The sequence below is a fragment of the Melospiza georgiana genome, chromosome 6 (genome assembly GCF_028018845.1).
Source record: "Melospiza georgiana isolate bMelGeo1 chromosome 6, bMelGeo1.pri, whole genome shotgun sequence".
Classification (NCBI taxonomy): domain Eukaryota; kingdom Metazoa; phylum Chordata; class Aves; order Passeriformes; family Passerellidae; genus Melospiza; species Melospiza georgiana.
Genome location: NC_080435.1, coordinates 25795405 through 25927958, shown reverse-complemented (window position 1 = coordinate 25927958; position 132554 = coordinate 25795405). Strand labels below are relative to the sequence as shown.

The following is a 132554-nucleotide window of genomic DNA, read 5'->3' as shown; positions in this document are numbered from 1 at the left end:
AACACATGCTGAAATTATTTCTCTGTGCCCATGTATGGTGTAGATATGTCCCACATTTTCCTGTGAATCCAATGTTATAGTTCAGTTTGTTCTGTCAGAAATACCTGAAGCAGCTATGTTGGTGTGCTGTCTCATGCTGATAAACTTCAGCTAGAAGTTTAGAACTTCAGGTAACAGAAACAGGGTTTGCATTCAGAAGTCAGAGCAAGTATAACTACAAAGCTCTGTGATATTTTGCTCCATTGCATGTTGGTTTTTTGAATGACGCTGCTGTTGCATTGAACAATACAAGCTTTCAATCATTGCTGGTCTGTGCATTGTGTGCCTGCAGAATAAATTTTCACATGTGGAAGGTTTTCTCTATGCATCTTGTGCTCATGCAGATTTTCAATCTTTTTCTGGTTTCAGGCAGGTAAGTCCTATAAAATAACCTTATGCTTAAATGTGAAGGCCAAATCCTGGAACTGTCTTTCAGCTAAAATCAGTAAGGCAAAACCTGTAGCCCTCATTCACTGAAAGACTTGCTTATTTGAGTCTGGATTCAGCTCTCTGTTAGTTATTTTCATTCAGCGGATGTACACCCCCTCCTTTCTTCCTCCCAAAGGAAATTTGACAGCTTGTCTGTTCCAGAGGCTGCGAAATATTGGCAGGTTTCAAAACTAAATGTGTTAGCCTTTCTGACAAAGTCAGTCAAAGGGCAGATGTATTTCTGTAGCATTCTCTGAAACCAGCCAGCTCTGTGCCACAAAATCTGCCTTCATGAAATAAAGGCTGCACTGGGATATTTCCACAAGTGCCACCTGTGAATGTGCATTGATGCTGGAGACTGCAGAGCCTGCACCTCAGGCTTATTCATTTCCAGCAAAGCAAAGGAAATATCAGACCTGTGGGGCTGCAATGCTTTCCTTTCTGCTATGAATCCCATGCTGGTGGTCATCCCTGATGTGGCTCTTGGGGTTGCCCTGTGTAGGACCAGGACTTTGGTCATCTCTGTGGATCCTTTCCAACAGAGGATATCCTGTCATTCTCTGGAAAGAGAAAGGAACTATGGTGGGAAGGACACTCTTGTACCTGACTCTGTGTTGGTTCTGGAGGAACACATGCATCCAGTTTTAAGGTTTTGATGGAGGATTTGGACCTGGTGATCAAAAAGGCAGGAATTTTATTTTGAGAGGAAAAAATGGAGTGTGGTCATTACATGCTTGACATCACTGAGATGCCTGTATAACACAGAATTGTTTAGGTTGGAAGGGACTTTAAAGCTGATGTGGTTTCATCCTTCTGCTGTGGCCAGGGACACCTGCCACTAGGACAGGTTGCTCAGTGATAACTTTTGTGTGTGAACTGTAAATCCAGGCTTGTGGTGATGTGGAGAGGACACAGAGCTTTTACCTTGTGAGCCTTGCCCTTAGCTGTGGCACCTGGACACCTCAAGCATTTTAAGCTGCTCTGAGATTAAATCAGTTGCAAGCTGAAGATCTGCAAGTGCCAATATCTGCTGTCTTATCTTTGGCCAGCTGCTACTACTTCATCTATAAGCAAATTAACTCATCATATTACAGCTATTTTGGTAACTTTGTTGAGACTATATACCCTCCACTATTGTAACCTTCCAGTGCTGCAGTAGTGGTAAGTGACATAATTTAATCGTGCAGCCCCTGGCTGATCCATTGCATTTTCAAAGCTGGCAAAACAGCATCATTTTGTAGATTCCCTACCTCAGCCCTAAAATTATTTAATTCACTTGCACTGCCCTAGCTGCCTTTAAAAGACTAGGGCTGGTGTTTCCATTAGGAGGGGAAATTCTGCCAGAAAATAACTCTGTTGGTGAATGAACAGTTCATTTAACTTTGAAATTATTTAAAGCATTCAAGAGCCTGGGGCTATCAGAATAGTTGAGGTTGCAAATGGCCTCCATCTCTACAGAATACTTCCTATTATTTAGAAGGAGTACTGCTTGCAACTTTGCAAGATGAGGGGTTTAGTTTTTAAGTCATCCTTTGGTGATGATTTTTTTAAATGAAAACTGATCTAATTGAGGGCCTGTTCTTTTTGCCATTTTGGTGTTTTTAAGACACATCTTGATTTTTAGAGTTCCATCTGTGTTTGGATGCATGGTCATTGGAATTGTGAAGGAAGCATGTAATACTTTTGGAGCATTTTACACTAAAAATACATTTATAATGATGGAGTATGTGGACATAGATAATAAGGAATATAAAAAGCAGGGGTCTTGGAAGTGATACAGCTGAGATTATTGTGATAGCCCCCTGAAGAAATTCGCTCACATTGAGATCAAATTCAGTGAGCCATGTATATCTGTGCTTAGACTGATGCTGTGCCTCCTGCTCTCTGGAATGGCATCTTCTTTGCTTCATAGAAAAGAAAATTTGAGCATGTCTAAGGAATCCTGCTCAATATTTGGCCAATGTAAATATGGCATAAGCCTGCAACAAGATCAAGAACAACAGCAGGGGTGTCGTGAACAAGTCTTGCCAGTGTTAACTACTGTGATTGCAAAGTATCAAAACTGGATTTAGAGAATTCCATTATACACAAGATGTTTGCAAAGATTGTCAGAGAACAGCATTTTTCACTAAAGAAAGGGGAAAAGAGGTGATATGTATTTTAATAAGGAATGGGAGTGTGTTATGAAAGAAGTATTATTGTCTGTTAACATCAGGGAAAAAAGTAAGAATTTTTTTTCTAATGAATTTTGAAGGAGGGCAAATTTGACACCATGCTTCATGATCCCACTGTCAGAACCTTTGAACCTCACTGGTGAGTAGGCATTTGTTACATCTTTCATGCTTCACTTCTGGAGAAGTCTCAGTGCATAAAACCCCATCAGGTTATCACTATAAATTCATATTTAGCAGATGATGAAATGATCTTGTTTCTTCCATTATTCTGATACAGGAGATTAGCTTTTCTGTTAAAAAAAATTATTCTTGAATGTTCTATCTTTACATGTCAAGTTCCTTAAATCTGAAAGGACCTGGGGGTAACAGTATGGGAGGAACAGATGATGTGCTGTGACAGAACAAGGTGAGATTGCTCTGCAGATGGGTGAATAAGGGAGTACTAAATAAGAGCAAGAAAGTAATTTGTCTTTTCACAGCACGAGCAAGAATGATGATAGTGGTATATGGTGCTGAATTTTCAGTAACTTCTTTTAAGGCTGTGACACAACTAATGCTCTAAAAAGGGGAAGAAAGGTCCAACGGTTTTGAAGGCAGATGAAAATTCATTGTAGTGGGAGAAGGATCAGGCTGTTTAATGCTTTTAAGATCCAAGAAGAAAGGAAAGAAGTGAAATGTGACAAAAATAGGTATAAATCAAACAGGAGGAGAAAGAATAAAAACTGAACAGCCACACAATGTTCACCAGACCAGTGGTACCCAGCAGCTGGAAGCTGAAGTTTGACATGTTTGTCTTGGAATTGGACCTTTTTGTGTTTTCCTCCCACCCATTCTCCATTGTAATGTGGTGGTGAAATAATGGACCTAATTACTAGGGAAACTGTAATTCTTTCCATAATGTTACTGTTGTTTTAAATCAAGACTATCTGCATTCCTGGAAGACAAAGTTTTGCAAATGCACATTAGTGGATTCAATGCAGGAGCAACTGTGTGAAAGACTAAAGTGCCTTTGATCCTACAGGAGCTCAGGGTAATTGAGGAAGCCCAGGGCACACAGGGAATATTTCTCTGTCTGCTCTGGGTGCCCTGACCCCCAGGGCAGCACTGACTCTGACCCTCATCCATGGAGAAAGTTTCCCAGAGTTCAGGACAGACTGGAATCCACAAGAGTGTGAAAGAAATTATAGAGAGCAGTGTGGGTGTATCACTGGGTGAGAAATTGAGGTTTTGGGGGTTTTAGTACATTGTGGATGGAAGCAACATGGAGGGCACAGGGTGTCATCCTGGGTTTCTTCTTCACGCTTCTTCTTCCTTCTTCTCCATGGGTTTGGGTGGCATTTTGTGATTGGGCAGGAAAGTCCCCATTGCAGCTCTCTGGGATCAGTTATTGGGTTAGAAGGGAAAATAATCCAGGTGTCAGTTCTTAATTGGATAGTTTAGTCTTAAAAGCCCTTGTACCAAGAGCTTGTTGGCCATTTTGTGCCTTCTAATGAAAAGCTGCTGAACTCACAGCAGTGAGACTGTTTCACTGATAAGAAATAATAAACACCTGAGTCTCAACATGAATTACTGTCTCAAGTGCCTTCAGTCCAGACACAGAGAAACCCACAACTGGTACACCCACAGGTAATGAACTAATATATCTTCTCAATTTATCTGGTGTTCAGGGCCTCTATGACCTTTAATGTCAAGTCAATTTTCTACCCTGCCCCACATGACTTGTGGTTCAGGTGGGTTTTGGAGAACATGGTGATTAAAGGAATCTATCAACTCTCTCTAATCTGTCTTTTTGTTGCTACCCTTTTGCTTGTAGTAACTGGAAAACTAGATATATATATTTTCTATTTCTCTACTTATTTGAGTGGACAACATATTATACTCCTGATTAAACAGTACTACCCTGCTCACTATGGTGCAGAGTAACTTCATGAAGTAGTTCCTGCTTGTGTTTTTGCACAGTTTGCATGCACGTAGGCACACACATATGTGTGTGTGCATATTAAAAATATACATGTAAAAATATATATGTGAAAACGATGCATTAAAAAACCCAAACAAAATAAATACAGGTAGACTCTAGGGGGAAGAGAAAATCTCTTATCTCACTTTTAACCTGACTGCAAACCAACAATACTTCATGCAGATTTAAAGCATTGCTATGTCTACCACTTCTCTCAATGATGCAAGTTTTGAATTCCTGCTATTCTGTGCTTTGCTCTAAGAGGCCTTGGGTTCCTCTGAACACAAGATGCTGGACATTTAATCTTTAAAACCAAGCTTTGAGTGGGGCATGTGGGAGATAGTATGAAAGTCACTATTTCAGTTGGTTTTCTGCACCAGTGATTCCTTTCACTGTTGTCCTCCCAGTTTTGGGATTTTATATTAATCTCAAAGCAAAATTCATATACACGAACAAGTTTCAAGGACAGTAGTGAATTTTATTTTTATTACTGGGCAATGCTTTACTGCTGAACTCACAGTAGTGAGACTCAAAGCTTTTTTTGACCGTTCAGTGGCCATGAGCCTGGCTTAGTAGACTATATCCTGGGATAGATTTTCTTACTTACTCATCATTGAGGTAAATTCAACCACAAAGCTTTGTAGTAGCTGAGGATTCATTCTCTCTCTAAATCATAGAATCATATAACAGTATGGGTTGGAAGGGACTTCAAAAATCAAGCTGTCTACTGTGGGCAGGAGCACCTTTCACTATATCAGGTTGCTAAGTGTGGAGGCCACACACAAAGGCTCCACTATGGTTCCTTGGAGGGATGGACCCTAAATTGGAAAAATCTCCCCTGTTCAAGGCAACTGAGCAGACCCTCTCCCAGCATGCTTTGCTGTGTATGCAAATGAACCCCAGTTCTGCCTCCTGGTTGGCCCATTGGCCTCTCCGCCCCTTTTTCCTTATGTGCACATCCCCTAGAATGTTCTCCCTTCCCTGCTCACCCATTGGCGCCTTTGCTGCAGTGCCCCGCCCCTTTACCCTATTGGTGCCACCCCTTGTCCCGCCCCTGCCCCGCCCTGAACCCTCAGCCCATTGGCCCTGATGCTCTGCTCCGCCCCCTGTGCCCCAGCTTAGGTTGGATATTGGAAAAATGTTCTTCATGCAGAGGGTGGTTGGGCACTGGAAGGGTCTCCTCAGTGAAGTGGTCACAGCACAAAACTTGACAGAGCCCAAGAAGGGTTTAGGTGATTCTTTCAGGCACATGGTGTGACTCATGGCATGTCCTGTGCAGGGCCAGGAGCTGGACTCAATAATCCTTGTGGGTCCCTTCCAGCTCAGCATGTTTTGTGACTCAGTGGTTTTGTGATATGTCATCCTTTTCCCACATCTTCAGCCATGAATTTATGACTAGAGATGCTCCTTTCAGACAAGAATGTGTCCAAATTCCCAGACGTACAGTTTCACCTCATCTGTGCTGCAAATCCTTCAGACTTGGCATGAACCGATAATAATGTGTTAAGTAATCTTGAAAAGCTGCTTTTGCACCATTAAATTTTTTTCCATTTACTTTCACATTAGGGAAATCTGCCTGGCATGCTTTGACCCTTGGGAACACTAATAAAATTTCTCCACCTCTCACTTTAGGTCCTTAAATTCTTAAATTTAGGACTTTAAATTCTTCTCAAGTCCTTAAATTTTTAAAATGTTAGCCTTAGGCTTTAGAAAAGTCATGGGCACTGTGAGCTGACCTTATAATGTACTGATTCTGTCTGGTTTAGTTATTGTGGCAGTAGAAGCAGCGCTGAATCAGAGACTGTGTTACAGGAACTCTGCAGAAGTGGTATTTCAACTCGGAGTGATATCACTGGACATTTGGTTGGGGGGAAAAAGAAAGAAAAAACAGCAGCATTGAGTTAAGTCATTATATCATCAAGTACATCTAATTAAATTAGTGAAACTGCATTTTTTATTAGCAAACATGTATCTTACTGTGGAATGCCCCTGTTCCTGAGGCAGGAATTTGATCTTACCCTTCTTGTGTTGCTAATAACTCGTCCCTTGACCCAAACCCTAACTCCACCCCTGTGATACCCTATAAAACCTCACAGCCCTGCTTTTGCTTGGTCTTTTGTCTTTGTCCTGTCCCTTCTTCCCACAGGTAATAAATGGATTCTGGAGCTTTAGGAAACAAAACCCATTATTGTAACACATCCCTATCCCACAGAAATTTCTTCTCTTGACAAATTTTCATCTATGTTCGTACACAGCTGCACAGGAGACAAGTTCCTGCTGCAGCAAAAATGAATTTTGTCCTAAGAAAGTAAAGATTTTAACCTGAGAGTAAATCCTCATTTATGAAATATTAGTTAATCTCTGTTAAATATCAAAGATCTTCCTTGCATTCTTCTAGGCCAAGACATAATTGGAACAGTTCATCTGGGTTAACGTGGGTCTGTAGGCTTTTACCTCAACACACGTTATAATTTGGTTTTACACAGAATACAGTTTAGCAGTCATTTTATCCTGAGTTAACCTGTACCTATGCCCTGTGTGAACATTACAGTAGGTTTTGTTGGTTTGTAATTTGTAAACAAACCGCGAGATGTGCTGCTCCTGTGGAATGCAGTACTTTGACACAAACAGCTCAGTAACAGTGCAAGCTGCAACTTCTCCCATTTACAGAGGTCTGGAAGCCTCACTCGGACAAGGATATGGATGCTGACCCCACCAGGAGCACAGGAGTTCAGCAATGCAGGAAGGTGAAGTGTGTCATTAGCTTATTTCACTCCAGTAGGTCTGAGTAAGCTTCTCTAAGGCTTCGTGTGTTAAAAGATAAACAGTGTTAAGTACTTTGCTGCATCAGGATTAAAGTGCTAATTGAGTGCCTAATCCTCCCTCATATCCCGGTGCTGGAAACTCTGTGTGTGTTTGAAAGGGTTCACCTAGACCTGGAGATTTGAGTTATACAGCAAAGTCAGTCAAGAGTTCATCTGTCCTTGCATTCATGTAAATTTCGCTTCTGGTTTCAGGGTAACAATAAATCAAACTATCCTCCAAGCAAGGAGGGATGTGCCCTCTAGAACCTGGCAATGAAGTAATGGGCTCATTGGGGAAAGGCAAGCAAGAAAGGGGGTGAGCATCCCCTGCTTCTCAGCCGACCATTTCTGCTGCTGCTTTGTTGATCACATCCATCTCCACTACATCTGTTCCCCTGGAAGATGCATTTTCTGCCTTTGGTAAAGGGAGATGTCACAGCTGAGGGGCTGATGCCAGAAAACCAGTGTGTGACAAGGGTGCCTCTGCAGCCTGGCACACAGCAGTCAGACTGATGGAAGGAAATCCCTCACTGTGTTACTTAAAACATTATATGGGACAGGTGGAGGATGCTGACTGATACCACCATGACTATATACAATCTAAGGGCGTTTCAAGCACACTTTTGTTTGCTGAAATATGGCTCCAGCATCCTCTGGAAAGGGCCTGCTGAGCTGTCCATCAGGGTGAGGAGGGACCATGGCTCCATGGTTTTGGTCACTGATCTGTCTCCTTCAGCCCGAGTGTGTCCATGAGGAAAACATGCTGAGGCAGTGGGGAGTGCAGGGCAGCTGCAGGTTGGTTTTGAGCCCCTGACAAGGCAAAGCCTAGCAGAAAGAAAATATGTTTTAAAACTCTCCTTGAGATCCTCAGAAAAAGAAGTAAGGGCTGGTCAATCAGGTGTGAATTTTTACTCACCTCAAAAGGTAAACATGGTTGGCTTAGGAACCAAAGGGTTTCCATTAAAGCACCTGGTTGCTGCTGTTCTCTCAGAGCTACAGCTGTTTTGTGTTGGGAGCAACAAGGTAGTGCATCCTTCTTGGTGACTATGTGATAATTTTCCATTTTTCTTAAGGACACAAAATCCTTCTACTGCTCCTACAGATGTAGGGAGAAGTACTAGTTCAGCTCTTCAGTCTATTGAAAATTTTAATGTTAAAGTGGTTCAAAACCATCCATCTGTGTAAGACCATTAAATCTTTAATACATTTGTGTGTAGATAAGAAACAGTACTAAATGGAATAAAGTGCTTGTGACTAGGATAATACCATACACACTTATCCTGACTGTCTTTCTACTTTCTTATGCACCATTCCACATTCAGGGGTGAAATGAGGCTGCTGTTTAAATATGAAGAGAGTTTAATGTTTTTGTAGCAAAAGCAATGAGTGTTTAAAGTATGTAGTGAAGCATAATTTATAAATAGCATATGCTTTCCCAGGAGCAGCTGTCTTCAGGGTCAAAATATCAGCAAGACCTGAACAGTAACAGTGGATTTTGAACTATGACAAAATAGCTGGCATTTATGTAATTTTTAACATCTGGACATGTTTAATACTTGGGTGAGAACTGAATGGCTAAAAAGAAGTAATTCTAGTTGAAAATGTAGACCTGTATGCTGTACTGTCCCAAAACATTGGAATTTCTTGTGTCTTTTCACTGTTTTATGTTGTTTTGATATAATATCTAGCACAAAGAAAAAAAAATCAAACTGTGCTTTATGAATAACCATACTTAATTTATACAAACTAACATAGGACTAAAATTTTACTTTTGAACCAAAAAGCACATTTTAAACTTCATTACACTTTTGCTTAAATAAATAGGATTGATTTTAGAAATGTGTAATTGCAGAATTCTTCAAGCAAAGGATGAATTAAAATTATTGCTGTCTTTGACAGCTTTGAGAGTACGATAGCTTCTGTCCAGGGTTCTGTCAGTCTCCACATTATCTCAGTTGTTCTATCTGCAAGCAGAGATTAGCACAGAATGCTACATTTTGCTGCAGTAGAAGGAAAAGCACTATTAAAAAATTGTGTGTGATCTTTTTCCACACAGTGAGCTGCACAAACAACATATGCTCTGGAACTTTTTTGCTTTAAAATAATTGCCATGTGTTTATGTGGTGTTTGCACCTAAATTTCCAAGTTCTGAATAACTGAGAAAAAAATTCTGTGCTTAGAACCAAAGAAGCTATAACAACAAACAAATCCTTTTGTCTGCTACTCCTCCACAACTGTGCAAAGAACTCCTAGCTGAAGAGGCTGCTGCCTCTCAAAGATATCCTACAGAGAATGCAGCTTTTACACCATGCCCTAAAAAAAGCTTAATTGCTTCAGTGAAGGGTTCTCTCCCGGTTTAGATGCAGAAGACCTGACATGCCTGACATGCCTACCTGACTCACTGCACCTAGTGTGGATTGCTTTTAGCATGATGGGTGTTTGGGAAGGCAAGAATTAAATGGTTTGGCCTTTTTCTCGTACTAAACTGGGGTCGTGTGTTCTGATGTCTGCTATTTGCTTCTCTACTTTATTTTATGGAAAAATCTTCTGTTAATAAAGAGTGACTTCAGGCATGAATATTTTAGTCCTCTGTGGTTTACAAGGGTTATCTTTAAAGGGCACAGGTTGCAGAAATTGCAGGCATGGAACAGCCCCAGGAGTTTTTTCAACAGGTAACTCAAGTCTGAGTGTGTGAATATTATTCAGCAGTGGCCTGAAGCAGAAGATGCCAGAGTGATATCAGCTAGTGGTTAGCCAAGCAGTTTCAAAGTGAAGCTGTGTCACAAAATACATTTGGGAAGACAGTCCTAAATGCTTAAATCCAGTGCTTCTCAGTAAGTGACCCCTGAAAGGAGATATTATGTCATAATACCATGATAGGTGGCTGTAACTAATCAATGGAGCCTTTTGAGAAGCACTTGAGGTCGCTTGGGCTGTTCAGGGGTGTATTGCTTAGAACACCATGTATAGAATAGCACTGCATCAGAATTTATTTGAACTGGTCCCCCAGTGTGTGATCAAGGTTAGCAATATCTTGGCCATGGTGGTCATTCAGTGACAAGGTCTGTAGGACACTGATGTTTGGTTCCTGAAGGTACAAGATTTTGTAATTTTTACCAAGCTAGAATGAAATGGGCTGAAAGTCAGTCTTGGCACCACAAAAAAGGAAATAATTAGATAACCTAGTGTACCTTAATGCAAAGGAAAATATGCTGCCTTTTTCTATTACAGATTACAATTACAATTTTCTGATTAAAATGTAATTTAAAAGCTGTTAAATTATATGTATCTGATGCTGAAGCATTGTTAAAAATTCTGGTTTTACAAGTGGCTCTTTCATTTTAGAACAGAAGAGTCTAAAGTAGAGTTGGCCTTTGAGCCATCTAGCCTCTCAGCTGTTATAATGTAATTTTTCCCTGGTTGATTATAACCTCAATCTTGAATCAATACTCTAAATTAACATTTCTTGTGTAAGACTTCTTCAAAGTATTAATCCATTCTTTTTACACTTGAGATTACAGCTGAGATTTTGGCCATTGCCTTTGACATATAAATTAATAAGAAATGAGAACAAGGAAAGTGGTTCCTGAACATCTTTACAGAAACTCTGCAATACTGATGGGTTTTTTAACAAACGAGATATTACATATTTTTAAAAGTATATATATATAAATCAATCATTGAGAGACATGGGAATGGACTCTGCCTTACTATATCAATGCTCTACTTCAATATCTGGGACAGATTTTACAAGGCACGTCACTGAGCTGTAGATCTGAGTAGATAATTCAGTTTCATAGCTAGTAAAAATATCCAAGAGGGAAATTTTCTTATTGCTTTGTGGTCTTCCTTCAGAGAATTTTTACATCCATATGTTAGTCACTGCTCATATCCTCTGCTCCGTTCTCAAAATTTAATTTTGGATCTTGAGTCTGAAACAGGTCAAATGATTTGTCATGATTGTTTAGATGAATAGTGACTGCCCCTTGTTGTTGTTGTTGTTATTGTAATTCTCAGATTAGGCTTAATTTAATGTTAGCAAATAATTAAGTGAGCATATTTTAGAAAGACAGAGCGTATTTTGTCGCTGAACCATGAAAAAAAATACTCTGAGCTATGTGGTTAAATCCTAGCTCTAAATCAGTTTGTGCCAGCTAAAGGTCTGATCATTAACATAGTAATTGTGGGAAGGTAATTGTAAGATCCATTTCCTTTGTCTTTTGCTTAGACCAGTGCATTTAGAAAATAATGATGAATTTTTGCTTTTATACATTGTATTCATTAACCAGTAAATGCATAGTTCTCTGTGACCATTGCTTTCACTGGGCCGTGGCAAAATGATTTAGCTTGGATAGCTCCACTGTATGACTTCTTTTTGTATCATCCAGGCCATTTTTAGTGTGACTATAAAAGCAAAAAGCCCTATTTTTTTTTTTTTTTTACTCTATCAGAAAGATTTATATTCACTTTCCACTCAAACTCTAAAGCTACAAACGCTTAGTCAGTGTTATTTAACTGTTAAAAATTCATCAAAGGCTTGAGAAAAGTGTGCTTTTTGGGGAGGGAAAAAGACCTGAGGCTGCCGTGGAAGTGTGGTTTGCATCAAGGCTTTTGAAGTGCATGATTTCACTGGAGGAGTGAAGCTCCTCTGCCAAAGCTGGTGCTCCCATGATAGCAAGCTGTTGGGATGGAGAGAGATGGGGAGACTGACTCAGTGATCAGAATCCCATTTTATTGTGGGATACAAGCACTTATTTTAGGGAGACTGGTAATGTGTGCTGCAATGATTAGGTTAAAATCACATACACAAATTTATGCATATAACAGCATCTCTTGCTTGCAGACTTCAATGGGATTTTCTGTTTCTGGTAAACCTGTTTGATTTAATCTTCCTGCAACCCAGGTCTAATTTTCAAAATTCTGTTTGCTTTTGCCAAGGCATCCTGTTATCAAATCTCGTATGTTAACCAGGCCCAAAGTCCATCTGTCCTGTGTCCCCAACATTCCAACATCTCCCCCTTTCAACCAAAATTACTCTTTTAATGGTCTTGATAATTAATCTCTGCACACATTGAAAGGTATCGTGATTAATATAATTATTATAAAAATTACCACATACATACTTATCATAAAAAGAATCTTTTAGTTAAAAATTCCAGCCACTAAAAAGCTCAGGCTTGACCTTTATAAACTAAAAACACTCATGGAGATATTCTAGCACCCTCCAGTGCCTGAAGGGACAACAAGAGGGTCAGAAAGGGACATTTTACAAGCCATATGGTGATAGGACAAAAGGGAATGTCTTTAAACTGGGAGAAGGCAGATTTAGAACGTAAATTGGGAAGAAACTCTTTACTGTGAGAGTTTTGGCACAGGCTGCCCAGAGAAGCTGTGGCTGCCCCATCCCTGGAAAGTGTTCAGGGTTGGAAGGGGCCCTGAGCAACCTGGCCTGGTGGAAGGTGAACCTACCCACATCCTTTTAATGTCCTTTCAAACCCACACCATTCCATGGTTATATAAAATATTGAGCTAAACACTTGTGCTTAATGACAGACTGAGAATACAACTTCTAATGCAGCACCTGATACTCTGGTTTTGGCCAGAATCTTGTACATATCTTTTTATTGCTATTGATTCTGCTATAAATCAATGGTGTGGTGGTTTTTGTGGAGTTTGGGGGTTTTTTTGCTGACTTCAGAAGGCATATTCTTAAACATTAAAATACCAGCATGTATCACCAAAATTTGTTTGAAAAATATCTTTGTACTTCCCTATTATAGTGTTAAGAAATGAGTGGTATAATGGGAAGGCTAAAGGTCAGAGTCTATCATATGATTTAACCAGTGGAATAAAAATCCCTGTTGGTGTTTTTGATTTCTCAAATGTTAAGAGTTCTTGGCATCAAAGTTCCAGGATGATTTTTCATTCAGTTGAGATACTGAAATTCTGAAAACAAAATTAAATTAGGGTAATCAGAAATGAGCTATACAACTTTAATTTTAGGTGGATTTTATGTACCTTTTGGTAGAAGGCAGCTTAGGTTACTACAGAAAATAAGATCTTAAGTCTGGAAGGAATTCCATGATAGGAAAAGAGCACATCAGTAAATAAGCTGATGTAATTCACATGACCACAAATCCACATTAGATGGATGGTGATGACAACTAGAACTGTTCATATCAAGAAATAACTGAGCACACATTGAGTCTTCTGGAAGGAAAGTGGAGAAAATGAGAGAAAGAAATGGGGGCAAATCTACTGCAGAGAGAATGAAGAAACATTCCAGGAAGCTGAAAGGATTAGACAACTTTTCCTGTACATTGAATTTGCATCACTTGAGCTGTGAACTTTTAGTGTTTGTAAACAAAGCACAGCTCAAAGTGTCATTTTTTCTTTAATAGGAGGCAGAGAAGGAATATATAAAACCGGCTTTGCAGAAAATAGAAATTACACTTTTCCAGATGGTGCTCCTTCATCTTGCTTTTTGTTTTATGAAAGCCTCAACAGGGAACTCATGGGCTAAATGGGAAAAAGCATATGACTATAGTTAATCAGAGACAAGATTTATTTCCCCTCTCCTGTTTTGCAGTGTCTGAACGATGTAGAAATATGTGACCTGTAACTCACATATAAGAAGGGGGAGTTCCACACCAGCAAAAAGGTTTGCTTAGATTTGAACAGCAGGGAGCTGAAAAAATTAAAGCATGTTAATTGTACAAGATGGAAATAAATCCCTGAGGTTTGCAAGTGGATCATTAGAAAATGCATGGGGGGACAATGAAGGCAAATTACCAGTTTGGACACCGGGTGTTCTGAGTTTGATCAACAAAAGAGAGAAGACAAATACCTTTCTTTTCAGAAAAAAGTAGTTGGAAGTGTTAGATTACAAAAGATAAAATTTACTGGTGATCCGTCCTGAACTAAAGAAGGAAACTTTCTTAAATAGTTCCAAATGAGTTTTTTGTTAAAATTTTGTCGTAGCAGAACCCATAAGTACTGAATTATTCACCATATAAACTGCTTTTGGTTTTGGACTATATGCTGAAGAAATGCAAATCAATATGCTTGTTATCCTCACTGTTTACATGGCTGGGTACAAGGGTTGGTGCAAAAGAACCTACTGAACTGAAGGTTTTATTCACAAGGTTTCTTTTTCATTCTTAAAATCACATCAGAACAATGTAAGTAACAATAGAACAGTGTAATCTCAAGACTCCTGGACTCTTAACTTCTGGAGGGTCTGCTGCTTTATTCTTTGGATGTCTTTGTTCAGACAATGTATATCTTTTTTGCATTTTTATTTTGGAACAAAGGTAATATTTTCATGAAGAATAAGGGAAAGGGATTGAATAGGTCACAGGCCATGATTTACTTGTTTGTGGAGTTTGTATGTATAATAGATGCTTCAGTGTAGGTAGTCGTGCTTTAGTTCAAGTCAACATCAAGAAATGTCTCCTTTTTTATAGGTAAAATGTTCCATTTCTTTCTGATCAAGTCCACGGGTCCTAAACTCTGACACACTAAGTATATTTCCATCTGCATAATTTGGAACACCTCTTGGCATTCTTGTTACGACTATAATAGGAGTTTGAATAATGTAAATATTTTGGAGTTATTTGTGCCTTTATTTCTCTTCCATATAGATCACAAAGCAGTGATATTTACAAGTCTGATGAATCTAATTTGGGGACTTTTGCTTAAATGTTGGTAGGAGAAACTGACACATGCTGTTGGTTTTAAGCTGTTCCATAACAAGCCAGGTGATTCCTGCAACATTGCTGTTTGAACACCAAATTTAAATAAGGGCAAAGCATAAATCTTCTAAAGTGCATTTCATTCCCAAAAAACGTCTGGCCTGCATTTTGTAATGTGGATGTGGTGGTGTTCACAGAGCACAAATGAAACTGAAGAAGGATATTGGGACCTCCTCTGGTTCTGATTAAACTAAAACATTATTTGTTCATCCTCTGACTGGTTCAACACTCAGATTTCCACTCTTCTGCTGCTCTGATATTTATTAATGGCATTCCATTATCAGGTTTCACCACATGACTGTATGAATAGTTTGATTTCTTTTATAACATCTCAGCATTTTTTTTCTCAGATTACTTTCTAAGTGGGCACATCAGTCAAGAAATGCATGTTAAAACAGAATTGGCATTGCCACAGAGTATTCTTTCAAATAAATGCTTCTGCAGAACTGGGTCTGTTTCTAAGCCATTTGTGAAGAAAATTGTAAAACTAGTTCACAAGCAGGAGCCTATCTCTATGTGATCAGCATAGGCATTGCTTATTTCCCTTTCCACTCTGAATTTTATTATAAATTTGTAAATTCGCACATACATTTGGGAATACACAATGCCAGTCAGTTCACAAGTCTTGAAATGGTTTAAAAGCTGAGGAGAAGAAGATGAAGAGCTGATTTACTGGAGGTTTCTTGCTTTTATCTCTCTTCTTGGTTCTCAATTCAATGTTCTTTGCATTGGTGTTTTGAAACATCTCAGATGTTTTGGTGTTTCTAGTTATTTAACAGAGGGGACCTGGGCTTACATCCCTCTCTCTCCCTCACATGTACTATACCTATTTCCTGAGTTCTTTCAGTTTCCATTTTGGACCTGAAGCCCCTGGGACTAAATCACTCAGCTTCTAACTGACTAGGGTGACTGAAAATATTATGTGAACTAGACACAGCATTTCACTGCTTATAAGGAACTGCAGACTACAAACAGTGCTCTGTCCAATACATTTTCTGCACAAAATAACCTCATCTTTTGCAAATTACCCTTTCTGTTAAATTCTTGAAGCACTAACCAACCTAATAACAATCCTTGTGTGGTAGAGGCTTAGGGATGAGCAGCAGAAGAACTGAAGTATGCCAGGTCCAGACTTGGGGATATCTGGTAGTGTTTGCTTTTATGATGACAGGGTGACTCTTTCCAGTGAGTAGAAATATTCCAACACTTCTGACAGCACCACATCCATACCTCCTGAAGTCCTCTCATACATCTTGATATATGTATAGCAATATTGGCAGAATAGGGTCATTATATCTCAGAATACAACTTTCAGGTAATTTTATTCAGATTTATTGTTAATTTTTATATTTTTCAGACTTCAGTATTCCCTTTTTTTTTTTTTCATTTTTCATGCTTTTTTTTTCTATTACCTTAAATATCTTGGTTTTCTGCCAACATTCTTAGGAGCATGCTCTGGTTTCCTAAGCCTGGCTTTTTGCAGACCAACATGTTCCCACATTTGTCTGCTCTACACACCATAATTCCTTAAGCATTTTCTTTATCCCATGAATGCATCTTTCTGATCCTTCCTTATCAGGATTTTTCAATTTCCAAAAAGTTTTATTAGAAGTTGTCTGGTTTTCCTTGATTGTCTTCAAGTTACATTTTACATCAGGCAAGAACGGTTTCTGTCTGGAAGCTGTCACTTGCAAGATTTGGATAGTTTTCAGGCTTATATTACTCATTATATATTATTTATTATTGTGTTCAGGGAGGATAATAGCTGTGCCAATTTGTTTAGAGTAACATGCCAGTTCATAATTTTGAATTATCCATTCAATAAGTCGTTATGCCTTTTTAATAATAATTTTAGTTTTAAAAATGAAACTGCAAGCACCTAAATTCTCCTTCATAGGCTCCTATCTATTATGAATGAGATGTAGCTTATGTTACTATGGGTAATAAATAATAATTGGAGGGAAAATAAATTTGATATTTTAACAACAACATTTCTAAACGAAATGGACGGAAATTAATTTTCCTTGCACATCGTTTTGTGTAAATCCTTTTACTGTGTTCTCTTTCTTTTTTTTTTTTTTTGTTTTTGTAAATTCAGCACATTTATTTAGAGGTCTTGTGAAGGACTTGTGGACTCCTTTCTGTACTTTCTGTGTAACCATCCTGAGAGTTTTCTAAGTGGACAGAACTTAAAGAATTGCCAAGAGTGGGAATCATCAGGGAAGAGGGCCTTTGGATTAGTACATGCCATGTAACAAAAACTAATGGAAGATAAAGAAATGAGTGGCTTTGACTAGAAAAAAATAATTTATTTTTTCTTTTACAAAGCCTTCCTGAGAAACAAGAAATCCATTTGGACAATTTGACGACTCTAAAGTTCTTTTCCAACCTTAAGGATTCTGTGATTCCAATTATAAATAAGATTAAACAGCTGATAGAATGCATTATTTAAGGAGAAGCTGGAAATGAGCATTACCTAAGTGCTTTCTCTGGTAAATTCTTGATTTTTTAAAATGCATTTCATTTTTACACCTGTAAGTAAATTCTAATATAAGTTTGCACATTTATGAATAATATTGCGAGCTTACTGTGGTTCTCAGTCTCAGCAGTGATGCATATTTAGCCAAAGAGAACATTTTCATTTAATATATCTAACTATACATTTCAGGGGTTGGAATAAATTCAGCAAGGTGTTGATTATCACAGTGTACAATGATTAATTCTGTAACATGTCAGATGCAGATATGATTTACCAGATACACAAACATGCAGCATATGTGTAACCACTGCTCAAAACAGTTTCCTCATTAATAGGTAACATTCATCATTTAAAGAAATGTACACAAGGTCCCACAAGTTCAGTGGCATTGATTGAACTTGTTTTACTGAAATTGAGGGTGTAGAAAAATCCAAGCATGCATCTCCTGGCTCTGAATTCTGAGGCTTAACTTCTGTATCTGCAGCAGGTGAGTAAAACCTGATCCTTAATTGCTCTGCAGGCTTTGTGAACCAAGAGCATATTCCATGTATAGCTGTTCAGTGATTTGTATGCAAGACAAATTCTGAATATAACAAGGCTTAAATTGAAAAATAATAAAAAACTCAGCAGTGGAACTAACATGTGCAGTCAGCACTGGGAGAAGTATGTGTCAATAAAAAGAGACTATGACAGCAGATTTATCTCTGAATTTCATTGTGGAGAAGATCTAGCAGACATAAAGAAACATTGGTATGGAAAGAAGAAATAACCATCAAAGAAATTAGTTTTGCAAATTATGTTTTTTGTGACAGAAATGCATTCAAATTACACAAGACAAACATTTAGCAGTGAATGAGAGAAGAAATATACATTATAAAGGTAGGTCACTGTTGCTACAGGATCTACACAGCTCAGGATCAGTTGGCTATGGTAACTGCATAATTTTATTTTTGCTTTGCATAATACCATAATTCTCAGTTTGTCATTGAGTTTCAATACATATAAAACTGGAATGTTTCTTCTTTTTAGCACTAAAATAGGCTGGAGTTGTGCTGTGTTGGACTACAACAGAATTATTGAATGTAAAAATTCCTTGACCAGAATCAAATTTAAGTTATGATTGAAACATATTTTGCCCTTTACTCTTGATCAGTGTATGGCCATACTCTGGGGTTTCTAGATGGGTTGAGCAAGTAATAAATTATATGTGTGAGCATGCATCTAAAACAAACATATCAAAAAATCAAATGTATGGCAAAAAAGAGCAAGTAAGGAGTATTTAATAATATTGAAGACTCAGAAGACTTGAAGGGGTAATAAAAATGCAGAAAACAAAGGTCAAAGATGACAGGAAGATTTCAGAAAGGGGTGTAGTAAAAATAAGAAACTTATGAGCAACAAAGTTCAGTAATGGATACAGCTAAGCATCTGTTCAATAGCAGCACTAATTTACTAACAAAATAAATTGCAGTGCTAAGAAATTAAATGAATTCTGTTTCAATGCTTGCAAAGGCAAACGGGAGTGAATGCCAGAACCAGTCATAAATTTCCTCAGAGTGAATAACAGCAGTGAATAAACCACAGGTTGTGCCAAAAGAAGCACTTTAGAAATTAGAATTTCTGAACCTGGATAGATGGCAGAGCTGAAGCTTGTGTGACTAACCCAGAGCTGCAGGGAACCTTTGTCCTTCTCCTGATCAATTCTGTTTTTCTCCTCCCTGGAGGGAGGAGTGTCACTGTGGTAACTGGGGGAGGTTTGCAGGGTCCCCTCTGTCTCCAAGCAGGAAGGAACACTTTTACCCTCACCTGGTTTTTATGTTTTATAGAGAATTAGTTAGGATATTTTTCTAACACAGTAGCTGTGCCAAAGATGTTATTGCTGTGGCTGTGCCACACCTGGTGGGCCCTCAGTTTGGGCAGTTAGAGAACAGAAATGTCTCCAGGGAACCAAAGGAAATGTGGTGCATTTTGTCTGAGAGAGAAATAGGGCAGCTGAAGATGAATAACCAAGTGGGAGTATGAGTGTGTGCTGAATACAGAATAGGAAAGGTCGAATAAGAATGAAGTAGAAATTCAGAGAGGTAGAAAATGTACTTACAGTCTAGGGAAGGGTAAAAATGTTCTACAGGGTAATTGGCTTCCTTAAGAAAGAGGAAATAGGAACAGAGGAGAGGTGGAAGGATTTTGGAACAGGTTACAGCTTCCTGCTGAAGCTGAGACAGGCTGTTCACTGCCTTTGGTTTTCACCCTTCTTGTTCTTTGGGAGCTGAATTGGAACTGCTCTGGCTTGGGAGAGATCCTGGTGCTCTGAAGGTGTTCATAACAGGACTTACCAAAGGATTTAAAAACACTCACCAGCAGTAGTTAGGAATAGAGCTATCTAATTAATCTTATATTCTTTTCTGTGGAGAAGATTTTGTAAGTTATCTGTGAAAGAAAATGTAAAATACTTCAATTTTAAATTGTTTCCAACAATTTAGTGACAATATATAAATTTACTAATGAAACTTGTGATAAAATATGATAAATTTGAAAAAATCTTCATTTTTTTGTCTCTGGAGAAGATGCAGCTTCATCTAAAAAAGTCTATCCATGCTTTAATAAGACATTTAGGGGTGAAAACATTATCAATAATTTGTTTGCACTCAAGAGCTTCCAAAACTTCTCTTCTGAAATTTCAGTTTACAATCTGCTGTACATGGAATTAGAAATCTCCGTAGATCTTTCAGACAATCTGGAATTACTGTTTGGATCCTGATGTCTTGTATCTCTGTTTGCTTAGGGTACTCACAGAGGAAACATATTTGGGTGGGAGAGGAAAGGAGGTGTCACTTTCTGGGTTTTAGCAAGAGACCTCTGAATTCATTGCAAAATTGGAAATGAAAGATATAGCCAGGCAAAACCTTTACCTGATAATTAATATTAATTAAATTAATATTAATTAAATATTAATTAAATTAATTAATATCAATTAAAACATATTAAAATGGGTGGTCCTTCATGATGAGTTTTTCCATGGTGGTAACAGAGCAGTCTCATGGCATTGTCAGGCACTTCAAACTGTATCACTGGGCAATATTGTGTAGTGTGCATCATCAGCACGTTTGCCATCACAACCAGCAAATTAACCAAGCTGTGTGTTTCCACCCATTCAGATCACAAGGTGTGAATATTTTATCTATGTATATATATAAAAATAAAATATGTGTACATACCCATGTTATTTTTAGCAACAAGAACAGTGGCAAGCTGTGATTAAACACTCTGGGCAATGTTGGTTCTAAAATTCTTATTATTTTGTGAAGTAATAAAAAGACTGCTCTTCAGTGAATGAAATCTGACCTGGTGTTGAAAAAACAAATACGGTGAGAACACAGGATTCTGCTTTGCTGGTGCTGAACTGCTTTCTTAAAAATTGCTGAAGTTTAAACTTGTGACTCCAGAAATGCAGAGAAGTCTGTGCAAGTCATCCAGAGTTAATTGGACTTGACAAGGAACTCTAGAAAATAAAAGCTCTTTTCTTGAGTCAGTCTGTCTGGTGTGTGTGAAATGGGTTTATCCTCTGTAGAAGCTTCATTGCCTGCAGCAATCACAGGGAGGGTTTGGAATTTCCTTCAGGTGTTTGTAAATTGGTGTCTGCATTGAGCTAAGATGAATCTCTCAATATCTTTGGAATAAGAGAAACAAAGCAGACCTTGCCATTACAACTGAGGCTTTCCTAATGGCTACCTTGCTTCATTTTGGTAGTCTTTAATAATTGCTAAATACATTTGGAGGACTATACCTGATGAAGATTAGTAAATAACTTTGGGGGTTTTTTTTAATTATTATCAGTTGCACTAAAAAGTATTTTTTTCTCATTCTTAATGAATTTGGTTTCTTCTTCCTTTGCTGTTTTGTCTCTCTTTCATTGATTTTTTTTCATCTGTCTTCTTTTCCTTCCCTTATGCCTTTTTTCTGACTTTATCCTTCCTTTTGCTTCCTGGCTGGAACATCCAGATAGGTGTTTTAATGAGTGAAGAACCACAACACAAAACACAGTGTTTCATCTGCAAAATCACAGATGCATATGTGCTGTGAAGGAGATTGCTATGAAGATTTTTGATATGGTTCAGGTGCTGTTTAAATCATGTGGATAAGTGTGCAGCTAACAAATGTTTGGGTGTCCATCAAGAGGGGAAGGACAATTCTGCAGTATTTCTTTCCCTAAAAACTGATGAAAGGTCACAGTTTCTAATATTTCAGTTTTCCCTGCACAGATGCATAAAAACTCTTTTATTTGTGTTATTTTGGACGTTATTTTTTTATGTAAAAAGATTTAATCCCATCTTTGTTTTCTGATAATATTTTTTTTTTTTTATTCTGGCAACTGAGCTTCTAGCTTCAGCTTTCTTCACACAGCATTGTGTGGGGAACTGCTGCCCCTGGGACACACTAATGTCTGACAAACAGTTTATCCATTCTGCAGCCTGAAACAGCTTGAGCTGCACAGAATGCCAGCATTGCCAGAGCATTGCCATGGATTCCCATTCCAAGGAACTGTCACACCACATCACTCACAGCTCTCACATGGGCATTTCCCATTTATCATCTCCTCAGAGCTCCCACTTGGCAGCACCAGAGACCCCAGTGAAAGAAAGCAGGCAGGAAAAACATTTGCCAGTTTTTTTTAAATAAGGAAACCCCAGCTGAAGTGAACAGCTTCACGCTTGGGTAATGAATAAGCATTCATTCAAATGTGAAGTTTGTTGCCACACTCTGTTTATTACTGATTGGTGCAGCTTAACTCATCTGAAATGAAGCATGGTATATGTCTGAACAGAAACAGAAGAACTGGGGGAATGGCCATAATTTTGCACAGTTATATGTTATGTTTGATATTCAAACATAATAGTACACAATTGAAGAGCTGAGTAATGAAAAAGAAGAAATGTCTTCAACAGTGGCCAAAATCTGTGAAATTGGGATGTAAATATCTCATGAATACAAAAAGAACTGGTCCACCCAGAGATTGCTAAAGTTTACATATTTAAAACTTTATAAATATATAAAGTTTTATATATTTTTATATATAAATATATATTTATTATATATATAATTTCAATATATATAAATACATAAAAATATAACATATATATAATATATAATATATAATATATAATATATAATATATAATATATAATATATAATATATAATATATAATATATATATATAAATAAATAACTAAATATATATATATATAAAAAGGAGTGTAGGGTATTATTTGTGCAATGCATTGTTTCTGTCCTTCCAAAATTTTTCAGAAAGGCTGAAAGGCCTTCATTGGGGAATAGAAAATTCACCTCTACCATTTAATTTTGAAAGCATTTTTGTGAGGCTTAATTACTTTGAGGCCTGATCAATATAGTAAATTGAGTTTTGCTGATTCAGATGTCAATCACATTAGTAACTTCCTTAGACTTCATGAAGAGTATCTCAACTTTCTTCTCAGCAAAGTCATTGCAGAAGTGTTAAAAATGCTGTTGCATAATAATAAAAAAATTGTGTAAAATTAAGCCTATATATGAAGTCTTCTTCAGTCATGTTATTTTCTACCTCTGTTATGAGGGACTTCAAGTCCTTTTATCTCTAAAATCTGCATTTTGATGATAGATGGGTAAGAAAAGAGTATTAAGGAGAAGTCCCAGCTTGGGGAATATATGCAATAAAAGAGTCATTTAAAGCTGGTGATAGATACTTTTTTATCAATGATGGAAAAAAACCCCCCAAGAAAATAAGAAAATTGAGGTGCTGATTTGGCAAGGTTCTGTTGAGTAATGAACTGGGCTGGAACTTCATATGCATACCAGCTCGTTTTAGGATCCGATTAAAGAGCAAGCCTTGATTAATGAAAATTTTCAAAAAACAATTTATTTAGTAAATGGTCCTTCCCCTCTACCTTCTCCCCTTAGCAGTCATTCATCTTAGCTATCCTTGGGTATGGAAGCTGAAGAAAACTTTGCAGACACCATATATCAAAATTGTCTACTGTTTCTAGATAGTCTTTAGGAGGACTTTCTTCACCCAAATTACTTGCAGTAATGAAGAGGGCTATTTTTTGTCTCCTACACTTTATTTTCCTCCTATAATTACTTAAATAAGCTAACATTTCAAAATACACCAGGCCAAGCCCTCTGGTATGAATTAGCTGTGTGTATGAGTTTCAAAGAACTCAAAATGTGACATCTCTATTTTGTTGGTGCTTTTGCATAGAATAGGTCTAAAAACAGTATTTATGCTGCCAGATTATGGCTGAAGGGACATGACTTGGTTGAAAAAAGAGAAGAAAAAGTTTCCAAGGGTATCACTGTCTTGTGTCTTCAATATTTAGAGGGAATTAACATTTTTAGAAGATGATGTGTCAGACCTGAAGGGGAGAAGGAGGTGAATGGCTGGGGAAGATCATTCCCTACTGTTCCCCCAAGAAACTGAGTGAAATTTTTGCTAAAGCCCTGGAAGCAGCAGCTGAGACCAGGACAGGCAAACAGCAATGAATACACATCCCAAATAATATTCATTGTCTCTGATGTTATCTCGATATGAACTGGTACCACAGCGTATATCAACAAAGCAATCTTGACTTGTGCCCCTGATCCAAAAAAGATTCACCTTGTGGGCAAATTGCCCAACGTGTACAAGCACACAGGATTCAGTGCTGCAGCCTCGTGATCAGACTGAGCAGAATGGTGTGACCAGTGAGATCTGTACACAATATACAAAGGTTTTGGACAAAATTGTTATTTTTACACTTTCTCTCTCATGCCCCTTTAGTTGGGCAACAAATTTGTCATTGTTTAGGACAATTTTAAGAAGTGAGCACTCTAAAGCAAGTGGCGTCCCCTTATGGCTTTAACCAATCCCTTTCTACCACCAGGGAGAAATGAATGCAAGTAGATACAAGTGAAAAAATGACATCTGACTAGAAAGACTGCTACTTCTTTAAGCTAAATCAGTAGTAAAGGTGGTGGAAAGCTATTGGGAACAAAAGTAAACTCAAAAGGGGACCCTCCACCTGTGCTGCCCCTGCTCTAGAGCAAAAGCCAAGAGGCAAGAAAGATCCAAGACACAGCCAAGAGGCAATCCAAGAGGAGAGAGAGGAGTCTCTGAGTGCTGCTCCAAGCTTAAGAAGCCCAGGGCACCTCCTGCTCCTCCATTCTGTTCCTCAGCTACAGCCTCTTAAACAGGCAGCAACAATTTTGGGCACAGTTATATATGGAATACAATAAGAATTGAGGTTACCTAGGACAATGGTAAATATAAAATTCTGATGGTTGCTGAGTGATAGAGATTTAGTTCTAATTTTAACCAAAACCTTGCGGTTTGCATTTATTTCTAACTAATTTGATCTCTATCTATTAGAGAACTACATCTAATAATTGGAATTTGGTCTACTGAATATTTTGTAAACAGGTTTTGAACCACTCCAAGCAACTCTGAGTACATCAGTAAAATTAGACCACTTTCTTCAACTGGAATCTGTATACATAATATTCAAAATAAAACTTGATCAATATGCAGGTGGTTTTTTGAGGGGCTTCCTTAGTTTTAGGTCTTGAGCTTTTCCAGTTAGTAAATCCTATGAACTGTGCAATAAGGAAGGATTGCATTATTATTCATCCCACAGAGTAAAAGAATGGTATCTTAGAGTTGTAATGTGCTGCCTTACAGCATCTTTGTGATTTACAGTCTTTTTACAGCAGGCTTATCCTCAGGGAGCTAAAACTAGGAATTCAGTATGCTTAGAAGGCATTGTTTAATTAATGAACAACTATTTTGAGCTATGCATTAAACTTCCTGCCTTTGAGTCTGTGTTAATTAGCTAAATGCAGTCTCTTCTATAAGTATACAGACAGAATGTGATACTTTGAAAACAAAAATATGATAACAAATAATGTTTATCGTGTTCATGTCATGTAAAAATGACTAGCTAATGTATCACAGATTGTTCAGGGTGCTATTCTTTGGGGACTTTTTGTTCCACACAGCTCTGCTCTTTTACATAGCTAATGTGTAAGAAGACTTGGATGTGGCACAAATGTTTGATGTAGTTGAAGCATGTCCTAGAAGGATGGTGGAAATCCTTGGGTGTACCTGAAACTCATGTGAATTTCCCAAAATATTGAGCAAATCAGACAAGTGACTGTGCCAGTGATTACATAGTATGGGGTTGGCATTGGTACTCTATGCCAGTAGAGTGCAGGAAAACAAAACCTATTCTAAGTGGTAAAACTCTAACTTTATGAAAAAGATCAGGGCTGCTTTGGCATTAGGCAATTTAATTGGCTAACTTAGTCTGTTAATCTAGTCTCTAGTTGTTTCATTAGGGCAGAATAAAGTGATTCTCTGTGAACCTCTGTGTGCCCTTTCATTTTCAGAGCAGGAGTTATCTCATCCTCTCTCCAAACACAAGTGAAAATCCACAGGAGCTTTGAATTGTCCCAGCATTTCTAGAGTCATCCTGGGCAATTCTGGCAGCAAACCAAGAGTATAGGAACAGCACTTCAAACGAAACTGATTTCCATGTGTTCACAGGAATGTGTACATCATGCAAGCCTTTATCTGCTACAACGAGCCACTGTGACTCTGGAGTTTTTACTTGGTTCTCAGATGATATAGATATATATTAGATATAAATATAGATTAGATATAGATATAGATGATATAGATAGATATAGATATAGATTTAGAAAGATATATAGATATAGATATAGATATAGATATAGATATAGATATAGATATAGATGCAGATAGACACAGATGTATGGGAAAATCTCTGTACTGAAGAATCTTTAGCTCATACATTGCTCACTATTCCATCCATCATATATCATTTTTCAAATACATCAGTTTTGACCTCCATTAATCAAAGCAGTATGGGAATTTTAAACAAACCCAGTATGAGTAGTTGCTAAAATTGTTACAAAATACTAATATTCCTCTTTACTCACATAAGTTTTCTTTTGTGAATATGAGTATGCCAGAAACCTGACTAATGCTTCTGGTAGCTTATGATTTATAACTGCAGTTGATTACTTCTCTGAAATGAAAGGCTTTGAAATTGTTATCACCAGAATTCAGAGGGAAGCATTTGCTGCTTTCCTCTTCATTAGACTGAAGAAGCTAATCTCCTTTAATGACTCATCTCCTTGGTTTGATCTCTGTTTGAAGCTGGAAGAAAGCTAAGCTGATTTTTGAGGTGTTATCCGCCATGCAACACTACTATGTTGCAAAAATAGTTTGGTTCTTGACTTTACTAAATATGGCTAGAAGATCAGGGAACTTCCATTCCAGCTTAGTTTTATATATTACTTGTGCTGAACATATATATTCCACAAATATTTTAACAGTCTCTAAAACAGTCAAGAAACATGGGAGTGAAGGACAAGCGGTGAGGCATTGGAAAGCAGTGTTCTTCTCTACATTATGAATAATAAAAAAAGCCTAGTGAAACCAGCTGTAATCTGGACTGGTAAAATACTGCCACTCACAGAAATATGTTCTTGGTTGTTAACATACCCCAATAAGGTCTTGAATCATCTTCAGTATTGGGGGGTTTGGGTTCTGTTGTTGTTTTATGTTTGTTTTTTGGGGCCATTGTTTTTTCGTTTTATTTTCTTGTCTTTTACTTGGATCCAGTGTACTCTTAATTAAAAGAAAAAATTTCTTATAGTCTGAGAAGTTTCTGACTTGGTATTTCCAGTTTTATAGAGGAAGTGTTGAGATTTCATCATTAGCCTGATGAATATCTCCATGCAAAGTCTGTCCAAACCTGCCTTCCTCAAGAGCTCCTTACTCCTAAATGTGTGCTTGCTTTTTGCATGTTATTTAGGTGGGGTGCTGGGAGCCCTCTGCCAGCATACGCTCTGCATCTCAGTATCTCGAATCTAAACTCAAAAAGAATCAAAAAACTCATGCCAAGTCTTCAGAAGAAGTTTCTCTGCCTTGTTCAGGAATGCTCCAACAATATTCAGCATTCTGTAATCCAGAAAGGGATGAGTTGTAGAACAAAAGCTTTTGAGGTGAGGAAGGGTTTGAACTGAGCCACTGCTTGGTCAAGGGCTCTGACCTGTAACTTTCTTCAGAGAGTTTGAAAAGGAAGCAACAACACTGTACTGTGTGACATTTTCTGAGAAGGATTTAACCTGTTTGGGCTTATTTCTGTAGCAAAATCGTGAAATTTCTTGAGTGCATGCTGGTGCATGTTTGAAGGCTGAGGAGCTAGGAAACATCTTTTACTTTCCTGCTATTTAAATTGCCTGTAAAGTATGCAAAAATTTTTAGTAGTAGACTTTTGCAGAAATTTTGAATCCTTTTCACTCTGATAATGCTGACTGTGTGGTTTTGATATCTGCCCTCGGTGGCCACAATAACTGCCAGGCAGTCTGGATGATGTGGTTTCTGTTTTCCAGGTCATTCATTGTGTGAGAAAAAAAAAATGGCATGGTTAATGAATTGAATTGAACCTTTCCTCTCATTTCATAGCATGGGTTTTAGTCTGCTGTAGCTTAGAGTGTAAAGAGTCTGTGACAACTTCTAAATTCAGCAATGGTCCAGGTGAACAACAGCACAGCTGAGGCTGTTTTTTGTAAAGACTGTTTTTAAAAGACAAAACATGTGCAAAACCCTGTACATTTTTTTCTGTCATTCTTATGACATTGGAGGGAAAGAAATAATTTGGATGCCATGTTGAAATAATTTCCTATTAAACTCTTGATCCAGAATACTTTATACTGTTTCAACAGTTTGAGAAGTGGAAGAAAATCTTTCATTTGTCAGATTCATTATGCATTTGCCATCTTGGTTAATAATTTCTCACTGTTCCTAACACATGGATAACCATGACAGTTGCTCACCAGTCTTAATACATTTTATATTACAATGAGTCTGTTACACTCAAGCATTAACCTGCATTCAGAACCCTGGCCACATTTTATTTTCATTTTCATTTGATGCAGTACATTGATAGTGAAAATCAGATCATTAGTTGGATTTATGGATCAAATCTATCTCTATGTAACCAGCTCTATCTGTTATGGCCAGAAAATTAACCTTTTCACTTACTCTTTTGCAATGGGTTCTCTTTAAAGAATCTGAATATGCTCAACATGAGCAATGGAAATGACTGACTATCAAGTTTCTGGTTTGACTTTGGAGGTTGTTACTGAAGCAGTTAAAACAGATTGGTATGTCAGAAAGCATTTCAATACCTTGAATTTTTAATTTCCTGATTTTTTTTGAAATTTCTGAAAATTTAATTTCTATATACTGAATTCTTAAATTCAAAACAGAATTTCAGAATTCTAAGTAACTGCTAATAACAGTTAATAGCAGATATTTAACAGCAGATATCTTAAGTAAAATTTCATGGTGGCAACTCTTCATAAATGAATGATTCCTGCATCTATATTTATTTCAAGTGAGTTTAAAGAGTTTAAAGCACACCAAAACCCCCAAAAAACTACCAAAAACAAAACAAAAAACCACCCCTGTAGTAAATTCTTGTTTCACCTGCTGAATTACTGTGTTGAATAATAAATGAAAACAAAACACAGCCCCCAATGACTGAGTTGCAGTACTCAAGCAGGACTGAAACTGTCTTCAGATTTATGAGATATGAAACTAATATATTTTATTTTAAAAGTGTAATAAAGGGATTTGTGGCAATTTTGAAAGAGTCAATACTTGTTATCTATTTTCTGACTTTTTTTCATAGGAGGGGGTTTGGAGTCTTTTTCTTTCTATGTTATTGAATATGAAAGTTTTGCTTGTGCTCTGTAAGGTTTTTGTCTAAATCTAATTTTATGAGCTCTGAATAGAAGATAAAAATAAAGTATTCAAACTTCTTGACAAATTTTCAATAAAAATGTGTAACTTCTTTCTGGTTTAGTTGAATATTGTTGTCAGGGACCAAAAAATTGAAGGAAAGACATATTAGTATCATATTAGGGACAGGAAATTGATTTTCAAGCCAGATGTGGCAGAATTATAGCAATTTTAATGCATAGATCTCAGTGTTCTGTAAAGAAATCTGTTTTGAAAGAAAATAGAAGTAAAGTAAAGCTTGTTCAATATGGACAGGAAGGAAATTTTCAATCTGAAGAAATCACCTCTACAGAGTCTGTTGAATTAACTTTCTGGATGACTTGATTCTGATAGACTCAAAGCAAGGTACAGCTCAGTAATTTGAATAAGGTCTGATTGTTGTTTTATGTAAGCTAGACACACACCTGATGACTAACCTGCCCTACATGGAGTGATGCATTTGATGACTTAGTCATGTCACTAGACTTCTGCAATTCTGTAAATGCTTCCAGCTGTAAAATTTTAAAGTTCTGAATTCCCTAAGCATCCTGATGATGATTCATGCTGTTACTGTTTATAACCTCTTACAGAGCTGCATTTCTAGTGTCTAGCTGATTAATGTATTTATCACTTGAAGCAGAGGGGGGATAAGTTTGTAACAACTTCTTTTATGTCAAGTGTTGAAATATCAAGAACAGTCTTTTCCCTGAAAACTTGACGTATATAAGGGAAAAGTTAAGATGTTTTATGTCAACATCAGTTCAAGCTCATTCTTCTTTGTGGATTAGTAAGCAGGGATTTTTATTCAGGATTTGCCATCAAGTTACATGAAATAAAATATACAAATCCCATATCTGGAGAAAAAATGTTCAACTTTTCCCCTCCTTCTCTGCAGAAATAGTAAAGGGATTAAAGCTGTGCGGTAAAGAGAACACATTGAAACCAGTTTTATTTTACCATTCTGTTCCTTGTGAAAAAGGAACAGAACTCAAATTACAGTTCACAGAGTTCTAAGTTGTAGAAAGATGGGACTTGGACAGGAAGTTAGCATTGTCGCGGATGGTTTATACTTGTAAATTAAATTGTAAATTGTACTACAGGCTTGCGGTCATCAATAATTTTATCTAATTCCCCTGACAGGTAAAATGCATAAGCTTCCAAGCATTTTTGTTAGAACTACTTCAGTCTGATCCTGAAAATGACAGCTAGCAAAAAATGAGACATTGAAAATGAACAAAACTAGAAACAGCAACAACAATGACAAAACAACAACAAAAACCCACAAAGAAACAAAAATTCTAAGGCAGTTACCACTTGTAATTAGTGTTCCCTTAGCAAGGAGGGTCTCTTGATCAACTCCCCATGGCCCCCACCCTTTCTTAGAAAGAGAAAAATTAACTTCAAATCCATTTTGTACCTTTGTATTATTTCCTACCTTTTGAACTACAACTACCCTGAAAAACAGCTGCTTCTGCAAGTCTCTTACTGTTGCCATTTCCATACTGTCCAGGGATTTCTGCCTTATTATTATTTATTTTTACTTCTTTTTTTTTTTCACCTAACGACTGGGGTGCCAGAAAAGGGGTACATAGGTAAAAAAAGAGGAAGAGCTTACTCAGAACAAAGAGATGTCTGTTTTGGTTTAGAATACATGGTAATTGAACCAGCAATGGGAATTTGGTTTAGAATACATGGTAATTGAACCAGCAATGTGAATTTATTTCCAGGATAGTAATTCAGAAGCAATTGATCTTCCAAATATCCGTCCTGAATATTGGAGGATAATTAAAAGTTGGCAGTTCTTTCTGGTAGCTTAATCAGCTTTTTTGTTTGGTCTTTGCAAGGGACTGGCAACTACTGTAGCAGCTGAAAGACTGTTCCTTAATTGCTAGGACTGCACAAAAAAAAATAGAAAAATTCATCAATAATTTTCACAATTGTTTTTGGAAGAGAAGCTGCTTATCATGTCTCATTGTGCAAGAACACAGTAGCACTAAGAGCAAATTGTATTGGACTTAAGTACTTTTCTAATTAGAATAGCATAATAGGAGAGTTGGGCAGGTTTGGTTAAAGACATTATATTTATCCTTAGTGTGAGTATATTTAAATAGATAAAATGGAAAATGGAGTGAGTACACCAGTTGTCTTCTGTTATATTTAAAAACCATCTAAGCTATCTAATATTTACTTGCCTCACAGCATTTCTGCAGTCTACCCTACTGAAGTTATGGATCTGAAGGTTTGCCCAAGGTTGGGGAGAAATCATAACACAATGTTTTTGTGTACTGAATATAATCTGTAACTCTAAAAATAGAAAGACTTTTCTGTTCAGAATTATTGATTCTGAAGAAAGCTCAGTAGTTTCTTGTGTGGAAGAGTGCAAACAGGGAGAAGTCCATGATGGCTTTGAAGAGTTTAAAGGTCAGCACACTGGTATTTGGAAGACTTTGGTAAAGGAACACAGTTTCCCTGGAGGACAACAAACAATGAAACAGAGCCCAGCTACCCTAGATACTATCATGATACTACCCAATTAAGGTTCTCAGTCATGTAGATGTTATAAAACTAACTTTTTTGGTTAATTGCCACTTGTCACTTACAGTGCTATACCAGACTGTACAATTAATATTTCTGTGTGACAAGCAGTTACAAGACAGCTGGGAGTGGTAGGGAAAAGCAGATAATTATAAACCTGATTTGTGACCCCAATGCCTCTTCTTTATGTTGTGACAGAATCAAGCTATGACAAGCTTTATGCTATGACAGAACCAAAGCCAAATTAAGAAATTACAATAATAAAGTCTTGGACCATTGAATACTAAAGGTCACTTAGTACAAAAGTGTAAAGGTCAAAGAAAATATAGGAAAGTTGATTGGAGAGGATTTAACTACATAATGTGGAATGTAGGTTGTGGTGTTTCTTAAGAGAATGAATAATGTTCTTAAAGAACACTAAGTATACATTTGCACTTTGTACATATGTGCTGATTTTTACAGTTACTCATAACATTTATGGAACTCTCCATGGTTAAATATTGATTTTGAAAAGATCAGCACTTTTATATTCCAGCCTTCACTAGCTAATAAAAAGCTGAAAGATTATATAAAAAATTCTTCATAAACTGATAAGTCCCTCAATAGATTTCATAGTGTAGTCAGGGTAAAGATTTGAAATATCATGGCCTGCCCTAGACTAATAACAAATCTCAGCTGAAATGTTTGGAGTGAGCTAATCTTTCCATCATACCTGTTCTGTTATGGGTGAAAATCACCAGCCAATAAAGTCTCTGTACAGCATCAATACATGCTGATAATCCTTTCATACTCCAGAAATGGTAAATAAGCCCTCTCTTCAATTCTTATCCCTTTATTGGGTTATAGTAGAGGCGGCCTTTGAGTCATGGGGTGAAATATGTATTGTCAATCCTAAGACATGTATAATTGTTAATCCTATTTGAACATGTTTCTGTAATTAAAAGAAAAGGGGGAAATATAGGTGGCCTTTGAGTCACAGTAAAATATTTGTATTGTGTAAGTGGCCTTGCCCCAATCCTGGTTGTTCTTGATGGGCTGCAGCTGTGATGTCCTTAACTGGGCAGCAGCTGTGGCTAGTGAAGATAACTGGGATAAAAGGGGGTGGGCTTGGCCAGTCAGGGGGAGCCTGGAAGGAGCCCTGACTAAGAAGTAGCAATGAGCAGAAGAAGTAGTCCATGCTGTGAAGATCTGTAGCCATAGGAAAACACCAAGAGAAAGTATGGGACTCTAGAAATCTAATAAAAACAGTATGGGACTCCAGAAATATAAATACCAACAATTGGTGACCCCAATGTGATGGCAGAGATAAGGCAGCCAAGAGCTGTAAAAGAATATGGCCTTTGAGACAAGGAGCTGTGTGTGTTGTATATGGTTTTTGAGTCATGGGGAAATGTATGTATTTTGCTTGAATATCTGTAAATAAAAGAAAAGGGGGAAATATAGTACTTGAATATCTGTATACAGGCTTTGCCCTGATAAGCCCCGGCTGTTCTTGGTGGGCTGCAGCTGTGATGTCCTTAATTGGGCCGCAGCTGTAGCCAGTGAAGATAACTGGGATAAAAGGGGGTGGGGTTGGCCAGTCAGGGAGAGCCTGGAAGGAGCCCTGACTAAGAAGGAGCTGCATGCAGAAAAAGGAGTCCATGCTGTGAAGATCTGCAGCCATAAGAAAACACTGAGGAGGTATGGGACTCTAGAAATACAATAACAACATTGGGTGATAGTAAATACAAATATATTGCTCCATACTTTGATTTGCTTTACCTTGATAATGGACTTATCCTTTGGCAAGCCACAAACCAGAAATTGATATTGCTGAGAAAAAAGGAATTAATATTGATGACAATTTAGCTATAAACTTGAAAATTCAAAAGGAATACAAAAATTACGTTGTTTGGTTTTGAGGCTGAAGTAACATGGATGCTCAGCCCTACTGGCTAAGAATCCAAGCCATCTCCTTCTGTAACTGCTGCTTTATATAGAGACCAAAACACTCCATTATGCCTTCAACATAGATGGAATATAAGTCTAGATGAGCAAAAATGTGTCAGAGCAGAGTTGCAGATAATGTGATGGTCTAAATAATTCTTCTTTATAGGAAATTATTTTATGTTATGCTTTTGTTTTGGGGTTATTTTTCCTATTTTCCCTAATTTTTATTCCAGTTTTCTTCATATAAGACAGTCTTGCACTGGTATCTTGGCTACAAAATATGATCCATTTTTGAAGTAGGCCTGTTATGTTGCTGGTCTTTCAACAGCTTATTGTAAAATATGAAAAATACCCCAGATTAAATTCAGAGCTACTTACCCTACCTACTGTGAGAAAGACTGATCTAGAAGTGTCAGAAAAGCTTGGGGGTTTTTGCTATCTTTTTAGTTCAGGTGATGTAAGAAAGTGAATATAACCACAAATTCAGGTGAAAAAATAGGATCAACTGGTTCCAAATACATGATTTTATAAATGTAAATTATGTAATAAAGTGATATAATATGTATTTATCATGTGTCTTTAGACAGACCTTTAGGAAACTCACTATTGGTGGGTTTAGCAAGGTATTATCACCTTTGAAATTCTGCCGGAATGTGTTTGGTCCCTATTTTAAACAGAGGTGGATTAAATGTCTCAAGTGTGCTAAATGTAAAGTGCTCTATATCACAAAAAGCTATTCAATGCAGGTAGAATGAAGACTCAGTTTTTCTAGTGAATTACACTAAAAAGCACATTTTCTAGAGGGTTTTATAGAAATGCCAGTGTACTGAGGGCCAAATCATTCTGCCTCATGCATAGTTCAAATAAATTACTTTTCCACAGAACCTATTGTGGTTAAATAATGGAATTTGAAAGCTGCACAGTTGTGTGTGTACATGCCATGGTCTGTGCAGTGCTTTAATGCCTGACTTCTTTGTGTGAGCTTTTTCATGATCCAGTTCCTTGCCATGACAAAAAACGTCATATCCCCTCTCCAACCTTGTAGCCTGAGTATCTCTGTGGCCACATTTCTCTTCACACAGAAATGCAAGGCACAGTTCTTCCCAAGGATATTTCTGAGTTTCACATTCTCTGAACCTCAGAGGAAGGTAAAACAAAAACCAGTTCTTATCTCATTTGCTGCTCCTGTGTTGCTCACAAGCGGGATTCCTTGTGGAAGATGGTTCACCTGAAGGGAATTGGTGACTGGATTCTGGGGTGAGTGTTGTGATTCACTGACCAGTTGGATCCAGGTGTGTGTGGGACTGTCACTGACAGTCACAGATGCTGGGCAGGGCAGATCCAGTTTAGATGCAATGTAATATAATAAAATAATTAGCCTTCTAATAAGATGGAGTCTACCTCGTCATTCCTCCCGGACATCAGGGGCAAAAATATCTACTATATATCTCAACAAAAATAGTGGTTAGAGGTTAGGTTCTCCATTGAAAAAATCCCCTTTTTCTTTTTGAAAGAAATGCAGCAATTCACCTATCCCTAAGGTATCTTCATGGAGGCTGACTTCTAGCTTGTGCCCTGACAGTCCCTTGTGTTGTTGGCCATTTGAATGAAGATTCATATTTATGAATTAAAGTAATAAAAGCAGAATATTCCTGTGGAAGGAAAATGTGTTTATCTAGGGGGAAAAAAACCCAAAAACCTATGTATCTAGCTGGTTATCACGGGATTTAGGCTGCATTCATTTCAGCATTCTTTTAATATTCAGAATTCCAACTCTGTTTTTGGAAAATAAGTCTCAGCCCCACCATTTTGCTATCTTGCTAACTTTACTTCTGTAAGGCCTTTAAAAATGAGTGGGGTGGTGCCTTTGACACTTCTGAGTGTCTTTTCCTTCAGTCCTGCAGCAACCTCCACAAAGCAAGGGAGGGCTTTTCTCTTTACCTTTTTCACTGTGTTTATCCACAATAGCCTTTCAGGTTTTTCAGATACCTTAAAAGCAGGCTTATGAAGTCTTCTTTTTAATTTTTTTTTCTTTTTGCATTTATAACAGCTTTTATACTTACATGGGCATAATTTTTCATTCTACTTTATCTAAAATAAGTAAATGGGGGAATGTCTTGATTTAAGAGAAGTTAAGGGAGCGAACACTCCAAAATGAATTACTGTCCTGGTTTAGAGACAAGTTTAGGAGGAAAACCATACTGGAATGAGTGTTTTGCCTGAAAAATAAAAGGGTTCCAACAATCCCTTTCTGCCAATAAGAAAATAAGTACTAGTGGATGAAAGTAAAAAAAAAAAGTACAACTGCTTTATTTTCCTTTTTTAAACATTGAAACTTTACCAGGAGAGTGAACCTCGTTTTTCACATAAACAACTGACCAACCAACCAAAACACAAAACCCCCTCCCACTTGTGAAGATCAAGGTCATCTATCTCAATAGGAGGGAGGAAAAGGATGGTTTTTTGTGTCTTTAGGCAAACAGCTGGAGTACAATCAGGTCTGACAAGAACAGCGTTGAAGATTAAGTGCCCAGCCCTTAATTATAGAAATTTACCTCTAGAAGAGCAGATTTTCCTTTTGTCCCACATGCATTCACTGCTAAGCATTATCTGCACAGTGATGCAATCGTACCTGTGTCTAGCTCAGCATTTAGGGGTGCAGTCTCTGCTTAGCCTGGCTGTGTGTATGTGTGCTTGAGTCGATTGGGGGTTCCCATGGGCCAACCTGAGTTGGGAAATCTTGCTATAAACCCTGTGTGCTGAGTTCTTGAGGTGTTTACAGGCTCAAACTGAGCTGTGGCAGTCTTTATAGGGTGTTCACTTCAGAGCAGGGCTAAAGCAGCAGTGCTGGGAAGCATGAGAGCTTCACCACTTGTGGAGATAATTCTCCCATGCAAGCCTTGAGGTGAAACCAAGAAGCAGCAGTTGTGTAGGCCTCTGTATTCCACCCCCCCTTCCCAAAGAAAGAGGCAGACAGAGCAGTAATAAAATTAAAAAATTAACTTCCTCAAGTTGCAAAATTTCATAAGGTTACTTAGGATCACTCAGCATTTTTTACTTGATGCACTAGCACCTTCCTCTCTGTTCCACCCTGTATGAATGCACATAAAAGTGTGAAAAACACCAATCACTTGTTTTTAGATGTTTAATAGTGATAAAATGGTTATAAAAATAGCAATATAATTAGAGTAATAATAATTTTGGACAATTTGGATTAGGACAATATGAGACAATAAAAACAAAGAGTCAGGGACAGTCCGGGTATCTTTCTGGGCAAAATAAGCCTGAAAAAGGACCCAAGTTAACAGAGGATTAACCCTTAAAAGCAACAGCCTGTTGCATATTCATACACCTCATACATGATGCATAAATTCCATTCAAACACAGGATTCTGTCTGGGCAGTGTCAGCTTCTTCCTCTGAATCCTGACGGCATCTTCAGGGCTGAGCGAGGCAGGAAGAAGTTCATTTCTTCTGATAATGGAGCAATAAATTCTCTTTCTCTGAAAGATTCAGGTGTCCTGTGGCTGCTATCTCACTGCAAGTTCTTTCTTTAGAAAAAGTATCTTACATAGCACAGTTTCTATTTTAACATTGTTTTAATCTAGAACTATATTTAACACATTACTTAAGAAAATTAATATAGCATAACTTTGTAACATAACACATACAGTATTAATTTTAATATTTGTGAAAAGCCAATCATAAAATATGCGTTTTTCACAAGTATTAGAAGTATTAGCTGCTGATACATTACTATGAAGTGCCTGGTAGACTGGAAAGGTTGGCTCTTTCTAGAAGGAAAATGACTAGCTAACAGTTCTTTTCATGACCTTTTTACCATGCTATTATAAGTATCCATGGTAACATGACTGTTCATTCAAACTGGTATGTAGCATCAAAATAACAATAAATAAAGGTTTAAATTAATGTGGTTGAATAGAATGTGTTGCCAGGTGTGCTGAGAAAGATACTAGAGTTGGGACACAAAGTCAGAAATTAATTATTTTGTTCCTTTTTGGCTGTGTATATCACTTTTTTATGTTTTTGTTTTACCTCCCATCATTCTTGGTTTGCTATTGAAGGATGTAATTTATTAATTTTGTTTGCATTCACCATGTACGTATCATATTAAGGGACAATACTAATTTTAAAAAGTTTTCCATTCATTTCAAACAGCAAATTTCTGTTTTCTGTGATGGAATACAAAATTACTCTGCAATAAGCAGCTGAATGCAATGAGTAACCAGTTTAAGGAAATTTTTATTTCATGCTTGTGATGTATAATGTAGTTTCTGGATGTCTTTTGTAAGGGCAGAGAAGCCCATAGGTGACCACATATCTTTCAAGTTTCTTGTAATGAATACAATTCATTCATTTGCAGACAAGTTTGTTTGATTGGGGTTTTGTGGTCTTGCAGAGAAAGATTCCTTCTGTTTAAATCTTTTACTTTCATATGATTAGCCATCAGATCGATTTGTTTTATGGTAGGCAATTGTCTACACACTGAAAACACTTTTAACCAAATTTGCTGATTTATGTAATTTACGATTAAGATTGGGAGAATACAAACTCAGGAAACAGGAGAAGGGTATTTATTTCTTTGAAGGTCTTGTCCGTTGTTTCAGGTGATGAAGGGCTTTTAGCGATGACATTGTTCTCAATCCCATTCTGGGATTTCAGCGATGACATTGTTCTCAATCCCATCCTGGAAGCTCTTTCTGCTCCTACCTCCAACTCGACACGGGGTGAATGACACCTGACTGAATCAGCAGCTGGTGTGTTCCAGCTTTGCAGAAATGACACGAGGCTCCGTGTAGCGGTGACAGGCTGCTCTGGGGCTTGACACCCCCTTGGAACAGCTCCTGTGTTATAGTCGCATCACATCGAGACACTAACAGCAAAATACCGCTGCTGGTTTAACTGCGCCTTTCTCATTATTTTTTTAATTTTTTTTTTTTTTTCTGTTCCAGGCAGGCTTTCCCGGCCGTTCCGGTGGGATGGAGCTGCGGGCCTCACGCCGTAATCCCTGCCGGGCCGCCCCTCAGGGGCGCGTCCTGGCGCAGCCGCCGGCGCTGGAGCGGCGGGGCGGGCTCGGGGCTGCCGCTGTGCCCTCGTACCGCTGCCGGAGCTCCATCCCCGCTGCCAGAAGAGCTCCATCCCCGCTGCCCGAGCTCCCTCCGTCTGTCTGTCTGCCCTGCCGGAGCCTGTCCGCAGCGCCCCGGGCGAGGCGAGGCTGGAGGAGACGCGGACGGAGGCGCTGTGAGAAAGAGCAGCGAGCGGAGGAGGGCCGGGATGAAATTCATCGCTGCTTGTTACGTGCTGCCTCTGTTCCCTGCTCTGGTCCTTGGCACTAGGTGAGTACCGACAGCTCCTTTCCTCACAGTGCTCCTGCTTTGTTTCCTGTCTCATGTTCAGTGCTTGGAAGATAAATAATACAGATTTCAGGTCTCGCTGGGATGATAAGTTTAGAGCAAAGATCGTCTCTGATTCTTTTCTGTCTCGCTCCGCCTCCTGAGCGTGTCAAGACTGAATGTGATGCTTGTTGTTTGTTTGGGTCTTTTGGTTGGTTTTTCTTGGGGTTTTTTTTTTTTTTTTTTTTTGCTGGTTGGTCGATTTTTGGGGTTTTTTTTATGCTCCTGTGTAAGTGACCCACAGCTTTGCGGGATGTAACAAGGCAGTGACAAATGTAAGCCTTATGTGTAGAGCAGTTAAACCAGACAGGCTCTATTTCACTGTAAAGGCAAACAGGTGAAGCTGAGAATTGCTAACGTTTTCCCTTCTGGAGTGCGAAACACTTGAACAATCTCATCTCAGGATTCTATATCTGAATAATGACCAGGGTCTGTCTTTTTTTACTGTGAGATATTGTAGTGTTATCTCAATGCCAGTAAATGTATGAAAAGTTGCTGCAGTCTAGAACAATTCCTTTCTGTGAAAGTGAGAAAATAGGAACAAAATCTATTGCAGCTACGAAATAAACCTGATCTGAGCTTGCAGTGTTCTGATAAAGTAATGTGTTGTGCTCACTTGCTCAGAGACAGTATATTGTCTGTGTTGTCAGTTCAGCAAAGAAAAGGCAAAGCTGAGACATCTTATCCCGTTGTACATCTTGATGTACACAGATGGGAAATTAATGTTGGGTACAGAGCAGATCTATTATGATACTGCTGTTTACACTGCTCAACTTCCAGTTCCTCATCAGAAAACCAAGCTGAGATTTTGACTGTGATATTTCTCTGCCGTGTTGGGATAATAACATAGAAATAAGTGTGTAATAAATAGTAATGAGTATTTAAAGCATGGTTTTGGAGGATATACATGTGTACATTTTCCAGGAAAATGTGACTTTCTCCTTTATACTGTGTCTCCTGTAAAATGGGCATCAAAACAGCCTTTTGCAGAACAATTGCATGTTTTAAGGCTTAAAACATAAGGTATTCACTGAGATGTAAAAAGAAAAGAAAAAAAAATGTGTGCCTGCTACATAGTCAAGTAAGGGGCAGCAGGAGCTGCCTACACAGGCAAAAAATAATTGAAAATTTCTGAACAGGAAAATGTCTGAATGCAGGAGAAATCAGGAAATTGCTTCAATTATCTAGTAACTTCCTTACTTCAGAATGGGTTTTTATTGGGACAAGGAGACAATTTTTTTTGGTACCATTTCTGGTTAGGGCTTCCACAGTGCTGGTCCATATGAGCCATGCTGATGTGCTTTGGAATATAGCCCTTGGAGGAATATATTGTGATTCAATTCTTCTGATTTAATAAAAGGTTTAAGGAAACTTTCACTGGCAGTCATGTGAATTAATTTGGATTAATAATTTTATGCTCATTAAAGAGTGATGCATCCTTGGAAGAATAGTTGAAATGGAGAGGAAGCACCAAACCAGCTTTTGCAGATGCAGGTTTGTGTCTTGAATGAGCTTGTGCAGATTAATCTGTACAGAAAAGAGGTATGGAAAGTTAAAAACTGTCTGAACATTCATGGGAGTCAAGGTATTTAGTGTAGAGCACTAAAATTGAGTCTTTACCTTTTTGAGCAAATGTTACCACTATGAGAAATGAAGCGTAGTTAATTCTGGATAGTTGTCAAAAAAACTAATAAATTCAAATCCTCCCTCAACTTTCAAAAAAATAGTTGTAAAGAATATCAAGAAGTTGAAATTGGCATGTGGATGCTAATTATGAAAATCGTAATTCTGAGGAGTGTGTATATTTTTGTAATAGCACAATGTTGTGACCTGTGATGGTTTATGTTCTTAGGTAATGAGATGAAAATGATCAGTGGGAGGGAAATTCCAGTTAAAGTTCTACCCAAGTATGGTATGTGTTGCAAAGTGAGTTTTGGTACCAGATTGGTCATCCCATTACAAAGGAGGCTGAAATTCTTTCATAGACCTGGAGATTTATGAAAGTCCTGGTCTGTTCTCTGCAGCAGTCACTTGGTTTTAAACTGGCTGTGGAGAAGTTCAGCATTTCAGCAGCACACAGAGGAAGTTTCAAACATGCAATGATGTCAACATGCCATTTTCTGGGAAGAAATTGTGCTTTAATCTCCTTCAGCACAAGGCAGTTAATGCTTGTTGCAAACCCATGCCTCATTTGTTGGTTGGACCCAACAAGGCAGGATTGCAGGACTGGTTTTTCTTGCAAAAAGTCAGAGTGCAGTATCTTTCCATGTGAAATTGCTTAGCTTAGGCAAAATACTAACTTTGCAGGACAGAGTTTTCCATCATGAGGATTTATTTTCGTTAAAGTTTGTACTCTGTTTCATGCATTGGTACTGAAATGAGTGAGCACAGTACATCTTGCAGAGGTGGACAGCTCATGGGTTTTTGTTCCTTGTCAGGCAGTGATGCCGTCCTTTTTGCACCATGTTATGGTGATTGTTGTGAAAGATCTCACATGTCTTCAAGCCTCATTGCAAACAAATATGAATTAATGAGTTAAGCTATGTTAAGGCAACCTGTAATCTTTTCTTACTTGATAACACTTAAGAAGAGGAAAGTACACAGCTATCACCATTATTTCATCATTGTAACTTCTAAACTTGGTCTAAAATCATACACATCAATCAAATTGCCATAAGATTACAGAAAGTTCATGATTTTGAAATGACTTATCTTTTCTGCATTATCTAAACTGGATTTTGGTATGGCTTTGAGACACAATGATAAGTCTTAATCATATTTCTGGTCGGTTGTGGTGCCTAAGAGGTCCTAAGATTGAATTGAATTTGTCTGTCCAGTTAAACATGTATGTTTTGATGGTGTAAGCAAAAATTACTGCTCTAAAATCAGTCTCTCAAAATGCAAAGAGGAACTTTTTTGAAGACTATTTTAGCTTGGTAAAAAATATGAAATTGGTGCTTTCTTGTCCACTTTTACATTTCTTCTGACATTTCACTTTTGGCACATTTAATGTGATAGTTGTTGTAAGTTGATTTTTTTCAAATGATGCTGAAGACAACAGAGGATTTCATGTGACATCAGAAATGAGTTTCACTGTGAGTTCAGGGAGTAGACACAGTGCAAAGTAAGCTCAGGCTGTTATTCTGTGGCCACTTGCTTGCTTTTGTGGCCCCAAATACCTGGATAGTCTGACTGGAATGCTGCTTGTAGAAGTGAATCTTACATGAGGGCAGTTGTTGGGGCCAGTAATGATGGTCCAGATGATCTAGTGAGACCTCCCTACTTTTAGCTAAAAGGACAGTTTTCTGAATATTATTTGAACCTTACTATTGAAATGCTGTATACCAAATTTTTTTTTGTCTGAACAACAAAATAAAATTCCTTAGAAGAAGGCTGATGTGAAACAGAGCTTTCCTCTTTTTTTTTTTTTTTCTTGTGACAGTGCATTCCTTTCTGTCCACATGTGAAATATGACAAAGATGCAAGACACTGAATAGTTTGATTGCAGTAGAATGCTTCATAGCAGAGAACAGGACCGTAAGCACAACAAGATGCACTTCAATAGCAATTGTAATGTTTCTACTGCAGCAACTCATTTAATGAATGTAACACAACAGGGCTGTAAAAGGCAGAATTTTTTAATTGCGGAGAAGTAGCTGGTGGTAGTTTTTTTCTAAAAGTGCAGTTAGTTGTCAGTCTTACTGCAGTGGTGTTACAAAGCAGTCTAATACAATGGCTTGAGAATAATGCATCTTCTGGTTTTTGTAGCGGGGTAAAAGTAGTGTGCTCATTTCAAGCTGATTAATGAATGTACAGGTGTTGATCTGGTAGATGTCTACTGTTGGAAGTGATAAAAAAATGATGAATTTCCTAATTAAGCTTGAGAATGGTTGAGCTTTCCTTGGATGTAGTTTTTAGGTCAGCTATTTTCTTTACGTTTGTTGGGTTTGGTAATTATTTTTAAGGGACTTGAAAATAATTTTTCCCTCTTTTCAGATAAAGGTGTGTCAATACCTCAGCTGTCTGATGTTACTGCTCTGGCATGGAAAGTTGAAAATCTGAAGATTAATTCTGCACAGTGGTAGTAGGCTACTTATTTAGGAGAAAATGAGATACTGTATTTTGCTGTAGGTTCTTAACATGCTTTCTGAATTCTTTCAGAAATGCTTTCAGGGGTAATAAAAATAATTTTTCTTCTGTGTGGAGTTCACAATTTTGTTGTCTAAATTTTCTGGGCCCTAAAAGATTTCTGATTTCTATCAGTGGATGATGATGCTTGTTTGGTTGATGGCTTGTAAGGATTTATATTTGAGGTACAGATGTAGTGTTTAGGATGTGACTTGTGGTTGTACTATAGCTGTAAACCATGTGCTTTTGTTTTGGGCTGTGTTTAAGTATAATGGGTGCTTAAACCAGTGGTGCAACTCCATAATTTCATGGAAAGTGTTTGGCTTGATGGCTTATGAGAAAGTGCCTAACACAGCAAACTAGAAGCTGCTTGCAGCCTGCTGCCAAAGGAACAGAGAGAAATGCATTGGCAATATTGATGGTGCTCCATATATCTAAGATCATGAGCTCAAACTGAAAATCCAAAAGAAAGTCTCAGTTTGGCCAGAAAAACTAAAAAAAAAAAAAAAAAAAGAAAAAAAATCTTCTGTGATGTTGGCATTCTGCTTGTTATGCTATGTATAATGCATTTCTGCCCAAGAGACTTGCCATGGAGTTACTTTTGACATTTTACTGTGTTCTTAGTGTTTAGAAAAATTAGAATGCTGACACTTTCCTGTGTCTCATTTATTACTTCAGAGTCAGGACAGAAGATAAGGACGTCCTAACCGAAATTGTAATCCCTTTTTCAGTGAGATGGTGAGCTCAATATTATTTTCTCAATTTAATAGAAAACTGTTCACAGACAGTATTTGTTGTGATGTACCACTCTGCAGACAGAGAAACCTCATTTATGCCACTTGTCAAAGCAGTGTTTCTTCCCATTGTCTAGTTTGGCACAATGGGTGTGCTGTCTTATAAGGGTCAGAGTGTAAATATTCTCTGTTTGGAAGTCAAGTGATATGCTTGTTGGAAAGCAAAAGAAAATTTTCATGCCATCCTTCAGTATTAATATTCTGCAAAGGTTTCAGATGTGTGTTGTTATATTTGCTATTTCAAACGCATTGGAGGGCAAGTACCTTTTAGAAATACTGAAGAATAAATATGACATTTCATCAAATAGCATTTTTTATGTGCTTCTGTGATTCTTTTACTCTTTCTTTACTTGCTCATCTTCCCCTTTACATAACTCCAGTATTTTTTTAATGTTTACTTTTACTGGTTTTTATCTTGGCAATATTTTTTGTAGTGTTCCCTCTTTTTCTGCTGTATTTTTAGATACAATAATTCAGTCAATCATTAGAGAAATCAGCATGTGAATCTTACAAGCTGAAGAAATAGGTGTGTACAGAATTTATTGAGATCTTACTTGTTGATATTGATTAATAATTTCTATGGAAAAAAGTAGAGAAGTGTCAAAAAATTCTGGTGTATTTTGTCTTCATGTGCTGTCTTAAGAAGAAAAGACTCATTTGCTGCCAGCTAGTATACATTACCCAAAATGCTGGTTTTTCCAGCCATTGACGTAGTCTTGTTGTTATTTTTGAATGGTCACATTTAGTCAAATTGTGGTCAGTTTCTTTGCAGGAAACAGGAAGGTTTTCTTTGCATTTGTTAACTATGGAAGTGGAAGAACAGAGTAAACCTGCTTTGGACAGATTGAAGCACTTAGAAAGCAGAGCATGTATTTGCTGAGTCACATGTAATTGCAGAAGTGAAACCTTTCCCTTTTAGTTGGAGATGGAACTGCAGGAGAGTATCTTTCTATGCCTCCATTTAAAAGTCTTCCAGGCCACCACACTTCTATCCATGACCCAAATGTCTGCCCTTGCTTTGACAGCATCAAAACACCTCCTATGCAACAACAGGGAAACAGGGATTTATGGAAACAGGGCCCAGGCTCTGTAATTGTAAAATCACACATAAACAAATCATCAGTAGGTTTTATGGTGTTTATATAACTTATTTTGGTGGAGGGAAGGGTGGCAAATTACCTGGTGTACCTGGTTAAACAAAGTAGTTTATTCATGCTTTGTTGTTTAATGCTCCGTAGTTGATGCAGTTCTTCAGGTGATTTGTGTTTTTGTTGGTATGAAAGACTACAGAAGTACGAGCTGTGACTTTGTACCTCAGAGTTGCTTGGTGAACCAAGAGCAGCAATAAACCCAGCAATTACACTATGCTCAGCATGTATGCATCATCCTCATCATGTTTGGATGATTTTGCGGCCATGTGTTTGTTTCAGGCTAGTCTGTGGCAATAAACATGGGGGAAAAAACTGAGATTTTACTGAAATGTGGAAGAGAAAAGAAGAAAACTATGCGGAGGAATTGAGCTGACAAGACTGAAAAGCAGCAGCAGCTGTGCTCTGGTAGCATTAGATTGTTAAGGAAATTTCTTGCTCCTGAGGCAGTGTAATGAAATGTGTGCTTGATGTGCAAAGAGAGACTGTCTCTCTTGAAAATGGAGAAAAAAAATCAATTTTTATACTGCTTCACTTAGATTTTTTTATTAAGAAGTATTTTTCAGGATGGGGTGGAACTCGGCACGGGTGCAATATGTTTAGGTGTTTAGCAGCTGAACCTTTGAGATGCTGTCCTGAAATGAATCAGTTGATAATTAATTGTTGTTTTCAGTGCCAAAGTTTCCAAAATAGCCACTGTATTCGTACTAATTATCAATGGCTGGCATAGTCCCTCAGTCCTGCTGTACTTGTACCCCTCTGTTGTATGAAGAGTTCAGAAGCTCCTGTTATCTCCTTGTCTGAAAATAGATACTGTTGTTTTTTTGTTGGTCTTGATTTGTTTTCTTCCCCCTTCTGTGAAGGGAGCCAACATTTGCCAAGGGACCTGATATTTTTGAGGGGCTTAATATCTGTAATCTGCAATAGATTTTCTTTTAAGTGTGCTGAAAGAGTCTAATTTGATGACTTCTGAATTTCAGAAGGAGGCAGCTGGTTAACTGCACTAACCTTTTGAAACTCTGAGACAAGAGCTATATTCTTTGACACTTAGACTGTTCTTTAGGTGCTGAATGGCAGGGGGGGATACCAAATAGCTGTGATTGTTAGGAATCCATCCTGACCTCTTTTGGAAGGTTTAGCCTTGCAGCTGTCTTCATGTTACCCTCAGCCGAGGAATAAGATGATTTGGCTCAGTGCGAAGGGTGAGGCTTGGGTAATTAATCTGTAACCATGGTGCCTCAGTGACTCAGGGAAGTGAGGGAGGGTCAGAACCCGTTACAGCATTGCTGCTTTCCTTCTCTTTCCTTAAGCATATTTCATGTTGCAATTAGTGCAGCCTATGCAATTTAATTTGTTGACAAATCAGTCTCAAATTCCACTTTCTGTGAGGTCACTGCATTCGCATATAAATATTTAGGAATATATGGATACATATGTGTTCATATGTGAAAAAAAACCATTGTCCTCAAGTGCATAGATAGTAAATAGAGACTCGTCTGCTTTTTTGTTTGCTTGTAAAACTCATCTGCTTTTTTGTTTGCTTGTAAAACCACTCTCTGCTCTTCGGTACACAGCTGTGCTGTATTTGGCTCAGGAAAGTTCACGAAAGCAGACATTTAATTTAATTTAATGTATTTCATTTACTCTGTTCCCATTTCAAACATCCTAGTTCTTTCCCTAATTTTTACTTAGATGGAGTAAATACTTTGGCACAAGGGCAGACTCTTATCTGTTCCTGGAAGAGCCGATTACAGAAAGAATTAAAATGCTGTAAAAATTAAATAGTAAGAGCAGTTTTAAAGAAATAATAGTCAGTCCATTTGACTCAGGAAAAACCTTGCATTTCTATCTGTTTTAATATCATAGTGTGTAGTGTTGCCAGTTGCATATGTACCAAAACTGGCAAAATTTAAATAGCCTCTGAAAAGAGCTAGGAAGATATATAGGACATGTATAGCAGAACTAGGGGTTTAAGGAATATCTGTTTCCTTTGTATGAGGTGACTGCTGCATCACTGGCCTATAAAACATAATTGTAACTGTCTAAGCCATTCCCATCAAACAGGGGATATACAGAAGTGGATACTGCAGTCAGGTTTAAATATTTTAGTGTTCACTCACATGGTCTGTTTCTTTGTTGTTAAATCTTGCTGGTAATGTCACATGTTAAAATGGTACTCTTAAATGTAGTGGGAAACTGTTCCCAAAACTATTCAGTAATTACAGAAGTGGAAGTTTTTAGCATGCTAGATTAAACCTGCTGGTACTCACTAAAGTTTTATTAATAAATTACACAATTGGCACGGATATTGGTATGTTACTGCCTGTCCTACTACATAAGCACATGGGAGTGTTTTAAGATGGAAAGAAGGGAAGGGTGCTTATTTCTAAGGACTAGAATAAGGATGTTTATCCTGGAAAAGTGCTGCCTTGCCTCTGCATGGCCCCCTTCTCCAGCAGCCTCTTTTTCTTTCCCACAGTGTGTTGAAACACACACATTTTGCCATCTTTTGGGTTTCTACACAAGGTCATGGGAGTTTGCCTTGAGAATATTAAGTGGCTTGGCAGGATTACACTAAAGTAAAGTAAAACTTGAATAACAGCCTGTAGCTTTAAATCAATTATTTGATTACCTTCAGTAATTACTCAATAAATCACCCATTTGATCCCTTCATAGTCATTGTAACATCCACTGAGTTCATGAATCCCCACTGATGACAGAACAATATCCTAGCATCTTCCTAGCATGTGGGAAAAGAGAATAAGAAATGGGCATTCAGTATAGCAACACCTGAATGAAGACAACACTCAGTTTTTTTTAAAAGATATAATTCTTCTCTTATTTAAATACAAGAGAGTTACAGACTTTTTTTTAAATTCAGCTTTTGCTATTTAGCTCTAATTTCTCTAAAATAGAAAATCTCAGCGTTAAAGCTTCTTGTGTGAAAGTTGGCTTTTTAATTCTTTTAAAATTTGCTTCATATTTAGATCCTTGAAGATACATTGAGTGAATTCTAGTTTTTCTTTTTTTTCTTTGTAGCCTTTATATTTTTTTAATGCACATCAGATTTACTACTCACTTTAAAGCCCGTAGAACAACAGTAACTGTGGCATGCATAATATACAGATCTGTCTTTTTTTGGTCAACAGGTTTCTTGTTTTACAACCAGCTAGCCTATTTACTTGAGTTCTGTGGGGGAAGGTCATACATCTTGTTTATTTCATTATAGGGAAATAAGGAGAAAGGGGACATTCTTGACACAAGATTTTGTCACTTGTGTTATGGAAATACAGGCTTTGCCCTCTTCCCATTTTACTTTTAGTGTTTGGTGTTCTGAGGGATACTGTTCTTAAGCAGTTTTATAACTTTTTGTGTAAGGAGTACAAGAATTACCTGTCCCCACTTTATGGCATCCCACTGCCAAACACGCAAGAGCTCTCAGGTATACAAACCTTTCTAACTTACCTTCCTTTTATAGTTCTCTGAGAGTCATCTTATCCTGGGAAATAACAGGCATTGTTCTTCCACGTTTGTGAAATTTCTTTTTATTTTCTGAATGATGTTTATGAAAATTTTGTGCTTAATGGGTACTTTAATTTTGCCCTTAATGGGTACTGAATGGGTGTTATAGTAGTTGCAAGACACCTAGTGTGCACCTGTAGCACCTCCAGTTCATTTATTAATTTAACATTTTAATCCTCTGTTTTAGAAGTTTTGTTTTTCTTCAGATTTCTGTTTAGAGTGGTTCATAGGATATTGCTAGGCCTCTGCATAATATGAGGAGGGGAAATACCAGCACTCATCAAATTAGTATTGTGAAATACAAAGCTGTGTTTCGTGTCGGGTACAAACAGGTGACATGTGTATTTGTGAGTGCGAAATGTGTGGAGACTGACAATGGCAGGGCTGTGAATTCTAATAATAACTGAGGAGAATAAAGCATGGAAAAAGGCCTTTGAACCTATCTTTTGTTTGCAATTAACCCTGGTTGATTTAGGAGCATTAAAGTGTTAAAGATGTTGCTTTTTGCTTGCAGTTAATACATAAAGAGCTCTGCAATAATAACCTTTTGAAGTATAATTTTAGAATATTAGTTATATCCTTGATACTATAGCTTTGGAACATATATAAAGGAAATATGCTTATCTCACGCCTTATTGAAGCAGAGAAAAACAGCTTGAGAAAGGAAGATGAATATCACCTCAAGGATTTATAGTTTCAACCAAGGGAAGCTGGACATCACTGTCATGAGATTTAGAGTCTCTGCAGTTAAAAGGTGGACCCACATCTGGGAATCTAGACCCCACCAGATGGGATTTGTGTTTCTTCTTTTGGAAACTGGACCGTCACCATCTGGGGATACTCCTTTGAGGTACATCCTGAGAAAAACTAAATCACAATAGTGTATAGAATTCTGATGTAAAAATTGGGAATAGAAACTGCTGATGAGTAAAAATTGGAAATAGAAACTGCTAAAAAAGCTGATGAGTGCCCCTGTAAATACCTGTAACCATCAATTATTGGTGTGCAGTTGGAGGGAAAACTTCCCCCGCTGTACCCAGCACTGTATTGCTCATACTTTACCGTATTAAATAATAAATTGCTTGCTGCTTGAATATTGGCCTAGTCAAGCTTCTTACTCACAACAGTACTGAGCTTGATCATGTGCCTTCTAATATGCTGAAGTGAAGAATGCAGCCATGGCAAGGCTGTATTTCCATTTCTCTTAGAATTCAACAGGCAAGGCAAAAAAAATGGTTTGTACCTGTAAGTAATTGGGCATTGAAAGTCAATAGGAAGAGTTGTACATCACACCTGAAGGATGTTTCTGTTGAATATTGAATCTGGATATTTAATGTTGAGGTTGTGGCAGAATCTGTGACACCAAGAAAAGAAGAAAATGCTGCCCATACAAGGCCCAGTGTCTGAGGTCAGTGCCCTATGGAGGGCACCAGCTTGGAGAAGGAGCCATCCCTGTTTCAAGGAGAAAACCCAATATGCTAAAAAAGGCTACAGATGCAATTGGCAAGCTTCTCCATATAGCCTGTATAATTTCCCAGCAACAGTATAGATTCAGACCTGTGAAATTGCTACAGAGGTGTCAAGTACAGGGGGGAAAATATAGCAGAGCAGTCCAACTAGTACTTGTGCTATGCATTTAACCTGCACAACATTCATGGAGTAATGAGGACAGGTAAGGCTTTTAAATAAGTTCACCATGAAAAAGTCTGGCTTTTAAACTCAGGACTCTGACAATTTTTAAGCCACCCACTCCTCTGGTTAGTTTTAATCCCAGCAGTCAGAAAGGATGTATTGCCAGGTTCAGCTGCTATTGAAACTGTGTGTGGAGCAGTGTGCATTAAATGGTCTCTACAGCAAGCAAATGGAAAAGAGCAGCACCATGAATTGGGAATTTTCAGGCTGCTGTCATACAGAAGAGTATCTCAGACCTATTTTGTCAGGGTTTTACTTAGGAGCTTTTTGTTTTTGGACTTTGTGTATGGTTAGCAGTCTTTGATGTCAGTAGATTAACTTTGGCTATAGTAAGTGTAGTGTATATAACTGGCTGTTTTTTCTAATGAGTGTAATAATTCATTCTCTTATTAATTTAAGATCATGACATTGGATCATGTCTCTCCAATGGAAATAAGGGAAAGACAAAATTTGTAATTTTTTTCCCACTTCTGTACATTCTAATGTCATATCATAGCTATTTCTCATCTCTTTCTTTCTAAGTGAAATTCAGGTCAGTAGTTAAATTTGGCTTGAAAAAAAAAATTAAGGGAAAATGCATTTGTATATTCTTGAATAGCATGACATTAAATCATTATATGATTTAATTTTAATTTTATAATAGTAACTATACAGTCCAGTAGAACTTTATAGGTACTATTTAAAGGACTATGTGAATCAGACTTCCTTGCTGCGTTCCATTTCAGTGTGGACTTACATGGTACTGCATACCACACTTGTTACATCTACACCTACTTTGTCAGAAAGATACCCAGCTAATAGCTAGGCAGGGGATTGACTATAAAATTGAAGTCTAATTGAGGTAAGACTTCAGGTTAAAAATGAATGGCAAAGAAAAAATATTTGATTGTTGTTTCAATTTTTTTTAATAGAATATTCAGCATAGCTGAATAATGTGTTATTTTTACTTGGAGTCTTAAAAGGGTGTGCCTAAATTTATTGCAACAACGTATGTTATTGACTAAAAAGAAATAGATTTGTTTTCTTCTCTTCAGAAATTGCATTTCCAATTTAGAAAACAATTCTTTTTACCAATTGGAATGAATACTCATGTTTTAAAACAGTGTGGGTGGCTTTTCTACCCTGACCAAAATATTGAAGTATATCTAGCATGAGTAGACAAAGATGGGTGTCCAGTGAATTAGGAAATAGAAAACAATTAAAGCTGGCACAGATTATTTCTATAGCTTTAAAATGCTCACATTTATTTTTCTAAATAATCTGTTGGATACAGATATATTGGATCATCTAAAAGGATTGTACTATACTGATTATCAGGACCACTGTCAAAACAAACAGCAAACCTGATTTTACTGCTTTTCATGCCTCTATGAAACTTCTCTTCTTGTACCTTTAGCAGACAGGACTGTTACTGCATAAGCAGGTAGAAGTGATAGAAATTTGGAGTGTACAGGGCTGTGGAGGCTGAGCATTGCTGTTGTTATTGTGGAAGTGGACGTTGCTGCAGATCCCAAGAGATCTGAGGCAGGAGACTTCCCTTATTCATTGTTACAGGAAATGCTGGAGTGTATTTTATAATTCCCTTTAAGAAATTTATTTCATGTATTTTTAAGAGACTAAAAAGTTTTATTTTAATTTTTATAAATTCATCACTAGTTAAGCAGAATCTTAACCAACTCTATTGAAAGGGCTCATAATATCCCTGAACAGAAGTGCAGGCAGGAGCAGCGTTATGTGTGGACAAACATGTGAGAACCACAGAGAGAGGCAACCAGCAGGTTTTGAAAAGACAATTCATATTGTCATTCAACAAAATGATTAATCATAAAACATCAGTTAGATGTGTAATTTCTTTTCTTTGGCTTAGCTTTGAATAGTCAATTTGGAATTCAGCAGCAAGTAAGAGGATTTGTAGAAACTGAATTAATGTCCTTCTGTTCTTTTAATGTCTTGTAAACCATAATTCCAGAATCACAGTGTGTAACAAGCTGTTTGTACAGTCATTAGGTGACTTAAAAATTTGATATGCTGTAGTTGAGATCAATTTAATTAGAAGTTTTTTCTAGAGGTATTTCAATGCAGACTTTTAGTTTTGTTTGTTTCTTCTCCTGACGTTATTGAATAGAAATGCCATAAGATGTGCAGTGGGACGTGGTGCAGTTGCCATCAGAGAGGTGTGTTGGGATGATTGACGTGGCTGGAGTCCTGCTGGGGATGGCTGCAAGCCCTTCAGACAAGCAAGGAGAGGCTCTGTACCTGAGAGAGAGCTTTGAGTGCATGGATTGTAGGAGTGAGCCTCTGTGAGGATCAGTGGGAATGCTAGCAAGGCAGATTGGGAGTGTGTTGTGGGCCATCCAGCCGGGATGAAGAGGGAGATGAACTATTCTGTGAGTAGCTGGCTAATGTTCTGTGCTTCCTGGCCATTTTTCTTTTGGGAGACTGACTTGCCAGGTGCCTGCTGGAAATGCAGCACATCATGGAGAAGGTGGTCTGGGAGGTTCCTGGGGTGTGTGGAGGGGAAATTCTGGGCTGAGCTGGCAAGTGAGCCTGCTGGGGTGGTGCCTCGCTAGACCTCCTGTTTACAGAAAGAGAAGGGAGGGTGGGAGGTGTGGTGGTTGGGCACAGTGCCCCTGAAATGATGGCTTTTGAGTTGTGGGCAGGTAAGGAAGGGTGTCAGCTAAATATCTGTCTTGGACTTCAGTGTTGGGGTACCTGCCAACTTCTGGGACTCAGGCTGGGCCTTCCCAGGGGGCTCCCCTCTTGAGGGAGACTCTCCTGGAGGGGTCTTGTGTCAGGAAAGAGAGACCCATGGATTCTTTCAGTCTTCAGGTTCTTGTTTATTGTTATCTTACCTGGAGTTTTGCACGCTGTCCACACCAGGCTCTCTGTTATAAAGGACCACAGTGAAATAGAAGTGACTTCCTGCACAGCTGATGCTGTTGAGAGACCAGACTGCTTTCAATATTCTGCCTGAACAGTGTAAATTCTGTATTACCGTGTCAAGCAAGTATTTGGAGAGTATAAGAATACGATTTATGTGGCAATATTTAGCAATGACTCTTCATGAAGTACAAAAATAAAAAGTGTGAAAGTTATGGCATTGTCAGTTTCAGGGAGGAAAAAATTCATCAACTCTTTAAAGTCAATATTGCAAAGGATTTTTTTCATTTATTAATGAGCATATTAAGCAAAATGACATTATTGCAAGTCATTACATAACATTATTAATAATTACAAATGTAAATGTATTGGTCAGAGAAATGCTGAATTAGAGACATTGACCTTGGATCTTTTGTTTATTATTTCAAAACAGGAAACAAGTGGTGTTTAAAATTCAGCATGCTCTTGAGATTCTTGACAAAAGAAATCAACAAATGAAGCTTTAAGTACTTTGTAAGATTGAAAATATGGAGTATGTGTACTGTGGAGCACAGTAGTTTGCTGAATGTTCATACTTGGAAAAGTGATTTAATGCAAAGTAAAAACAAAACTCCAATCTCCTCAAACTTCAAATAATTTAATATGTTTTAATTGCTGAATTCCCGCTTAGTGTCAAGTTGTATTCAGAAATCTTCACTTTATGAGATCTCAGCTAATCACAGAATTCTTCGGATTGGAAAGAACCTCTGGAAATCATCTAGTCCGACCCACCCTCCAAGGCAGGCTCACCTGGCTCAGGAGTGCACCCAGGTGGGTTCTGAACATTTTCAGGGAGGAGATATTGCAGCTTCCCTGGGCAGCTGTTCCAGTGCTCCGTTAGCTTCAGCATAAAGCTCTTCCTCGTGTTGGGGTGAAACTTGCCGTGTTTCAGCTTATGTCCTGTCCCTGGGCACCACTAGAGAGGCTGGCACCATCCTCTTGGCAGCTGACCTTGAGGTATTTGTTAATATCATTAATAAATAGCATTAATGAGATGCCCTCTCAGTCTCCTCTAGTTTAAATAGGCCCAGCTCCAGAGCCCTCATCACCTCTGTGACCTCTGCTGCATCCTCTCCAAACCCCCTTGTCTTTCTTGTACTGAGCAGCACACAGTACTCGAGATGCTAAAGCTTATTAGCAATCTGATTCATATCGATATGCAGAATCCCTTTTTTACTCTGACTGTTGCTCTTGGGGCAGAAATTTTCTAGCTATAAATTTTATTAACTTAGAGTATACGTAAATGTTAAGGTTCACTTTTTACTTTCTGTAAGTAGATGTGAATGAGAGAAAATAAGTTTGAAAACTTGATGTACAAACACTTTCTTTTGCTATTTCCCTTTTCTCCTCAATGAGCAATTAAAAATTTATAATTTTAAGTTAGGTGGAGCAAACAGAGCAACATACTGGTCATGGATCTGTACCCCTACAGAAAAGCATTCAACCAGCTTATCTAGAAGCTGCAGCCAGTTTTGGGTCTGGAAAATAGCCAGGATTTTGTGATTTAGTCTGAGGTGAAACACCAATTCAAGCAATTGTAGTTCATAAACTATGAAGGAGGGAGGAAAGAATTACCACAAACACAAAAATACACAAAAGCCAACCCAAAGGCAAAAAATCCCATCAAACTCAAGCAGAGGAATTAATAAAAGCTGGGTTTTTCTGGCTTGAAGTATTATGAGATGCCAACTAAATTTCCCTGTCAATTTTAAGATATAAACTTATATTTCAAGTGCAGTATTAAAAATATTATGGTCTGGCTGGTGGTTTGAAACACTTCATCTTTTGGAAAGGCCTCTTTTCTATACCTAAGTGTTTTTCCAACCCAGAACATGTCAGATTTCATGACTGTACTGATTGTAGCATATCAAACAGATTAATTGAGATCACATATATTTCTTCATACTTACTAAATGGGTTTTTGATTGCATGTACATGTATTGTATTCCAGCTCTTTATGTCTGTGGTTCATTGTACTGGTAATTATATTTCTTGGCCCATAAGGAGAGTCTTCAGTGTGTTAGTGAGTTTTCTGGTAATAGAAGGTTGCTGCTGAGAAGGATGAACTGACGGAAGAAAACATTGGGACAATACCATGAGGTCCTCCCTACTTGTGGAATTTCTTGTGCTCAGGTTTTTGTTTCCTGTATGAGGGTGGGTTAGTGAACAGTGGATGTTTCAAAGTAAGCCATGTGCTCATGATTGCCTGGCAAACCTCTCTGTCCCTGTTTTGGGGACCAAGGCCTTCAGACTGTGTGGCTAAATACAGGCACTCAAAATATCCAAGAATAGGAGACCTTTTAGCAGAATTATTTTAGGTCTGTGCAGTAGCTGCACAGGTTTTATCTTTGCCTACCAGTGTAAGCAGACCTTTAAATTTAGTGAAGCAAGGGTTGTTGGAAGAGAACTGGGCACTGATGGCCTGTCTCGTGATTGAACAAGAGAAGCCCTGTTAGTTATTTCTGGAGGAAGGTGGAGGAGTAAGAATATCTTGGAACTTGTCACATATGGAGTTAGATTGTGCAGCTATAAGGAAATACCTTCTCAATAACACAAAAAAGAAAACCCAGCCTGCTTGTCTGTCACATGTTAAATGTTTTTTCTGGTCTTTATTCTGATGGAGGCTCCTAGGGGTTGCAGGACTTGTGCTCTGTGCTTTAATAAATCACATTGCATCCTGGTGCTAACAATGCTTCATAGAGAAGTGACAGTGCTCTGCATTCAAATGACTCTCCAGTACACAGGAAAGTGAATATCCCTGAAGTGGCCAAGGAAAGGGCAGAGGAATCCATACAGTCTGCCTATTCAATGCTGCTCTGTAGGAAAGAATGAATAATGCTAGAATTTGGCATGATCAACTGGGTCCCTAAATGATGTGCTAATTAGGGAAGCAGACAAAACAAGAGCTGTGGAAGCAAAATGTAAGTTTAAGCAAAAACATGAGTTGATATGAATGGGAGGTTTTTTCCATTATAGAAGTCTGCACTGGGTTTATATAGCATTTAGTTTTTTAAAACCTGTTATTCCTTGGCAGGCATTCTCCAAGGAAGAGATAATCTGCTATTTCATCAGTTAGAATGAGAAATCTGTGTGGTGTGATTAATAAACATGAACCTGCAATTAAGTAAAAGAGAGGTTTGCGTGGTGAAATAAAATAGGAAGTAAATGGTCCTTTGCTCATTTTTGCTCTTCCAGATCTCAGTGGAATTGTCCTTAACTACAGGGATCTACATCTCTTAATTGTACCTGCAATTATAGACATGAAGTACCACGTGAAGAAGCACTAAAATAAGGCTTTCAATCTTTCTAGTACAGATTCAATGAAGCAAAGAAAGTCTTGTTCCAAAATAGGTTCTCTCACCTGGTGTGCAATAGGCCAATCCATACACACAGTTGAGGTATGTGGTTTATTTACAGTTTCCATACAGCATGGAAAGGGGGACTGGGTGGCAAATCCATTAAGTCAGCACAACCACAAAAACTTTTCACTGTTTATACATTTTAATAAACAAAAACATTAATGTTCATTGGATACAAGTTACCTAGTTCTTTTGTTAATTCATATTCTCTCTACTATTGGTCAGTATTTCTCTCACTTTTCTGCATGCTCTTTCTTCTTTGAGTTGATTGGTTTCTTGGGTCAGTGCTTGTGATCTTTTTGTTAGAATTACCTTTTACCCAGCTGGAGCTGATTCAGCACAGTTACTGAGTTGTCCTTATTAGTTTCTTTTTTGGGGGTTCCTGCCAAATGCCCTTCTGGCCTGTAAATTTTGAATTCTTTGCGTCCACTATCAGTGGCATATCCTTCTTGCCAAGCTTTGTTAACCTCCCTCTAGGTCAGAGATCATTGAAGCATGTCCAGCCCTAAATGGTAACAAAGTCATTCTGCCAATTAGTAATTTGCCTTTCTAGCACCTGGACCTCCCTCACATATTAGCTGCTCTGAGTTCCATGGATTAAATCTCCCTTCTTGTGGATGAGGCTTGGAAAGTATACAAAGAGCAAACACTAAAATCATCCTTTCTTAAGAAAAGTTTACATCAACCAAATTTTGCAACAAGAAGAATGCCTTTACAAGTAGAAATCACAGCTACAAGAATGTAATATAAAAACCTATTCATAATGTTTGCACAAACATTTTTCATCCTATATTTTTAATCTTTGCAAGGAAATAGATTCACAGAACTGTGCAGTAGGTAGGGCATAAATCAAGCAAGGCCTAGAAAGAGCATTCTTAGAAATGCTCAAAATTTCAAAATCTGTTTTGAGATGACTCTAAAGAAGTTGTCAGTAACTCCATTGTTCCTAGTTTATATAGCCACTACCCATAAAAGCTCAAACCATCTCCTGTGCAAAAAGCACTTAAGTATCACTGAAGCTGGACCACAGAATTTCTTTCTGGGTAGGTGCTGAGGCTTGTAAAGACACAGTTTACCCTAGTACAGAAATGTGTCCTCTCAAATATGAAGTTGGATGTGCATTATATAAATTCCAGTTTTTTGCTAGTGTAGAGGGTTTCTCTGAGTACCTTAAACTGAGAAAACTCAGATACAAAACCTAATTTCCCCTGAATATCTGCCACTACAATATAGGTAATCTGCAATTCCAGAAAGCTTTTCCAGATTGTCTTTATCTCCTTTCCCCGTATTTGTCTCGATTTTCCCATCTCACGTGAAATCTCAGTAATTATTAATATGAATGTCAGTTTTCAGGTAGGTAAAGCTGTGTCATTGATGTCATTGTTCTGTTTTGCTCAGTGAAGTTGCTGTTTTCTGAGATATTGGTTTAGCATCTTGGGAAGCCTTGCTCCTTGTCATACAGGACTTTCATAAACAACAGTAGCAATATTGGAGGTAGAGAGACAGAATAGCTGCAAATGGAACTTGATAGTTATAAATATTCCAGATGCTTATAATTCAGTTTCTTTTTGAAAGAGTTTTCTCATGGCTGTGGTTAGCAAGGATTTTTTTTTTTGTTGGTTTGGAGTGGTTGTTTTCTTTTTTAAACTGGCACCTAATTAAAAATGAAGGCACTTGTAATGTGTTTTTTTAACTGCTGTTATAATCAGGTAATAGCCTCTAAAGAAAAGCAATAGAGATGTTAGTTTATTAAAGCAGTCTCCCCTATAATTTTAGTATATAGGGAGATCTAAATCCTGAAAGTTTAGGAACGACACTCAGTGCATGGGTTTTTTGGCGAATGTTATGAATAAGTAATCCTCCTCAATGTAATTATTTCAGAAGTCAGTGGCCTTTCACATGCAAGGAAACTGTCATTTTTGTACATCCTTTATGAAAGAGTTCTTACTTTCATAAAATGGAGTATGAAAGTAAGAACTGGAGCTGTCATTGTACCGCCAGCTTTCGGAGAAAGAAGATGACTGCTTATCCTGGACATGGTGTGGAAATATTTCCTCACCTATCAAAAACTTAATTCTATAAAGGACACATTTACTTTATCACACTGGATCAGCTTATTTGAGTAAATATAGATGTCCAGTTCCTATCCTCAGCTCTACTGCAGACCTGCTGTATAACCTTGGGCAAGTGACTGCACTTGTCTCTCTGGGCCGCTTGTCACCTGTGTGTTTTATCTGTTAAACAGTGTAGGGCAGAAATAATTACTTTTCATAGTATGTGGAGATGAGCCTTTCTTACAGGTGCCTAGGTAGCAATGTCAGTACTTCAGTCTATCGGTCCTACTGCTGAGCAAATAAATATAGTGTTAATATCAATAATAGAATTTTGGATGGTAAAGTGGAAAGAATACCTGAGTTCTAAGTTTTTTCACAGTAAATTATAATTGAGACTTTATCTTGCTTTTGCTGTATGTATTAGAAATAGTTCTCTTTGTTTACCTGCGAACCTTGGTTATTGGAAAAACAAAATCAAAAATAAATATCTTTAATCTCTTAGGCTCGGAAATAACAATACATTTGTCAATGAGGCGCCTTACTCCATTGAAGATTGTGCCACCTTTCTTCAGTTAGACTTTCATCGTATTTGAAAAGCTATAAACTTTTCTTATCTTAAATCACAGACTAGACAAGACAAATGTTTCGTATACATTTCCTGAAAAATCTCTTGAGTCTTAGCTAGTGCTTGTTGTAAATTCAAACTCATTAGTCAGTAAGACTAATGCAGTTGTATTAGTGGGAAGTAGTTAGCTGTTGTACTTCATTAGTAACAAAGTTGAACAGACTTTATGTAGCTTTTATAATAATGTGACTTCTTCATGGATTTCTCCTTATTAAGTTTCACCCCTATTTTTCTAGGACCTAAATGTTTGAGTACTGCAGGAAATGCTTTCTCCCAAAATAGTAAAATATCAGTCAGTAACCATTATACAAAATAGATGTAATTTTGCAGGTGTACGATAATGCAGATTTATGCTCTAAACTCTTCTCAGACTCAAGGTTTGTTCTGTTCATTCTAGTGCATACTCTATACTGCCTGCATCAAGTTGTTCACACCAAAATTCCTTCAAAAAAGTTATCAGTGAGTGACAGAAAGTTCTTGTTTACTCTGAGATGCTCTTTGATGTGTATTGCCTCTTTTTTCGGCAGTCATTAGTCAACTTCTGCTCAAGCACACCAAGACTGCAGTCTTTGGTCACTTTGTTCTTGATATTTTTGCATATCAAGAATACATACACAAATATTACACCATGAGAGTGAAAAGTCCAGGTCTGTGCTGCCTGTCATTTAATGACTGAAAAATTCAGCTGAATTTAGTTAAACCAAAAGCCATTCAGCAAAACCTGAAGATTTTTGTCTTTCATGAGGAAGATAGTAATAGGTAGCTTCAGAAAACCCCACATAAGTAGATCATATTAACGAATTGATGCAGTGTCAGTGAGATTATCCAAAACAGCAGTTGCAAATAAAAGTTTGCATTTGCATCTTGAAACACTGAAAGCTTCAATAAAGTTTGGAAGTTTTGACCCATGCTCTGAGACGCAGAGGTAAAGAATGAAAAGAGAAGATCAAGGTAGGAGCTCAGAATGCAGATTTATTGAAGGGAAAAGTTTCCTCTTGAATTTCCATCAGAAGAATGACTTATCTAGAATCATATATATTTGATATATATGTAGATATGACATATAGGCATACTGGCAGTTTTAGCATATGTAAAATCAACTTTGAAAAAGGCATCAGCTCTGTTTTTTTGTGAATGTTTATTAGTGTCTGAAAAACATAATTTTATGGGTGATATCCAACAATGTTTTAATCACTTCTGTATGTTATGATGGTTTTTCTTACTTTTGGACATGCCAGGTGTGAAACACAGCTTACAGAATAAGCAAATTAGAACTTGTGAACAAACACTCTGTAAATGCTGGATCTCTTCCAAAGATGCAACTTCTTTAATTTCAAGTAATGTCTGAACACCTCTTCTTACAGAAATGGCTTAGCATCCTTTATGAGCCATCTGTGATGCATGATAGAATTTTCCTGTGGGTGGTATGAAATGAAGAGGAAGCTTTGGGATGTTTTCCAAGCTTACTAACATTTTCCCAATGCCTGGTCCACTTGAAAGCTGGAATCACCATCATCTTGTGCAAGTTTTCAAAGAGCCCACAAAATCTTAGTAATTTCCTAGTGTCAGGTAGAGGTAATGTAGGAGAAGAAGTTTCATGTGCCTTTAAAGTTTATCTTATGTTGATTTAGTTTACTTTGAAAGGAATGAAGGACTGATCTGGTTGGAAGATATTTTCATTAGTTAGAAGGGCTTTAGTCTTGTCCAGTGCATAGCAACAATAATGATTAATTATTGCAAGGTAAATCAGTCAACCAGGATAATAGTTGTAGGTATTTCTAAACCTGAAAACTAGGCAAGCAGCAGTTCATCCCTTGAAGTTTCATGAAGCATGAACTCTGAAGTTTAACACATCAATGTATTTTTGATTTTAATCATGAGACAGATCTTGGAAAATACTGTATCTGTATCTCAACCCATTTCTGTTACAGATTCTTAAATAATTTTCAGTCTTAATTGTATGATATTAGTATCCATACTAATATTTACTATTAGCCGTTGCTTGTATTTTTCTTTCAGTCATTTGGAAGAAAAGTGAGGGGACCACGGATTTTAATGTACAAAATTGGAGCTTTTTTTATATACTCTAAACTGACTGATCTTGTTTTATCTGATCTGTTTTTTTTCTTTGATGACAGGACAGGTTGATATCTCGAGTGAAAGGACAGCTATAATGATTGAAATTACTTAAATAGGAGGAGTTCTGCTCTTTGGTGTCAGCAATTTCATGAGCAGTCAGCACTTAAATCTTACAGGAAAACAGTGTCATGCTTCTTTGTTGGCAGACATACATTTCCTTTTGTATGTGTTTGTGTACGGGGAATATCAAGGAACAATCTTACTGCAACTTTATCCAAACCCTGCTCCTCTCTCTCTGGATGGTTATACATACTCACTGGTGTTGACATGAAAAAGGAGAGGGGATCAGCTGGTAACAGTCTGTCTTAATACAGGGATAAAAGAAAGGGAAAGATGCTCCTGGATGTTGTCTTTCATTTGCTGCATTAACCAGTCTGACATTAAGGTCCACGTATGGACTTGGCAAACCAATTCCAAATACATTTCTAGTGTTATCTGCTGTGATTTTAGCTGGACTGAGAGCCAGAAAACTTTCAGGAGCTATTAAGTGTGCTGTGTCTCCTGTCTGTACAGGCTCCTTTGCTCACAGCTGGATCTCTGTGCACAGCAGCGTTGTGGCTGCTGCTGGCAGAGCCTTGCAGTTACCCTGTGTACCTGTGCCCAGGTGACTTTGTCTGGAGCCAGCTCTGGGCTCTTGGCTGCAGCTTGCACAGCACCAGAACTAACCTTTGTGGTTGTGGTGGTTTTCAGATGGCAGGAATTTGATGCACTGCTCTGGTGGCTCTGCTCAGTTATGGTAAAGGGCTTTGTAGTCTGTACTGGTAAAGCATTTTTCCTTTCCTGGGTTTTGGAGCTCCACTGGAGAATTCCAAGTCCAATTTCTAGACCTGTACTATTAACTGACTTGATAATTCTTCTTATTGATAACTTTGAAAGCAGAATGATGTGGGCATTCAGCAGTATCAAGAAACTGTGAAGGCTAAATGAACTTGGAGCTGCACTTTACATTAACTGAGTACTGCCATCTAGATGATAATGCCCAGATAATAATTTAACGTTTAATTTAGATAGTTTACCACCAGTTGTATTAAAGCTGTGTAGTCAAAATTTCTAAACTTAAATGGATTTTTCTAAGATTTCTTACTTCCTAGCAGTCTGTCACCAGAGGAACAGATGCACATCCTTGGTAATTACATGGTCATGCAGGTAAAATACTAGTGAGGAGTATTATGTTTTTCATCTCAAACTAAAACCAACATTATTAAAACCCCTTCTAATTGTTCAGGGAACTGTAAAGCTGTCCCCATGAGTGCCCTTGGAACCTGAACATCTCACCACAGGCTGAATTAAACATCTGTGGATATCCTGCAAAGGCCCTTTTTGCTTCCTTACCCTGGACTTTATTAGCAGCTGTTCCAGCTGCTGCAATGTGTTGTATCTGATGCAATGGAACAATTTCATCATCTGAGCCCCTAGCATGGTATCAGCCTAAATATCCTTCAGCTGATTTAGCTACCAAACCTCCATGTTGATCACTTGGCAATTAAACTTTCAGATTCTGGGAGGAAAAAAGGAATCCCTTTACAAAACAAAAAATTAGGGTTAGCTCTGCGATAACAGTAATTTGCATTGCTGTTTTAGGAAATGTGTTAAATAGTTAATGAATTATTCAGGTCTAGTTGTGTGTAACATTTATAGATTTTAGTTAGCTTTCCCATACTAAATTGTACAATTTCTTGCATATTTATTAGCAGAAAAGGGCTCATTAAGAAAACATGTTCCTTAATATATTATCTCATAAAAACAATAGCACTGTTTGTGATGTGTTTATTTCTTAATATTATTCCATATATATGTGTATATATATAAAATATATGTATTGTTATTACCTCTGAGATGCAAAAAGAATTTTAAAAAAAGAGAGAAAGAAAAATCAGTTCCGTAGGTCATATGTAAGGTTGATAGCTCATATATTGGAAGAAAGGTAATGCTGCTATGCTTGGACAGATATTACTTTTTTAATGTTTCTAATCTGTGATAAAACAGTAGATGTGAGCTGCTCAGATAAGAAATTCAAGGTAAAGATCATACTCAGTAATAAACTTCTTATCACCTCTCTTTTTTCTGCTGGGCATTGGAAGGAGTAACAAATAAGTTCTATAGGAAAAGATGCAGTACTCCAGGAAGGAGACTTAGCGGTGCCATGAGGTGAGAATTCCATGGAGACAGAACATCTATATTCTGAGGTACTTATAAAACTGGAATCTTCAATTTTATGCTGCAGTGTAGTGCCTTCATTAAAATGAAGGAAGAATTCAAGACAAAGTGACCATTTGGAAGAGGGAAAGTCTTTGTGTCTGTGACTAATGGGGCTTTTACATAGCAATATTAGGTACAGCTCTTGGGTTTTATGTCAACACAAATAAGTGTAAGTCCAAGCTGACTAAAAAAGCATGGAAAATCTCCTTGTACAGTGCACAAACTAGAGAATGGTAGAGGTTGTTTTCCTGCTTGTTTATTTATTTATTAGTGATTTACTGAGACCTTTATAGTAACCTTTTCTGTTCCCAGTGTAGCATCACAGTTCTGCAGGAGAAAGATCTGTCTGCAGAAGACACACAAGCAGTTTTCGACCCATTCCCAAGGTACTTTTCCTGAGTCTCCTCAGGAGATAAAATGCATAGCCCTCTGTAATTCCTACTGCTTTTTTTTTTTAATCCTCTTCTGGGGAAAAGTTTCTCAGCAGCAAGCTCAGGGATGCAGGTTGTTCACTGGTAGTAGAAATAAAAATACAGCACTATTGAATAGTTTCCAGTCTTTCAACTTGAATCAGGAAATTTGCTTTCTTGATGTATCCTAGCTTTCTCTCTTGTGTGTTTTCTGGAATGGCTAAACCTTGAAGACAGTTATTTTTGAGCTGAACCCTGTTTTGTACTTATACAACCATCCCTTATGAGTTCTGTAGTATTTAATGATTGAAATCTGTTAAAGGGACTTGCAAGTCTTTTCCTCTCTGGTTGATCTGTTATGGGTTCTCATCTCTACTGCAAATTCCTGGAAGTGCTGATCAACGAGACAAATGGTGGCAAAGGAAATATTTGTTTCATGAGGCATTACACTCCAGTTTCTGCACTGATGAGACGTGTGTGCTTGCATAGGAAAATAGTTCTCAGCCCCTCTCAGTTTTTTTCTCTGAAATGGAGCACAATATCTGTGATTTTACTCTCCTCCAGAACTCTTTGTCTTGCTGTACGGCGGAGGATTTTATTCATAGACTCGATGTCCTTTATAATTTTCTTTTTAACTATAGAGTATTTAACTTGTACTTGTTACTGTGTCACACATTTGCTGCTTTACCCTTCTGATCTACATTTTTTGATACTGGGTCACCTAATTGTTGGTGCATTTTGTTTTGCGTGAATTAATTGCAAATTATGCTGCTCACGCATGTGCATGATTAAATATTAAAATATTGCCAGTTTTCTAATTTTGTGGTACTAGAAAAAATGGAATTTCCTATATATTGTTGTTGTTTGTTATGGAACAACAACTGGGGTATAGAAGATCTTATCTGAGGGATGAAGAATGGCAAAAATCTCTTCATCTCTTCTGTTTTGCCAGGTGATAACTTGACAGTGATTTCATATTTTCCTACATGTGCATATTAATTTTAACAGGAGCTTAATAAATATTCTGAAGAAGTTTTCAGGTTACAATTAAAAAGTGGTTACAATTAAAAAGTTAAATGCATAATTAAAAATAGAGCAATGTGGGAAGCTCTTTTTTTTTGTGGTTTCTTTCTTTGATTCATTGGGAGTTTGGTTTGGTTTGGTGAGAGAGGGTTACATGTCTTAAGTGTAATAATATTGGCAATATGGAAAAGACAGGACAGCATTATGTTTCAATTTTATTTGTTTGGTATATCCAGAGATATTTTGACTTTAGTTGTTCATAAAATGTATTGAAGTGTTTGAACTCCACTGTGCTCCTTTCTATTGCACAAGCTCCTTGATGATGCTATTTTATTTCCTTTTAAAAATAGTATGAAAATATGCAACCATCATCATTGCCTGAAGTGTGTTTATTATTATATTTTATAAATATTTACATTTATAAAATTTAAATATTTATAAAATAATGCTTTATAAATGGAGCAGTAGCAATGGTTGAAGTTTATGTTAGCAGTCATAGTAACTGTGGAAACTTCAGGGACTTGAGAAGCTCTGAAGATCACAGCATTTAGGAGTAAGGATATTTGGAAATATTTGTTTAAAACCAAGAAAAAAGCCCAAACTGAAAATTGAAAGGAAAGGAAATCTATTAAACTTCCATTCTAAAGTTGTGTCCTACTGTGTTTATCTCTTGCATTTCAGTAGAATGTTAAAAAAGCATGTTTGATACTGCAGAGGACATAGTTGTGAAAGCAATGTCATTAAGTCATCGAGAGCCATCCATCATTAAGAAAAAAAAATCTTCTTGAGGAATTGTCTGAATCATATTTTAGAGAGAGTCTGTTTTTCAGAGGGAGAGGGAGAGGACTTAGAAACTAGAAACAAACTTCCTAGCATTGGGACCTGTATGTGGGAATGTGTGTGTTTAGGTATTTACAAGCTCTAACATAATCAGATTATTTTTGAGTTAAATTCTCAATGCCTCACTTTGCTTCCTAAATATTAAGATTTTAAATTTTTTTAATATTAAGATGTATCCTTTCCTAATTTGTAGCAGGATGTCAGGATGTTCTGATTGACTTTGGTTGTTTACACGGTAAGTGACACCAACCAGTTTAAAGATAGCCTTGGCTCAGAGCTTGATGGTGTGCCACAGCTCAGTAATGTGCTTGATGAGCATTCTAGGAAAGGATCACAGTTTATATTTAGCCCCAGATATAATTAGCATATCTCTGCTTCCCTAGGAGCAGGGAGTAGTAGCAGCATCATGTTGTCTTGTTGGTTTTGGGCTGTAAGGCTTGGTCTGTTAAAGGTTGTCACTGGCCAAAATGTCAGAAAAAATTACTGGAATAATGTAAAAGTGTCCCTGTATCTCCTGTCTTTTGTGACTTCTGGAAGGTGTTAGGTGTGACAGCCATTTTGAAACGTGCATGAGGATGTAGACTGTTGTCCCTAGGAAAAAAATATTTAGAGATATCTATGTTCTGACCACAGCATCCCAAAAAACCCACTTTCTCTCAAACCACACCACTTGCTTTCAAAATCACCACCAGCACCTTTTGGGTGCTCTCAGTTTATTTGCTGGGCTTGTTTCAGACCCTTTATTTTCCTTTCTTCCATCTCTATATGTCTTTTGGGCAAATGGTTTTTTAACTTGAATTCATACTTTTAAAGGACTGAAAAAGGGGAGAGAAACTAATTTTTGTTATGTGCAGTCACATAGCTAAAATACTTCTACTTTGACTTGGTTCTATTTTAAAGACTACGATGCGCTTTCTCAAATACTGCAGTGTTTTTTCTCCTTTCCTAAATGTGGAATAACTATTTAAAAGCCAAGTCTTTTATTCCTGTCAGCAAAATATGAATTGAGAACACTCAAGGCAGGTACCAGGACTAGTAATGGGCACCTTTATAAAAACTAATTTAATGAAAACAGAAAAAAACAATTTTGAGGGATTCCGTGATGTACCTGAAAATCGCTGCATAAACAAGAAAAATATTTAGCAGGTTGATGGGAAGTGTGTGGTAGCAGTGTCAGCACTTCCAAAATACATAAAAATCCTTTGACATAAATGTGTTATTTTGTAGCCATAAATTGTTGACATAAATGTAGTTATTGGTGTGGTTGTATTTGAGTGTGTATATATACACATACATACAAAGTAATTGTGTTCCCCCAGTGGGAAAAAATGTTAGCAAGTATAGTAAAAACTGGTTCTGATGAAGAGTCTATGTGAAATATTATGAAATTATTTATTATCATGTGCATTTCTCTCTTTGAATGCTGCAGAATACCAGCATTCCCATAATGCAGAACTCCCAGACACTGGCAGAAGATGATCATGTTGAATTTAAAATGTCAGCATATCCTAAGAAAGGAAAATGAATGAAGGACAAAGGGCTTGAAACAAGATTCTTCTGTGCAAATTCAGAATCTGCAGAAGTAGAATATCATCTTGATTTGATTAACAGAGGTCTTCAAGTGTTTTATGCCCATCCAAATATTATGTTCATGGGTGAGAATCAAAGTCAGTCAACTGAAGTACTTCTGAAGATGTTTTAATTATTAAATTTGAGAACATCTCTGCTTCGGTGTGTTCTTGAATCAGCTAAAGATACTTGAATTTTCAATGGCTGAGTGCTGCATGAAAATCAGTTTGCTTTTTTTTTCTAAGCTGGATCCTCTAATAACCTATAAAATAAGTTCATGTCAAACTTAGAGCTTTTTCAGTAAAGGAATTGCTTCTGAACTTATGTTCAACCCCTGACCTCCTTTCTGTTGCAGAAATCTGGGAAGATGGTTGTATAGGAAAAAGCTTTTGTTCATGTATATCTAACAGTGAATTACACATCTCAACAAAGGGAATGGAAGGAGAGGATACAGTGATTTACTGATGATGAAATATTACTGAGATATCTCTGGTTCTTAATATAAAAGGTAGGGAAGGGTGTTACAAGATGAGTAATATATATATAATATAACTTTTTTTTTAAAGCAGCTTTAGCTGTCAGAGCAAACATCTACCAGTTTACATAGCTTTAGGGTTACCTGTGGTGATTTGGTCAGCTTGATTACTGTATTTAGAAAAAGCATTTAGATGCTAGTCTTGTACATGGTCTAGTTCTGATTATCTAAGGCGTAAGTTTAATTCTGGGGTACTATAAGGATCCAATTAGCATAATCCCAGTACTATGTTAAGTTGTTAGTGTGTTTTGGGGAGAATTTATGAGCAAAATCATCAGGAGGTGAAAGGGCAAAATATGATAATGGGAGAGGTAAATTAACAGGATTTCAGTTTGAATTCTCAAAGTTTATAGATGTCTGTTCTGTATAATTTCTGAACCTATTGAATTTAGAAACTAGCAAAAAATCTGTTGTTTTGTTCTAATGGTTCTTGTGCAGTTCCTGAGGGTTGGCACACAGGGCAAAAGGTGGTGTTGAATGTCAAAATCAATATACTTCCTGTGATGCTCCTCAAGGTTTATCTTATCATTAATAAACAGGTCAGCTCATTAATGATAAAAATGGTAGGCATTATTTCAAAGAAATGGATGAAATCTTATGTTTTTTATGGCAACTACTTAATGTGGTATTGGCAAAGCTCTGAAAAGATTGATGAGTTAGGTTTCTTCATCTAATTCAAGTAAATTTCTTGAGCTAAGTAATTAAACCTCTGTGTACTTTATGTTGTGGGGTTCGGTGCTGGTTTCTTTTCCTTCAGTCTATGTTTTTATTTTAGATTTTCTTTTCTTTCTTCTCCATGTGAATTCCTGCCATATTAATTTTAGTGTCTCATTACTGACTGTAGGGTGTTCAAGGAAAGCCTGATAGCAGGCAGCAGAATGAACAGTTTCCTAGAAAGGAGAGGGGACTCCTTAGGTATTTAAATAAATGAGAATTTCCTCTGTCTCTCTCTCTCAAATACAAGGATGAACAGTACTAGAAATAATGTCATATTTGAAAAATATCGTGTAGCTGGAGACTTCAGAATAAATTGGAACATTTTGGGGCGGCAGTGAAACACTTTCCCTGTTAACTTTGTGTTGAACTCCTTATTCTGCAGTGACAGGAGCTGAGGGTGACTCTTGGGGACTCACTGGTCCTTATGGATCCCTTGAAACTCAGATGATTCTATGATTCTGCATTCTTTTAGTTTGCCTTTTTTAATTTGGTAACCTGATAGATGCTGATCCTCTTTTCTCTTTCAAGTTAGTACTGTGTGTATTCAGCACAGAACAGAAAATAAAGATTAGATTGGTAGATCAGTAATACTTTAAATAAATGCTTCTAGGTCAATGTTGGGACGAAGCTGGTTTTTTGTTACAGGTTAGAGATCTAGAACAAAGTAATTGACAAACCTGCTCTCTCCTAAGTTCAGAGTTTAGGTACACCTTTTAAACCTATATGTCAGAAACTTTTGTGTTTTCCTTCGTCAATGTAGGTGCAAAATATGACTGTCATCTTAGTGGTGCTTCTGCTTTCCTATCATGGATTTTGCTTCTTTTTTAAACTTAAAACTGTTTATAAAAATTATTTTTAGGGCATGAAATAATACAGCCTATATTTTATCCTGTTGTCAATCCATGGTTTTTTAACTGAAAAAAAAGGAGAGAGAATTTGATTTACATTTCCTACGTTTTCCACACCATAATTGCTTGAACATAAAGCAAGCTTATAGATTCATATTTTGCATAGTATCATATTTGCCTCCTTCATTGTGTTTGATAGTTCTCTGAAGGTGTCCTTCACTGCCACGGAAATCATGATGTACTCTGTTTTCAAGCTAACAGCCATATATAACAGAAAATTCAGTTCCTTGAGGTGTAAATTGCTCATACAATTCATATTCGATGTCAATTCATGGTTGTCCAGTGTACTTGGAATGCTAACTATAACAGTAATAAAAATAGTCTGTACCTCTGGAACCTACAGGGTGAGAACAGGTGAGTTTATGTACAAATTATTTGACAGCCAGGATCTTAATCATTATTTAACAGATTAAAAAAATTAGCCTTTGCACCTTTTAGTTTAAAATTAATAATAAATTCTTAGCTCCTGAATAGAGTGCATTTTTATTTTCTGTTCAGTTGCTGAAGGACAGTTAATTTTTTAATGTATTCCTTGATAGTGTGATGTGCCTAATTGGGCAGGCTGTAGGCAGCGCATATGAATTTTGTGAACTGAGAGCCACAAAAAGAAACTGCAGAAAACCTGCTTAACACAACACTAGATCATCTGTTAGTCTTTAAAAATATCTTTTTAACTGGCAACAGTATTGTGCTCGGCATCATAAAAATAAAATGGACAATACTTGCTAAAAGAGAGCCAGACATGGGGTTTTTTTATTTCTTAAATAAGGGTTCATTTTCCTGTTTCTTCCATGATGTCCTTGCAATTCTGCTCCACTGGTAGATAAAAGAGGGGCTGCAAAAAGCCCTCCAGGCTGTGGAGTTCTGCTCTCTGTACCTGTCATCCTCACAAATATTTTAAATATGATGCTGTTCCAACTGTTTTCCGGTTTTCAACTTTCAGAGAAAGCATTTGGAAAAAAGAGGCTGAGGAACACTGTGGGTGGACTTAATTGGCACAAGCTGCGTCTGGATTTGGATTGCAATGGAAATCCTGCAAGTTAAATTTTATAGGAAAAAATATTGTAATCTTAACAAGAGATTATAGCACCAGGGGTAGGTTCTGTCTTGCTTTTAATACCTAAATACTACAGAGTAAAGAAAGCTTCCTCCTTGAGTTTGTCACTGGACACAAATAATGTCTGTGAAAGATGTTCTGTTCTAAGATTCATCTTTGAAGCCATCAGATCCAGAATTTTCTCCTTCTCCACTCAATTTTGTCTGTTAATGTAAATATTTTTTATGCTGTTCTAATTAAAAATCTACACTACATAAACAGATAGCTTTGCCAAAGACTTTTTAAAGTGCAAATCGTAAATGGGATTTACAGGGCCAAGCTTAAATACATAGATGAGAATAGTGCATTTATCAGGAGGAGTTCCAGTTCATTAGATGAGTAGATTGTTCTTTGCTGGAAGCAATTAAAAATGTAGGTAGAAAACCCCACACCTCCCTCTGCTAAAACAAAGAAAAAAATGCAAACACAAACCAGCAATGTGTTTCCTTTTCTTGCCTTTTTTCCCCCCTCTGAATCATGTGGGCTGAGGTGTCTTAACTTCACAAAGTGTTTCAGACTGTGCAGTAGAAAATGAACCATGAATGATGTTCTGAACATCAGTTTTGGAACACCCAGGGTTCCCTGATGATAATTGCTTTAGTTTTGGGCTACATTAAAAGCAGGAGCATTAAAGCACTTTAACTATATGAAACTAATACTGGACTTCAAAAAACAGATTCCAGTGTGACTGATAATGGATGATAATTGACTATATCTTTGGAAACCAGGAGTAGGGAACTATTCAAAGATCTCTCAAGGAAATAAAAGATTTCTGAATACAGCCCTAAAGCAAAGGCTGCATGCACATAAAGTTTATATACAAATTAACCACTTACAGCTGTCCTGTTGGAAATAAAACTCTCTCCCACACTCCTCCTCTGACTCTTAATAATTAATTTACCTTATACCATTAAATTTGAACCTGTTTTCCCCTTAGAGAGTTTTCTCCTGCTCCTTACCTCAACTCATGGGCTCTTTATTGATTTTTGTTTTCCTCTTACCTCTGCCGAGCTCTAGCAGCAGAGAGCCAGTGAATGACTTTTGTGGGTGCCTGGCATTTGGCCAGTGTCCAACCACAGCAGTTATATATCTGAGTATAGATGCTACAAGGCAAAACACATCACTGAAAAAGAGTGGGGTTGTCCTTGGTGAGTGATCTCACACTGCAGCTGCCCCTGAGAAAACCATTCTAAAGCTCAGGTGGGAGCTAAATCAATAAACCCAAAATTGCTGTTGAATTATACAGGTTAAACTTGTTCTCTAACTTTCTTGGGATGTGTGGCAGTAAACAGGAGTGTGTATTTTACAGCCTCCTGAAAGCTTCATAAGAGATCTGTCAGTCATTCCTGGGGCTTGGTATGTGATACCCTGTAACACAGCATCGGCAAAAAAAGCTCAGTTGTCTAAAGTTTTTTTGTTTAAATTAACATTTTTATCTCCCTCAAGACTAAGCCATTATCAGAGGGAAGTTAAATATAGGTTCAAAATAAATGATGTAAGCTATTTAAATAAGTTGCTTAACATTAGATATATTTAAATGCAGTTTGACCATTACCTTTCTTCCTGGTGTAGGAAAACCTCTACATTTATTGCACAGGAGCACAGCTTTAGCAGAGATGAGAATATATGCAAACTAGCTGCTGTAAATATTTCCAGAATCTTTGTTTGTATTTTGGGGAATTAGGAGGATTTTTAAGTTATACCTAGAGTTGCTCAAATTTCAATTCAATTCCTGAACATCTTTTGAATTGAATTTTTTCTTTTAAATTATATATTAATTTCATGTATGAAAATTAATCATAAGTATAGAATTATGAAATCTGATATTTGGGGCATTTAGAAAAGTTTAAATTCTACAGTAACACTTGCAGACTGGTGTTGGACAACTTAAATGCTGATAATGTGGGAAATTTCTTCAGAGTGAATTTAGAATACTTCAGCATTGTTACAGTAATGTCACATTCCATCCTTTTCAATTTTCATTTGGTTATTTTGGAGATCACTTAAGTGAAGATCACAAAAGCCAATGTAAAGTGTAGAAAAATGTGTGACAGTCATGCTAAGAAAAAGTGTACATGTAGACAATTTAATGAAGTTATGGATGGTTCAGTATTAATCTAGTAAAAATGTGATGAATACAGAGTGAAGGAAGAGATTTTTCTGGAGAAATAATATCTTGAACCATGACCTTTACATATATTGTAAATTTCAGCCATGTTCATGTACCATTCCTTCAAAGAAACTTCATCTCGCTGTCTTGCTGAAGAATTTAGTTATGTAGCATTTTCTTTCATTGAACTAGCAATGGAAATGTCATTCCAAGGAGATGTGGAAGGAGAAGACAAGAAACCCAAATAAATATATGGACACAGCTGTTCTGTAAGTTACATATTCTCTGAGCAGGTTTAATTCACATAGTTCTTAGTGCTGCTCAAGAAGCATTTATGTCACTGGGAACCTGATAAAAATAAGAACTGAGGAGTGAAGTTCCATTTAGCTCCATCCAGAAAACATAGCAGATGTGGCTGCCAGTGGAGCCATCTGCTGCAGGAAGAGTTAATGTCTGAAAAAGGGAAGTCTGGAGGAAGTGAGCTGGGCATTTGTTGTCAGTATTTGCTTTTTATATCTGCTTGTTAGCTTAGCTGCATTTCAGCAGTTCAGAAGGATTTTCTCAACAGCAAACACAAATTTGACTGAAATGTGATAAGCTTAGCACTTCATTTGCATTTGCTGTGTTGTAAATTTAGCTGTTTCTTCCCTCCCAATGTAATTTGCATCGTGATATAGTCAGAAAATAATGTTTTTAAATTTATTAGCATTATTATAGTGGGAAGAGACAGAAACATTAATATTTGCTCTTGGTAATGCTTTCCATTATATATTACATGGGTATCTTTGAAAAATAACTCCTCTATCTGTAGTTCCCATAAAGTCTCAGAAAAGGGTGAACTTGTGAAGGCAGTGATGTTTATTTATTATTCCAAGTCATTTAATGATGAAGTAGCTATGGAATCAGCGTCCAAATGCAGGTATGGCATACAGCTGTTGTTTTTCTTTTAGTTTGTCCTTTGTCCATGTCACAGAATGTCATGACCTTGTCTTGATCAAGAGTTGAGTGACTGGGTGTAGTGAGCCCTGGCAAACATCATGATTTAAACAGGAACCAAATGCGATAAGCATTGGTGTGGCCTGCAGATCAGTAAAAATTGCAGCTGCTGAACTCAGATACTGAAATGATAGATGAAAACCAAACAACAAACAAAAAATAACTTTTTTAACTGCTTTGATTTTCTTATCTTAGGTTACAAAAATGGCACGCTGTTCTTATCAATGCATTAATCACACCTATTTTGCTAATGCTTGCTTGTATTATTACACATTTTATTGCTATATCAGCTATACTCCATCTGACATTGTGTAATAATTATGTTCATATTCTTTTATTACACTTTTCTGTGGTTTGTGGCAGCTCTTCTATTATTCATAAAAATGGCAGCTAGTAAATGTTCTTGCTCACTCAGAATCAGGACATCATTTCAATGCATAAAACCTCTATTCATCTGTATTAGGAAAAAATAAGTTCTACAGGTGAGCAAGGGGACATAGTCCCCTTGAAATCTTTACAGGGTGTTGGAATAAATTAAATTTGGATGAGGAAAGATATGTTTAAATTTGCATTGAGAAATGTTTTGAAATTTTCTTATGCTTTTATTCTTTGTGTTAGACAGGGCTATGAAGAACTGGAAAGACAGCTGAAAGAAGTCTTTAAGGAGAGGAGCAACATACTTCATCAACTGTTAAAGACTTCTAAAGAACTTCAGGGAATTAAAGTAAACCTCCAGGTTAGACTCTGTCTCAGTTTCTAGAAGATTACTTATTTACCTCAACCTTTTTTTTATTGGTGTGCTTCTTTTTAAAATTTATTAAATATGTGTATAATTATAATTTTGTTTGTTTTGCTGATCTTTCACTTAGCATAAACCTGATGGCTTCATGGAAAATTTCATACTAATGTTTTGGGGCCTTTGTCAACTCAATAAAAATAAAGAAAATATGAAAATAGAACTTAGGAAAAGGAAGGGAATGACAAGAAATATGCAGTATTAATGGAGCTGACACACATTCGAAGCACAGACAGACAACCCTTCAACTAATTGAAGTTTAAAAGAAGGGTATTTTATTGCAGTGGACAGATGTGGAATAATTTCCAAATACATGTGCAAGGAGTTCCAGACTCCTGCCCTCTATTTATACAGAAGAGGTTTTACATATCCAAGTGCTTTCTAAGGAGGCATAACACATAATCATTACCTGCCCACTTTGTATTGGAATCAGCTGAAAATCCATTGTGGCTACTCAGTGGTGCTCCCTTAACTGGGTTTTTGAAGCAGGGGAGTGGGGATATGGGAGGAAGAAAGCCATCTTCCTCATGGTGAGCTCTTCACCCTTGGCCAGTTAGCAGGACCTTTTGCTGGTCATGGCCCAAGCCTCTCTGAACTGTTGGACTATTCTTGAGGCAAGGTATTTCTATGGTCTCTGCTTCTTCACAGTTGCTTCATCTATCCTTGTCACTTCTAGCTCTTCTTTCTCAATATATTTGTTACTCTTTAACTAAGCTATGTGATCTTTGCTAGCTAACTTAGTTTCTTAATTAACTTTAATATCTTAACTAAAATATGTAATCTTCTGCTATCCCAATTATATTTCCAGCTGGCCTCTTGACTCACATTTGTACTGGCAGCTGCTGCAAACGATGACCTTTGCTGTTGCAGGTTGGATCTTTGCTGCTGAATTCTATGCACTCAACTTAATTTAGCTGCTCAGTTTACCTTTGTGACATGCCATCTCCAAAGTCTGGTTGGGTTTGCTGTAGGGCATTGCTTTACAAGTTCAGCTGACAAACTGTGCTAGATGAGCCTGTGGGGAGAGCTGAGGCTTCTCTCCATTTTTTACTTCTGGATGCTGTGGTTAGGCTGAAAGGGCAGTAAAATAACTCTGAACTCACATCAGCTCCTCAGAGGAAAAACTAGATTGAAAATGCTTCCCTGGATTGGAGGTCCTGATACTCAGCTGAGGGAGCACCTGTCTTTTCCCAGTAGAGTCTGTTGGCCTGGTGAAAACACTTAGACTATTATCAGTTGAAATGGGTCTCCGTATATCATGCCATTTTAAAGGGAATTATTTTTCTGACAATGCATCTCTGTCTTCATTGATGTAAGCTAGCTGGGAAAAATAAAAGGAGAAGAAGCACTCTGTCTGTTCACAGGAGAATACTAGTGGTGTGTGTGCACCACTGCTGTGCTGTATCATTGTGTTATGTTATATTTTCTTATGTTCCAGACTTCTCTGGTTTTAATTATTCAATCCTTTGATCTTTGGGATTTTTGGTTTGAGTTTAATTTGGGGGTTTTTTTGAGTGCTTTATCACCATTATTGTAGGCTTTTTTCCTACTTTTTAGAGAAATATGCTCTCCTTGTAGGAAATTTATTTTAGAATATAGCACAGTTGAAGGTAGTATTCAGCAAAATTACACTGTGAAATATTTTAGACTCAACACTACAGAGATCTTGAAATGGGCAAAAAGCTGTGGTATTATCTTCTGTATATACACACTTACTTGGTCATAAAATTCTAATGCTTTTGGTCTGTTTCTAAATATGCTTATTGTATTTATCTCTCATTTAGTATTTGAAAAATATACAGCTGTGTACAGTTAACTGTGTTTGAGCTACAGTAAAGAAAAATCAGAGTATTCTTCCAATTTTCTTAAGTGGGGTAATGTCTGCAATTCACCAGCACTATTTTATGAATGAGTGCTAAATATTTTCACAGATTGTTAATAAAAAGGATCTCTTTAATACAGTTTTGGGGTTTTTTTGTTGCTATCAGTCTTTAAAAAATGATGAAGCATCAACCAAAAGTGATGTACAGAAACTTCTGGAACTGGGCCAAAACCAAAGGTAAGACCCTCCCTCCCTTCCTTGTCTTTCCATTTTCTGACTAAAAGCTGTCAGACTAGTAAATTCCATCTTTCCTTGTACTAGATTGATAAACACTGCTGTATTCCAGAGTTGGCTAATTGTAAAAGTACAGTAAAGGCAGGAAATACTCTTTTTGAAACAAATGAGGGATTTGCTGATATTGGACATATGGTAGGAAAATGTATGGTGAAATATCTGTGAAGAGAGGCATTTTGAATTTTAAAGGAAGACTTAGTCATGAAGTATTCCTTAAAAACTAAATTCAGGCTTTTTAGAAAATTAAATAACTAAAGTGTCGAAATCCCTAAGTTTGGCGATGATGACATTTATTCAAACATCTTAATTAAATGTTTGTGTGTAGACACTCAAAATCACTAGTCCATGGGCAAACAGGAGTACTTCCACTGGATATTTGTGATGAATGGAATTAGAAAGAGAAAGAAGTATTAATGATTTCAAATTCATTGAGCACCTGAAAAATTAGTTCCCATCAGTGGGAATGCAAGTTCCCAGCCTAGTCCTTAGTCTCAGTTTCCCCAGTGCTTCATTGCAACTAAGTCTCATCATTCTGTGTCTCTTAGTTCTTGAAATTCAGCCCAGCAAAGAGCAACATCAATACAATTTCAGTAACTAGAAAACATAACTAATGGAGTGGCCACTTTTGCTGGAAAAATAGTATATAATGAGTGCATCTATACTTCATATTTCTCCCTAGGAAAAATGTTTAGTAAGAAAAATTAAGTTCATACTTCCTTTATTGTTAAAAATGCGATAATTAAATTCCATGGCTGTCTTACCTCTACATTCACTGTAGAAGTACCCATGGAAGTACCTATGGAATTGCATTGCTACATAGAAACCTTGTGAGAAAATTACCTTCATCTCTTAAATACCCAATATATAAGGTCTGCAATACAGTACCAGTAGAATTTCTTATTTTTACTGTGATACATAGCAATCTTTCAGGTGTTCCAGACAAATATATTAAATCATAAAGGAAAGACTTTAGCTACTGTCCTAGTTAAATACTGATGTGGTTTTGATGTGACTGAAGGTGTACATCTCAGCACAGAAAAAATCCTTCATCATGCATGAATGCAATTTTGTGGTAGTTTGATTGTTGTGCAGCTTTCTTTTATGAAATTGAGACATGAATTGATTAAAAGTATTAATGGACTGATTAGTAAATAGATCTTAGTTGCAGGTGGGAAAATTGAGTCTGCTAAAAGAAAATTTTATTACATATTTCAAATATTCTTTCTAATCTCCTCTGTAAATCACCACTTGCAGTCTCTCAAGTTCCACCCAAAAATACATGTTGACTTCTGCTTCTGAGGCATCCAGACACTGAGTGTTCTGCACAAGAGCAGTTCCCAGAAATAAATGTGGATCAGTGCAATCTACTGCTGAGCAGCCCACTCCATCATTCAGAAAATGAAATGTTTTTACAGTATACTACAAGGAAATGCTTTGGGGCTACTACTGTTGCCAGCAGTTTACAGATTTACTAGATTTAATTTCCAGAGAGGTGTAAAAGTTCAACGTATGAAAGAGGTATTAAAAATGTGCCAGGGAATCTTCCTCATAGAATTTCACTAGAGAAAATTCACAGTTTATTTGCCAGGCTCCTCAGGCTTCCTTTTATCTGCAGTAAATGAAGAAAAGTGATAAGAATTATGCTTAAATGTGTTTCATTAAAGCCAGAATTCAAAATATATCCTAGTATTAATGTTATGATCTTTCTTTGAATGAACATGAGCTGCAGACTTGGTCTGAGTGTGAATTTGATTATATTCTACAATGCTGGATGATGCAGTAAAGTTTAGAGTACTAGAATTTCAGCTTTGTAAGTAAATGTTCTGCTGACTTCAAAATATTTTTTTAAAATTCATTTTGTGCAAATTCTTCAATAATTCCCAAGTTGCAAGTAAAACTTGATCACTGACTGATGCCCCCAGTTTTATTCTATCTGTGTATCACCGACAGTGTGAAATGATGGCATGTGTTAGTGCTGATGGTGTGTTGTTTTCATGCTGCTCAATCACTTTTTCAGTTAAATCTGTTCTGTACTAGTGTTGCCAAAATTGCTTAAAGTAGTAGGGGTTATCAGCTAAAAAAAGAGATGATCCAGCAGGTAGTAAGTTCTTTTAAAATTATTTGGTTCCCATTCAGTTTAGTTTTCACAGGGCTAAAATATTATACGTTACTGTCTGGAAATCCAGTTTTGGCCTGATTTTCATTGAGAGTTCATCCATGCAAGCAGCAATCCTCCAAAAGCTCTACAGCTGTCACGAAATATGTCATTTTACCTCTTTGCTCCATCTCCAAAGTGTGCCACATGCTGTGGGTAGAAAACTCACACAATTTGGAGAAAGTCTCTGACTGAATCAGTAATGCAAAGGGTTTCCACTTGATTCAAATAAAGCAATTATCCTGTTCTTTCTTTTTATGCCAGAATCTTCTACAGGAATTTTTGTTGTTTGTCCCTAGGAAATGCCATATGAGGTTGAATTTTATCAGAGCATGGTTTATTTGTTTATTTTAAAGCAGGTATAAACTAGTTCTTATTAATAATAGTATGTCTGGATGTCAGGGGATTTTCACTTGCCTGCTTTCCTCACTTTTTTGGTGCCAGTCATTTTTGTTAGAAATTATGCACTGGCAGATGTTTTGCACAGCAGGCCATTCAGCAGCTATAAAGAGTGGCTACTTTGCATCATAGATAATTTTTATGTTTTGCACTGGCACAATACTTCATGGAATCCTTAAGATTTAATTTGTGAGACTCCTAGACAAATACATCCGTTTGCTACTCTGAGTAATTAAAGGTCCATTTTTGAATCTGAATAAGTGTTTCCTAATGGTCACTTGTGTTGAAGTTTGTGTTCTGTGTTTTCAATAACCTAGGGAAATGAAATCTCTCCAGGAAGCTTTTCAAAAGCAGCTTAATGAGGCAGCTGAGAAAGCAGAGAAGCAGCAGGCTACTGTGAGTGGTTCTCTTTCTTTCCTTTTTTTTTTTTTTTTTTTTTTTTTCTTGTTTTATCTTAATCTTGCCTTGAGAATTTATTAGCTCAAAAAACTTTGTAAAAAAAGAATGGATTTCACATACGTGTTAGTACTCTGCAAGCTTCAGAAGAAAGGACCTGGAAAAGGTTCTAATGTTCTGAAATATTAGGATTTCTGTCTTCCCTTATTTGGAGACTTTAGACAGGAAATTTAGGCCTAAGTCCACTCCCTGGTGAGATGACCTTTATGGACCCTCATGTCTCATCTATACTAATATAGACTGTCATACATCTATTGACTTTTTAGGACTTACGATGGATTTTCAGCAACAAAATGGATAGTATAGTGTCTAATTTTGACCATAGTAGAACTAATTATCAGTCTGGAAGGTATTATTAAGTCCCATTAAGATTTCATGCTTTATTGAAATTCTGTTTCTGGACAAACTGCACAGTTGTTTTGACTTCATGTAGCAGTGTAATGTTTTGGAGCATAAATAGATGCATTTTGCTATTGTAGGGGGAAAAAAGTAGAATCATGTTTACTAAGATGAAGGCAGGAAATTTTTCATATGTTGGTTATTAATATTCCTGTAACATGGACACAACTGAATATAAGTTGACTAGATAATCTCCAGAGGTTCCTTCAAACCTTAAGTGTTTTATGATTTGAACTCTGGATTTGAAAACAACCTGCTTGAAGTGTTTATAGATCTATTTTCTATTTCAAATTGGATAACTGCTGATTTATTTACTAAGATTTTGCTGTGTTCCAGGGTCACAAAGCAAAGGTTTGTCCAAGACAGAGGGTTAAATGTAATTATTAAATTCAACAAATATTTACAGCGCCTTATTGCGTATGATTATGATTTGTATGTGGCTTTATTCCCTTGGTGAACAAAATGTGTGTGTGTATGTTTTCCTACCTTCTAAGTAGAAACAGCTTTGATTGTGGACCAAACTGTTCCTATTGTAGGGATTTTTCAGAAAATTCCATGGTGCCACCCTTTATTTACTTCTTGTACTGTCACTGCAGTTCTTGATGAAGGGTCTCTCATTGGCTTCCCTGTAGGGAAGGTTGCTGTGAGATTTGCATTCAACCTTCTTTTCTGCAGGCTGAGCAGCTACAGCTCTTTCAGCCTGTCTTCACAGGGGATGTGCTCCAGCCCTCTCCTCAGCTGTGTTGCTCTCCTCTGAGCTTGCTCTGACAGTTCCATGCAGTTCTTACCTGGGGACATCACAACTGTACACAGTACCCCAGGAGGGGTTTCACAAGGGCAGACTGGGGGGGAGAATCACCTCCTTCAATATAGTTCTGAAATAAGGAAAAAAGTATCTGGTCGTCTCTGATAAGTTAAAAAATTGGATATGCGAGCATAATGACACTGATATCTGTTTCTGATGAATCACTCATGCAGCACTAGTGAAAAGCCTTGCCACACATTGCGCAAGAAGACATGAATGTAAAATCTAATGTATAGCAATTTCAGAACATACTAGTTTAAAGCTGACATTTTTTCAGGTGCATTGATTGTGTTCCTGTTGACTTTATCAGCACAATGAATTCTAGTCCTACAAATGGAAGGTGGAAAACATTTTGTTATTGAATCTCTTGATTAGATTTCGATACTCAAGACTAATTCAGGTGTGGATTACATAAACCTCAGATATAGTGAATGGATTTGCTGGTGTTTGTTATATAGTGTTTTGTTGTTTTTCTTTATTTATTTGAGCAACAGTGCCTTGTGTATATTCAGTCCCACTCTAGCACTTTGAAGAGCACAAGATTTGTTCTGCACAAAACAATATCTGCCATTAACTGTGAGCAAAATATCACCTGGTGTAGAAACCAGGAAAAGCTGCTCTGAGTGTATAAGAGAATCTGGCTTGGAGTCATGGCTTAAAGAATCTGAATTCTCGAGCTGCATTGCAATACTTGACACTAACAGCATATTAAACTTGCTAATAATTCTAAGGAAATCAGAACTGTGTCCTTGGTTTGTGATTTACTTCTCTGTGCCTCAGAGTACAATGTACATAGTGAAGCTCAGCAGTACAGTGAGACTGAATGAATATTCAAAAAGTACCTCAGGATCCTCAGATGAAAATTGCAGTAGAAATGGAGACAGATATTATTCCTGACACACAAGGTTATTTTATACCCGGTTTCTCTGAAAACAATGTGAGCACCTGTGAAAGAAGTTTCAAGTACTTTAATGCAAGACTAGTGAGAGAATAGGAGCTTGAATTTAATTTTAATTTAATTGTGAAACTTGTTTCTAGTCAAATTTAAGCACAATTTATATTATCGGACTTGGTGAAATAAATCTTGATTTTCATCAGAGTAAGTGAAAGTAGAGTTACATTTCACAAAGACTGATAAAGCACTGGTGGGAGAGGGAAAGGTGGAAATACATTTTTCTGCATTTGTGCAGGAGGCATAATACAATGCTTGCTGTATGTATGGCTGTGTAAATTTAACACCTAACACCTGCCTGAAGGCGTTCTTTGTTATGTCAGTGTAAAAGTGTAAGTAAGAATTCTCAAGAATTAAGTCAAATTGAATGAAAAATAACTGGGAAATTACTCAAGGGCTTTGACCAAAGCAGAAGAAAAAAGGAGTCACAACAGCTCTACATTAGACTTTACATTCATGTCTTCTTGTGCAATGTGTGGCAAGGCTTCTCTACAGATCATCTCACTCTATGACTGTAAATTATTTTTATATCTAAAAACATTTCAGAAGGACCATACTGGGTTCAGTTATACAATATGCATATAAAATATGTATGACATCATTCCAAATAACTGAGGTCCTCTTTAACAATCATTAAAGGTTGAAAATGTTTTTGTTCTGTATTTAGCATCAAATACCTAAGCAATTTGTATTAAGTTTTCATGCAGTGAAAAAAGTATTTGTAATGTCAAGCTATTATCTCTAAATGTGAAGTGGAGCCACTTGTTCCAGAAACAGTTGGAGATCATGGACTGATTTTCACTTTTGTTAACAAAAAGGCACAGAGCAAGTGGCACGTGTAACTTGAGTCTGGTTTTGTTTGTTTGGGGTTTTTCAATGAATTTGAATAAATAAAGTATTGATTCTGTATGTCTTCATTAGGTTAAAAGGCTCTCAGGGCTTTTGGGAGGCTGACTCTTTGCTTGGCTGTACTTCATGCTAATGTATGCATGTGAAGAAATATTTACATTTTTAGCAAGTTTGAAAACTTATTTCCCATTAACTGCAGCTAAAGTTTATATAAAGAGCTGGCTGGCTCTGGATGAGGGAGAAGATAAAGAAATACGGAAACACTCAAAAAAGTTAGGCTAAGTAGAATAAGTTTAATCTATGATTTCTATTTTATTCTGTTTGTGTTTTATATCATGCTAGCAATTTTAAAGGAGATATGCTGATGGATTGTTTGGCAGTTACAGTACTGTCTGTCAAAATAAAGGAGAAAATTTGTGTAACTTCCTTTTTTGCTCAGTGTTCATTATGAGAAATTAGAATTAGGTAACACTTTATTTATGACTTACATAAAGGAACCATAAACAATATGGGCATTTTTAAATCAGTAGGTTTTTTCTAGTAAAAAAAATGTTAACAGAATATGGGGAATTTGATTCAGCATTATCCCCATACATGGAAGATTTTTAGTAAAAAGATGTGATGTTCTTTTCCCTTCAAAACATATTTGTTTTTTCTGATAAAAGCCTTTATAACTATTCATAAAGTCCTAAATGTTCCTTTGTTAAAAATTTCATTTACTAATCAAACTATAACTTGCAGCTTAAAAGTTACACTCATCTTAGAAAGACTAATAGGTGAAATCTATTTAGCTTTGCTTTTAAAAGTATTTAGCACTCTGTAGAACACTTTTTGCCCAAAGGAAAGAATAATTTCTATGTTTTACATAATAGCCTAGACAGTTCTCTCTGGCTTTGAAGTCAATTTTTACAATATATCTTGAAAAGTAGACAAGGAAAATGAACACTGAATATGTTAAGGTTTCCAGATATGGCCAAAATAGTCAGGTGTTAATGAATGAATTTCAGTTAAACCTTAACTGCTCGTTTTAATCCTGAGCAAGATACAAGAAGTCTGGAAGTAAGCAAATTTAATTACAGCTGAGTCTTGGCTGTGCAGTAATGATGTTATATTGGGATTTTACTATCCTGTCATGAATAACTACTATTGTCTGACTCTTATAATTAGATCACTACCATCTGCTAAAGCATTCTCTATTTTGATGGGGGAAAATTTAATTTAAACATTTCAAGGTCACCAACTGCTGTGAGTAAAGGCCACTGAATGGAAACTGTTGTTTTTAATAAACATAATGAGCTCTGGAACTCACAAAGCTCTGAGTACCTTGGATGACTGTCTCCAGGATATGGAAGCTGTGTCCTTGCTTAGTACTGAAAAGTTCAGCCTTAGAACAATCTGTTTTCATTACATACTCTCATAATTGCAGCCAGATAGCAATTAAAGGCAGACGACATGTGGAACGAGGTGAATGTTGGTTTTTTTTGCTATTAATTTAGAGCTGGGTATAAATGTCTATTGTTGTTTATTATACTATCAGGATTTGATGACTGAAAGGAGTATTTTTACATCTCTTCTGGAAAATTGTATTATGTCCTGTCCTTGAGATTTACTAAAAGCATCATGCAGATGGTCTGACACAGATTGATCTGCCTTAAAGCATGAAGCTATATATACATGGGTACACTTAAATGGGGAGTAAAATTATCCCTTTAATGCCTCTGGTAGACAAGTCATATAAATGTATATATGTAACTCTCCATATCTATACTTTGTGACTCAGTGGCTCTTCATTTGTTAGAGATTTAGTAGAAGGCCCTTAAAATGCTTTTATAATTTAAAGGCAAAAATTAATGATTTCCTAAATAATACTTCTCTTATTTTTGAAAAAGGACGTGATGCAAAAATATTTTTAATGTTTTAATTTGTTAATTTTAATTTTTGTTTTTTTCAGCTAAGCTAAAAGGGTAGGTTTGCACTATGTAAGGTGTCCATATCAGTGATATATGGATGCATGTGTATGTGAATAGTAATAACAAAAATTAACCAACATAGATTACTGGATACATTTATAGTACTGGACTGTCTTAAATGCCTCTTCCCTAGAAGATCCAAGCTATGTAGAGATAATAATTTTGGTATCGCATCTCTTTAATTATTTCATATATATTCATAGCTAGAAGTGACGTGCCTTGAAGGAATATTACTATTCCTGAGAGATAGATGTAAGAAAGGGAGCACTCTTTAATGGAGGTCAGTATATTTATTTTTTTTTCCCAGTATTTAAGGGTAGGTAGCTTGCAATTCCTTTGAACAGCTGAAAAAAAAATAAATAACCACAATAAATAGCTGTATTGTGCTCCTCCCCATTCATCTTGATCTGATATTTTGATTATGACCTTTATTTTTTTGTTCTGAAAAATGTTCATATTTATTATCTAGACGCGTTCTAAATTTCAGTATTTGTGGATGTCATTACTAGGCAGGTGCTGAATAAAGCATCATTCTCTGCCAGTAGGTGGATGTGAAATGAAAATTTCCACGATCAAAGCACTTAGACAGAACTTTGGCAGAGTTTGTAAAAGAAGTTCTGCTTATGTATGTCAGATTTCTAGTTTCATGGACCCCCTGCCTGCATTTCTGTGTGCAGTGATGATAGCATTGTCTGACTTGGCTTTTGATGCAGGTGAGAGTGCTGTCAGTTCAGTGATGTTTTTTAAATAACTGACATGTCTGCTTCAGTGTGGACATGATTACAAGAGCAGCTGTCATATCATGTAGATTCAGTATTCATTTTTTTATGTCCTTGACACCCAAACCATTAACCTTTTGGTCAATGTCTCTATAATCTGAATCTGTTTTCTTACAGGATTTTGTTTTTATGATGCAATGTCAGAACTGCTGTAGTTTCCCTTGACCCTGGGTAGAGTTTTGTATCAACAGCATGGCACATAGGGTAAATGGGGATGAGTATTTTGCTAATTAAACAATACAGAAATGTGTTCCTTTAATCCTAGTTGTTTATAATGATGTCCTCCTTCCCTCATTGTATTCCATAAGCTGTGATTAAAGCTCAGTCCTTAAAAAACTCTTTTGTAAAAATAATTTTTTAAACTGTTTTTGATTAAATTCAGTCTCAAGCCTCGTGACTGGAATTTCTACTTTCCCAGTCAAGTCTTTGACTTAAGTAGGATCTAAAGACCATGTTTGAATGCTTTCATGTATAACACACTTTATTCCACGGGTGGCTCTGACTAGAAGAAAAATCTTTATCTAATTAGGACCAGCACTGTATCATTCAAATAAAATAACTGTGTTAGAAACCTGCTCTGATAGATAGGTTCTTAGAGGGGAAAATGTTTTTGTTAGAAAATCAGTTAATATTGTTTTAAAAATCTTCAGTTCTCTGATGATCAAATTGAACTACTATTGTGAAAAATAGGCACTATGTCTACTGGTACAGAATAAAAGTAAACCTATTTACATACAGCAATTTTCTTGTTTTGATTTTAAGTTTTCTAGGTAATATGCCAAATGTTTGTAGATTTATCAAATACTTGACTGTGGCCTATACCATTTGGGTATGTAAGCAAAGTTTTTTGATTTGGTGGTTGTTTTTTTTTCCAAAACTTCTAAAAGCATAAAAAAATATTAGTGTTTACAATTACGTCTCAACAACTCCCACTCAAGATTTCTTTAAAATTGTAGATTAACTTTTTGAAGACTGAAATGGAAAGGAAGAGCAAAATGATACGAGACCTCCAAAACGAGGTAAGGGGAACATTTGATTGTCATCTCAATTCAGGTTTCATGTTGGAGGAGAGTCTGGTTTGGCTTCATATGTAAAGCATGTTACTGTAGTAGGCAAAAAAGGCACTAGTGAAATTCTCTGAACAGAAAAGCAGACAAAAATGGCTGTGTTCATTTAGAAGTAGTCTTTTATTGAATGCAGTGGTTGACTCCATGCTAGTGGTGCTTAGTTTGATAGCACGCTTGTTACTTTTGCTGCTTTTTGAGAAAGGAAGTTCTGTAGTTTGTTGACACACAGTGAAACTTTGTTCTTATTGCTTATTTTAGCAAGAGGAGGAGAAGGGAAATGCAACATCAGAACTGAGATTCTTAATAAAATTTTTAAAAACACAAACTCCTACATTTTTTTTAAGCTTTGTGTGCCATGAATATCAATCCTAGATTGATCCCAAAATTCCAAATGAAATATGTAAAATGTTTTAAATAATGTTTATTGGTATTAAACTGAATTTACTTTGAAATTTGGTCTTGAAATAGAAACATGAAATGTTTGAGCAGCATTATATTTCTTTTCCCTCTTATCCCTTTCTCTGCACACAATTTGCCTAAATCAGGATATAGCTTCTCTTTCCATTCCTTCATTTTGCAAAGAACATTGCAATTGAAAATATTTTCTTCTTATGATGCCTTGTTCTCTTGCCAACCAGGCTTCTTGTCTTTATCTGCTTTGTTCAATTATTTTGCTTTTCTAAACTACTCTGAGTCTGTGTATGAAAACTTGATCTTTTTAAAGCTGCCAATTTAAACGGGAATCTCTGATTTCTTTGGTCTATGAGATTGTATATACATGGTCAATCTGAAAAATGTCTACATTGCTTTTTAAATCATAAATTTATCCTAGTTTTGGATTAATTTTTTTACAGTAGTCAGGAGAGGGGCATGGCCAGACCATAATGTTATTGGATACCATCTCACAAAGGTACTGGAGTACTGACCTGGGAGCCTTTAAACTCTAATAAATCATATCAGTCTCATCCTATTGAGCAGTCATTAAAAAATCTGTTCTCTTACTGAACACAAATACATCATTAATCAGCATTCAAACTGTCTGACTGTTAATGATTTGCTTAGGTAGGTCAGTAGACTTTTCCAATATTTACTGTATTTATAGCAAATTTTAGAAAATCTACTTTGAAAGGAATTTTTCTTTTGGCACCAAATATCAGCTACTGTGTGGAAAAGAAACCAAAAGCTATACCTGCCTAATGGCCTTCTATTAAATTTTTATACAATGTTTGTTAGTTCCCTGAAAGTAACTACTTATATCAGTTTTTTGGAAACTTGGCTGAATTTAAATTATATGATTTTGAGGAAATGTTATGTTATTTAGGTCCTGCCTCCAAACACTGAACACATTGCTTTTAAAAATCTCATAAATTTGGATGTGCTATATATTGAAAAAATTGATAGCATTTTATGTGTAGGTTTTGAAACAATAATCTGCATACAGCTATATAGAGATAGATAATGAAAATACTTCCTTCATAGCTGCTCTTCTTCTTTCAAATATTGCATTCACTCTCTTTTTATTTTGCCAAATTGTGGATTTTGCAATCTTAGGCTCTACTGTGACTGTAAAAATAATTTCCTATTTAGTTCTGCCCTTTCAGCACATACCCAGGTGCCATTCAGCTTTGCCTTTTGGAGATGCAAATAGATGGCAGCAGCCTTCCAGCTGAATGCAGCAGCTGCCATGTAGTGTGTGAGGAGAGGACATTGCACAGAAAGGCAATTTTTAGCCTATTCAAGGCTTTGGGGGAAAAAATAAACAGAAAAAAAATGTCTGTGCTATTGAGGAAAAAATGTGCCAGGTAGAGCACAAAGGGATTAGATGTCTCAAAATCATCTGGGTCTTTAAGTGCTTCCTGCAAATACCACAAAATAAGTGTCAGACTTCCAGCTGTAACATCATGTGGATTGTGTTAATTTAGCCTTAAAGATAGGCATGTAAACAGATATGCTCTTATTTCAAGCAATTTCTGTTATTGACAAAGAAACCCAGAAGTTTGGAAATGCAGAAGCACCAGTAGAACTAAGCTTGCAAAAATGTAGACTAAAATAGAATATGTATAAAAAGAGATACTTTAGATTTTTCACTTGTGTAGATGGCCTGTTATAGAGTGAGCAGCTCACTTCTAGCATATCATGTGGTTTGTGGGAAATTGTGCCTGTATTGGGTCTGATAGTTGCTCATATTTGCCAGGAATATAAGCCTGTAAATGTTTCTATTTAAATCTTAATCTTAAACTGCTGGGATTTTGGAATTACACAGCTTTATCATCAATGGGGGTTTTGGATTTTGAGAAATAATTATGGATAATGAGACATGCAGCTGTTGAGCAGTAAGTTCATTAAAAGATTGCTTCTCTGAAAATTCAGCTGCCTTCAGAAATCTTGAAATACAGATAAAAATATACCACTTTTAAATATGCATAGTCAGCTGTAGCTTAAAGAAACATTCATGAGAAGTACATCTGCTATGACCTAGACCCAGACCTTTACAATAGTTCTGAAAAGTACATAAGCATGAAAGTTATGAAATTTCCTGGCTAGATGCATTACTTAGATTGTCTGCCTACGACTGGCAGAACAATATTCAATTTGATATAATTGGAATGGATAAATTGCATTTTTATATCCCTTCTTTTCCAAGGAAGTATTAATGTGAAATCTACTGGCAGTCAAATTTGCTTTCTTGTCCAGACCTATTAATGAATAATTTCAAGTAAAAAATCTAATAGGTGTTGAAATGTATCTATTGAAATAGATAATTTGGTTGAATGAAAAAAGGTGAAAATGAATCCACAGATTTTTGTGTGTGTTCTGTTAGACTAATTGTCTTCAATGATTCTTTTGTTTTGTTCAAGATGGCAAAAACTTCGGAAGAGGGGATTAAAATCTCAGTGCTTTTTCTTTCATGACCCTGAAATACAAAAAAAATTCAGGACTAGAGCATCTTTTGGAAAAGAGATGTGCAGGTATTGAGTCTGCACTCATTAAGAAGCCAAGCTTGGATCTGGCACAAGCTCATTGTCATGCCAGATGCCAGCTCTCATTCTGGGAGCCTGTGAGCTGCTGAATGCTGCTGAGGCATGACCTGCCCAGAGGCACCTTGTTAGTAATTTGAGGTGTAAATACTGGCAGTCGAAGGACTGGGAACAGAGAGAGAGAGGAAGAGAGAAGATGAACTAGAATGTGTGTATTTAAAGCATCTCTGAGAGTGGTTACAACTTGTTGGGTGTGACTTGTTTGGATTTTATATAATTTTGAAAAACACAACTCCAGTAAGACCTGTTGTCCAACACTTGCTTAGCCTTAAATTGCTGAAATTCAGTTAACTATTTTCAGCTAAGCTACCTGACTGTACAACAATTATTCAGATCAATATTGAAGATTTTTTTTTTTGCATTGCTTTAGGGTTTTTTTTGGTTTTTTGCTTATTGTTCTTTCGCGTCCTTACTATCTAATTTTACTGTCTGCCTGTCACCCCAGAACCTGCACCTAAAGAGCATTGTTGACATGCTTGGTCTTTTGCTTTCTGTGGAAGCCTTTTCCTCTTACAGAGCCAGTGAACATCAGCTGGGCTGTTCTGCATCATTTACCTCCCCGTGCCTTTTGCAGACGAGGCATCACTCACATCTATGTGCACATGGGTTTTCTTAATGTGTGTGTATTTCTTAGATAGATAGAATGGTTTGGGTTGGAAGGCACCTTAAATATCATCTAGTTCCAACCTGTCTGCATTAAAATTTCAGTGTTTAATTCAAGGCCCTACACAGGAATGATGAACCTGGTGCATAGTCATCTTAAATAACCAGACAGACAAATAAATCACATTACAAACTAGATGGACTCATTACTGAGTTTCTGAAATACAAAGTCTGACATACTGACATAAATTCAGTAACTTGAACTGAAGAGATTATTATCTAATTTATGAAAATAGATTTAGAGGAAATGTTGGTATCAAGCAGTCTCAATCTTGCTTTTTGCAGAAAAAAAATGCAGGAAAAATTTTAAGTCCTTCAGTGATTACAGAATTAGGTTTTTTACATTAAACTACAGTAAATAGCTCCAGTACATGGACCCAAATTTCTTTTTGCAGCTTTTGCATCAATGCAGCTGTTAGAGGTTGTTATCAATAATAGGTGACATTTAGAATGAGCACAAAAAGCAGGATGCTGGGAGATAACAATAAAGACTAATAGTCTGGTTAGAGAGGAAAGGACTTCTTTGACAGTTCCTGGTTACTAAAAGATAGAGGAAAATACTAGTAATGCATTTTTCTGAAAATGGAAGCCTGTGCTTTTCATGTCTATGCACAGTTCACTGCCAAACTTTGGAGGTGTATCTTTGCCAAATGCTACAGTGTTGGGGCAGAAACTCAGAATGGAAACCAACACATTTTCTTTGGATATTTGGGGCTTTGTCCTTTTTAATATAATTCAGAATGGTGTCCTGTCTAATTTTAGTGTTACATAGTACAGCCTCTGTTGTTTAATAATATATTGTCTGAGATAATGATCAACAAATTACCTTTTTTCTTTGCAGACCATAAGTAGTGAATCAAGACATCAACAGGATAGGTTTTGTAGGAATAATTTTAAAGAACTTTGGATTATCACATCACATAAAATACATCTAAAAATTACTAAGGAATTGTTTATTTCTCAATATGCAACTGTTACCATTTTCAGGCATGACCCCAACGTCACTGGAACGCTTCCTTGACTTTGTGATATTCATTCAAGCCCATATTCATGGCAGGATTAATGAGAGGATGATATTCATGTCAGAGCTAGTAACTGATTAGGAGATGATCAAACAGATCACCTGGTGTGCCAGATGTTCTTAGGGGCTAGGTGTCCCTTAATAGATTAGGCTGGTTTATAAGTACTAAGAAATGTTGTCTCCAACTCTCTTTTATGCTAGTCTTTACCTTCCTCAGTTTTCTGCTGAAATATTACTTAGTGTGTTTGGTTTGAGGTTTTTTTTTCTGAAAACTTCTAGTTTGAAAATACATGCTATTTACTCTCAAAAACCAAAGAAGTTTAAGCTGTACTCAGAGCCTTCTTTTTATTTTTTCATAATACTTAGAAGCCTGATATGAAGTATCTTATCTGATATTGCTGTGCCGAGCTTAAATAGGGGGAAAGACTTTTCAAAAGCAAGGAAAAATAGCTAATTTTAAATTAGAATATTCTGCTTTCTTACCCTTTTCCCAAGACAAGGGATTCAGGCATAAAATGTAAGTTCAGTATCCTGGATAGGTCAATGATTCATTAAGACATAGTGTTAATGGCTCAAAAAAAGTCAGCTGGTCCTCTAAATTAGGTCCTACTCCTGACTTCACAGAGGAGCCTGGGGGGCTGTGGCCTCCCCCACCCTGAACCTGCCAGAGCTGACTGTCAGGAGAGCTCCTGGGTCTGGCTTTCTTGTGGATGTGATCTCCCTCAGCCTTGTTTTCTTCTACCTAGACCTGAGATAATTGGAAAACAGCGTCACCTTCATCCTGTCTCGTGTTCCCTTAGGCAGCTTCACTCCCAGGCCAAAGTTCCAGTCAGGAGGCACGTTCAGGAAGGGTTGGGCTTTGGTATTGGCAGATTCTTTGTGCAGTTTTGGCATAATGGACAGCAAGTCCTTCCTGACAGTGGTTAAGCCATTAGCCATGACAATCAGTCTGTCCCAGTGGGCAGCAGGGATATAATGATGTTTTAACTCCAAGAAGGCCACTGCTAATTAAAATAATTTTTCCATATAATTTTTGAATTGATTACTAAAGATATATTTACAGATATTTCATTCCTTATTTTACAGATTGAAATGTCCAAGATGATCTCCATTGACGTACTTAGTTACAAATTATGTATTTGAAATTAAAACTGCATAAAATTCTGATTAGTATATTTGTTCTTGCTCTTTGAGGGATGTTTAATAAGAAAATGAGCATAATCTTTAATCCTTGTATGTCTTAGGAGTCAGAACTTCTGAATCAATAGGCCTTTGTAAACTTAAAATTTCATTGATTAATTAATCAATGTCCCTTTTGCTAGAAAGAGGCTTTTCAAAGCCCCTTTCTAGCAAAAGGGGCTTTGAAAAGCCTCTTTCTAGCAAAAGGGACATATTCTTCCAGAATATGTCCCTGATTAGACTTCTTTCAAAAGAAGAAAGATTTTATTCAGAATTAAAAAAAAAAAAAAGTTCTGTTATACTTCAAATGTTTTTACTGGTAGGCTTCATATTCTGCTATAAAAATTAGTATTATTAATCAGGATGCAGAGTTATTTTCAACTGTGATATGTGATTTGTGAAATAACATAACATCACGCAAATTGTAGCCAAGAAGCTGTCATCTACTTCTAACAAGCTCTTACTTATTATGCTCTGGATAATAAGTTTTAATGCTTGCTCTCATTTGTAAAAACATTATTAAGTTCAGATCAAATCAGGACTGTTTTCTTGTATTCTGATAACCCTGCTGGGTGTTTTTGTTGCAAACTGAGTGGATAATGAGACAAAATTGGGAAATCATGTTAAACCTAGCTAAATCTCAAAAACTGAGTCCGTCTCCTAACTTTGAATATTTTCATCAAGTTTTGCTTTTGGACAAATTCTGTGTGTATATATAACTATATACTTTTTCCAGGTTTATTTAGTACAAAATGTGGAAATTGTGACAGCTGTCTAGTACATTGTGTGTCCTGTTGCCACACAGTTTCTCACATTCTGGGTTACTGCATGGTATTCTCAAAAATAGCCTCTGTGGAAATTGCTTTAAAAAGATTAATGTGTTAGCAGAAGTTATTTCTTACAACAACGTTTATACTGGGCAAAAGGAAGATAAATGAACAAAAACGTAATGACTACAATTCATTCTTTCTTTGCTTCTGAAATATGGAGAGAGCGCTACTGAACCAACCATCACCAGTGTGTAGAGGGACTGGAGGATAATGAGTTAGGGATGACTTGATATTCTGGGTTAATTAAGTGCAAGTCCTTCATGAAACAGTGGCTTTGGCACATCTGTTTTACTATCCCAAAAGGTGATGCTGATCTTTATATGAAAGCATTAAGATGCGTGTGAAACACATTCACTCTGTGTTCACAGGTACAGCCTGGTTCTTTAGGTGCACCTCTGATGAGCAATAGATGAGTCAGGTGTGCTTCATGTCTTTGATTTTTATTTTGTTTACCTTTGTTCATCTTCTATCTGCTATACAGTTCCATTTTTTCAGTTTTCAGAGCCAGTTGTCTTATTCTGTATTTCTGTAGTGGTTAGTACAATAGACTATTGCTCTTTGGTGAGTTACAACATAAATTTTCAGACAAAGAACCAAAATTGGTAATTGACTGGGACACTTACTAGAGCAATATCCAGCTCTTTGCACATCATATTTTGAAAGACAGAATCTGTATTGTTGGATTGTCTCATTCAAAATAACATCCTAGTTCCTTTCTGTGGTATCAGAGAACTGTGGGCGTCCATGTCAAACAGCTGGAAAAAATTTATTGTTTCTGCAGTAACGTATACTGTAGCATGGTAGCCAGCATCAGTGAAATGTGAAATTATGTCACATCTCCTCCTTATTTTGGAGTTGTGGAAATGAGTTTTCAAATGAAATTTTAGTTTCTTTGCATTTGTTTTTTAAAAAAAATTTTTTTTTGTTTTTTTTTTTTTAAGAGAAATTCAAAGCTTCCAATTCTGGAATTAAAGCATCCAATGTTTCAGTGGGATGTGGACCTAAATTTGAACTGGATGGAATTATGTTTTTTCCTCTAAAGACAGCTTGTTCTTGTGCACACTGTACAGGAAAGCTATTGCTGTTCAGTAATAAACACACATTCCTGAAATGTGGTGGGTTTTGTTTCTGTTTGTATATTTACAGTCCATTAACACGGGAATAGTTGGTTTTTGTATTCTTTTAATATTTTTTTCATGTTAAGTGTGTTATGTTCAGCACTTGTGGATCTGTTTATTGAATACTTATGGGTTTGAGCAGTTTAAAAGATGTTCACACTGCAGAGAAATCTTCACCCCTGACTATCAGTTATGGGATAATATGAGTGAGTAGTGGAAAAATAATTACTATGAAGAATTAATTTTTCAGGGTTTGTTATTTTCCCTGAAAATGAGAAGAAATACATTTAAAACTCATACATGAAAAACCATATTGAGTTGGCAGAATGCTGTCAGGTAACTAACTTTCTGCTGGTTTTATTACTTGCAGTTTTAAATTATAAAATTTAGCAGAAACACCCCTTGATTTTGATCGCCAAGGTCAAGTGATGAGACCTTGGCCCTATTACTCACTTGTTAAAATGATTTGCAGAAAATGATACTGAGCTGTGGAGTTGACACCAAGCAAGGATTAGAGGCTTTTTCCTGCCCTTTTGTACCTCAGCTTATTAAACCTAAATTGCTTTTGGTTGCCAGTGTTCTGGGAAGGTCTCTATGGGCAGTCCTGTTCCTGTTGAAGCAAATTCTAATGCAAATGCCTTTAAGAATTCTGTAAGAGAATACTGTGCCTTCATTAATCTCTCTTGTTTTCTTTATATCTTTGTTGGTGACTTGAAGATGTTATCCAATTAAAAAATAAAGTCAGTATGGTCAAATAGTTAAAGAGTCCCTTAATATTTTAGTAACACTTACTAATAAACTATTTTGGTTTTTTTGTCCCACTCTCAGAACAAAAGCCTCAAAAACAAGCTCTTGTCAGGAAACAAGCTTTGTGGGATGCACGCAGAAGAGGTAAGGAAGATCCCTGTCTATTCTAAATCTAATGTACCCAAAAAGTTTGCATCAAAGTGTTTTGTACTGCGGTTCTGGTGTATTATACATGTACACAAGAATATGAATATATATATATATATATGTATGTATATATATACCCACACCAGAATACAGAATATCTATATATATGTATGTATGTGTATATAGACTAGAATACAGAATATATACTATGTTTATATGGTGAGTGCTGAAGTGCTGTCGTTCCAACTAATTTTTGTGACTTCACAAGAAGCAACTCAAATGTATTAGAAAGCAAGTTGCAAACTCAAGTTTTAGACAAATGAAATCATCTGGGTGTGCCTATGATATAACTAGAGATATATACATCTGTAACATACATAAAACTGATTTCATTTACATGAACTCCATGTCTGCACTAAGCCAGGAATTGCCAAAGGCCTGTTTTGAAATTAACATTGAGACAGCAAAGATCTATTATTATTGATTCCCAGAATGTTTCATTATTTCAAGGGAGAAAGGGTCACTGTGAAACTGAAGGAGAGAAATCTCCCCTCTACTGAAGAGTGAGGTAGATATTCAGTGATACAAAAGCCCTATTTTTGACAAATTCCTCAATACCTGCACTCATGTGAGCATTCCCTTTATTTTTCTTTACATTAAAAAAAAAAAACCCATTACATGTGAATCTGATTTACTCACATTACTTTAGTCTGGGTTTTTTGCAAATATAATTTCTTTTGAGGTCATTGCACCTTGCCAGAATGAAACCAAAGTGTAAAAAGTTTCCTCTGTACTAAAATTTTCCTAATGATTATTGAATGCATTTCCTTCATTAGAGTCTCTGCCTTTTCAGTTAGAGAACAGTACTTAGGAGGTCAAGTTTCTGATAAATTCTCAAAGGTAGGAAATAAGAGGGTTAGGAGTATTTTTTTTAAGTCTTTCAAAATCTGTTGTCTTCCTTTATTCCCATTGTTGGTCTCAAACGTGTCACAGTGTAGGAATACAGATGTTGTTTTCTTCCCTTCTTTACTGCGTAAAAAACAGGAGTGTGTACAAATACCCTTCTTTTTCTTAGTGTATTGGGTTTGCAAGGGAAGGTTTTGTTAGTGGGGAGAGCTGCTGGGGTGGCTTATTCCAGAAAGCTTCCAGAATTGCCAATGTCAGCCAGCTCCACTATGCACCTGCCACTGGCCTGGGCTGAGACAATCAGAGATGGTAGCAGCCCCTTTGTGATAATATATTTAAAAAAGAAAGGGGTTACTGCACAGTAATGATTGTTGACAGAGAAGAGGGGAGTGAGAAGATGTGGAAGAATCATCTCTGCAGACAGCAAGGTCAGTGCAGAAGGAAGGAGAGGAGCTGAGATGCACCTGCAGCCTGTGGAGGACCCCATGTCGCAGCAAGTGGATGCCCCTAAAGGGGGTTGTGACCTTGTGGGACACCAGTTCTGGAGCAGGGAGCTGTGGGTCCATAGGGAGAGGAGCCCAGAGCAGATTTCCTGGTGGGACTTGGGACCCCATCCTGGAGCAACCTGTTCCTGAAGGGCTGCACCCCATGGAAAGGATGGTGCTGGAGCAGTTTGTACAGAAATGCAGCCCATGGGAGGGACTCACATTGAACAAGTTTTAGAGGACTGTTCCCTGTGCAAATACATTTCCCCATGATGGAGCAAGGGAAATTCTGTCCCCAAGGAGGAAGCAGCAACAGAAATGTGATTAACTGGGGGAATAACCTTCATTCCCTCCTGTGCTGCTGAAGGAGGAGGAGGTAGAAGCTGGGAAGTAGAGGGAGGAAGCTGTATTTAGGATTTCTATTACTTCTTGTTATCCTGCTCTGATTTTGATTGGCAATAAATTCAGGTAGTTTCCCCAAGTCAACTCTCTTTTGCCTATGATGGTAACTGGTGAGCAACCTCTCTCTATCCTCATGAACCTTTTGCTAAAAGGTGGAGGCTCTAATGAAGAAAATGCATTTAATAATCATTAGGAAAATTTTAGTACAGATTAATTTTTTATGCTTTGGTTTCATTCTGGCAAGGTGCAATGACCTTAAAAGAAATTATGTGTGCAAAAAACCTAGACTAAATTAATATGAGTAAATATTTTCTGTTCCCTGGCCAGTTGAGGAGGGAAGTGATGGAGTGGCTTTGGGCACCTGGCATCCAGACAGGGTCAAATCACCACACCTAGCTGCAGAATATTTGAACCTTTGGTAATTAACTTGAAGATATTTTCTCTGATTGTATCTCTTTTAATATTTGCATCTAAGAATGAAGCCTAAGGATAATTTAATTTTATTACAGTGTGACAAGCCCTGGCAGTCAGAGTTCTTTGAAAAATTAAAAAAAAATTAAGCAATAGTCAAGACAGCAGATTGTGAATGTATTTCAAAGTGTGAGAATCTCCTACTTTATGAATCATCCTGGCAAATTTGCAGCTATTCCGCGTTACCATTGGAACAAGCAGAAATGCTACTGGAGCACCTTTTTTTTGTGCTCATTTTGCCAGTTAAGTTTTGCCAGCCAGAAGAACACACAGTGTGTTTTCTGTTTTTAGTTTAAGTACTAGGCTCTCCAAGCATAACAGCTGTGTGAACTCAGCGTCCTTTCAGGTGTTATATCCAATACCCTTTGTGGGAAGGATTGCCTCCCAGGAAGCTCCTGCTGTGCTTTGCTGCCTCAGGCTGCATGCAGACGGACAGTGAGGGGTTCCTTGTTGCCTGCTTGCATCAGTGGGAGCGTGCTTGTGATCCTGCACAGCTCTAGCATGGCTGGATTTCCTTCTCCAAGAAGCCTTGGAAAGAGGAAAGCAGAGGGGGGCAAACGTTGGGGTTTCCAGGACACAGAAAGGGACACATGCCAGGGCAATACTACCAGACTGTATTTTAGACACCTGTGTTTAATGGTAATTTTATCTGTCTGACTCTACTAAGAGTAATTTTACCATTAAACCTGTGTTTAATGGTAATTTTATCTATATGACTCTACTAAGAGATCCTCCCTCTCCCTTGAAGCACAGAAAATCCACAAAATAACCAAATTTTATCACAGAGAGTTGCAGGTCATGCACATGCTTTTGACCTGCACTGAATGTATTTTGTATTTTTATGACTCTTAGTTTCATCACAGGCTTCATATTTAGCAAATGAGTTATACCTTAATTGTAACTCTCAGATTCCTCTGCAGCCTATTTGGATACCTTGTATATCACAGAAACTGTGTATTTTATCAAACACAGCTCTCAGAATAATTCAAATTGGTGAACATTTTCTCATTGGTTTTCAGGTGATGTGGAATATATTCCATAGCTCAATTAATTGTTTTGTCCAGGTCAGAGGACAGTGCTATTTAAATCTGATCTAGGTTTTGCTGTTCTCACAGTTTACCATGTTTGTTTAATATTTAAAATAAAAAAAAAAAAAAAACAAAACCTGATTTGATTATCCTCACTTTCAGTCAAAAAAGATTCAAGCCCAGCTGAAAGAGCTTCGTTATGGGAAAAAGGATTTGATTTTTAAGGTAAGTTGTATTTCACTATAGCTAGCTAAAGTATTAGGGTTAATATAGCATTGGAGTGAAGTAGGAATATGATAGCTGCCTTTATTATTGCAGTTCTAAGTTTGTTCTGAAAAGAGCTCAAAACACCAAGACAGACTTAACACCATAATGCATTTTCAGAAATATATCTATGGATTTGTGCTCACAAAAAGCAAAATTCTAGGTTACTGGTGGTGAATAAAACCTGTTGCCCTATTCCATACATTCTGTAACATGTCTTTCATCTTTCAACTGAATGATGTAAAAATATTCTACAGATGCTTCTTGTTTTTCCTTTAATTAGCACTCCTCCATGGCAAAGTCAAATATTGTTAACATTTAAAGCAAATCTCTGTGTTTATGATAAGCTTGAGCAATGTAATGTTCCTTAAGTCTGAAGATTTAAGAAAAATATGTTGCTTAAACAATCTAAAAGAATAGTCTGTTCTAGCTAGCACATTTTAAAAATGAATAAAACATTTTAAAATGAAGGAGGGGAAGACAAGACATAAAGACACTGCTGAAGGGCATCGAGTCCTTGTTAACACAGGGAGAAGTTAATCCCTGTTAAAAGGAAGAGGAGAGAGATGCAGGTCACCGGGCTGAAGGCTCTTAATGGTCCTTTTATATATTCCCAGCATAAAGATGGAGATGAAGCAGTCATCTTCACCTAGAATTACTTACAAAGTCATTCTTGTCAATATGAGTTCCATATTGTCTCCTGGAAGTGTTTAACTCCCTCTGCTGTGTGTCTGTTGTATACACAGTGCTGTAAATAGGTGAATACAGAGTAATGTAGGCCATTTAAAAGACAGTGTGATTTCTGTGGGGTTTTTTTCTTTTTTTATTTTTTCTTTTTCCTTTTTTTTTTTTTATGCATAGGTTTAGTCCAGAGTTCTTCAGGGACATTTATTTCTGGTCTCCAGAAGACCAAAACCAGGGAAACAGATTTAGAGACAAAAATTAGGTATATTATAGATCTAGGTGTTTAAATTTTAACACCACCTGGCATTAACAAAAGTTACAAATCTTTCTTCAAATTCAGTATAATGGAGAGCTTGAGCAGAGGTAAAGATCGAAAATTCTAATCTTGCCTTGCTGTGAAAGTTTGTTTTCTTTGGCTGAAGCACAGGATTGCTCAGCGCTATTACCTACTTGTTACAGCCCATATTGTAACCCAGGACCCTGCCAGATCAGAGAGAGGCTGCTAGGTTGGGGCAAGAACAGGTGATGTTTCATTTCTAATTGCTTTGATACTGGGAACATAACAGATTTAATGTTAGCACTGCTGTTGTGGCTGTTTTATGACGCTGTTACTCTCTCTGATAAATGGGATGGATAGTTGTCCTGTCGGCACAGCACGAATGTTTGGGATAAAATCCTGGCTGCTAGCTTCTTTCACATTGCTGGACTTTGACCTTTTCCCCTTCCACTCCCTTCCCGTCCCACTAAACTTTATTTTCTGTGTGGCTTACTGAGGGTTTCAGGGAAGTCTGCCCTCCATAGAGATCTGAGCATTGCAAGGTCCTTGGAGCAGTTCACCACAAGGATGAATCTGCAGGCTATTCCATTTCTAAAGGGCATGAGGGAAAGCTGCAGTTCATGTCCATCTAAAGAATACTTTCTCTGAAGGTATCAATTCTGGAGATATGTGTGAAATTAATAGGGAGGGATTGCTTGATTTTTATTTTACATAATAGACATCAAGAAGCTATTTCTTAAATTCTGGTACCTATTACTGTCAATGGCTCTGGTCTGAGCTAGATCTCTGGGGATTAACTGGGAGAGGAAAAGGAATGGGGAAAAAGGCAGTTTTCTCCTTAACATTAAAATGAATTGGTAGATGATATCTTCTTTATCAAATCTTACTGACACTTCTTATGTTTTCAAAGTGTTTTAAAATCCACCTGATTAATTAGGGAGCATATATGTGTGTATGTTTATATTTTTAAACTCTCTTTATGTGATCTAAAGCCATGGAACAGATAAGTAATGAGCATCACAAAAATTAAATCATGCACCCAAGGTTATAGAGCTTGTCAGTATCTCTACAGAGAATATAATTTGAGTTTCTATCTCTTTTTCACATTTTAGTCCCTTAAAGCATGCAGCATGTTATCCTTAAAGAATTGACCCAAGTTGAAATTTGCTTTGTATTATAATGAGAAAACCAAGAAGTTATTAATAAATTGCCACTGAATGTTCTTAATTTTATCACTGCCTCTGTAAGTAGATACTTACTAGTTCTGAATGACACTACTGAGTTGCAATAATTTAAATTATCATCCTAAACCCCTGATTCAGTGAAGTACTTCTAAGTTTAAGTGCTCTTGTAGATTGAGGTCTGAATTTATTTATTTCTTCTTATTTATTTCTTCAATTTATTTCTTCTTATTTCTTTTATTTCTTACTTTTCTTCTTCTTCAGACTTCTTTTATTTCTTACTTCTCCTTCATTAACTGTCTTCCCATTTTTAGGCTATATTTTCCTAGAAGAAGTCTCATGTTTTACTAAAATAGGAAAGAATTAAAAATAGTTTGGGTTTTTGTCCATGAAATCCAAACGTGTATATATGATGGTAATAAGATATGAATAAAAATAAATCCAACAATGATTTCCAATGTCAGTTTGTACAAGTACCTTGTGTTACTGAAATTCCTCTTGTAAGTGTGAAAGGTGACCATGCTTCATTGGTATGGTTTGAGTGTACCTTTGCTTTTTTCTAAGGCTTGTGCTACAGATTCAGACATATTTGATCTACCACTTCATCTCTTTTCCCTTTTGTTCAAATTCTAAGACAAAATATCTTGATAGGCAGTTCTAGAAAAACAAGAAAAAGTTCAAATGTGAGTAGCAACTAACAGCACCTGGCCTAACAAAGTATTTAATCTTAGTTCCATGGTAGTTCATTTAGGCTCCCTAACAAAATCCTGGATTGCAGCAGCAGTGGAACTGTTGAAATATGAATTTAGCCTTGAGAGAAAAAAGCTTTCAGGAAAAAAAAATCAGATTATTCTGCAGATTTTGTACTGAGATGTAAATAACTGTCACTACTTTCAAGTGAATGGTTCATCAAAACGCGTTTTTAATGCCAGAATGTTATTCTTACCTGGTATCAGTTGAGTTGATATCACTGAGCCTTTTGCTCAGTATTCTGTGAAATGAAATAAATACACATGAATGTTACAGAAAATTTTAGTCCATCAAAATAGGACAGTTATATGAAAAATGAGATTAAGTCTTGGTAAATTAAGCATTCAGAAAACATTCATTAATATATTTGAAACCTGTTCTTTGGATGAGTAACTTTTCACCATAAACCACAAATCTTTTCCTGTATGTGAACTAGAGCTATTCTTTGTCACAGAAAATATCTATTAAAGAGCTTAAGTACTGTTCCTCCAACTTGATTTTTGATGTGGAAGCAGTTTCATTGAGTTCCATGTGTTTATAGCACCAGACATTCCCTGAAAGGAAGAAGACAGAGTCACTTCTAGCCAGCACTGCCTGATTTCTGTCACCTACCCAGGCTTTCAGATGCCTGTGTAATTAATGCATTTATTGAAGGGAGCCAGACACCCCCTAATTCATAACTGCAGCTCTGGTTTTGCAGTGATTTAAGCTGTAACACTGATGGTGCTGAAGGAAGGAGTTGCCTTGTTGTGTGAGCCTCACCATCTTCCATCTGACTCTAACTCCTCAGCAATGCTCACTGTCACAGGTGCCAGCCTAGCCTCACGTTTGTCATTTGTTATTTTGTGTCATTCCCTTTTTAGTGGCAGTTGAAATCATGGTGTTTCAAATCTTGATTCTCTTCGATTGAGAATGTATTAATTTGTATAGCTGTAGTGAAAAATAATTTAATAAGTAACAATATAAAAATGTTAATGATGCGAGAAATTTCTTGGTCTAGTTCTATGAGAAGTGTCTGTACGTCACACAGAGTCAATGTTCAGTCTTTCAGACATTGTCTGTGGCCATGTTTATTGTGAGTGATATTGTATCCCATATTTAGGAAAAAATCCAAGAAATTACTGAATTCTAGCAATTTCTCATATCTTAGTAATTTTGCAAACTGAAATGGGAATTTTATCCAATTATTCTGCATGTACAAAATGTATACTCACCTAATCAGAATTTCAGAGAGAAAAGATAAATGGCTACTCCATTGTCCTTCTCTATGGCTGCCTTTTCAAACAGCGAAAACAATGACTAGGCTGGGTTTTTCTGCAGGTACAACAGGAAAAGAATCCTTAGTCCTTTTGGTTGCGTAGTAATGTGTTATTAATGACAAGGCTGAGAACTGCAGGAATCTGCTTCCCTGAAACAGAAAATTCTTGCAGAGAATGTATTTCCTTCAAGTGAACAGGCTGGGTTTGCACACCTCCTAAGGAAAGAGAGAGAAAATATTTGTCTTTATTTACTGAACATTTAAAAGCATCTTCTGAACCCCTGCACTCCATGTATGACATATACATTATATGGAGCCTGATCCTGACTTCAAACACAAGTCTCCCAAAATGCTTTCCTGCTTATGTAGCTGCACAGTTAGCTATTCTTGTGAATTTTCCTTTTACATTTCCAGGAAAAGACATGGAGAAAAAAAAAATGGAGTTACCTCCCTATATACTAGTAGATAGTATAATTTCATAAGGTGTCTGCAAGCAAGAATGTTTGAGTGTTTTCTGATTTGTCTGTTTATGCCCAAGTAGCTTAATGTTGGCATCTCAATGTTTAAAACTACAAAATAATGTTCAGATTGCACTCAGAAGTCAGCAAAATGAACAAAATTATTAAAAGACATTTTAATACCTTTCCAGAAGGATATTATGGCATAATATTAAATTTTTTTATAGTATGGAATTAATTTTGCTATTGACATTGAATTATTATAAACTTGCATTCACATCAATGGAGCACATTTGACCATTTTTTTTTTTATTTTCCCTCAGGAAAAACAAATCTGACCCAACCCACATATATTACTTGTAAAATTTCTGTTCTTTGCTCTCTCACATGAAAAAATGCATTGGAGATTGCATCAGGTTTTTTTTTCTTCATTCCCACAGGCACAACAGCTAACAGATCTGGAGCAAAAGCTATCAGTTGCAAAAGACAAATTGGAAAACGCAGCCCTTGACAAAGTAAGAAATGTCATGTAATGTAAGAGTGTTTACCTGTGTCAGCTGGGGATGCTTTCATGTAATTTGACAAAAACAAATGAAAGCCATGCAGTTGTTTAGATGCATACTAATTGTACCTGAGAGTGGTGCTACTGAAATCAGTGGAACTAATTATGACGCATGAAGTGAAGTACATCTGCAAAGTTATTTAAGAAGAGGATGGTCAAATTAGGAAAAAAAAATGTGGCCCAAAAATATTTTGCACTGATTTTTAGTAGATTTAGATATTTATTGAACTATAGTTTGTGCTGACAGTGGACTTAGTGTCTGTCATAGGTTTATTTACCTATAATCTGTGCAAGATTATAGAGAACTTTGTCAAATTGCATCCCTGGTTCCAATAGTGTTTCCTTCACTGTGCTTTCAGGATGTTCATTTATAGATCTCCTATCAGCAAAGTCAATATTGAATTATGCTATGCACAGGATGGAAACAGATTTACTTATTCTTCTTTTACCTTTGGATTGGCAAAATTGGAATGGCTGTGGCCAAGGAAGAATGTCCACTGGATGGCAGGATTAAGGAATGAGAGGATGAGAAATTATCCAGAAAAATTTCTGGATGAGAGGAGAGTGATTTCAGATGGGTGCAATCTGCGGGAAGCACTAAGGGCATATCAGACTAGATTGACTGAGTCCATATCATCATGCAAAATTAGGCAGTCTGCTACCTCTGCCCATTTATCCATAACAAATGGGGATTTATGTTGGCTGTGCAGTCACTGACTTGAAAAGTTAGAATTAAAGACATGTTACATTGAAAAGAAGCATGCTAGTATCTTCTGCTGCCAGTTAGAAATTAAAGGGTCCCTGAGTCAAATGTGTCTAATTTAACCTAATCACATAAAAATCCTGCTTTGGACAGTCTTAATTCCTTCCATCAGTAAGAAAAAGCAGCAGCTACTCCTAAGTGTTTGTTTTAATAGAGATGGAGAAAGTAAGGCGTTGTGTTCATCACAGCACATCCTAGAGACGTGATGGTTTCCTGTTTTGCCCAGGAGTCCCAGCTGAAAGCCCTGAAGGAGACTGTGCAGCTCTGCCTGTCCTCTGTTCTGCGCCACCAGCCTCCCACCGTGAACCTGATCCCTCCCAAGCCAGCTGGGAAGCTGACTGCTTCCTCCAGCACAAAGGGCTCCAAAGTCCCCTCTCAGGTGACAGGCACCAAGGTATGATCTCACTCTTGGCTGGGGTGTTATTTGAACATCTTTGAAAGTTTGTCCTGTAGGACCATCAAACTGAAACCAAGGAGGGTTTCAAATTCATTGGAAGATAACGACAAATTTTGAGGATCATTCTAGGACTGTTTCTGATGTCAATAAATTGGTTCTGTAGTTGGGAAGCAGATACATTTTACTGAGTAACAAAATTCTGTCACTTGGTAAATAGATGATGTCTGCATGACAAATCTACACTGAAGATGGATTTGCATTTAAAATAAATGAGGGTGCTGATTCATAGGATCCTTTACTGTCAGCCTGAAAGTGAGTTTGTGGTAATACAGCACGAAGCAGTAATATGGGATTGCTTATCATGGCTTCTTTCAGTGGAAAAAAACATTATATCAAAACCATAAAATAATCTGGGACACCCAAATCAAAATTGCCAAAATGGATCAATGAACTTGACAATAGGGAATATTCCAGTCTTGCACGATGAAAAGGGCAGTTTCAGAGAAAGCATGAGGAAAGAAAAAGATGAAAACTGGTTTGACTCAATAAATTCAAACATTATAGTACAGTCAGGATTCACACTGATTAACAACTGTCCTAGTAATTTTCATCTCCAGTGTTGCATTTTGCTCCTGAATTCAACTGATTGAATAGATAGATCTAGAAGAAATCTGTAATTTCAGTGAAAAGGAAGTTGTACAGAAGAATGACTGAAGGACACTTCAACGGCCTCCTTTCAGTACAAAACTGAAATAAAAATAGGAATTGCTAACTCAGAGCCATTTGCAATTTATATATGGCAGCTGTTGGTATTTACTGTTAGTGCATAGGCTGAAGCCAAAATTAGTAATCTTTCTATGTGTAATTAAAGTACAATTTCAGAAAGCAGAATATAATTATGAAACTGAATATCACATCACTACTCTTAAAATTATGATTGCTTGTTTATTAATAACTGGTTAGCAGGAAGAAACCATCATTCCCAAAAATTATTACCTGTGGGAAAAAAGCACTGTATGAATTATTAGCAGCAGCACGTGGGTATGATAGTGTCCATTTAGATTAAGCTCCCTGGGTCTGTGTTCTGCAGGATGGCAGACTTTTCTTTTGTAGGTGGTGCAAGCTGAGCAGCACTCTGGGATCTCAGGAGCCTGTTGTTCCTCATTAATGTGGCTGTAGAATTGTTTATCTTGCTCTTACTGTCCTTTTCTTCAGGCTGGAAGTGTTCATGCCTCTGTCATGAGAGAAGTGCTGAAGGATAAGGGCCAGCTAGAGAATTTGTATCTGTTTAATATTGGTCTAGGGTCAGAGCCTTTGGAGAATTTGGGGTCTCCTTGGTGTTACACATAGGGACATGAGAATACAGAATAAAGATTAGAATTAGATTTTTTATATTTGACTGAAATACAGAGAACTCCTGTCGCCCTGATTTTTTAAGATTTTCTAAGCCTTCTGATGTTTACATTCTTGTAACGAACTTTCTCATGCACTTTATGTAAATAACTTATTGTTTTGCATTCTTTTATGGAGGAGGAGAAATTTAATGGACTGTTGGTTTGTCCAGTGTCATTGGAGAGGTGCCACTGTCACCCTCCAATCCAGTTTTGGAAATCTATAAATGTTGGAATCAGAAAATGAAAAGTCCCTTTTTACCTTGGAAAGAGCAGTGAGTCCGCATCGTGTTGTTTTGTGTCCTATAGAGACAAACTCTTCCTTCTTTTTTTTTTTTCAATTATTATAATATATTTTGTGTTCAATGTACTTGGAAAAATGTGTCACTACTTCTGTGCAGTAGCCTTTGAGAAACCAGCCTCTAGTCCTCTGTATCCAGAAGTGCTTGAATAAATGAATCTGCCTCCTAATGGGCAGTTCTCATGTTTCTCTGCACTTGGCATGTGCCATGAAAATGTCTGAAAGAATAATGGTCTGCAAACCTCTTCTTCCACACATTGACACCTCATTATTAAAGATCTGTGTATTATCTGTGATTATAAAAATAATGAAATCTGCTACTATAAAAAGAGTTTTTAAAGGATCATACGCACCCTCTGCAGTTGAGCTGTATAGGTGTTTTTTTATTATGACACCCTTTCTTATATATCTTCTCCTTGGCTTTTTTTTCCCTTTGACAAACACAAATTAACTCTTAAATAAAGATGCATAGCTCTCTTTTTCATTGTTATTAGATTTGCATAAATATTTTGGTACAGCAGGCTAGTATTTGGGGGGGAATATAAATGTGTGTGATTAATTAAATGTGTTATCATACATAAAAGTGGGAACTTAAGATGGGCAGCACTTACACATCTTGTCGTGTCTGATAAGCAGCACTTTCACCTTCAGGCAACAAATGATAATTTTTCTGGTAAATATCTTAAAATTGTTGTCTTCCAGCCTAAAAATTACTTTCTAAAATGGCAAACTTACTTTAAACCCATGGAAGGATAAATCATAGAGTGTATGATAGCTGTACCATGTGGGGGCACTTATCCCTGGGATGGGGTTGCTTCCTCATGTAAAAAAGAAGTTCCAAATAAGTAGGTTGTATATTTGTGTTCATCATTGGTAATTGTGACACCTGAGAGTTTGTTACAGGTATTAAGCATAAGAACCTGGTGTAGAAAGGATAACTAGGAAAGAAAGTTGCCACATTTCTTGAAAAGAAAGTACTTGGGCATTTTGTTTTTTCTAGAGAATATGATATGCAAAAGAATAAATTAGGTTTAAAAACGTGTGCAAAGCAGGGCATTATTAAGTGCCTGGCTCGGTGCAAAATAAAGTTGTTGTTCTAGATAGTTCATTAATCTGGAAAATTGTGTAGTAATGAGAAATTATTACACTTAAATCAAGGAAAAGTAATCTTAAAGTGATCAAAAGCAGTATAAGTCTGAGGTCTGCTTTTTGACCTGTCTTCAATAAATGAATATTTGCAGAATAAGAATATAAAACACAGAATTTACCGTGTTAATTGGCACTAATATTTCAGTTTGCCTGTCATGTACCTGTCATAACACAACACTGGTGCCAAAAGTACACAGTGACAAATGGATTTAGGGCTCTGTGCATACAAGCTCAGTGCCACAACTAAAATCAAGCATAACCAGAAGGCAGATCATTAATCCTTAACCATTAGAGTTTTATCTTTCTGTGTTTTTATATTTTCCTAATGCAAAAACATTGTTGCATGTATTCCCCAAATTAATTTCTTGTTTATAAACACCCAAAATACACTGCAGGCTTTGTGTATTTTGTGAGCTGCACTATTCTAAGAGTGAAAATGCACTTGAATTTCAAACAGCAAACAATAGCACCCATTCCCATATTGTACATAGCATAGGTTGAAAGACAACCCATGATGCCACATCAGATTCCTTGTATCAATGGAGAAAATACAGGCTGAATGCAATGGGGCTTGATGATCTCAAAGGTCTTTTCCAACCTAGTTAATTCTGTAATTCGGGTTATTATTTGAAAATAGTTGTATGCTCACAGTTGGGGGTAAAATTAACATGTGACCTCATAACTTTATCAGAAGGAAAATCTAACTGGCACAAAATATTATATATGTGGTTTTATATTAGATATATAATATAAAAAACATCTAGATATGGTTTGGTGGTGGTTTGACTTGATCTTAGAGGTCCTTTCCTACTCAGTTTTCCTGTGTTTCTGTCTGTGGCCAGCTGTAAGTGACCAGCAGGAGCATTGAGGGCAGTGTGTGGGTTTGTGCTCCATTTAGGTCTGAGGAGTCAGCTGCTGGTTCCTCAGAACTTACCAACTTCTGTTGCCTCCAACTTTACTTCTGCCTCAGTTAATGATATCACCAAAGCCTGCAGTTTCAGTGACCTGTAGATCATTGTGTTTAACCAGGGGATTAGAAATCTGTAATTAAAAAAAACAAAAAGGCAATAAGTGAATATAGAGTCAGACACATTCTATACTGTGCAGTAATGACATGCAATCATAGAAGCCTTTCCTAATGCATATACATTAGAAGAGTAAAATGGCATTGAAAAATGATGCCATCAATTGTTTTAGGATTTAATTTCCAAGACAAAGGATTACATGTCTCCTATGATACTTACCTCAAAAATGTCAGGTACTGGGAGTGTCTGTAAGGCTAATGGAGAAAGAATTTTGTTTTTAAATGGATAGAAGTTAATTTAATTGCAAATGCATGCATAGCGTGACTTATTTATTTATGTTAGTCTCTCCTATTCTAGTTTTCATAGCTGCCTTTGGGCTAATGGAGTTTTATTCTCATTATGATCGTCTAGATGGCAGCTATAATCCTGTATTAATGTTAATGGTGGTTCACAAGGTTATGGCAACTCCTGCTCATATCTTTTATTTCCTAAATTTACATTAGATTGTTTTTGCTGTTGCCTTATTGCACAGAACTTTTCCTACAGCCCTTTTTCTTCTGTTCCTAATTTTTAATAAAATTTTAATACATGCTGGAAAAATGTTTAACATCAGAGACCATGAAATTGAAACCTAAAGCTCTTTGGGTTTATTACTTACTCTACAGAAGTCTTCATTATTTGTACATTATATTGATAGTAAATTTGCTTTAGAGGGCTTTTTTTTTCTTCAGCTGAATACAATCAAGGGAAATGGAAATAAGTACCTGGTATCTCTTATTTAGTCTGTAAAAGCCCACCCCAACACACACATGCACACAATTTCCATTTCCTTCAAGTTTTAGTGGCATGATCTTTATCTTAATTTCATTAACTATTTGACCTCACTCCTCTTTGTTGCAGAGTGTAAGTGTAGCCCATTACCCCAGGGTTCAACTCTGAAATTAGCAATGTGCTAATGGGTTAAAGAGGTAACTGTTAATTGTTTATTGCTGCACGTTCTGTGGCTCTTAACTGCAGATCTGTTTGCCTGTAAATGAAAATTATTCTATATTCTCACTCCAGATATCCTTTTTTAATTAACTATTTACCTCTCAGATGTTTCAATAAAGTCTCCCATAATCTGTTACATATGTCTCAAAATACTGTGTATTACTGCTTGATAGTGGTTGAAAAGGTATACGTATATACAAAATTTAAATTTCTTAAGAAATGTTTTAAATAACATCAATATCCAGATTGTTAGTTATGGTGAATGGTCTCACACGGAGCTGTGGATTAGCATTTACAGCATACATCCATCCAGTTTACCTAATTTTGCTTCAGTCTGAAGCCAGGACCCCAGACTAGAGCAGCCTCAAGCTTGCTGTGATGCTCAGCACATTTCTGGACAAGCTTTTTCTCTATCAGGAACAGACAAGAGCCCTTAATTACTTTTCAGATGTTATTATTTTAGGTAGATCTTTCCTCACCTACTCACATCAAGTGATTTTTTTTAGTTTCTGGGTTTTTTTTTCTTTTGCTGGGTGACAGTGGGGATGATGGATAAAATGTGCACTATTTCTAATTTTAGTTGAAGTTGCATTTAGCAGAAAAATAGTAATTTATTTTTCATCTTGTGACTTTCCTTGGTGATGTGTTTGTTACATGTTGTGTTAAAAAATATGTGCATGTGAGCAATGACAGTAAGACTGAATTTATGTGTCTTTGCAGTTGCACATTAGTAACCCCATTTCCTTTTTTTGTTTTTAATATTAGCAATTTTTTCTATGGATATTCTGCGTAAATGAACACAGAAAATGTGCAGAGGAGCTAACAGATCATTTTAAGTGGTTTACAAAATAGAATGTAATTTCGAAAGTACTCCCAAGGGAATTTTGCTAACCACAGATATATTGAAGATTTATTTGAAAATTATTAATGCATGTATCCTTTATAAAATATATATTATTAATCTTACAAAGTTTGCCTTGATATGTGTAAAGGCAGCCAAGTGGGAAACATTGGAGAAAGTTAAAATTGTTTCATGTTAAAGCAGTTAAGATCCTTTTCTTTGACTTGAGCAAAGATGTGGTTTGGAAAATATTCGTAAAGAAAATATTCATTGAGCATTTTGGCCATTATTAGGAATTTTCTAGAAAGTTGATGAGAAGTATTGCATTGAATCATAAGGCATAAGAATTGAGGAATGAACTAGTGATTAACTCTAAGCCATTTAAGTTCAGTTTAGCCCTGAGCAATGTAAAATACTACTTACTGCCTTACACCTGGAATCCCATCATCTTCCAAAATGGTAAATCTCCCCCTTTTTCTACATTTATTATTTTATGCTAAAACAATAATAGATAAAATACAACATAAAAAATAATAAATTAAATGTCATTTAGTATGAAGGAATGTGCTCTCATATAATGGAAAGGCAGACATTCATTTGCAACAAAAAACTTCTAACATTAAGTGTATTTTGGTTCAAATCCTTGAAAGTCAAAAGAGAGTCTTTTTCTCTCATATCTTTTGAAAGACAATAGTCCATATCTCTGTTGGTGGAACTGTTGTCATGTTGTTATATTGCCAGGTAATTTTTTATAAGTGCAACTGTTTAGAAGGGACTTAAATAAACAGGTCTGAAAAACGCCAATCACTTGTTCTTAAAATTTTAAAAGTTTAATAATAATAAAATGGTTATAAAGATAGCAATATAGAGTAATAATAATTTGGACAATTTGGATTAGGACAATATGAGACAATAAAAACAAAGAGTTATGGACAGTCCAGGCACCTTTTCGGTCAAAATAAGCCTGAAAAAGGACCCACGTTAACAGAGGATTAACCCTTAAAAGCAACAGCCTGTTGCATATTCATACACCTCATACACGATGCATAAATTCCATTCAAACACAGGATTCTGTCTGGGCAGTGTCAGCTTCTTCCTCTGAATCCTCACAGCGTCTTCAGGGCTGAGCGAGGCAGGAAGAAGTTCATTTCTTCTGATAATGGAGCAATAAATTCTCTTTCTCTGAAAGATTCAGGTGTCCTGTGGCTGCTGTCTCACTGCGAGTCCTTTCTTTCAAAAAAGTATCTTCCATAGCACAGTTTCTATTTTAACATTTTTTATAACCTAAAACTATATTTAACACACTACTTAAGAGAATTAATACAGTATCACTTTCTAACACAACACATAAAATATTCATTTCAATATTTGCCAAAAGCCAATCATAAATAGGCAGTTTTCACACAGGGAAGTAGAGGGATTTTTTTTTAAAAGTTTCCTTTACCAGACTTAAATCAATAAAAAGCCTCTTTTCAAGCAGAATTGTGGAAGAAAAGTCAATCCTCAAAAGGAAAAGCCCTTTTCCAAGTGACCCCATTTATGGAGTTCAGGTCATGGTTCAGAAGGGTTCCAGATTCACCAAGCTGCTCTTCCTGGGGTCTGTACCTCGTCCAGGATTGAGCATCTTTGGCTTTGTCTTCCTGGAAACAGAGATGTTCATGTCTAACTTGAATAGCTGTTTCATTCATTTGGGAAGGCTGTAATTGCCTGTGAATATATTCTGGTGGGTATTATTGCTGCTCTGAGTGTCAGTAATGTAACACAGTGTTCATTATCCCGTGGATAATTGATTTTTCCTTTATGATGGCTGTAGGAAATGAAGAGTGTTGTTGAATGAATGTGTTTATTTGGTGGTTTCAGTTTCTTAAGTATTATAACATCAACCTCCCACACACAGCTGAAGATGCCAAGTATCTTAATAGTTATAGAAAAGAAAGTTCCTTTCCCTACATGAAGGGTGCCTCTTTTAACACTTCAGTAGTGGTGGAAAAATGAAGCAGTATGTGTATTTATACATGTAGTTTATATATACATGTATTTGCAAGAGCATATACCCATATCTCTAGCAATCCTTGAGCTTTGCCTCTAAAAAGCACTAGGTATTTGAACTTGTCCACTCTAAAACTAAAAATGATCTAAAAACGTAGCTATTAATAAGGGAATTTGAAATTACAGGATTAAATATAATCTAAGTAATTGACTTATAAAAACTTAATAACAAGTTTTTTTATCTAGTAATAATATTTATTATATGCTTGAGTATTCAACAAAACGGTATGTTTTCAAACCTGATTAATTCTATTTTCTTTTCTTTGTGTTTTAGCTACAGATAAATTTTAAAAAGACATCTAGAGTTACTGCTAAGCAAATGATTATTAGAAGAAATCTGAAGTGAAATGATCCATATAAAATGAGCTAACTTTATTCTGGCATTAGACATAAGTGTTCATAGGCAAGCCACTAAAAAAAGGTTTGCTTTCTACCTTCACTCTCTGATGCCATAATTTGGAATCACTGATAGTTGTTTTATGCTCTGGATTTTTAATGTCATCATACACATTAAGGACAAAAGTGTGGACATCTTGTCTAACCTGGCATAATATTTGCCACAAAAATTATCTATACAATTTTTGATGTATGCACCTTGAAAGTTTATTCTACCATTTTGCCACTTTTATAAAAACTCCTAGATAATGCTTTCACGACCTTAGTAGCAGAAATTCAGCAAAAAAGGAGCTATAAACATGCAGACCTTTCCTACTTTCCATGCTGATACCCAGTGTAACAGAAGTCTGGATTTTGCCTGTTAGTATATGGACATTCATTATGGAAAAAGAAACAAATGGAAAAAAAATGACTAGGTAACTCTGAAATCCAGTCAGCTAGATAGAATTCTAACCATCCCTTATTCTCTATTAACCTTAAGCATATTTTGGATTTTAGATATTAAAGAGCTGAACAGATAAAATTTTACAGGACAGTAAATTTCCTTAGGGAATAATTTATCATCTGATACTGTATCATCATTGCTGACTACTCTTAGTGCCACCTGACTTTGCTGTCCACCCCATTACTATCTATTATTTAAACAGGTGAGTCAAGCTCTTTCCAAACACATGGAATGATGCAGTTTTTATTTTTTACAGCCTGCATAGAAATTTCTTTCCCTGTCAAGCCAATATATCACCACTGAATTCAGTGCAGCCCTGGCAAATTACACCCTGGCATGTAATCCAGGCAACAGCCAAAAACATTGAAGAAAAAGGACACATCAAGTGTCAAGCCAAAAAACACAGCCAGAGTTACTAGGAAAAATGGGATTAAAGAAACAGTGTTGAAATAAACACATTAGTAAACACTATGTCCAACAGCTGCCTATTTCCCTTGTAAACCCTGCCAGTTGTTTATAATGAAAATTGTCACTATCTTAATGAAATCTGAGTTTAGACTGCCTTTCATTTTTCATATTTACCAGACAAATCATTAAGCACAGAATCAAGAACAAGGGAAAGGTTTGAAAGCTAGAGATGTTAAAACTTGAGGTATTCTGATTATAGTCCTACATTTTTATTTCATTTTCCTCATTCATTTAAGATTTTATAATGACAACTACTGGCTTAATATTTCACTAATCACTTAAGGGGTCCTAGGAGTACTATGCCAATACATATATTTTGTCGAATGGCTTTAAAAAAATAATATTTATGGGAATACAAATATAGATTTTGAGGTTTTATAATAGGATCTAAAACTTCTGCACCCATCCCTAAACATCTGTGAAGTACTTAAAAGATTTTTGCCTGAATACCTTCAGTTTCTTTACTTCCTTTTACAGTGAAGCTACATTTAGTTCATGATATGTTCATTTAAGACTTAGAATTTTTATGTGTCACCTCTCGCATATTTTAGCTCCTGATGTGAAGTCTATATGTGTTTAAATATATACATTCTGTTTCTTCTTGAAAATACAAAATTTCTTCTTCAACTCCTTGGCATAAATTTTGTAATGTAGGAATGTCTGTAACTGAAATTTCAGTCACCAGGTGAAATTAAAATTATTCTGGCTTCAAGTAGGATGCTTATTCTGCATTTTTAATTGCAAGATCTTTACTCCTGGTCTAAATGAAAGGTGTTTTTTATTATTATTCATTGTTACCCAGATCTGTGACCAGTTAAGTGCAATTAGAATGAAAAATACCAATGGTTACCTGTATGTTTTTAGGATTCTTACTATCTTTATATATCTGTACTGATTTTTGTATTATTTTCTTTCTGATCAAATAGTCTGGCTTTGAATTAGCACTGAAATTTCACAACAATCTGTTTTGCTTTGCTTCTATATAGCAGTTTCTCTGTGCTTGTACAGCAAACAGCAATGACTCTCAGCATGAAGAAAATCTGTCCTTCTACCAACAACAAACCTGTCATGAATTTTTGGACACAGCTGTTAATTTTAGGAAGAAAAATTAATAAGAGGAAAGTTATTCAGTCATTTCACTAACACCAATATTTTGAAACTGTTTTAAGCAATGAATGTTAGATTAGAGATGCCTCCTCCCTGGGTCAGAATTTTCTTAGCTGCTCATTGAATCCAACAGAGAAAAGCAGAAAAATGTGTTTTCAAATAAACATATTGTATATATGTATATATATATATATATATATAGAGAGAGAGATAATAGACATTGCTCACCATTTCCAGTTGTGAATGTAACACCATAGTTTGGACTGTCGCAATAGCAATAGTTGTATCTCTGAATCATGAGACATTTGGGAGGAAAAAAGTGTGATTTTTGTGCTTCCGTGCTTTATCTTCCTTCATATTTCTGTCAGGCTATGGCAGAACATCCCCTAGAAAATCACAAGGGTAGACAGAAAAGTTTAAAGTCTAACTCCCACTGCAGATCATGTGGAAGGAAAAAGTGAAAAATTGTCACAAATGCATGATTTTTAAGATTAAACTAGCCTCTGTAGAGTTGCATAAAATTGTTTCTGTGTGAATTTAGAGGCAAAAATAGCAGAAGCACATTGCCTAGCTTTTTTAAATAGGTATTGACTTGCATAAAATCCTGTTGAAAGGCAGTAAAAGCGTTACATAAATACCAGGAGCAATTTAACTTGGCCAAGGTGACCCTTCAGCTGCAGACAATTATATTGTGCCTAGATATTTGCAGTATATTTAGTGTACTGTATCACCATGCTAATCTTGGATCTAGCCTGTGTCCAGATACATCATTTAGAGATTAAAATGTATTTATTATTTATTGAAGAAGTTTTGGTGCTTGGTTTATTTTTTTTTTCTCAACTCTTTTTTTTTTCCCCAAATGGAAGGAGGTCTAGAGAAATGTAAAATACTAATGGGATAGATATCATAGCTTATGATGCAAACATAATACAAATGAAAGTCCAGGTTGTCTAGGTTTATCCTGCTGCTATACAGTTTGTATTGTACAAATGATGTGCAACCTGTGTTTTGCAGTTGGATATTTATTCGTTTCTTAAATTTTATTACAGTGTATTTCTAAAGTTTTTCTGTTCCTACACAGAATGTAAACCACAGTTTACTTGCCATCTTGATTTTTATTTATTCCATTTTTTATTTTATTCTAGATGTGTAAAGACTCAGGAAGCCAAACATTTATTCATTCATTTTTCATGTTCAAGGCCTGAAAGAAGACTTGTTTGTTTGGAGATGAAATTATTTCTATATTTTGCCATAAGATTCTTGAATTTGATGGACCTCTTGGTTTTTCATTGTTATCCTGAATTTTCAGATCTAGCTTATTTGAAATTTTATCACAATTATAATAATTTTTTAAATTATTATTTTATATTTTTCAGGTCTGGCAAAATGTCTCAGCCGAGAAAGAGAATTTTCATGTGGCCTCAAAAAAGGAAGAAAATCAAAGCACCCAGGAGTGCGATTCTCAAGATGTAAGATTAGCTCGACTCAAAAATAAGGCCTAATCTAGGTTGGATGAAAGCATGAATGCTTTAGGTGACTGTCAGTGGGACTTTTCCTTCTCAGGATGGCAGATATATTAATTTATAAACCCACTGTGTTCTGCATTAAAGTGCTGAGGAGCAAATGCTCTTTGCTGCCAATCTGTGTGTATATATTATCAAAGTTTCTGTTCAAAACTGCCTAATGGAACTGGTAGAGCTGTTGCAGGAAGAGCAGTGGTGGAAAGTGGTGCCATTTGATGTTTCACCATTTCAAAACTTTATTTGTTCCTGGGTGAAGTGTTGCCTGCATTATAGTGAGATCCAAAACCCTTGTTTACATATCATTATATTTAATACTAATTTATTTATTTCTAATAATCAGGCACAGCTTTCACAGATGCTTTGTTTAACAAAGCAAAGCCTTTGGGGAGATGTAAGACATGACAGCATAGTAATTGAAAGGCTGTGATATCATTCACTGCCAGTCTAGAAAAGCTGTAAGCTGTGATTTTCTTGTGATAGTTCTGACAGAAAACTAAATCTGGTGCTTTTACTGAGACAATACACTCAGTCAAACAGCATGGGATGAGCTCTTCACAGAAATCTCAAATGCATGGATTGTGGCTGTAATTATAAAGATACAAATAGAACAGGAAAAAAAAAACCCAGAAAAAATGAGCGAGACAAATTTTGTTGTGAGAGTCTGCTCTGACTGTTGAGGATTTTCTGCTCAATAGTTCAAAAACTATAGTGATACTCTGACTAATTTGCAGGTGAAATATATAAATATATATGTTTATATAAATATATATATATATATATATATATATAAAAAAAATATATATATATATAAAATATTCAATCTATATTGAATATATTGTTAGATCTTGAGATAAAACAAAATCCTGTGGAGGTAACTGAGTATTTTGCTGTTAAGTGATCATGACAGTGTGAAGAAAATTCTGGAAAAAAAAACTTACATAATTTGGTATACAATATATATTTTTTTTAATTATACAGTATCCATTTATCACAAAGGTTTTAAAAGTTTGTTCAGTTATAGGTTACCTCCCTTCTGCCACATCCTCCACAGAACAAGGAGAAATTGCATAACCATAAGAGTGCTTACTTTGCTGTTGCACATTTCTTAATATCTAAAGGTACAGGAAACTTCAGTTGTTAATAAAATTTGAAGGAGGGGAAGAAAAGCATGTAAAATTATGAAATTGGAGTGAACTCTGTTTAGATTATGACTAGAGGTTAGTTATTCCTCAGAAAAGTTGTGTAAGGCTTGATGAAATGTAGAATACTTTAAGTAGAGGCTGATCTTTAGCTGAGGGACACAAAGATACATGTGTTTATTTGTATATTGTTTATATATGCATTTATATATACACATAAAAGCACATAGATACACACATGGGGGTGTGTGTGTGTTTATATATAAGCCTGAGGTCATATGTGGATGGCATTCAGTTTGGGTTCTGTTAAACCCAGTCCTGTGTGTGTCTGTCTGTCTGTCTAACACCTCATCCATAGGCACTGGTTACAATCCTGGCTGTGGAACTGTTGTTCTTCAGTCTGTAATTTGTTTGGTAGTGATACACAATGATTCCCAGTGACAAGGAATCAGTAATTAATATGTTGTGCTTTAACATCATAAAGACATTGTTAAGAAAAAGTCCCTACTGTCTTTCCCCAACGTATAGTGTGCTACTAAAAAGAAAAGATCTCTGAGTGAACAAATATGAAATACTACAGACATAAGTCTTTATTGCTCTTTTCCTATCAAGATAGCCTTTTTTACCTGGTCTGTGAAAAGAGTATGCAAGACTACTGACTCAAAAAGCATCGTTTTATCATTTGCTGTTATTTCCTCTAAAGCAGACCTGATTTTTTTTTCTTCCTTTGCATATGTCTCAAGAAGTTGACCTTTAGCTTTATTAATGCAATTAATATTTTTTGCCTCCTATCTCCTATAAACTGTGTTGGTGAAATAGGTTACCTGGTTTCATGTTCTAGTATGTACAGTCAGTGAAAATTCTGGATATGTAAATTATCGTATTTAATTAGCATTATTTCTATCCTCTTCATTACACATTTTGCAACACTATTGATTGTTTGACCTATACTATCTTCTGTCCTCAAGGTGCACAACTAGAAGTCACCTAAATCCTCATTTTTTCTGAAGATGATTCAGCTTGAAATATCTTTTTTGAGTCTAGATTAAGAGTAAATAATTTAAATGGAATTTTTGACAGGACCACACTTACAGTTTTAAAGTATTAAAAGTCTACTAAAAATTGCTACTCTGGCATCTGACTTTTTAGTCTTTGTCTAAGACATAAACCACATGTTTTATTTGATTTTTATGTCATAAAAGGAGTAGGTGCTTTATCAATATACTTTGTTTTAATCAATACTGCCTTGATTATTCCTTGTATGAATCCAAATTTTATTTGCTACTGTCTAGAGTGGGAAAATCTGAAAAAGAGTTCCCCACATCAAATCCATCTGCATCATTTCAGAGGCTGACTTCAGTAGCTTAAACATTACTAAACCCCCCCACTGTTACATTGGAAAGAGTCTTGATGACTTAAAACTTTATAAAAACCCTGTCATTTTCACTCCATTTAAATGTATCACTTTTAAGAGAAAAAAAAAGTAGAGAAATTCTAATATGAACTCCTTTTAGAGTAATGAACAAGCATTATGAATATTTGACTGTATTTCATGTTTCAACTCCTTTTCTTATGACATCCTTAATCCTACTCCAGAAGGGACTTTGATTTAAGTACAGTAGAATTTTCAGTGTTGAGTAAGTCTCTGATTTGATATCTGGAGATCTCCCTGGTTCAAAAATCTACTTTGTAATTAATTTTATTTATGCTGTGCAACTCTGTTTTCCCAGATACTAAAAAGCATATTGGCAAAGAATATAACATTATTCCTTGAATAAAATGACAGCAATTAAAGCACCAAGATTTTTCACCTTGAGACTCATCTAATTTCCCCATTCAGTGACTTTATATTTCTATTCAGGGATTATTATACCTTTGAGATCTAGAGTTTAGACAAGAGAATAGTAATAGAGAAGTTGTAACTGTAATGCTGATTTTCTACTGTTTGTTACTATTTCCTCACCCATAAAACACACTTGTAGTTAATTTTCTGTTCCCTAGGACCACTTGTAGAAGTAAACTGCACTATTGGTGATGAGATTTAAGCATGAAGTAAAGAAGCTGGATGAGTATCTAGTTTCAAGCTGTTAAACTGGCTGTCACAAGACTTCAGCAATATTGTTGAAGACTATGACAGGGATGATGGGAGGCTGGGACAAGCTTAGCTATGAAAACTTAGTTCCATTGCATCAGCTAGGCTTAAAAGAAGACCCGGTGATTTTGGGTTTTGGTTTTTTTTTGGAAAACTGAATGATTTTGGACAAAATACGAAGTAGTTACCTCTGCCATTTTTGTTGACAGGTTGCCAAGACATGTTTGGGGAATCGTGATGATTCAACATCTCGTTTGAAGGCAGCAGAAACAGGGACAAGCTTCCAGGTATTCCCTTTCAGAGCAATTGTGGGGTTTCACTAAAAGCTCTTGTGAAATGCAGTTACTTGAAGTATACTTACACATTCTTCACCAAGTTCTGTCTCAAAAGAGAAGACTACTTAGTTCAGACTTTGACTGCATCTGATTGCAGTTCATCTGTTTCAAATGTCTTCTGGCTGGTAGCAATTTGCAAACTAATAAATATTTTAAGAGCTGGTAGTCAAATGAATTAGTAGTGAAGTCACTTAATTTGATAGTGTGATGTCTATAGCCCTGGAAGCAGGAGTAGGAGAGATTTCCAAAATAATTAAATATTAAATACATATATAATTGGTATATATATAAAATATGCAGTGATATGAAGCTGTATGCAGTAGACTCGTATGGTTTTGCACTGTGAAGGTTGTTAATTATGCTTTCTTTAATAGAGATCAGAACCCTTTTCTAGGGACAATTCCATTGCCATGGAATTTTAACATTTTTTTTTTATTTCTGCTTATGTATATATGTATTCTATACACCATGTTTTTTACCTCTACAGAAGTTTCACAGCCCTCCATGGACTACACCTGAAGATAAAAAATCACCCGAGAAAAAGGAGAAAAAATACGAAGAATCAGTTAGTAAACCAGAAAAAAAACTCTAAATGCTACTAATCTACATTGAAAACTGCCAATCACTTCCATCCTCATGTTCTGTTAGCACAAAGGCATGAAATGTCCCAGGTTTCTAAAGCATGGATTTTTTACTATTTTATGAATGTCTGTAAATTAGTCTAGAACAGACCAATTAGTACCTTACAGCAATAATCCAAAATGGATGTTTGAAGAAATGCTTTGTAATGCAGTCCAGTTTTTGAATTCTTGTTCTACCTTATCAGTAATTGTATACTATAAATTACCTTCTTTGTAAACAACTGTCATCTCAAGTATATTTCTCAGATTGTTTTATTTCATGTAATTTTGTGGCAGATTAGGTTCTAATATTAAGGGGCAGTCAGTGTGTGTGGGGGGGAAGATAGCTGTGTAACCATAATTGAAGTACAATCCTCAAGTGCAACTGTAAAAAGAGAACTGTGTGCGTGGGGCTCCATATATACTTACCTTTTAGTATTTCCATCTCAAATCTACTTACTTACAGAATAAAATATGTTTATTTTGTTCTTTTTTTCCTCACTGCTATCTTGACTAGTCCATTTCTGAGCACTGAAAAGCTGACAGAATTGGAGTTTAAGGGATGGAGATAGAGAGAATCATTACTTTGGGGATTCAAGGCAAAAAATTTGCAGGTAGTACTGAGTCACAGTTTCCTAGCTTGGATGGCAGCCGTGGGAAGTCAGTTTCATCCCCTAGATTTGTGCTGATCTCAGCAGGATAAAATACACTTTAAAGGGTGAAGCTGTGTTTTTTCCACTACAGTTTGATCACTCCATCAGGGAGGATTGATGGGAGTGAGCTTTGTCACTCATGGATTCTTTCAGCTTCTCCTTAGTCACACACTCCATGACAAGAAAGCAGAGAGAAAGGGAGGAGAGGAGACAGTGTTTTGCTTGTTTGTGTGTATGTCATTATAGGTCAAATTTAAGAATTCATCTTTTTGAGATGCAAATCTTTCAAGAACAGTTGGACTAGTAAACTGCCTGATGCAATGCTATGCTATCCCCAGCAAGAAGTGTTTTAAGCATTTGTAACTTGTAAACTTCCACCTTTGTCTTAATGCACAGCTCAGCACATTTTTTACTGGATTTAAAGTAGTTATAATAATTTACTTTTTCTTGTTTGTATCAGTTTAAAAGCAAATAGACAAATCTTTTGTTTGACTTAGTGGTGCTCTGTCTTCAATTTTAGCATTTAAGATTTTACCTCTCCTTCAACAGTCTCCTTCAATGCCTGCCTTTTCCTTGTTGGTATGAATAATCTTTCACCCTGGCACTCTGTGTATGCTCCTCTACTCAAAGGTAAATAGTTGCAATTTTCTCTGCCTTGAGAAAATACAATTTTAAAAAGAAAAAAACCTCATGAGCTGACCAAAGGATGACAAAGTAGGGTTTAAGAATATCCATGTTAAGAGTCAAAAGAAGTGAAATCGTGGCCACAAAATTAACCAGGAAAGAGATGTGGCTCTTTGCATCTCGTCCTGAATCTTGCTGAAGACAGTCTGCTGTCTTTCAGAATATTCAGTGAGCAAGAGTCTTGTGATCTTCTCATATCTACAGCTGGCATTAATTTCTAGTGATGCCAAAAGCAACATTTCTTTGCATATGACACACCTTAACTGCAAAGGTCGCTGAAACTCTGTTCCAGTCATCTGTCAAGAAAGGATCTCCACTGCACAGTGGTTGCAGCTCTCTAGCAGGACAAAAGGCTGAGAGCACAATGCTTCCTGTGGCTTTAGAAAGAAGCCTTTGTCAGTGGGATCCCCTTCATCAGGCAGCCTGTAGTAGATACCAACCACAAGGTTCCTTTGCTGCCTTGGGCACTCACTGATTGTTACCTACAGGCCTTTGCCTTGCTCATGGGTGTTCCTCAAAGACAGCTCCTCACGTGGAATCCACGTTTTGATGTAGAGGGCAATCCCTGCACCTCTCCTTCCTCCCTTTATCTGCTGAGCAGGCTGTGGCTATCAGTGGTGACACTCCAGTCATGGGGTCCATCCCACCAAGTTCCAGCAATGCAGCAAGGTGATAACTTTCTTGCAGCAGAGTGGCTTCCAGCTCCTCCTGTTTGTTGCCCATGCTGTGTGTGTTGATTTGAAGGCACCTCAGCCTGCCTGTCAGCCATGTCACCCTCCCAGAGGAACACCCCTTTTCCTCCTTTGACATAATTTTCTGGTGTTTTCCCTGTCAGCTTTTATTACCTTTCCTTTCCTGACAAAGCCAACCCTAGAACTGCCTTGGCTTCTTACCTCTCCCTTGCACTCCCTTGCATGCCCATCTCCTGCCTTGACTTGCTTGCAACTTTTGTCCCTGGCCTTGCTCAGCTTTGTCTGCCCTTCCTTTGCCTTGCCTTTCCTTACTTACACCTCTATGTCCTTCCCTTGCCCTTCCCACCGCTCCATTTTCTTGCTTTGCCATAGTCAGTCACACTTCACCTTGGCTTTCCTGTCTCTTTTTTCCTGTCTTTGCCTTGCCTTGCTTTCTTCCATGACTCTCATTGCCTTGCCTACCCTGACCTTGCCCTGTTTTGCCTTTCTCTGATTGGGAGATTGCACCTTGCACCAGAAACACTGAAGAGAAGTGCTTTCCTTCCTTCCTTTTCTTCTCTGGCAAGAGCTCACCACCAACATTTAGATACTGCTAGCAATAAAGATCTCACAAAGAAATAGACCCCACATGGAAGGTGGTAGGACAGAAAGTCTCCTGATATCAGCTCCCTGGGTGGCCTGTAACCTCCACCTGAAACACTGGCATTGCATGCTTTCCTTCCCATGGAAAAAAACTTCGTGAATTTTTCGATGGCGTGCGGAAAATTAGGTTTTGGCTTAAAACTGTGTATTCAAGGATTGCTCTCACACAAGAGAGAGAAGGACAGAAGTAAAGGTGTGTGCCCCTTCATGTTTGAATACATGTTTGAAAATAAAAGTAATGTCCGTGAAATCTTTCCGTCCTCGAACATTGAGAGCAGTGACAAGACTTTTTCCACGTTGGATCTGCATATTTTGTGGTTTAAAAATACCACGAAACATTTACTTCTTTGGTAAGTGCACCCTGCCATCTAGCGGAGCTATTGAAAGGCAGCTGTCCTAGTTTGGGGCACATTTTAGAGGAAACTTCTGAATTGGGGTCCCTCTAGAAAGCAAATCCAAGTGGCTCCTCCCCCAGCTGATTTGGGAAAATATTTCCTTGGAGAAAAGTGGAAAAAAATCTGTTTATTTAACAGGCAAAGCATTCACCAGCACAAAAATTGAACGATATTAAACAATAAACCCTCCTGCAGGTCTCAAGAGGTGAGAAGCGCCCCCTCGTGGGCCGTAGCTCGGCTCATGTGATCAGCCACTCCCGGACAGTGGCATCGGGAAGGTAAAAGCCAACAAGTTCTGGCACCCTGAGTGTGGGATCAGTAAAGGAGGTGGTTCCTTTTCAGATCCTGCATTGGTGAGAGAGAAGAAATGTGGGTGTATATAAACCTGAAAGTGAATAACGCCGTGTTATGTGAGCACTTTAGGGACTGGGAAAGGAAGGAGATGCCTACAAATGGCCTTTTGTTCCAGGATCTTGTTTTTGGGAGCACTTGCTGGATGGTTTCAATTTTAAATATCATTTCTACAAGATAGAATATGCTGCTGAGAAGAAAAGCGCATAACACCACTGTGTGTGGTGCAGTTCAAGGGAATGAGGGAAAGGTGAATCCAGCAACAGCTTTCTCCTCTTGCCCATTTTGTGTACAAGGCTTTTGTGTGATATTTTAAATTTTGTAGCTAGTGTCTTCAAAAGTGAAATAAGTTGATATTACATACAACTGGAGAGGAATTCATGTTGCCCCTTGAATATTGTGTGAATTAAGCATTTCAAATGGACAGTGAAGAGTTTGTGCAAATTCCTTCTCAGTTCAGTAACTGCTGCCACCATTAAAAAAGTCCTAGAACAAAAAAGAGTGCTGGGTATCACTTTTTCCCCTACAGTCTTAAACTGCACAACACACATTGTTGCTATGCGTTTTACTTTCAGCTGTGTGCACTTATATTTTTTTTTCTCTCTCTCTGAGCCCAGCCCTGTAATTTTAATCTGGCCACAAACAGTGACAGGGACAAAACAGTTTTTGGGTTTAACATACATCAAAGAATATCAACAACAGCAGGCTGCCAGGATTTTGAGCTTTCCTCTCCTACCATGTGTACTACCACATACTTTCTAACACACAAAACAAATGGCTCTGGCAGCTTTCCTGTAAACTGCACTAAACACATACAAGTCTTCCTTAAGGGAATTTCAGCAAGATTAAAATCTTGTCAAAATTAAGTCAGGATTTAAAGTATTAAAGCAATTAAAGATGACATTGAATTCTTTTTTTACCTATGTGTCTGCCTCCTAAAGTTCCATGGGGCAGGATTTCTCCCAGACCAAAGCTGCCACAACCAAGAACTCAGGCTGCCCTTGGAGTGCCAAAGGCCTCCTCCGAAATGACATCAAAATATTGAGGGGGTGAGATATGTTTGGAAAAGGGCTGGTGTTCATGTCCAGGAGCAGGTGGCCCTGAGTGGGCTGTCACATCCTGAAATTCCCAACGGCACAGGATTTCTCCCAGACTGGACCTGCCACCATGGACAAGTCAGGCAGCCCTGAGAGTGCCAAATGCCTCCTGCAAACTGACATCAAGAAACTGGGGGTGAGTCTTCTTTCCCATGGAAAAGGGCCAGCATTCGTGTCCAGGGACTTGCGCCCCACTCAGGGGCTGTGACCCTGAGTGGCTTTCTGCCTCCTAAAATTCTGAATGGTGCAGGAGGGCTCCCAGACCAAACCCAACACATGCCAGCTACTGGGAAGAAAGAAACTGAATCCCAGTCCAAGCTAGAGCAGTGGGAGCACAATGAGCACTCCTTGGCAAACCCCGATTTATTTAGAGCAGAGGCACAGCAGAAGTCAGTGAGCTGCTAACAAGAAACTGTTCCTGCCCTCCACAGCCAGTTCAGGAGAGCTCCCCAGAGACAGAGGAACTTCAACTCCCTTTGTCTCTGGAGGATCTCTCTTCTCAGGCACACAGTAGTGGGTGATTCCAGCTGGGAACCAATGTCCTGGGAGCCGTGGGCTGGACGCTGCTGGCACCAGCGCCCTTCCAGGTGCGCCCATGGCTCCAGGGAACGACACCTGGCCACAGGCTGAGCTCCCGTTCTCCCTGCCAGCAGCTTTCTCTGGCCATGTCCATCTCCAGCCACGAGCCGGTTCTGCTGCCCCCGGGGTGGGCTGGGCTCTGAGGGCACAGAGGGGCTGAACGCTGCCGTGGGGCAGGGCTGTGATGTCCCCAGGCTGTGATGTCCCCGGGCTGTGATGTCCCCAGGCTGTGATGTCCCCGGGCTGTGATGTCCCAGGGCTGTGATGTCCCAGGGCTGTGATGTCCCAGGGCTGTGATGTCCCCGGGCTGTGATGTCCCAGGGCTGTGATGTCCAGGGCTGTGATGTCCCCAGGCAGTGCTGGCCGCAGCACTGTGACATCACCGCGCTGCCGCTGGATAAGCCGGGCCAGCGCCCGCGGCCGCCAGTGCAGTCGCGATGGGACGTGCCGGAGCCACGAGTGACGGCGGCGTCCTGGTGACGGTGCTTGTCCTGCTGCTGGCCGCTGGGGCTGTCTGGTGGGCCCTTGGCCACCGGCACCCACCGGGCCGGCGGGCACGGACAGCAAAGAGGAGCGAGCGCCCCGGGGTGCGGCCCCGAGGCCCACGGAGGAACCGAGGAGCCCCTGTGGCTCCCAGGGCCCCCAGGCCTCGGGCGGCTCGGCGCAAGCGGCCACGTGCTCCCGGCAGCCCCCCGGGCAGGCCCTGCAGCTGCGGCCCCTGCGTGGCTCTGGCCCGGGAGCTGCAGGAGCTGATGCGGCTGCTCTGGGATCCCAGCGGGACGCGTGCGCCGCTCTACTCGGGGATGTGGCAGGCGCTGTGGGAACAGCTGAAGGAGCTGGTGAAGCGAGGCCACCTGCCCTGCTGTGGCCCCTCCAGCTCCTCCCGAAGCCTCCATCCCTTCGAGAGGCTGCTCCCAGCAAGATTCTCCATCCCTGGGAGAGCCTCAAGGCCTGCAAGGATGGCACAGCAGGGGAGAGCCATCCTTGCAGGAACCTCAGGCTGTCAGAGACCCTGCATCCTGCCAGGAGCCTCTGCTATCTCTGGCAGCCTCCATCCCTGGCAGAGGCTCAGTGAGACCTGTCAGCCTGCAGAAGGTGCAGGGCCCATGGACAGGTCTCACAGCTCCCTTGGACTCACGGGCTTCAACAACGCGGGCGCAACCCTGACCCCTGACGTGGCCGGGGAATGCCCAGAAGTCCAAATGGGAGCCCAGCTCGACCCAGAGGAGCCTTCTCAGGAGAAGCTGGCCGAGCAGCAAGCATCCTGGAGCCAGCAGTGGCCATCCCACAGCTGCCAGGACGCTGTGCCGCTTGTGCCAGCCGGTGACAGCCCAAGCCTGGTGGTGGAGACCAGCCTGGAGACACCAAGGAGGCTCCTCCATCTCCAGGAAGCTGTCCCAAGACAGCCCTCGAAGGCCACAAAGAGCTCTCTAAGAGCAGGTGAGATCTCCTGAGGAGCTGTCTGAGGCTCCCCCGGGGCTCTTGAGGGGCACACTCAGGCCAGGCCAGGGCCCCTGGGAGCAGCCTGGTCGCTGGCTCTTTCCAGTGCCTCTGATGGCACGGCTTCAGAAAGCCCTGCTTGCTTTGCAGCTGCTCCTGGCACCTCCCTGGGAGAAAAAGCCTCGGGCTGCAGCCCCGGCCGCGGTCAATGGCAGAGTCCAGCCCACGAGGCCGGGGCCAGCGACGGTGCCGCCGTGCCCCGCTGCCCCGGGGCTCCTGCAGCCGCCGGTGCGCGCTGCCCGGGCCCGGCTCTGCCGCTCGCCAGCCCGGCGGCTGCGGGGCAGGGGCCGCTGCCCGGCGCGCAGCAGGGAGCAGGTGAGAGCGGCGCGGCCCGCGGGGCCCGGCCCGCTGCACCCGCGGGCACTGGGGGGTTCCTGGGCGCAGGGCTGATGGCCGCTCTCGGCCTTTTGCAGGGCAAAGGAAGGAGCTGCGGGAGCTGTACCAGCTGGGCCCGCAGCTGGGCAGCGGTGGCTTCGGCACCGTTTTCTCGGGCATCCGCCTCTCCGACGGGAGCCCGGTGAGTGGCCGCGACGGCCGGCCGTGGGACGAGGGGCAGCGCTGGGGAGGGGCAGGGCCGGAGCTCAGCCCTCCTCTCTCCGTGGCTTGCAGGTGGCCATCAAACGCGTGGCCCGGGAGAGCGTCCTGCAGTGGGACGAGCTGGTGAGGGAGCGGGGCCGGCGGGACAGAGCGGGCCGGGGCGGGCAGGGAGAATCCCGGGGCGCCGACTGGCAGCGGGAGCCGGGGGATGGCGGGGGCGGCGGGCGCGGGCTCAGCGTGCAGCCGCAGCATCGCGGGCCCGGCCGTGCCAAACAGCGGCGGCGGGGCCGGGCAGGGGCGTCCCCCAAGCATCCCCTGGGCGGGAGGAAGCCCCAGCACCGGGGAGGCTGCGCCAGGGGGCACGGGGGCATCGCAGGCAGGGCGCAGCGCAGCAGCCCCAGGGCAGCACCAGGCCTGCCGCAGGCACTGATTTTCTCCTGCTCGCAGCCCGACGGCACCCGCGTGCCCATGGAGGTCGTGCTGATGGAGAAGGTGGGCTCCGGCTGCTGCAACATCATCCAGCTCCTCGACTGGTTCGAGCTGCCTGACAGCTTCGTGCTGGTCCTGGAGCGTCCGGAGGCATGGCAGGATCTCCTGCAGTTCCTGCGGGAGCAGGGGTTCCTGTGCGAGGAGATGGCACGCTGGCTTTTCGTCCAGGTGCTGGAGGCCGTGCGGCACTGCACCGCCTGCGGCGTCCTGCACCGGGACATCAAGCCGGAGAACCTCCTCGTGGACCCGGAGAGCGGCGACCTGAAGCTCATCGACTTCGGTTGCGGCACCTTCCTCCAGGAGCAGGCCTACACGCGGTTTGCCGGTGAGCCCATGGCCCGGGCCCCGCTCCCGGTGCCAGGCACTGCAGGGCCCCGCTCCCTCCTGGGCTGCGGGCTGCGGCCTTCAGCCGGCTGCCCTTTGGCCCGGGGCAGACGCCGTGCTCCGGGACCCGGCTGCCGGCCCCGCCCGCAGAGGGGGCGGCCAAAGCCGGCTCCGGGCCTCCCGGCTCGGCAGGCCCGCATGGGCCTGGGCCGCTCCGCTGGCCTTCTTTGCCTGGCAGAATGGTTCCTTGGCTTTGGCCAGCTGGCTGGGGGACGCGGGGTGGCCTCGGGGGGGAAGCTGTGGCCGCGGGTGCAGCCCCTGCCTCAGCCAGGAGCCTGGCGCTGGGCTCTGGAAGGCAGCAGCCCGCGCCTGGACAGCGCCGCCCGTCTCCCCTAGGAACGCACGCCTACAGCCCGCCCGAGTGGGTCTGCCTTGGCTGCTACGACGGCCACGAGGCCACCGTCTGGTCCCTGGGCGTGCTGCTGTACGTCATGGTCTGCGGCAGCCTCCCCTTCAAGGACGACCATGCCATCGTGCTGGGGCAGCCCTTCTTCTGGCAGCAGGTCTCTCCAGGTTGGTGTCCAGCCCCGAGCGGGCGGCTTTGGCAGCCGGCGGCGCGCAGCCCGGCGCGGCCCTCACGCGGCTCCGGGCACCGTCCATCTGCCCCCAGGGCCGGCCGCAGGAGGTGCCCGTGCCCACGGGGTCAGCGCGGCCCCGCGGCCGAAGGAGGCGGCCGTGTCCCGCCGTGCCGCTCTCTGCCCGCGGGGCGCGGTCGCTCGGGAGGCCGGCGCAGCCCCGAGCTCACGCAGCGCGGCCCGGGCCCCGCGGGCGCCGGGGGCAGCCGGGCAGGAGCGTTCTGCCAGTGACCGGCGCTGTCTGCCTTCTCTCCGCAGAGTGCCAGCACCTGATCCGCTGGTGCTTGGCCAAGCACCCCGCTTACAGGCCGCACTTGGAGGAGATCTTGTGCCACCCTTGGGTGCGGGGCAGGCGTTTTTGACCCCTTGCAGGAGCCTCTGAAGCACCCACTTCCAGAATCCCACGCAGGACTGAGGGCCCGAGAAATAAAACAACAACAAGCCCATTGCGGTGTGTCAAGCCTGGTCCTTGTCAGGAACTTCAGCTAAAGAAACCTCTTGGGAAAAGGGGACATCTGAGTGCTCCCTTCATCCTTTGTCAAACTTTCCATGCCTTTCCTCGAGGATGCTTCTTTTGTGTCTTCAAGTACAGGCTGTAGTGCGGGTAGGAGGGGCTTGACACAGCCAGGAAATGCACCAGTGAAACAACAGCTGCCCTTTGAAAGTGACAGGGGCTTCTTGGCGTGTCTCCTGAAGTGACACACGGGTCCCTGTGTGCATTGCAAGGGCCGGCGGGAGTCAGGGACAGAGATGTCTCCTCTCCAAAGCTCTGAGAAGAACCAGAAGCAGCAGAAGGTCATTTCAGGTTGAGCCCCGATGAACTCTTCCTCTTCCTTTCCCTCCCATCGGCAGCAGGCAATGCGCACCAGGCCTCGTGGCTCATGCCAGAGCCTTCTTCCTCCCCAGGAAGCCTCCTCCCAGTAAGGGAGGAGCCCCCACAGCCCAGGACTCTCCAGCTCAGCCCCCCTAGAGCCAGGCCGCCGTCTGAGCCCCACGTGCCCTGGGCCAAGCGGGGACTGGGGCCCTCTTGGCCACAGCCGCCACAAATGAATGGAGGCTCAAACCTCTTACAAGAGGAAAAGGGCCAGCAAAGCCTCAGCTCGGAGCATGAAGAGAGCAGAATCCAGGCTGCTCAGGGAACTGCTAAGCAAGGTCCCTGGGGAAAATGGTTTTGAAGGTACTGGTGTTACGGATGAATGAGGGCAGACTTTTTTCAGAGAAAAAGGCTCTTGTTTATTTAAAAAGAGGTACAGGAGATGCATGGCCTGAGATAGGCTCAGACCCCCCACGCAACAAGTCAAAAAGAAAATAAAATGTGTCTACCTCACACACACACTGGGTTCTCCAGGAAGCGAGTTCCTCAAAAGAACCCCAAACTCAACTGAACTCCCATTTTTATAACCCCCCCTTCGGGTCCAGTATTGGTGGTTTTAGATCCACGGGGTGATTGGCTTGTTTCTGGTGTTCCTAATGGTCTTTATTGTCGTTCATTCCTGACCAATCATTTCCTTGAGGCGTCGAATGATTGGTTTGGTCTTTCATGCAGTCTCCTTCCATGGAGCTGGTTTTATTGTGCTGACCCTGTTTCTGGATGTTATTCTGCCCCTTTGGACCATGCCTCTGCTATATCCCTGTAGAACTTGCAAAGAACATTGACAAAACATATTGGCTATTCAAAAATGACACCAAATACAGGTTGTTAATGATAAAAAGTTGAATACAAGTGGGGCTGGGATTAGTGTGGTTTCTGAGGACGGCAGTCCAAGAGTCTCCTGCGTGTGGAGGACAGTAACATTTCTCACACGGCGGAGAGCCCCCCTCACTGGTATTGATAAGCAGGAGGATCAATACAAACGGGGGTCCGGCACAGGCCACTCTCCCAGCCATGCCTCCCCTCCACAGAGGATCAGCGACTCTTTGTGGCAAGAGGGGAACCTCATCTGCTCTTGCCCCTCCTTCTTCCTTACTACTGTGCTGTTCTTACCAGTTACTGTGGGAGGAGTCTGCTTTCCCTTTTTGTATTAACCGGTTTTTTCTTTCTTTTAGGGCTGGTGCCAGCTTGGGTCTGGGAGGCATCCTGCGTATTGCAGAATTTCAGGAGCCAGCTGGCCACTCCGGGCCACAAGCACTGAACACCAACGCCACCCCTTTTTCCCTGGCTAACACAACTGACCCAGGTTCCTGATGGCAGAGTGCAGGAGCCACTTGGCACTGCCAAACCTGCCTGAGTTGGCACTGGTGCCAGCTTGGGTCTGGGAGGCATCCTGCACAATGTGGAATTTCAGCAGCCAGCCGGCCACTCCGGGCCACAGGGCCCTGAACACCAACGCTGGTATAAACTATCAGCCAGAACTGGCTTCTCTCTCCAGATTTACATGCAATAGCAATAATACAACTGCTGGTAATATCAAACCAAAACAAGAAATTGAAGGTGTGATTATCGATTTGGAAAATACAGGATATTTTTGTGTCAACAGTACCACCTGCTGGATATCAAGAAGATAAGAGGCAGATAGTAAACAACATTTATAAAAGTCAGATTATGGCACAACTCAGTAGTAGTCTTGCACAAATGTCAGCATCACTAAACTG

General features: G+C 38.0%; 1 protein-coding gene across 1 annotated transcript; it reads left to right on the top strand.

Moving 5' to 3' along the window:
• The first annotated feature begins 39031 nt into the window (after nt 1-39031).
• Nucleotides 39032-121885, top strand: LUZP2 (leucine zipper protein 2). The gene is made up of 12 exons (XM_058026513.1): nt 39032-39301; nt 74760-74877; nt 76926-76996; nt 79925-80003; nt 86774-86836; nt 95562-95624; nt 99082-99144; nt 104232-104306; nt 105343-105510; nt 117052-117144; nt 120639-120716; nt 121252-121885. The coding sequence occupies exons 1-12, from the start codon at nt 39240-39242 to the stop codon at nt 121354-121356; spliced, it is 1038 nt and encodes a 345-aa protein (XP_057882496.1). The 5' UTR covers nt 39032-39239; the 3' UTR covers nt 121357-121885.
• The last annotated feature ends 10669 nt before the right edge of the window (nt 121886-132554 follow it).

Coding starts and splice junctions, on each gene's coding strand:
- LUZP2 (XM_058026513.1), top strand. CDS start 39,240: ATGAAATTCATCGCTGCTTGTTACGTGCTGCCTCTGTTCCCTGCTCTG. Junction 80,004..86,773: donor CAGAGAAGCAGCAGGCTACT/GTGAGTGGTTCT, acceptor TTAAAATTGTAG/ATTAACTTTTTGAAGACTGA. Junction 104,307..105,342: donor AAAACGCAGCCCTTGACAAA/GTAAGAAATGTC, acceptor TGTTTTGCCCAG/GAGTCCCAGCTGAAAGCCCT.